This window comes from Canis aureus, chromosome 3, assembly GCF_053574225.1.
Source record: "Canis aureus isolate CA01 chromosome 3, VMU_Caureus_v.1.0, whole genome shotgun sequence".
Classification (NCBI taxonomy): Eukaryota; Metazoa; Chordata; class Mammalia; order Carnivora; family Canidae; genus Canis; species Canis aureus.
In genome coordinates, this window is record NC_135613.1 from 87750620 (window position 1) to 87894798 (window position 144179).

General features: G+C 46.9%; 1 protein-coding gene and 1 long non-coding RNA gene across 3 annotated transcripts; both read right to left on the reverse strand.

Annotated features, from left to right (window-relative positions):
- Positions 1–2935: 2935 nt before the first annotated feature.
- Positions 2936–115231, reverse strand: LOC144306110 (uncharacterized). Its single transcript, XR_013373134.1, has 2 exons — positions 115165–115231; positions 2936–3085 (listed from the first exon to the last, which is right to left on the reverse strand). It is a non-coding gene; the product is annotated as an uncharacterized LOC144306110 (long non-coding RNA).
- A 2927-nt stretch (positions 115232–118158) lies between these two features.
- On the reverse strand, positions 118159–122750 carry SPATA19 (spermatogenesis associated 19). 2 transcript variants are annotated; one of them, XM_077894227.1, is made up of 7 exons: positions 122584–122750; positions 122361–122417; positions 121792–121884; positions 121530–121621; positions 119538–119615; positions 119154–119244; positions 118159–118317 (listed from the first exon to the last, which is right to left on the reverse strand). In XM_077894227.1, the coding sequence occupies exons 1-6, from the start codon at positions 122659–122661 to the stop codon at positions 119178–119180; spliced, it is 465 nt and encodes a 154-aa protein (XP_077750353.1). In that variant the 5' UTR covers positions 122662–122750; the 3' UTR covers positions 118159–118317; positions 119154–119177. The 2 variants fall into 2 exon arrangements, with proteins under 2 accessions (XP_077750353.1, XP_077750352.1); XM_077894226.1 differs by having other exon boundaries at positions 119169–119244; positions 122584–122749.
- Between the last annotated feature and the right edge of the window lie 21429 nt (positions 122751–144179).

A 144179-nucleotide genomic window follows, 5' to 3' on the forward strand; every position in this document is an offset into this window, starting at 1 on the left:
TTGAACCTTGGAGGCCAGGTCTGTCTGGAGCCCGAAGCACTCTGGTATCACCAAGTGCAGCGTGGCCCCTGGAGGCGAAGCGGATTTCCCCCTCCGCCGGGAACCCGGGCCAGCCTGGACTCCGCGATGGGGCGGGCTGGACGGAGCGGGGGCCCTGGGCCACCGGGCTGAGGCACGTGCCACAGAGGAGCCTGGCCTCCCGCCGAGAGCGTGTCTCAGGCCCGGAGCCACAGGCCTCTGCTCTGCAGCCTGCCTGTCTTTCCTAGCTCAGTCCAGCCCGGCGCCCTCCTCCCCAGCCAGCGCCCCTCCCGAGAGGCGAAGGCGTTTAAGATTCCCCGCACGGGGTGCAGGAGGTGACTCCGAGCATCCTGCTGCCGAGTGAACTAATCCTCCCAGGTAATTCTCCCCTCGGCTCGGCCCGTCTTATTAGAGCGGCAGGCACCCTGCGATGCCTCATTACCTGTGCCACTCCGAGGCAAGGCTCTCTTCTAATGAGCTGAGTGATGTGGGGAGCCCCCTGCTAAGCACCCCAGATGGATGCATTTGTCCTGGAAAGAGGGGAGCCCTGAGCCCCCAGACCTGCTCACAGGACAAAGCTGTTAAAAGCAATGGACCCTACCCTTCACCCGCCTAACCCAAGGCCTCCACCATTGCACCCCATTTCCTAACGGACAAGGCACCCTCTCCTCCCCAGGGTCTCACTGCTGGGCCTTAGAAACTAGCCCCGGAAAGAAGGAAAGCAACGGGGTTTGGCGCTGGCAGCGGGGAGAGGGGTGACGCGGGCGAGACCAGGGCCGCCCCAGGTCCCTGCGATCCCTGCCCGAGACAGGTACCCGGGCCAGCGACCGTGTGCCAGAGACCCCCACCGACCAGCCAGGTCTTCCCCAAGCAGGTGATGGACACGCCAATGAGGATGGAGTGCTGCCCCCCGCCAGAGACCAGGCTGCATGGGAGGCCCCACGACGTCCCCCCCTCCCAGCTCGCCGCAGCTCCTGCTCCAGCCCTGCCCTGGGCGCCCCGTCCTCGCTGGCCAGCCCCCCTGCCGCTGGGTGGCATTGCCACATCCCCCTGCGCCCAGCGTCACGGGCTTGTCCCTGTGCACATTCTCCCTTTAACGACATTTCTCAAGTTGTCATTGTCCAAAGTGCAGACTGGGGGGGAAAGAAAGTGGCCGAAGGGAGACTGCGTGTGCATGTGCATGCATGTGCACACGTGTCGGTGGGGGCAGCTCCTCTGAGGACGGGTGCCCCTGCGTGCACTGCACAGGGAGCGGACAGAGAAGAAAAGGGCCCGCAGAACACGCCGCGTTCCCAGAATAAAGGGTCACGGACAGAACAGGCCCCGTGAGGCAGGGAACTCTGCAGAAGGAAAGCGAAGTAAAAATATTCCTGAAAAGCAAAACCAAATGGTCTCCGGGCAGCTGGCGGGAAATCGAGGAGGGTGGGCATAGCTGAGAGAGACCCAGGCCCAGTCCCCGGCCCGGCGCAGACACCACGGCACAAGCCCAGTGGATGGCGCGGCTCCGGGCGCAGGAGAGTCACGCAGCCCCGTGGCTCGGGCACCAGCCTTCCGTCCAGAGACCCAGTGCGCCAGCCTTAATTACAAGGTCCCTTATGACTAAAAACGCTCACCGTCATCCGAGCTTTTCGCGAGTCGCCGTCACTGGTCCCGGGCCACCATAAAAAATGTGATAATAGTCAAAAGTCTGAAAGGTCGCAGGAGTCACCAGAATGTGGCGCGGATACAAAGGAATCAAATACCGCGGGCAAAACGGCTCCGATAGACTAGCCTGACGCAGGGTGGCCACAAACCTTCACTGTAATAAACACACGATCAGCAAAGCTCAATAAAACCAAGTGCAATAAAAGGAGCAATGCCTGTAGTGACCTCTGAGACTGTCCCGCCGTCTCCCCCAGGTCCCCGGCCTGTCACTGGGCCACACCCCAACTTCTACAGAGCTTCTGATCTCTCTTTGTCCTCCAGCTACGGCCACAGGTGCTGGGGGAACTTGCACCCCAGAACCGAGTCAGTTCCCAGGCAAGCTACGGGACTTTCCAGTGCCTCAGTTTCTCCTTCCACAAAAGGGATATTCGGATAAGGTCCCCATCTACATCAAGAGAATTGAAAGGATAATCGTCTTTTGATGCAAAGGCACTTTGAGCCAGTTGGGTGTGGAGCCGTATGCCGACAGGGTCGCTTGCTGCCTTGAGGAGAAACAAGGGTGAAGGGTTTTGTGAAAGTTGGTGGAGAAAATATTTGGTTGTGAACTTGCACAGCTTCCACCAAGAGGGCAACACGGGACTCTGTGCAGGTCACCATCCGGCCACAACCTTCCCCGTCCGCCCCCCAAAGGCCCATGTTGTCTGTGCTACTCACAGCTTGTGCCTTCTCCTGGCCCAGGACAGGGCCACGTAAGTCAGATGCCCCTTGTTTCCCTTCCCTGTGGTCTCCTGGCCTCCACTCCAGGCTCCACCCCAGAGGGAGGTCAATGAAAAGACCGTATAGGCAGCGCATTACTAAATTGGATGCTATGAAGAGCACAGCCGCCCAGTGGAAGAATCCTGGTCGGCGTCTGTGCTGCCCCTGGGCTGCTGTGGGGTTTCCGCTGGCGTGAGAGATGGCCCAGACAGGGGGCGAGGAGCAGCTCCGCAAGCTCGTCAGGGGATTCGAGCTGGACGGGGCTTGGGGGGGCCATCTGGCCCATTCCCCTAACTGGCTCAAATCCACCTATGATACCACAGGACGTGGCCATCCAGACCCCGGATGGAACTCTTCTGCTGTGGGAGGAGACCTCACTTCTGCACAGAGTGTTTTACTCCGTGATTGCTATTCACCAGAAAAATCAGCTCGAGCCTGCCTCACGCTGACTGTTACCGGCACCAGCCCCATCCATTCATTCGTTCACTCACTCAGCAAATACGGGCACGTCACCTACCGCGTGCCAGACGCTGGTCTGCAACGCCACAGATGCCACGGTGAGCGGGACGTGCTGATTCCCACCCTTGCAGAGCGGACAGTCCTGCAGAGACACGCCCACAGACAGGCGCCCACGGTCTAGTGCTGCATCAGCCAAGGGCAGGGACCTCTGGGGACAAATAGGAGAGATATTTTTGTGGGCAATGAAGATGCAGATCAGGACAGGTTTTCCGGGAGGAACAACGTCGAAAAGCAAAAATCTGATCTGAGAGTTGGCAGGTCAGAGGAGGAGGAAGGGGTCAGAGTGCGGTGGGGGCAGTCAGGACAAGAACTGGGCCAGGGGACTTGCAAGCAAGCCACAGAGCTGATCCGAAAAACGAACTAGAATGGTGACAGCCAGGGTGGAGACATTCCATGAGCTGTCGAGCCCCTACCACCAGCCCCCCAGTTTTGTTCCCGGCCCAGGTCCTAAGCCCCTGCCCTCCCCACCTCGATTGCAGCCTCCCTTCCGCACCTGCCTCAGCTCTCGCCCAGGGCCTCACACCAGCTCTCTCAGCTCTGGCCTGACAGCTTCTCCGTGCCATGTGCTTTTCCCTATCAGATCGCAGTTCCCAAGGCTCCAAAGCCCCCAAACATTCCCCCATCCACAGGGCCGGCCCATGGGAGGTGCTCAAGCACATCAGAAATGGGTGCGGAAGTGTGTCCCATTGGCCCTGGTCTTCCAGGTGGAAAGCACGGAGACTAGGTCCAGCTCCTCGATGAGAGCCTCTGAGAGGTTTCAGAGCCGGTCCCATGACTCCCCCCAGGGCTCCTTTTCTCCAAATGAGGCATCCTTATCCCCTCATCTCAAATTACCCCTGCCCCATGGTGGCTAATAGTTCTCTGGATGAGATTTCAAATTAAAACTGTCGCTTTTATAAGGAAAATGTTGTACAGCCACAAAGTAAAATATTATTCAGTCACGAAAGGGATTGAAGCACTGATGCTTCGGTGGATAAACCCCTGATAACATTGTGCTGAGGGAAAGAAGCCAGACCTACAAGGCCGCATACTGTATGGTTTTAATTATACGGAATTATAGGCAAATTCATCGATACAGAAGGTAGATGATGGGTTGCCAGGCACTCGGGGAGCAGGGAATGGGAAGTGACTGCTAACAGGTAGGGGTTCAGAGTGGAGAGATGGAAACGTTCTGGAACTAGATGTGCCGATGGTTGTGCAACATTATAAATGTACTTAATGCTGCAGAGTTTAATATGGTTAAAGTTCATGTTATGTGTATCTCACCGCAATTAAAAGAAAAAAAAAAAAAAGCCCTGCCAGTCACACAATTCTCTGCACCTCATACAGCATTTTCATATACGGTGGAGCTTGCATGCCATCCACCCCTGCTTCTGCCCGGTTATCATCCTCCTTTGACAAACGAGGGAGCTAAAGCGCCTGCCTCGGGACCACCAGCAGGACGTGGGGATGAGGCCCTGGTCCTCACCCGGGGTCCGTACTCTCGCTGCCGCACGTCCACACTGAGGCCAGCACCTGAGCTGCTCGGTCGGCACATGAGGAGCAGAGCTACCGACACCAGTGTGAGCTGATTTATTCCTTATACGAACCGATCAGAGCACCAAGGCTTAGGATGCACGGGGGTTTGCCCTTGCGCCCACAGCTACGGCGTGGAGACTTGAACCCGGGTCGGTGGCACCAGGATCCCCGCTCTGCCCCCTGCGGTTGGAATCTGGGTCTGGGGGGGGGGGGCGGGAAGGCAAGGGGCGTTCGTTGGCCTTGGGGGAAAGGGCGGGCAACGTGAAGGCACAGACCTGGGAGTGCGCGTCCTTGTAGCCGTGGCCGGAGGAGCCGGGAACACGGCCACCCGGAGGCAGAGCGGCTGTGCAAGGCGACCCGGGGCCAGCTCTCTGACTGCTTGGAACTGCGGCCTTGTCCCTTCCCTCCTTAGCAGGGGACCCTTTGCCATGGCTGTGGTCTGACCTGGGTCTAGGGACACCTGTCTCCCAACTAAGGAGACCTGCCCCACAGGTCCCATCTCACAGATGGGGAAATGGCTGCAGAGGGGCCAACACCGACCCCCACGGCCACACAGCTGGTGAGGACAGGATCCAGGCGTAGACTTGGGGCTCCCGACTCTCTCATCCGTGTGTTCCCACGTACGAGGCTGCCTGCACATCTCTCACAGAGGTAGATCATCCTTGAACACTCGTCAGGGACACTCCCAAGGACCAGACACAAAGCAAGGCTGCTGTGCTCAGCCCCCGAGCGCGAGCACCCCGGGTGTTGGTGTGCAGTGGTGCTGGTGGAGGTCCACTAGCAAGTCTGCTGCCTCGAATGCACAGCCAGAGTCCCCACTTCTCTGGGCCTGGTGCCACCCCCGGCATGATGTTTTGAAAACCAGCTTATGAAGGAAGCCACCCAAAGGGAACCACTCATGTCTCTACTCCAAATTTAGGGACTGTGCAGGTTTGCAACCATAAGCTGTGGTTCAAAAGCCTAAGTTACAGATTTTTTTTAATTTTTGTTTATTTTTAAGTCATCTCCACACCCAGCAAGGGGCTCAAACTCACGACCCAAGATCAAGAGTCACATGCTCTATTGACTGAGCCAGCCAGGTGCCCCAAAAGCCTAAGTTACAGATTTTGATACAGAATGCAACACCAATTATCCAGATTTTTTCTTTTTTTCTTCTTCTTCTTTTTTTTTTTTTTTTTTACTGAGGCTAGCCTCCCTAACACAGTGCAGATGTCTACATCAGGGCTGTCTTTGTCAGCTGCTGCTCTGCAAAAAGCACCACCCTCAATCTCAGAACATCTCCCTCTATCTAGATACATCAAGAAGGCATTCATTCACCCACTTTGTGCCTCACTCTTCACATGTGTAAAATGGATGAGAGGAACCAAATACGCATCACACACTCCTGCTCTGTTGCTCTCTACATACGAGGTCCTCATCAAAGCACTCAACCTCCAAGAACCATTCATAAAATGGGGGAAAGAATCATCATATGTTTTTTCTTTTTATTTTTGTGGCTGCCTAGCATTCATCCTCCCTTATTCTAGAAACATCATCTTTGTTTTCCTTTGGGGTCTGATGGGCCAATTCCTTCCAGGGGGTGCAGGGCTTGTCTCACGACCCAGGTCTGACCAATCAATATATTCCATCCCTCTGGCCACAGTGACCCATCCGGAGACAGGCCACATACATGGAGCTCCATTCCAAGATACTTGTTGGCAATGTTGAGGAAGAGAGTTCCTCTCTCTGCCGGGATCGTTTGCAATAAGGATATCTGGGGCCGCTCCAAGGAAAGAACTCCTCTGAGATTGAAGCCAACACAGAGGAACCCAGAGCCACAATAGGAAAAGAGAGGGACAGAGGAAGGATGAGAGAGAAGAGAAAGGCCAACAGAGCAGGTCCCAGTGACACTGTTTGGGGCCCTGGAACCAGCTGTGTTTGAAGCCAGTCCTCACTCCTCCACTTTCTGTTTACATAAAAGAATCAAATCAGGTTTTTAACACTAAAATAGAAGTGGTCCCTGTATAATAGGTCTGCTGTGAGGCTTGGTTAAGATAATATAAGTGAAGCACTTAGCCCAGTGCCTGGCACATAGTGAGCTCTCAATAAATAATGATAGCTATTATGGGGAGCAAATGAGATGATGGATGTAAAAACACTCAGAAAGGCATAAAGTGTTATATAAAAGTAAGGTACCTATTATATGCTTTCCTGTTCTCCAATGATCTATACCTCCCATTGCGGCTTTATCGCCCACTCTCTCATTCTCTAAATATTTCATGTGCCCAATTAGACCGTGAGAACCTCACGGTAGGGACTGAGGTTCATATTCTGTTTTAGCCATCACAGGATATAACGTGGTTGTCAAGCACAGCACAGCGTAGCAAGGTGGTTAACATCACAGGCTTTAGCGCCCGAACACCGGGCTCCTAACGCAGGCTCTGCCCCTTACTGGCTGGGTAACAGCAGGGAGCTGATTTCACTCCTCTGGGTCCCAGTTTTCGGCTACGTAAAAGCGGGGCCAATGTGGGTACCTACGTCATTTAGTTGTTATGAACATTAAATTTACTGATTGTTGTAAAGCCTAGGTAACGGCGCCTGGCCCATAGTGAGCCCATGAGCGTGTCGAAGTGAACGCTTCCCAATTATTTTATTATCGTAACTCAGAAGCATTTACTGAATGTTTAAAGGATATACAGCCCTTTCCTTAATACTGTAATGAAGACAAGCCCCTGCCTTTAAAATAATAACAGCTAACACGTTTAGGGACATACCCTCTGCCTTCATCTTTATTTCTTTATTTCTCATGTGCTAATCATGTCCTTTAAAGCTGGAAGGAGCCAAAAGAGACTTCTCACTTTGCAGATGAGAAGAGAGAGTCCAGAAAGACTACATGACTTATCCAAGGTGGCATAGCTCGCTAGAAACAGAGCGAGGAGGCAAATCCAGGGCCCCCAACTCCAGACCCGTTATGCCCTCTTCACTAAACCACACTGCCGAAGGACGTGATACTGAAGCATACGGCCAAGACTCATGAATACAAACAACTGCAGCCAACAGAGACTCCTTCTTTCCTTTAACAAGTATTTACTTAGCATTAAAGTATGTACAACTGCCAAGAAATTAGGGAAATGAACTAGAGTGAAGCAGAACCACTCCCCACCCTGTTTTCTTGTTAACCGGGTATGTAGTTACTTCTCTCATTCATTTGGCTATTATTGATGAGTTGGCATTGATGATTTGTCAAGCACTGGGGCCAGATGCAGTGTCCAGATAGAGAAGAGATAGTCCTTGTCCCCACAGAGCTTAGAGTATCATGAGTTTGGCTTTACTGTAGTGCTCAGTGTTATTCACCGAATCAATGAATGAATAATTAAAGTGCCAAAGAATCAAGGGATGGATGGATGGATGGATGGATGGATGGATGGATGGATGGATGGTAGACGGGTGAGTGGATGTGTGAGTGGACAGATGGAGGAGTGGATGGATGGATGATTGGATGGATGAGCAGATGGATTGATGGACAAGTTTTTCAAAACCCTACACGTCTTTGAGCTTTATGCATAGGACATTGCACAATCGTCTTCCCTTGATTTTCCCCCCAAAGGATTTGACATGTAGCATGAGAGATGGAGTCAGGAACCCCGACACTCTAACTTATGGATGAGAAGGGTGGCACTCAGACAGATGGCTGTCACATGTAAGTTTGATTCTCCCATTACCTTTACAAACATAACCACCCGGGGCATAAGATTCCTACTCCTGGAATGGGATCGCGTCCTAGGAAAGTTTCGTTTCGTCCCCAGAGTTCCTCCTTGACACAGAGAAGCCATGCCTCAAGAAGGCCCTCCTGCAGATTGTGCTTCTCCTAGACAGCTGATCAGGCCTTTATCCCATCAGGAGAGAGTAAGTCCTGCCTAAGGGCTCACAGATCATCAGATGGGTCCGAGAGCAACCATTTGTAAGGCTGCTACTAAAGCCCACCTGCTTGCAACAGGGGTTATTTCTCTTCCTGTGATTTCTGCGCAGTTGTTCTTGAGGGAAACCATCTGTGGTTCCTATCCCACTTCGGGTTGTCTTCTATTTGTCTTCCCCCTAATGCCCGTTCAGCCGTGGCCAGGTGGATGTGCCATGGCTCTGGCTTCCTCTTTCTCTCTCACCCTGTCCCTTCGCTAGTCCTATCCCTCTCTGGCCCAGGTGTATTCTCCACTGCTTCTTGCCCACTTAGTGTGTTGACTCGGGAAGCATCCATTCTAACCCAAAAGTACGGGGCTTTCTTTCCTAATTTCCTAGACTGTATTGAAACCGCAATACCTCTGGCACCCACACCTGAGCATACCACTAAAGTGACCTTTGCTGCTGTTGGAAAGCATATTAGTCTTTTTGGTTTTCAATGTGATCCTTTCATGAGCAAAAGAGTTCCAAACTCATCACAATAACTACTATTAAACAGGAAGCAGAGCATCCAAGCCTTGAAATTTCATTGCAAACCACCAAGGCTAGTGTAGGATTCCTGGATGCAATTTAACTGCTGGAAGGCAATGAAATTCCTTATACCCTCTCTGTGAAAGCAAAACATCAAATGACACAGGTTAAGAAATGCAAACCTAGCCACCTGCTGTGCTCTTCAAATATTTCTAACGATTTTTCTGATGCTTTGAACTGATTTAACCCAAAGTGCATTTGGCCCCTAAACAGTTATTCCTTTGATTTTTAAACTGGGGTGTAATTTAATTCGGAGGCCCAGCTCTCCTATACTTCTGAGCACAAGGCTGGAAGCCACAAACCTCTGAATCTAGTGGGTTTTTTTTTCCTTAGGGCAAAAAAATTATGTTTTATTTCTGTCCAAAGAACATGACCTTAGGGTGGAAAATGAGCAAAACTGCAAAGCCCCGGGGACAGAAAGAAATTACATTGAATCTGAGGAAACCAGATATGCAATGTGGAGATATCTGACTGCCAAGCAGGAAATGTGTCCTAGTCTAAACCCCTGGTCTTGTCCTCCTCAAGATATTCCTGCTCTTGGAAGTGATGGGTAGCCTTGGGGATACTGAAAAAAATGACAAAAACTGGGGATCATTAAGAAAGACAATTAAAAAATTAGCCCATCCTCCTGCACTTCTTTTCATCTCTGCACCAGAGGATAAGCCAACGCAACCAGATTTGAGGTGCAACGCGTCTCGTGAGGTGGTGCAACAAAATAATCATCTCTCCGTGGGCAAGGCGGGCAGAGGCCGGGCAGGAAAACACAGCTTGAAATGAATGGAAGCAAATACTGAAAACGGAAAGGGATGCCAACTTGAATTTGTAATGTCCAGCCTCTGGTGTGATCATCATTCAACTTGCTCCATTTATTTGTATTGAAGAGCCAGCGTATTTGTTCTCGAAGCAAGAGCTTCCCTACAACCACATTCAGAACCATTTGCCGAGCCCGTGTCCTTAAATGTTCACAGTATTTTTATCGAACATTAGGAAAGCCCTTGGTAATTTGCAGCAATTTAGTATGCTTGCTTTGCTTTTAGAAAATCCACAGCAATTCAATAAACACCCAGTCACTGTGGCTGTTAACACACACACTATCTCTCCACAGCTGCCTGCCAGCTGTCACTCCAGGAAAGCGAGCCATCGGAGCCTCCCTACCGCCTCCCCTTCCTCCATGACCCTCACTCCAGCCTTTCCTCCATCCAAAGTGAAGCTCAGCTCCAGAAAACCTCATCCCCCCACAGCTGGCATCCCCCTCCTGTCTGGGGCACTGGGAAACCCAGGGCACACGGATGAGTGGGATAGGCCTATTGTGCACCCCAACTTGGCCTCATTTGGCGGTGAGGGGCCATCTGTTGCATTGTCAGGGTTGAGCAAGACCCGAGAAGAAAGACCCACCTCTCCATCTGCTCTCTGTAGCACATGCTGGTTTGGACTTGCTGAGCCTCATCCCAGATGCACACATACAAAGGCAGTAATCTGGACTCGACCACCAAAGCCTGTTTCTTCTGCTAGTTCTTACGTTTAATTACTAACTTTTTAATTTCCTAATAACCTTGGCTTTACCTGTTTTCCCCGCTTGCCCTAAAGATCTGGGGACAACCATGGAGGTTCCCCCTAAATAAGTGTTCTACATTTCACTCTACCAAAGAATATTCTTGTAAAAACTAGCAAGTAAGACCCACGGGTATCATGCCGCTCGTGAGATCACAGTTCTGGTAAAGACCTTCTGCCTTTGGGGCCAGCATCACATCTTTTAAGCCTTATCCCCATGTCTTCAGCATTTGACCGGACATGTGATAAATACTTAGTAAATATGTACTAACCTTAGTAAATGAAATCATTCATTCTTTTTTTTTAATATTTTTTTTCAATTTTTATTTATTTATGATAGTCACAGAGAGAGAGAGAGAGAGAGAGAGGCAGAGACATAGACCGAGGGAGAAGCAGGCTCCATGCACCGGGAGTCCGATGTGGGATTCGATCCCGGGTCTCCAGGATCGCGCCCTGGGCCAAAGGCAGGGGCCAAACCGCTGCGCCACCCAGGGATCCCGAAATCATTCATTCTTAAGCACCATTGTCTAATCACTTGGACAATGGGGCAGAAAAAAGTCTAATTACTTAGACAATGGGGCATACAAAGTCTCAATGCCTCTGCATCTTGTCCCTTCAGTGAACCCAAACCCAATACCTCCCTGGAAGTCTCTGTCAGCAGCCCTTAGGATCCTGGATTCCAGAAAACCCAGTACTGTGTCCAGAGAAAACTAAAACTTTCTGACACTCCCTAAGTAAAAGAGCTGTGCCGTGTGATGCCACGTGTCCCTCCATCAGTCACCCAGTCAACAGGTGGCACCTAACAGTGTTTACTCACCCACAGCCACCAGGTGACTAGAAACAGGCTTCTAGCAATGGCAGCCCTGTAGGTACACCCACATTTGCAGCTTCCACCATGTTCTCTCCTCTAGAAAACTGACTACAACTACCAAAGCTTCTGCAAATCTGGCGGATGTCCTGCCCATCTCCAGCGCTCCCTGAGAGCAGAGGCAACTGCGTGTCCTCTTACATGAGGCAAAGCCATGTCTCTGCTCTCTCGCATCAGGGAGGGACCTGTAGCATTAAAGACTGAGTGGCACCTTCTAATGGGACCACCATCTCCCATGGGGCGTGATGTGAACCCCAAAGGCTGATTCAGGGACCCGGCCCTGCCATCTTTTCCATCCCAGACTTTCCAGGCTGGAAACCCTCACAGCCACAAATAGCTGTCAGCAAAGAACCAGCTACTTTTCTGAGTTGTGTCATGTTTTGGGTTCAGTGCACTGCTTCCCAGCTGCAGATACACGTTATGATTGATGCCTGTGAGGTATGCCAATGTCCCAGATGGCCCCCATCCCCAACACCATCCTCCAAAACACAGCCTCCCCAACGGCTGCCTGTTATCACAGCCTCCAATGAGCACTGTGCCAAGAAAGAGATGGGGCAAGAATTTTAAATGGCACTTCCTGTATCCATGGCCTAGATCAGAAGTCCCTAAAACAGCATGTTTGATAAATTCATCCAAAAATCACAGCCAACCAGGAGCAGGGTGAGGACAAGCCCTCACACACATATGGATTTATTAAATATTTAAAGTTGCTACATAGATCTGAAGAGCCAGGTTATTTATTTTTGCAGGGTTGATCAATCATTTGTTTCCCTAAAGAATGCCAGACCTTTAACTACTCATCTAATTATGTCTGTGCAACCACATTGCTGCTACCCTGGCACTTAATATTTTATCCACACAGCTCCCCGGCAGGATAGTGGCTCCATGAGGCTGATTGTCCAACACGACTGCCATTTGCTTTGAGGAATCACTGTGCCCACTCCCATTGTATTCAAATTTCCCCTCCCCCAAAATTAAAAGGAATTTCCCTTAAAGAAGAGAAATAGAATAATAACTGTTTATGAGATGAGCACTGGGTGTCACACTACATGCCGGCCAATTGAATTTAAGTAAAATTTTAAAAATAACTTTATTTCCTTCCTTCTCATTTCAAACAGGAGATTTACCTTCACAAACCCCATTAAGAGTTTGATGTGTTTGCTGAAAACCGCTGCTGAGTTCAAGAGCGCCAGCAAATGACATCGGCCTGCAGCTTCCGGGAGCTGTATGGCTTCAAGATAAGGCCGGGTTCTTGTCTCAGCTGCAGCGGTGCGGCTTGGATTGATACCAGCCCAAGCAGCAATTACCTTTCCACATGTTGGGTGGCAGGAGGGATTCCATTATTTGTCAGTCTCCATGATAATGATAAACAGGTGCTAAGTGCCTGCAGGTAAGCTGGACATGGTACCAGATACAGAAATAAGGACACTGCCCGCAAGTTGCTTCAGCCAAGGAGAGACAAGGCAATGAATCTGTCACAGGTTTGGATTCCAGCCTCATCAGAGATTTGGCTTCCATTTGGCAGCCAGTTATTTCCTACAATGTCAGGGCGAAGCCTCGCTCATGTGCTATTACTGATTATTTATCTAGACTGAGCCTATCTTTACATTGATCTGTGAAAAAAAAATTGGTGGAGAGAGGCATTCGGTGCAAATAAATGGTACAAATAAGAGGGGAAAGAATTGTACTACTGTGGGAGAGCAAAGCCAGTTTAAATACTAAGCAACAGGCCCTCACATCCTCACCAGTAATGTCCTAATTCTGTGGGTCAAGTGGAATCATTAGATACTGTGTGTTCAAGGCCAGAAGCAGGGCTCCTTCTTCACATGCGAGCTGGAAAGGGCATTTTAGATCCAACGGGTCATTTTACAGATATGGAAATTGAGGCTGAGTGAGTAAAAAGACTTTCCCAGAAGGTCTGAGTGTCTCCGGGATGCACATTTATTCCCACGCCGACTGCGCCTTTTCCCTGGACCTCGAACTTAAGCAGGCATTGCCAGCTGTACGCATGATCATCTGCCCTAGACTCCTAAGCTGATTCAATGATCTGGCTCAGGAAAAACTTACAGGATGCAAATCCGCAAATCCACTACACTACCTGTGAAAGCAGAGGGCGTGGGCTCCAAGAGACGCAGTATAGAACGAAGGCATAACTGTGTGGAGGTTCCTCAAAGAGTTAAAAATAGACCTGCCCTACGACCCAGCAACTGCACTGCTGGGGATTTACCCCAAAGATACAGATGCAATGAAACGCCGGGACACCTGCACCCCGATGTTTCTAGCAGCAATGTCCACAATAGCCAAACTGTGGAAGGAGCTTCGGTGTCCATCGAAAGATGATGGATAAAGAAGCTGTGGTCTCTGTATACAGTGGGATATTCCTCAGCCATTAGAAACGACAAATACCCACCATTTGCTTCGACGTGGATGGACCTGGAGGGTATTATGCTGAGTGAAATAAGTCAATCGGAGAAGGACAAACATTATATGGTCTCATTCATTTGGGGAATATAAAAAATAGTGAAAGGGAATAAAGGGGAAAGGAGGGAGACAGAACATGAGAGACTCCTAACTCTGGGAAACAAACTAGGGGGGATTGAAGGGGAGGTGGGCGGGGGGTGGGGGTGACTGGGTGACCGGCACTGAGGGGGGCACTTGATGGGATGAGCAATGGGTGTTATTCTATGTTGGCAAATTGAACACCAATAAAAAATAAATCAAAAAAATTAATTAATTAAAAAAATTAATTAATTAATTAATTAGTTAATTAAAATAAAATAAAATAAAATAAATTAAATTAAATTAAATAATATAAAAAATAAAACGAAGGCATAGAGACCCAGTAAGTGTAACCAGGAACGGCGATGTGGGAAGACATCCCAGCACAGCTGGGCCCCAACGTGGCCGACATGTTGACCACCCCCACACCACTGAGATCTCGCCCCGGACCGTGGAGAGACCCCTGAACTGGTCTCTCTGCGTCTGCTCTTACCTGCCACTCCGCCTCCCCTTCTAATTCTTTCTCAGGAAAGGACCAGAACTTGTCAAACATCAATCAGATCATGCCATTCTTCTGCTTAAAAGCCTTCCAGTGGCTTCTCATCGTACTTGGAATAAGTCTTTCCCTGGCCTCCAGGACTGTTCACGATCCGGCCCCTGAGAACCTTGTCAAGCTCACCCACAACCTTGCTCCCCGTGCCCTCCTTGCTCCAGTCCCTTTCTCCGTTCCTTAAGCCCCCCTGGGGAGGTTGTGTCACAAGTCCTTGCCACTGGCCATCTCTTCCACCAGGAACACTCTTCCAAGAACATATCTCTGACCACCCTATTGCCCTCTATCACACGACCCCGTTCCATTTTCCTTCACACCACATATCACTCTGAATTACATTGTTTACTCAGGTCTTGGTTATCTGTAGCCCTGTAAAGTGATCCTGGTGGCCTATGGTATGGACTGGCAGGGAGAGAGCATACATGCACAGCAGAGTCAGGTTAAGCTTCAAATCTCACCTTCCTGGAGAGAAATGGCCACCCAGAAGGGGAGCAGCTCGGGGCCCGGCAGCTTGCAACGACATGCTCTTGCGGAGAGCACGGAGCTCCATACTCCCTGGATGAGCGAGCGGCTGGGGCCTGCTGCCCTCCACTCGCCTACACTCAGAGCTTCTCTTGCTGTTCGAGAGGCATCTGCGGTTCTGGGAGCAATTTACAAAGTCAAGATCTCCTGATCCGTCACATGGGCTCATTTCTGCAGCACTGCACGTGCATTGGGGTAGGGAGCGTAGACTCAGCACCCACAAATTTCTATCTCCAGCTTCTCAACATCTGGAAGGTGCCTTTTCCTCACCTCCTCCACCTGAAAGGTAAGGTCCAGAGGAGACAAGGACTCTGTCTAGGTGGTTATTCACAGTATCTCCGAAAGACTCTCCCTGAACCAACGTCACATGTTAAATAGGTGTGCAGTCAATTCTCACTAAATGAATTGAAAATTGGTAAATATGTTCACAAATGAAGTCCACTAAATCGGACAATTCATTCTGGCCTTCCCTTCAGTTAGGTTAATTTAGGAAGATTCATAATAAGTGGCTTCTCTCATCCTCTGAGTAAACCCCATAATAATTCCTAATTCATTGACTGTTTTACTTTGTGCCTGAAGTCACCACAGATTTGCAGGGACTTCAAAATAATTGAGGAATTGGGGGTGAAGAGAAAGGAGGGATGAGAATATAACGGAGTCCAGTGGCAATTAGTTTACAGAAATACGTTCAAAATGGATCCAAACCGGGGGCTAGAGGTCAGCTGAGCACTTGACTCCGTGCTCTCTAGTAGCCAAAGCCAATATTATGCATCCAAACACCACCAGCCTGCTCCCTCTGCAGCAGGCCCAGCAGTGCCCCGCGGGGTCAGCACCATCCGCCCTGCCCCACATGTAGGGAGGCAGCACTGTCCGTCTTTCTCTTAGCCAGCGATCCTAACACTTTTTTCCTTTTCAATACTGGGAAGGGGATTATTGTTTTCTCCTGTATCTTTTCTCTTCACCCTCACGTCTTCCATTCCCAGCCTATGGTCTTCTACATGTTTGTGGAGGTTCCTACAAATCTTTGTTGACGTGCCACACAGGATAAAGCACTCATTGATTTCTACCTGTTGGTTTTAATCTGTTTTTAATAGCAAGACTAACTTCTTACCAAAGATGAAGGCCTAAACTAGCTTCGGAACTTTTAAAACAGAACTGTTTTTAATGACTAGGTCCACTCATTTGCTCCATCAGTCATTCATGTCCCAGGACGCACCGCGTGGTTACCCTGTGGTTCTCCTTGGACACACGTGCCCTCGGTGGAGCGTATAAGCCATACAGACAATCCCGGATGGGACAGAGGCACACACCAGGGCTGAGAAGCAGCAGGCACTCACGATGGAGCACACGGATATTAAATAAGGATTGCGAGTCCCAGCCTCATTGCGGAGTGATGCCCGGCTAAGTAGGCCCAGGGTCTGAAACAGGACTCAGTGCAATCTTGAAATCATGTAATTTTTTGCCTCAGTGAACATGCAAATGTATTAGGGGGAGAAAGGAAGAAAGGGGTCCTGATTCAAAGACTTCTGAAAATGACAAGGATGAATGATAAAGAGGCTTAGATTACAGACACAATGAGGCGGCACCCATCCCCCCTCCCCTTGCTCAGCACCTTGAAGAGGGTAAGGCCCCCCAGGGCGGGGCAGCTTGTGCCTGGCCTAAGAAAGCCAGTCATGCCTGGGGATTCAGGATTCCTTGGGGAGCCGCCTAGCAAAGCTACTCATCATCCTGCTGCACTAAGCACTCTTCTGGGGCAGACAGAGGGGCTGCCAGTTGAGTGGCAATGAGGAAAGAGGAAGGGGCAACAGGAGAACACAGACCAGCCCCGGCCTTAAAGGAGGCGTGATGGACGGGGAAGACGAAGTATTTGGAGCTGAGCCCACACAGACGTGCACCACCTGTCTCATCACCTCAGAGAACAAGCAGGGTACATCTTCACCTTGGAATTTTCCAGAGCCGTGAGCATTCTCTAGGTAATTCAGAATCGCCCTAACCAAACGATTAGAAGAACCAATGGTCTTAAAGGAGCCAGTCTAAACCAGAAGGGGTCCTGCTTTTTTATCCAATCTGAAACCCTGCGCCTTTTGATGGGGTCATTAAGCCCGTTCACATTCAGAGTTACTATTGAGAGATATGAATTTAGTGTCATCATGATAACTATCCAGTCCTTGTTTTTGTGGAATGTTCCACTGAACTTCTTCTTAAAGGGGAATTTTAAGAGTCCCCCTTAAAATTTCTTGCAGAGCTGGTTTGGAGGTCACATATTCTTTCAGTTCCTGCCTGTCTTGGAAGCTCTTTCTCTCTCCTTCCATTTTGAATGAGAGCCTTATTTGGGGAATATAAATAATAGTGAAAGGGAATATAAGGGAAGGGAGAAGAAATGTGTGGGAAATATCAGAAAGGGAGACAGAACGTAAAGACTGCTAACTCTGGGAAACGAACTAGGGGTGGTAGAAGGGGAGGAGGGCGGGGGGTGGGAGTGAATGGGTGACGGGCACTGGGGGTTATTCTGTATGTTAGTAAATTGAACACCAATAAAAAATAAATTAAAAAAAAACCAGAAGGGGAAAAAATTATTTAAGAAATTTTTGACAATGTCATAGGAGTCCGAAAAGACAAAAACCAGAGCAATTCTCTAATCTTCTGGAATACACTGTTTGGATCCATGGGAGGATGGGAACTGCCCATGTTTCTCACCAGCATCTGCCCCAATCCTTGCAAACTCCCGGAGCCAGAAAGTGCCTTCTGCACGTGGGCTGCCCCATCTGAAAAAGCAACATGCTCAACCTAGGGATGAAATCAAGAGGCTTCTGGCCTGGTGCCTGCACAGGGTGGTGTCCACAGCACTTGCTCCCTTAGTTCCAGGAAACCAGTTTGTGCATAACTCCAGGAACTGGAAGACGCAATCTCCAGATCTCCACCCTAACATCAATATGGTAAATATATATCCTTAGAATGACAACTGCACAATGATACACCCTCCAAAATCCTATAGGAAGCAGAGCCTCTGGTCTCAACACGGGGAAGAAAGGCAAGGAAGGGTGATGGCCCCTGTGATGAGGATCCTTTACCATTCTGGCGTGGAAATCTTATCTCCCTATGCTACGGGAATGAAGACTTTGGTGACAACATACTCATCAAGAATTTAGATTATGGGAGGGGGAGAAAGCAGCGTATTCCCAAGAAAGAGCATGCCTCCTCTCCTTCCTATATTCTTTAATTCCAAAGTAATCCCATTTTAATTACATTTATAAATTTAAAATGGTTAATGTAGTACCATATTAGACACTCACACCCACCTTAAAACTGCACTTTAATTTCCAACTCAATTGCACATATAAATTTGAAAACTGAATACTGGGCAGATGAGAACAATTTCACAGCCTCCCTCACATGAGCCGCTTTGAAAACCACAGTCGCACTTTAATTCCTTCAATTGCATGTATAAATTTTTTAAAAGTTAATGCCATACTGTAGAGAAGAGCTTTAATTGAGTGTTAACGAGCTGCCAGATTAGCTCCTAGCCTGCCCCATGACACAGCGGGACCCCCCAGGGGCCCCCAGGATACAGAACTAAAAGCATCTAAATAAACCGAATGCACCAGCCACCCTCCCATGTGACCCACGCTGGCCCGGGGCCCGGGTTTCAGGTCCTTGGACCTAGGACCTAGGGCCCTAGGACTAGACTAGACTTCCTTGGTCTAGTCTTGGAAGGAAACGGAGTCGGGCGCACACAGGGACACATCAGCCCCCACGGGAGAGGGCGGCTCTGGGGGCCCACTGGGGATGTGAGGCCGTCCTGCAGGGCTGACGGTGGCACTGACCGCTCTTGTGAGTCTTGCCAGAAAGAACCTAAGAAGCCTTCCGGGCCTATCGCTCTACTTTGTAAAGGAAGAAATGGGAAACATCTTGCAGAAGAATTTGAATGACTTGATCAAGGCCACCAAGTGAGTTAGTCATCAGAATCGGAAATTGAGCGCATGATTTTTTCAAATCCACTTTTTTCAAATCCATTTTTTTGCAATCCACTGCCACACCGAGGCACTTTTAAAGCTCGGATTTTACTTCAACCAAGGAATACACACAAACAGCGCTTTATCACACCAAAGGGGCTACGACGCAAGTGGGCAACTGCCCGCCCCAGCCTCCTCCTCACCACTCTGCAGAGGCATCCAGCCCTCAAGCCCTGGAGGCCTCCATCCCCAGCTCCAAGTGGGGCCACTCGCTGCCAGAACCCGCTGCATGGCTGTAATCCTCATCCACTGCCTTCTGGAAATTTCCATCACCTCCATCCAACAGTCTTCCAAACTCTAGGTCTTCATCTGAAGATATTCTAGCTTCCAAGCTGCTGTTGATGAGACCAAGGCTCGCTCCGACCCCTTCCACACATTCTGCCCTCCTGTCACCCGCAACTGCTCTCTTCTCAGAAAGTCTGTAGGATATTCTCCTTACCGACAGGATTTGAACACTGACGGCGACAGCTTTGGGGTAGGAGCTTTCGTATTCGTTGTATTGGGCAATTGGTTAGTCCTTCCGATATGGAATCTCATTGCCTTCAGTTCTGGGATATTCCAGGAAATATTTCTTTGAAAAATAAATTCTCTCTGTGTAATTCCCATTAATTAAAGGATGGGCTTTCCAGATTGATCCACGTCTTTTCTATTCTATGTCTGACATACTAGATATTTTGTTCTGCTTCGTCAACCTTATCTTCAAACTCCTCCATTGAATTTTAAAATTCCTTTTATCAAAAAAATAAAAAAATAAAATAAAATTCCTTTTATCATATGTTCAGTTGTTAAGGGCAATCCCTTTCTTTTTTATTGTTCCTTTTCATAGCACCTTGTTCTTCTTTCAGGGATGCCAGCATTTTATTCTGAGATCAGTTGGAGGTCTTTTAAAGTTTTCTTCTGTTCCCTGCATTTTCTTTTTTCTCCTAGTTCATTTTTTAAATTGTGTTTGCATTGGTCTCCATTTTTTGTATTGGAGGCTTTTGTCATGTGTCTTGTGCTCCTTGGCTCTCCATTCATATAGAAGAGAAAAACACTAAAAAGTTAAATGGAGGTTTTGTGTATGTGAGCTGGACTTGTATGGTGACCACAGGGGCTACGCACAGACATTTTGGTACTTCTCCTTCTGGGCACATGGTAGGACTTGTGGCCTTCAAAATTAGCTGTGTCCCTGTGACTTATTTTGACCAACGGTATGTGAGCAGAGTGGTATGTCCTTTTTCCCTCTGCCAGGGCAAGCAGCAGACCCCTAGATGGTGGCAGCAGCAGCTTTTGTCTTGATGTGAGGATGACTCAGAGTAGAGCTCCTAATATCCACAAGAAACAGTTAACGTGAACAAGAAATAAACTTTGTTAATATAAGCCACCAAGATTCTAGAGTTGCTTATTCCTATAGCATAACCTAAGCTATCCTGAAGATACAGAAATCAACACATGGATGGGGAGGGGAGCTGACACGTCAAATACCTAGAAGACGTGGCATCAGCTTAATGGTCTGCCAGTGGGCGACGAAAATTTATCAGGAGTTAGAATCATGGTGACCCACATTGACTATGGGAAACATCTGAAGAACTTTCACTGGAGATACCGTGACGAACAGAAAATAACTGTGATGATTAATTGTATGTGGCAACCTGACGAGGCCAAAGAGTGCCAGGTATTTGGTTAAACGCTATCTGGGTGTGTCTGTGAGGGTGTTTCTGGATGAGATTCACATTTGAATCGGTAGACTGAATGAAGCAGATTGCATTCCCTAAAGTGGGTAGGCCTCATCCAATCTGTTGAGGCCCTGAATAGAACAAAAGACTGAATAAAAAAGAATTCTTTCCCTTGGCCTGACTGTATTAGAGCTGGGACATAGGTCTTCTACTTCAGACTTGGTTTTGGACTAGAACTTACATCACTGGCTCTCTTGATTCTCAGGCCTCCAGACTCCCTTTCTAGCTGATAGATGATAGATAGATAGATAGATAGATAGATAGATAGATAGATAGATAGATAGATGATAGATAATAGATACTATATATAGATACTTAGAGAGAGAAACCCTATTGGTTTGGTCTCCCTGGTGAATCCTAATGCAATAACCTTGTGTACTAGTGCTAGGAACCAGGGCATTGGGAATGTACATTTGTTGATGTTAGTTGCATTTGGCATAAAGATAAATATAAAATACTGTAATGAGCTTAAAAAAGCATTGTGGGTATCCACGTAGGAATGCAGAGCAACATAGTCTATAATTTGAGTACTTTTATGGTTGGAAGAGGTAGTTGCTTTTCAAATCCAAATAGTAATAGAAAAAACTGAGGGCACATGAGAAGAAAAAATTTTAAAAAATTATTACAAATCAACCTTAAAGTAAAAACCACAAAAGCAGAGCCACTAAACCCAGGGCTAAAATTCCTGAATGGACTAAGATACTCATTTAAAAATAAAGGTATGGCAACCAGAAAATCCTTTCAAATGAAAATATGATTTAAGGAAGAGGCTAAAGCTGTGGCTCTCTCACCAAAACCTGATCGGATTTTTTTCAAAAGACCTATAATTAAATTAAGAAAGAGACACAAGAGCAAGTGTGCAAATAAATATAGCACATTTAGGAAGTTTTTCTATAAAAGAACTATATGTTGCTGTTCATTCATGGAGCTGACTATAATCAAATAAATAATAAGCTAACTACGTTTTGGAGAGCTTTATATTGTCAAAAGGGCTATCAGCCTGGACTGAGACTCTTCAAAACTTAAAATGACCCCTGAGCTCCCATTATCTACAGATAAGAAGTAGGATAAAAGCCTCCTGAGTTCCAAAGGAAGGCCTATTCCCCAACATCTACCTCAAATGAGGCAATGGAGGTTAATGAAAAAGAAAAAACATTGAAAAAGGCAGAGCAAGGAACAACAGAACACAATAAGCAAGGAACAAGAGCAGGAAAATGAATCAAGATATATAATCAAGAACATTTTCCCCTCTTAGACCAAGGGACTCTAAACACGACTGCCGAGTGGGACTCACCACCATCCACTCCATGCCTCCTCTCCTTCCCCTTTCCAAATAAGAGAGCTTATTGGAGTTATTCCATCCTGTTCCTTGAGTCTATATTGGGAAAGTTGAAGGGAGGTAAACAACTTGCTTATTTTGTTACTTGTTTGTTGTTGTTGTTGTTGTTGTTGTTTTGGGATGTGTGGTGTTTAATTTCTGGCTCACCAGACTGCTAGGAGTGGGAAAGTTGAAGGGAGGTAAACAACTTGCTTATTTTGTTACTTGTTTGTTGTTGTTGTTGTTTTGGGATGTGTGGTGTTTAATTTCTGGCTCACCAGACTGCTAGGAGCCACTTATGAACCTGAAGTGGAGACTCTCGGGCATCATCCCTTCAAGAGACTAGTAGCACGTACCTCTGTTTGAGCTTTAGGAGACAGTAGAAAGGTCTACCTCCAGGAGAGATAAGTATACTTCGCATGTGGGAAGAAGAGTACAAAGAATTTTTAGGGACCAGATGGGAAGACTGTTGTCCAAGTTATTCACGAATATCCTGGTTCCTCTCCTTCCAGGCACATGGTAAGTTTCACTCCCTCACCAATTTTAAAGCTAGACAGGCATATGACTTGTCTGGACAATGAGAAGTGTGTGGGAATGATACGCGTCACTTCCAGAGGGAACTTTAGGGATCAGTGCAGAAGTCACAGCACTATTTCCTTCTGCCATAATGATGCCCAGCATGCCTGATAAGAGCTGTTCCATTGAGTGCCAGGATGAGGACCACTCAGAGCAGAGTTCTTGGCCAACCAATGATGTAGCGTAGTGGGCTTGACTTTGATTAGGTTATGCTCAATATCCGAAAATTTGTATTCAATGCCAGTTTTCCCAAAAAGGAACCATCCAACGTCCTGCTAGGAAGAAGAACTGGTTGCCTGGTTTGGGAGGAGAGTAAGAGAAAGGGACTAGAGGCCTTGCTGTTTAGGATGCAAACTTTCACTCAGCCCTGCTTTATTTTCAAAACAATGTCTCACCCATCATCCTCTGTGCACAACTCCCAGTTTCTGCTGGGACGAGGAAACCAGTCACAGCAACACAGGCTGAGGGAGGTAAGGTAGGCCGACTGCTCTTTAGCAATCTGACTTCTTCTCAGCCACAGAGGTAGCTAGGGCATCCAAAACCCAGGCTCAAGACTTTTGAGTTTGTTGTTGTTTGCATGATGACACACCCACGCGCAGACAAACATGTCCACATGAGCTTCAGTTTGGGCTTATCCATTTTAAGGCAGCTTCTTTCTTCCATCTGCTTTCCAGCTCCTAATACATATAATTATCCATCACATGCTATTGTCTCTTTTCCTAATTTCTTTGTATATATATATATATTCTATTTCTTTTTATTTTTTTAATCCCTTACTACCATTTTAATGAAATTTAGAGGAAGAGTCAAGATGAAATCATACGTTCACACCACCAAGTGTAACCAAAAATCCTCTATGATACTAAATATAGTTAAAATTCACAGCATTCCTTGCTACCATGAAGGAATTAGGCTTATTTATCAGTCAATACTTTCAAATAAGTATTGACTGAGAAATTTACATACCATATGGAAGATACCATCATAAGAACCAAAAAAAGGAAAGCTAGTTTTTTAATTAAATTTAGTTCTTTCTCGCTCTTCCTGTCTTTTTTCTCTTTTTCCTCAGTTCATAAAGTGTAGGGATTATGTATCAGTCACCTTTGTAGCTCCAGAACCATTTCAACAATGATGATTTAATGACCAATGGATGTTTGTATAATATATGACACAATTCCACCCTCAAAGAACCTCAAGTTCATCTAAAGAATGGATATATTAGTAGATAGATACAGATAGCTAAGGCAAAGTATAAAATTTAAAAGGATTAAATATAAATGAAGTCAAGCTGATTTTGTTTTCAATAGTCAAAGTTTTTTGAAACAAAAACCAAGGCTCAGCAAGATAAAGCAAATTGTCCGGCATCACAAAGTATTATAATTACTATCTTTTTGGGTATTTATACCCAAGCTTGATCTAAAAAGAGTTTAAATAGGCTAGACCTCAGTTAGCTGCTGGCATAAAGAGTTTTTGGCACTCAGGCCAGCACCTTTACTCTCACTCAGCCCTTCTTGGGGCCTACGATTGACCTTGACTGAGGGGCTTTAGGGAGATTCAGGGAGGAGGCAGGGTTTCAATAGGACCTGAGGGATTGGGAGAGTGCATCACCACTCCCAATGCAACTCTGAGGGAGGGTTCTCACTATTTAGTGATTCCAGGAGAGTGCAATTCCAGCAATTCCAGGAGAGTGTTTTTGTTGGAAGGAGTATGAGCATATATAGAGCCATGGAAGTCATTCTGTCCACCAACCCCTACCATAGCCTCTTCTAAATTCTCAAAAGCACAGATAAAAGTAAATCTGGATTATTTAACCTGAGGCAGTTCCCTTCCCAGGTCATCATTTCCACATACCTTGACTCATTAAGTCTGATCCCCCTAGCAACCCCACTAAATAAATGAAGAGCCTAAGATTTGCTCAAGGTCAAGCATCCCAAATTCCAACCCAGACATTTGACCCCAGGTCCATTGCTTCTCGCAGTGTATGCTGCGTCCACACGCGTCATTTGAAATTATGGTATCTGCTTTCTCTGGCATCATTTTCTCTCCTCTGGTCCCCATACTCTCGCCCTACTAGGGGCAAGCAGCAAGGAGTGATGAGATGGCCCAAAGGTGGGAAGAGACAGGACCAGAAGCACTGCAGCTTCTGAATGGCTGAGATACGCTTAACCTTAAAGCCCAGCACTAAGTAAAGTCAAAACAACCGATCAGATCCGATCGATGCTCTGACAACCGAAGTGTTGTCAGGAACATGACATAGAGCCAGAGCCCGTTGAGGTTGTCTCTTGTTTATGACAAAAGGGGAAAATACACTGAGGACAGCAGAGCTCCATGCAGATGACTGTAGATGAGAGAGTAGGAAATAAGGAGGAAATGATGAGCAGAGAGAAGGAAGCAAGTCGGGAACCCTATTCTGCAGAGGAGGAACAGCCGCACTGGGCTTGCTGAGATAATTCCCTGGAGAGCATCAGAGGATTTGTGCAGAGGCTGGTCTGTGAACTCCCACTCAGATGGTTCCAGCGTATGAGGACAGGAAGCAGCCTTTAAACCCTGCCTGAACTCACAGATGGGAGTGGGAGGGTTGAGTCAGAGAGGCTGGCGAGGAGCTGCAATGCAACAAAATCACAGTCTTCAAATCAGGTTGAAAATCTCCACTCCAGTGGTCTGATTACCAAGACTTTGATGGCTCATGTACTAGTTTTTAAAGTCCCAAGAGTTCAGACTCCCACTTCTAATCCTGGTTGGAATTAGCCATTGAAGGCAGATGTGTGAATCAGGCAGGGAAATCAAAGCAAACTTGTACAAAATGAGAAGTCGGGGAAGTAGGAGGCAAGAATGCGGCTCTGAGACCTCCTCTCCACAGCCTTGCCCTGTCTCTCCGCTGCAGCTCAGAAGTTCTTATAGTTTCACGTTTTCCTCTGTTGTGTCATTAATTTGGGGTGTTTTTTGTTTACATATTTATTTTATTGACATAGAGCTAATACACAGTGTTGTGGTAGTTTCAGGTGTACCATGTAATGATTCAATGACCCTATTACGTTTCTCACTACTCATGGAGATAAGTGTACTACTGATCCTCTTTATCTCATTCATCCCCTCCACCCACCTCCCCTCTGGCAACCACCAGTTTGTTCTCTGCATTTAAGAGTCTGCTTTTTTGTTTGTCTCTTTTTTTGTTTGTTCACTGAGTGTTTTGTTTCTTAAACCCCACATATGAATGAAATCATATGGTATTTGTCTTTCTCTGACTGACTTATTTAGGTCCACCCATGTTGTTGCAAATGGCAAGATTTTGTTCTTTTCTATGCCAAGCAATATCCCATTGTTTATATACCAGGTCTTCTTTATCCTTTCAGCTATCAATGGACACTCGGGTTGCTTCCACATCTCAACTATTATAAATAATGCTGCAAAAGCAACATAGAGTATGCATTTTCATTTCAAAAGCCTCTAACCAAATGACTATCCAAAACTGTTTTTGAGAGTCTTGAACATCTGGTTATTCTAAATCAATGGGTGCATCAGATCATTTCAGCCAATGCAAATAAGGATTAAAGGCACAAGATAAAAACCAACAGGAAAGAAGTGAGGAGCCCTGACGAATAGATGGAAGGAGTGCTGGTGAATGAAGACCATCAAATAGCGTTTGCTGGCTATTTAGTCCATTCCAGACAGCAGGGTGAGATGCTTTATAAGCATTATCCTATTTTGTCCCCATGAGACACTCAGAAGAAGGTATCCACAGATGAGAAAGCTGAGGCTCCGAGTAGTTCAGTGTCTAAACAACAGTTGCAGCAAAACTAGCATTTGAGCCCAGTTTTCTCTGATTCCAAATCTTATATTATCTCCCCTACACCATGTTCTACAACTCCAAACCACATCCACGGCAAGCAAACTACTGTATCTCGCTCTCTCCCATGGTAAGAGTTTAAAGAGGAGAAAGCCCTAAAAGGCAGTACCCCCAGGATGTGACTCCATGCCAACAAGTTTTGCTGGTTCATGGTTATAAGTTAGGATGGGCAAAGTGTTGGGCAGAGAGGTCTCTCTCCCTCTACCATCAGAGGATCAAGAAAAAGTAGAAGCTAATTTTTTGATTTAGGAGTCTCTCTCTCTCTCTCTTTCTCTCTCTCTCCCCCTCTCTCCTTCTATTCCTCTCTCCCTCCCTTCTTCATATGGTGGGTGAAGTCACTCAGTTTTTGCCAACTCATTTCCCCCACCCCCATCCCCAGCTCCAACAGTCTCTCTTGCCTTCTGATCTTCAGCAATGTATTCATGTATTCATTTAAAAGTTCTGTCTGTGCTGAAGCCGGTGCTGCTTGTAATTGCTGGCGGCCAAAAGCTGTTCTGTTTTTTCTGGCTGAGTGTACCAGGCAATCATCAGCTGTAATTATTTCGAGTCTTGTTACAGATGGAACTTCGAGGTTTTCAGTCTTAAACAGAATTCATTATTCAAATGTCTCCAGAGCTGACAGCAAGGGGCAGGGGGTGAGCCTCCCGTGAGCCCAGGAAACCACAGAAGGTTCAGGAGAAGGGGGCTGGCCAGGTCTCAGACACTGTGAGGACTAAATGTGACTTTTAGTCCCAAATCTGGAAGCCTGAGCTCCCAGGTGCTCATGCCATCATCTCACCTTTGGGACTCCAGTTTGGTCCTGTTAACTCTTCAATTTCTTTATCTCAATCTTTCTCTGGGACCCAAATGGGACATCTCCCTTCTCCAAACCCAGAAGATGACTATGTTAGGTATGTTTAGCTCTACAAAGTGCAATCATTGAGCGTCTCTCTGTCTCTTTCTTTGAACTTTCTTTGAATTAACAGTTAAGTTTCTTGGGAACAGAGAAACAGGGCAATTTCAAAGTTCTGCAGGAGAGAAGCAGTTCTCATGACATCAACTCCACTGGGATCAGACTCCAGTCCAGCTTTAGAAACTTATATTAGCGATCTCCTGGCTCCTGGGAGCTTCATGAGCAGGTGGGTCAGATGCTCCTGCAACCGTCCAAGCAGCACCCAAGCCCTAGCCTAGAGGGGAGGAGTGGCAGAAAGAGAGACCAAGGTTCCAACTCTTAGGACATCTCTGAGGACCACATTTGAACAGAGAGCAACTACAGGGCCACCCTGGAGAGGAGAATTGGGACACAACAGTTATTGAGAGACTGGGCCATTTGTCATAATGGCTCCATCAACACATCCCTCCACGCCCGTTGCCAAATGAGGGGAAGAGCATGCTCGCCTCTCTCCCCTTCACCTTTCCCAAGGGAAGGGCCAAGTGCCCAACGTGGATCCAAAGGATGAGAAACCCAGGGGCCTTGCAGAGGATAAATCTCTGATTTAAGAGATAACTGCACCCCAGATACTTCTTCCACTGCTCTCAGCAATTTCAATCTTATCTTCAGTCTGCTGTTCAGCTCCTGCTGTGTCCCGGTTTCAGTCACTTGCCATTTTGCCTTGCAATCCCAATTGTAGGATGCAGATTCTTGCTCATATAATTATAGCTCCCTCTCTTTCTCTCTCCCTCTCTCTCTCTCTCTCTCTCTCTCAAGCATGCACATGCGTGCACACACACGCACACACACATTTTTCATCCTTCTCTTCTAGCCCCCTCACTCTTACTCCATTTCTCTCGGTTTCCCCTTTCTCCCTCCTGCCTTTCTCACCCTCTCTGCCTCACTTCCTTCCTCCTTCTTATTTTTCGGTTTATTCTCATTTTTCCACACTCCCTCACACTCCTTATTCCCCCTTCCTCACACACATATCCACACCCTCCTGTCTGGCCACATCCCTCCCTCTCAGGGTCACACAGGGTCCTGAGAGTGGCATTCACTGACTGAGGCCTCCAGAGTGGCAGGCAGGATGGGACTAAGGCAGGAGGAAGAAACAGCAGGGAGCTGCAGAAACAGATGGCAAGTCGGCTCTGGCTGCGCAGAGCGGAGGCAGCCCTCACTCCCAGCCCCCTGCCCCACGGTACCTCCCTCTGGGTGATGTCTGCACCATCTCAGCATGCTCTACTCCTTCAGTGGCTCCAGTCTGGATCGTAACAAGCCTCCACCTATTCTACTGAGAAGTATTCGTGAGGGGCCTACTATGTGCTTAGGTGAGCAAACAGGCAAGAAAAGCAAGGAAGGGGTCAGAAGCCCCTCCAAGTGGTTGATCTGCGGCCTTTGTGGGAAATGTACAAGTGCTTAGACTGCTCTCCAGCAACTTCCTGTTTTATGTGCTTCGACCAAGAAGCAAGGACCACCGAGGACTGTTATTTCAGTTCTAAGTAAAATCACATGGCGAGAGCTTGTCATTTTCTGTATTCTGCTGTCCTCCTATTCTGTGGGTAGTAAGTAGGGAACATTTGTGGGTAGAGGGCACCTATGAAAGTAGCTCTGTGATCATCAGAGGGGAAGGGAACTAATATCTATCAATAATTTTCAATGTGTCAAGCAGGATGATAAGAATTATTACCCATATGATCTATGTAATCTTTATAGCAACACTGTTATATAAATATCCCCACTTCACCTGTGAAGAAATGGAGTCTGGAGTTACCATATGACCTGCTGGTAAGCGGTGGAGCAGAACCTGACCTCAGGTCCTACTGAGGCCAGTCTAGACTACTGGATAGCTACATGCCCATTTATCTCTGCATCCAACACCCAACATACTGCCTGGCTTTGAGAAGAACTTAATCCATGGGGCTGAAAGTCTATTGCACAACACGGCACGGTCCCTACTCCTAAGAGGCACACAGGTGTGTTGGAATGGTAGCAAATACATGAAATGACTGAACACTCGTGCACAAACATATGCAATTAAATCCCAAGGTAAATAATCTGCACCACAGAGATCGAAGAAATGGTCAATGAGAAAGGACCATCCCTGGGCCCCGAATGTGCTAGGCGAAAGAAGCAGCAACAAACGCCCCAGCCGGGGAAGCAGTATGAGCCAGGGCCCACTGGGAATAGCGCCGCGTGTGCTGCAGAATGAGCCACACACAGCCTGGAAGACGGGCCTCACGCTGGGAAAGTAGCAGACATCGGGGCAGCGGGGCCTGGGGCTTCCAGGCCGGAGCCGAGGCTGCGGTTATGGAGAAACAGCAAGGACTGCTCCTACGGAGAGCAATGCCGTCGGGCAGTAAACTGCTTTTCAGAAAGGTGGAACGGGTAGTGGGGAGCGAGGTTAGCAGGAGAGAATTGTCGGGAGCCCTGCGAGCATCCAGGGAGGAAGGAAGAGAGCTGGAGCTGAGATGGCACCTGCGGGGGTGAGAAGGAGGCGATGGACACCAGAGAAGCGTTAGAAGACAACAGGACTTGAGGACCTTCAGCAGTGAAGGATCAAGAGATAGGAAGAGTGTGACTTGGGACAGAAAGGCAAATCGGGTGAGGTGCTGACGGAGCGGGGCGGCGGGGAGCTGCGTTCGACGCCCACGGGCCCCGAGGCCGCGGAACCCTTGGCTCGCCACGAGGACGGGACTCGGCATCCAGCTGGAGACTAAAATACATGCATATGAAAACAAGCAGAACACAAACTACATATGGAACAGATGAACAAACGGAAGATGCCGGAGTGTCAACTCTATACATAAATACTAGAATCGCATTCGTAAAGGGAGCAGAGCCACGCTCAGTAACTTTTCATGCATTTAAGAATAAAAGAATAAATTGAACGAATTCTGAGCAATGTTTGGTTCTCCTCTCCTTGTTTCTCGTAATGCCTCCCTCCCGCCCCTCTCCTTCCTCCCTTCCCTCCGCCCCACCTCAACCCTGCTTCTTCTCCTCTCTCTGCCTCCCTCATGAATTTTCATGCTCACACCACCAGGAAATCTGACAGCAGGCCTCAGTGACCTTTGATGGGCTCTACTTCTTTCTATTCCTACCACACTCAATGTTCATAGAATTTTTTTTTTTTTATCTAGTTGGGAAGCCATTCTGAGAGGGGGCTGCAGGCAGGTGTTTCTCCTTTCTGAGCCATGAAAGGACCAAAGAAGGGAAGAGGCCAGAGCATACATGCCCATCACAGTGACTATCACTAAATCAGGCATGGGTTGGTGAGCTTTTCTGGTATCTGCCTCAGGAATCCTGGATGTTCAAATCCACACAGAGAGCTGGGCAGGCGGGAGGCCCTGGGGAAGAAGCTGCCAGCATCAGGAAAGGTACCCAAGGGAAATGACAACATCAGGTCAAGTTTAGGCGAGCGGTCGGTCATAGGGAAGAATTCAGGACAAAGAACTGGGGGATTGGAAGATGACTGAAAGCTAGTGATCGGGAAATCAGAGCTGACCGTACTGGGAAGCCCAGAGAAGGTGGGTGTTGGGGTTAGGCTAGGGTAGGGTTACTGGAAGTTTGTCCAGTAAGAGCAAGGCCTCATTGCCAGACTGGGGCCAGAACAGTGGCCCAGCTCCAGAGAGAAGAATGGCAAAAGGAGGTAGAGCCACGCTTCTAAGAAGGGCCAAAGAGAATAATAAACCATTATTTCCACAGTGTATCGAACACCTCTCTTATGACAATTCTAGACTCTTTACTCTGTAACCCTGAGTACCAAAATCACAATATCACTATGAAATAATATTAATATCCTCACCTTGCAAAAAAAGAAACCAAGAATCAGAGAGGCTTCCAGTTTGCCCAGAGCAAGGAGCAAAATTGGGACCCCAACCCAGGTCTATCTTAGCCCAAGAATCAGAGTCTCAGAGAAAGAGACAAAGTCAGGAGGAAAACTACGGGCACTAGCGGAAGGCCTTCCTCCTAGAGTGGAAGGAACACACGAAGCCCAGACCGAAGCCGAACTGGCCCCAGGCCGGCCCAGGGCACTTGATTAGCAAGGCCTGAGATCTCACTTGCTTAAAAGAGCAGGGCTCGACTTGGGTCCTCGGGATTCCGCTAGGACCACGCCTTTGCCCAAGATCTTGGAACTACATCAAAGCCACTACGACAGCCATACTTTTCCAGGTCCTGCCTGTAAACTATGACCTTAAAGAGTCCATCAGCTCAGGTGATTCGTTCGCCTCTTTGGACCTTCCAGGGAAACAGGAGCTCTTGAGAGTCTCCTCCAGCAATATGGTCCTATGATCGAAGGGTCCAGTCTGACCTGGAAAACAAGAGAAGGTGAATCTGGGGGTGGCTCTGAAAGAGCAAAGCAGAAAGGAGAAAAGGGAAGCCCTCGTCGGGGAAGTCCACCAGCCACAACCGAATGATACTGGAGGTGGCCTTCCCACCAGTGGCTCCCAGCTCACGCCGTAAGACCCCCTGGAAGACTGTGGGAATTTTACTCTGTCTTTTCTTTCCAGTCTGCAGGTATCTGAGCCCCTTCCATCTCTGGAATTCTGTGATCCATGAAATCTGTAAGAGCTGCTGCTGCTGCTAACATATCAGCACACGATTCCCATGCAAAACTGCTTAACTCCCCGCGATGTGCCTCGGATGGTGCCGAGTGAATGAGCGAGAGGCAAGCAAGTAAGTGACAGAAACACTAAAGGACCAAAGAGGAATTGTGACTTTCTCCTTTCAACAGGACACGGGGCCCCAGATCTGGATCCCCAGCAGTTCTGTAATTTGAAGGGCTAAGCAGACTTGATGTGGTGAGCATGGCATGACGTGCAGAATTGTTGAATCACTACGCTGTACACCCGAAACGAATACAGCATTGTAGGTCAACTGCTCTTCAATAATAAAATTTTCTAAAGCAAACCACATTTGCACCTTTCTTTCCTCATGTAGTTCAGAATTAACTCCGTCTGGCAGGATCCTTGCCACTTAGTAACACTGACTTTGTCTTATATATGTTTATTTTTTTAAAAAATTGTTTAAAGCCCTGAAGAAATGCAATTAAAATATTATAATTATTTGTGTTGGAATATTTGCTTTTATCAGTCCCTATTAAAAATATATGCAAATTTGGAGAGGTTTTAACATCCTAGTGAGCCTCCTGCCTCCTACCAGGCCCAACATATTCACTTTATGGAAATGTGTTGGTTGGATTCCTTTAAAAATTATTGTTATTTGGTTTTAAAGGGTTTTTTTTTCCCACTTCCCTCTCAAACTGGCAAAATAATTAATTAGTTGCAGAGGGTTTTTGTCTTTGTGTGTTTTCCTTCCTTTCCAGCCCAGATTGGCAAATCAATAGGGAAGAGTGCGACTGAATAAGAAATGCAAAGAAGCATCATTCTCATATGAATTGCCAGATATTTTGAGATCCCGAGGGCTGGCTAAAGGGGCTAGGCCCAGATTTTCATACTATCTTGGATTAATTTTTAATCGTTTTTCCAAAATCATCAAAGCACTTCATAACATTTTATTTACTCTAAAAATATCCCAGGAAGACAGCCAAAGAGCCAGAACTGTAAGCAAGGGAACTAAAGTCCAGAGCAGTCAAACATACGTACTGGGTCCCACCGCCAGCCCAGGACCCACACAGGGACTTGGACACCTGGACACCTGCGATCGCTCGTAGAAGCCGCTGCTCCATCTCAGCAACCAAAACCAAAGTGGTCGTACGTTTCTGCCTGAAGCTTTCTCTTTTTACCACCGGAACATCCTCTTCTCTGATATCTGATAAGCTTCTTGGGTTAAAAACAAACAAATGGTCATTTGTTAACTCAAGTTTAAGAGGGAAAAAAAAAGTGTTTATTGGAAGGGTACTGGCATCACTCCCTAAAGTAAGCCTCGGGAAGGCCTGGAAGCAGCACAATGACTCGGGGCATTTCTCTGGTGTGGCCCTTGGAAGGCTCCACTCTGATGTCTTTGCCTCTCATCTCCCCTCTTGTCTAAAGCAGATCACCTGCTGTAGCTTGACCTGGCTTGGGTTAGAAGTTTACCCCTGTACTCAGCAAAGCAGGCACTCTGGCAGCACCCCAAAAGCCTATGTAATGGAGCAGGGACAGTTCCCCAAAGGAGGGGTGAGTGAGTGTTGAAACCCCAAGGAGGGGGAAAACATCCTGGTTAGATAACCCCTGTACCTCTCATCTCATAGATGTGGATCCCCTCACAGTGAGATGTCTTGCCCAAGGTCACCTCACTGGTGGGAAACCGAGCTCTCCTCCCTCTCGTCCCATCACCCCTCATCAGGCTACACTAGAGGCAACTCTGTGAGTCAGATTCCATAAGCCTCAATCCCAGAGATCATCATCTCTCGGGTTCTCTCATGGCAAATGGCGTATCAAAGGAGGGGATAAGGCAGAGAGAGGAATGAGGCATAGAGGAAGGGCATAGATCAGATCTTCCCCAAACATCACCTCATTCCTGTCAGTCGCTAGTTCTGCAAGGTCTTCATTATTTCTAATTGTCTACATTGCTTTGTTTTCCTTGCTGGGAACGGATTTGCCAAGTGCCAAGTCCCAGGCAGTGGAGAGTCAGCATTAATTTTCTCTTCTCATTTATTAGTGGGTCAATTTTTCTCTCTTGAATCTCTTTTTCCCTTAATATAATTTCAACTACAAAAAGACTGCCTGAGTCTCCTCAGGCAGTTTTTCTAACACTGTGGGAGCGAGGTCTTTCTTCTATTGTGATCTTGTCTTTCGCTCCTGGCTTCCTTCTGCTAAGAAAGTACTTCGCGTGTCTGGCGGCCTTCATGCTTCCAAGGAGGACATGCTCCTCTGCCTGGCGACCTCACCCAACGTCATCTTTCATGAGGTGAGGCTGAAAGGATCATATCCTTGAATTTTTTCTTCATCAAAAAGGAATGAGAATCTTCTGTGCTTACAAAAACAAAAATAATTTCTTCAGAAGGCCTCCACTTGGCCCCCACTGATACAATTTCACTCTCCCTGATGTTTCTCAGCCATTATCTACAATTTCTAAAGTATTGCTTTAAGGAGTCAAGCCCAACTGTTCCCTGGAGACTGGATTTCATGGCCCAATCCTCTCTCCTCTCTGCTCAACAACTGTTATTTAGGGCTTGCATAAAGCCACACACAAGTATGGTTACTGAGTCTGTAAATGATTCGTGGCAGAGAGACACAGAAGAAACAGTGTGTGATCAAATTAGGGGCTGGCTGACTGAAATTACAAGCAAAACTTTATCACATACAGTGGAATAGATTAAGAAAGATGAAGTACCTCACATGGGTCAAAAAAAAAAGAGAGAGAGAAAGAGGGAAAAAAAACCCACTGTGTGGGACAAGAAATTCGTGTCTTTGAAGCAGCTCATGAGAGGAAGACTTAGACAACAGCACATGATAAACTGACTCCGGGTAAATGGTATTGGTCAGTTGTCTCTTGCTAGGGAACAAACCACCCTCAGCTCCGGCAGCATATTTTGCAGAAACTGACAAGCAGATTATAAAATGTATAATGAAATACTAAACTTCTAGAAAATCCAAAACAACATTTTTAAGCAATAACAAAGCTGGAGTACTCACACTTTCAGATTTCAAAACTGACCATAAAGCTACAGCTATCAAGACGCATAGGACAGAAATAGAGACCAATGGAACAGAATTAAGCAGAAATAAACCTCATGTTTATAACCAACTGATTTTGACAATGGTGCCAAGGCAATTCACTGAGGAAGGGATAGTCTGTTGAACAAATGGTAATGGGACAACTGAAAGTGAAAGAAATAACCTCTGACCCTCACCTTATGCTATACAAAAATATTAACTCCAAACAAATTGCTCCACATCACATGCATAGGAACAGCTTTTTTCTACATGGTCCCATGGAAGAGAATTAAGAAACACTTCATTTCCTTCCTCAGAGGGAGGAAAGACTAAGCACAAGACAAGGAAGAGTTTTCCAACCAAATAATGAAATCCTCACAAGGAGTCATACCTTGACTATCCAAGAAGCAGCAGAATATAGCTTGGATGATAATATGGCAGGAAGTAATAAAGCTTCGTATTCAGAACTAATTAATTGTATTATTGAGGTCTCTTATACACTTGCTGCCCTTTTTTCCGCTTGACCTAGCAATAATAAACAAAGGTATGTAGGGATTACCATGAAGGCAGATTTGCCTATTCTTCCCAGAGCTCTATCAATTTTTATGTCATAGACTTTGAAGAATTTTTAGTAAGAGCATACGCATTTGGTACCGCCACATCTTCTTGGCAAATTGAACACTCTTCTATTATGCAGTGATCCTCTCTATCCCTTAAAATGCTCTAATCCATTTTATCTAATATTGAGATAGCCACACTAACTTTATTTCGCCCTATTTGTCTTCTTACATCTTTCACTTTTAATCTTTATGTGTTATCTCAGATACAGGCAACTTCCAGTTAAGGTCACAATTTGTTCCTGACAATCGGGCATCTTATGTGAAAACTATAATCAGGAGCTTAATCTGCTTTATTTTATTTTTCCAATAACCCACTACGCATCAATCAAAACCACTGACCTATTTTCTTTTTTTTTTTTTAAGATTTTATTCATTTATTCATGAGAGACACACAGAGAGAGAGAAGGGGGGGCGCAGAGACACAGGCAGAGGGAGAAGCAGGCTCCATGCAAGGAGCCCAGTGCAGGACTCAATCTGGGTCTCCAGGACCAGGCCCTGAGCTGAAGGCAGCGCTAAACCACTGAGCCACCCAGGCTGCCCCCTATTTTCTAACACACAAATGAATATGTAAACTGCCTATATGTCAGTAACAAATTTGTTAGATCATAACATATTTAAAATATCTATTCTCAGTCACCAAAAATCAACATGGTTGTTAGCAAAAGTTTCCTCATTTGCAGTAATATCTCCTCTATTCAATCATTTTCCATACTCATTTTGCTTCCCTTTCCACAATTTTTTCGACTTTCCCGTGGACTTGTTTTACAACATTAAGCTAAATATGAAAGGTGGCGTAGAAACATGTTCAGAACAAGTGTACAATGGCAGAGAACTGCTCAACTGAGAACGATTCCGAGATGCTTCTCAGTGAAATCCAAGATGAACATCCTCCTTGCTAACACTTGTCAAGATTTTCAAAATCTCTATACATGATTTCACCAATTGTATTTATAACATAACTTGTTATTTTTCCTGAAATCATTTTGCCAAAAATTGAATTGAATTTGGTGGGTATAAATATAATTTTTCCCCATTAAAACATTGGATGAAAAATGTTGCACTAGGAAGTATATGTTCTGTAAAGTTTGGCTAGTAAAAAGAACTTTCTACCAAGAAAATCTGAACCAGAGAAAATTCTGCAGTTATGCATATATCTGGATATTTCCTAATCCATCCTATCACTATTTGACTTGTAAACAGTGTGTTTAGTCTATTTATATTTATTGTGATAGCGATATATTTGAACCTGTTCCTACCATATAATTTACTTTCTAAATTTACCTCTTCTTTTAAAATCTATTCTTGCCTTTTAAGCAATACTATTGTTTCCCCTAATTAAACAGGAATTGTAGCTCAATCTTAGGTTCCTTGATCTCCTTCCCAACACCCATTGTATTTATATCACTCTAGACTTTTAATTCTGGATCATTATTAATAAATTTCCTTTTTTAAAGGACAACATGCTTATGGGGTTTTTTTGTTGTTGTTTTTGTTTGTTTATTTGTTTGTTTTTACTTTTACTTCTTTTACGCTGGTAAAAAAATATTCTGGATTATTCTTTCCTACTATTTAAGTATTTCATCCAAACTGTTTTCAGTGTGGATCTTTGTGTGACAAAGCCTTATATGTCTCAGAATATTTTTATCATACTCCCATATTTGAATAGCAACTTGGCTGGAAATATCCTAGAATAAAGTATTCTTTCAAAACTTTAAAAATACTAACTATTTCAGACTTCTGGTTTCCTCTCAGGAAGTAGAGATTGGGAAAGAATGACAACCCCAACCCTACAACAATATTTTTTTTAAATGACACAAACAGCAAGTTCATGATTTTTCTTGAACCAGCTGGAGCACTACATCACTGGGAAACCAACATGCCCAAAATCTAGAGACATGAGCCAACAGGAGAAATGAGATGCAAGATACCTTGACAAGAGCATCCCGACACTAGTAAGGAGAATTCAGCTAGGGGAATTGGAAAATTCATGGAATCTGAAAGAGACCTAGTGATAGATGATTAAGCCTGTAGGCAGTACAGGAACTGGGGGAGTCCACATACTATTATAGGCTTTTTCTTTACAAACTCTACTGGGTACTCACAGAAAAGACTGGAAGGTTCCCGAGTCTCCCTGTGGTGCAGACCTAAAGAAGAAATAGAGCAAATGCTGCAGGAGAGGTAAAAATTCCACTGGAACCTTTATTCTCTATCTTTCTGGGGTGGGGGTGGGGAGGCCTTAACAGTTGAGAAAAAAGAACAAACATTTCCACACTTAGGGCACTAATGAAGACCCACTGCAGCTGAGAAACATAACAGGGAGAAAGAATCCCTCTATCCCTAGGTGAGGGGAATCCGGCTGGGAAGGGGGTCAGCATGGAAGAGGCCATGAACCCAAAATGGAAGCTTAATCAGAATGAAGGAGAATGATCCCCACACTTATACCCTATGGTGAGGCTAACAAGCATGGAATAACAAGTAAATAGCAAGATACATATCCTTTCTTGGTTACAAAGCACAGTGAAGACCCCAAGGCAGAGGATGGATCATATACTGAAAAATATTCTGTCAAACTAGCCCTTACCCTAAACACAAGGTATAGCTTAACCATAACAATAACAAATCTCAAATCCAGTCCAGTTCCTAATTAGATCAACTCAAACTCCTATGCTGAAGTCTTAGCAGAAGGAAAGATATGTATTTTCTTCAGGCATAAAAAAATATTTACATTAGTCTCTACTGTCCCACACAAGATGTACATCTTCCTATAGAAACTTGCAAAGCATACAAGGCAAGTAAAAGCAACACATCTCCAAGAGAAATAGTAATCATCAGAACCAAATTCAAATATGATGCATATGCTGAAACTATATGACAGGGAATTTAAAATAACTATAATTAATGTGTTAAGGATACTAATGGAAAAGGTAAACCCAATGCAAGATTTTGTGAGTAAAATCAATAGAAATGAAATTATCAGAAATAATAAAATTGAAATGCTAGAAATGACAGCACAATAACAGAGATGAAAAATGCCTTCAACAGACTTATCAAAAGATTCAAGAAGCTGAAGAATCAAAGAACTTGAAAATTTCAAAAAATTAAACTGAAGCACAAAGAGAAAGAGGAAGAAAAAAGAAAGGGAGAAAGAAAAGAAGAAAGAAGAAAGGAAAGGAAAGAAAGAAAGAAAGAAAGAAAGAAAGAAAGAAAGAAAGAAAGAAAGACCAAAAAGACAGTCCAAGAGTTTAGGATCAAATCAAATAGTCTAATAAATAAGCAACTATCCAGTTCAGAAGGAGAAGAAAGAGATAACAGAACAGAAGAAATATTTGAAGAAGTAATTGTCAAAAAATTTAGAAGACTAATGACAGATACCAAACCACGGATCTAAGAAGCTCAGAGAATACCAAGCAGAATATATATCTAAACAAACAAGCAACAAACATATCTAGTCATAGGATAGTCAAACTGCTGAAAACAAAAGACAAAGAGAAAACCTTGAAAGCAGCCAGAGAAAAAAGACACACTGCACATGAAGGAACAAAGATAATAATTAAATTGTACTTTTCTTCAAATATCGGAAAGCTAGAAAAGAATGGAGTAACATTTTCAAGGTGCTGAAGAAATAAAACTTCCCAACCAGAATTCTATACCAAGTGAAGATATCTTTCAGAAGCAAATGAGAAACAAATGCTTTCTTAGGCAAAAACTGAGAAAATTTGCTGCCAGCAGACCTACACTACAGAAAATATTGAAGACAATTTTTCAGGCAGAAAGATTTTGATATGAGACAGAAACTTGGATCTATACAAAGAAATAAAGAGCTCTGGGGAAAGAATAAGTGAAGGTAAAATAGAATTAAGCATTTCTTTATTTTTATTTACTATAAAAGATAATTGATGGTCTAAAGCAAAAATAGTGCTTATCACATATGTAAAAGTAAAATACATAACCACAATAACACAAAGAATGGGAAGGAGGTACTGAGACTATATGATTGTAAGATTCTTACACTACACAAAAGAGGTATGATTTTATTTAGAGGTAGGCTCTGATTGGCTACATTTGTATATTGTAAATACTTGGGCAATTATTAAAGCACATTTTTAAGAGGTACAAATAAATTAATAGAGAACATAAGTGAAATAAAAATTGCCCAATTAGAGACACCTGGGTGGCTCAGTGGTTGAGCATCTGCTTTCAGCTCAGGTCCTGAGATTGAGTCCCATATCGGACTCCTGGAGGGGAGCCTGCTTCTCCCTCTACCTATGTCTCTGCCTCTCTCTGTGTTTCTCATGGCTAAATAAATAAATAAAATCTTTTTTAAAATTGCCCAGTTAACAGCCACATGCAGAAGAATGAAATTGGACCATTTTCTTACCCCTACACACAAAAATAAATTCAAAACAGATGAAAGACCTAAATGTGAGACAGGAATCCATCAAAATTCTAGAGGAGAACACAGGCAGCAATCTCTTAAACCTCAGCTACAGTAACTTCTTGTAAGACACGTCTCCAAAGGCAAGGGGAAAAAAAGTACAAATGAACTATTGGGACTTCATCAGGATAAAAAGCTTCTGCACAGCAAAGGGAACAGTCAACAAAACTAAAAGACAATCTACAGATGGGAGAGGATATTTGCAAATGACCTATCAGATAAAGGGCTGGTATCCAAGATCTATAAAGAACTTATCAAACTTAACATCCAAAAAATAAACAATCCAGTCAAGAAATGGGCAGGAGACATGAACAGATATATCTCCAGAGAAGCTCTGTGAATGGCCAACAAGCATAGGAAAAAAATGCCCCACATCATGTGGCATCAGGGAAATACAAATCAAAACCACAATGAGATCCCACCTCACACCTGTCAGAATGGCTAATATTAACAAGACAGGAAACAACAAATGTTGGAGAGGATGTGGAGAAAGGGAACCCTCTTCCATTGGTGAGAATGCAAACTGGTGCAGCCACTGTGGAAAACAGTGTGGAGTTTCCTCAAGAAGCTAAAAATAGAGCTACCCTGTTACCCAGCAATTGCACTCCTGGGGATTTACCCTAAAGATACTGATGTAGTGAAATGCAGGGACACCTGCACCCCAATGTTCACAGCAGCAATGTCCACAATAGCCAAACTGTGGAAGGAGCTTCGGTGTCCTTAGACAGATGAATGGATAAAGAAGATGTGGTCTAGGGATGCCTGGGGGGCTCAGGGGTTGAGCGTCTGCCTTTGGCCCAGGGCGTGATCCTGGAGTCCCAGGATCGAGTCCCACATCAGGCTCCCTGCATGGAGCCTGCTTCTCTGTCTGCCTATGTCTCTGCCTCTCTTTGTGTCTCTCATAAATAAGTAAATAAAATCTTTAAAAGAAAAAAAAAGAAAAAAGAAAAAAAAAAAAAAAAAAAAAAAAAAAGAAAAAAAAAGAAGACGTGGTCTATACATACAATGGAATATTACTTAGACATCAGAAGAGATGAATGCCCACCATTTGCTTTGACATGGATGGACCTGGAGAGTATTACGTTGAGTGAAATAAGACAATCATTATATGGTTCCACTCATATGTGGAATATAAGAAATAATGAAAGGGATTGTAAGGAAAGGAGGGGAAACTGAGTGGGGAAAAATTAGAGAGGAAGACAAACCATTAGAGACTCCTAACTCTGGGAAACAAACAAAGGATTGCAGAAGGAGAGGTGGGTGGGGGGATGGCATACCTGGGTGATGGACATTAAGGAGGGCACTTGATGGGATGAGCACTGGTGTTACACTATATGTTGGAAAATTGAATTTAAATAAAATATTTTAAAAAAAAAAGAAAAGTTTAAATAAAATATTTTTAAAAAAATAAAATAAAATAAATTGCCCAATTAACACATGAATACAGAAAAGAAGGGGAAAAGAAAATGAAAAACAGACAAAACAAACAGAAAACTGCTAGCAAGGTGGTAAAATTAAATCCAAACACATCAATAATCACATTCATTCTCATTATATGCAAATAGCATAACATAACAGTTAAAAATGAAAATTATCAGATAGGATAAATAAAAAAGGCAAGGCGTAACAATATACTATGTATGAGAAACTTACATTAAATATAAAAATTAAAATATGGGACATGCTTTTAGGAAGCTGAGCTTGTAAATGTGCTTTTGCTTCTTTCTCCCACTAAAGCTCAGAAATGTTATCTAAATCAAATTTTAGAAAACTCTGAAAGGTGAAGAAAAGAAGGCAGACGAGCTTATGTACCTTAGGACCTAAAGAATAACACACTGTGGTGAGTTCCCAGTGTTCTCCTTTTGCTTTATATATCCCAGACTTGCAGATGAAGAAGCCAGCAGCCTAGAAACACCAACAGATGCAGACAAAACAAGCCCCCGCCCAAAAAAGTCTGCTCTCTGTTAGCCAAAGGACCAGGAACACTCAGTCAAGAAAGAATGAATACTTTTCAACAACCACTCTATTGCAAGCAAACATTACAGAAAAGGCTGTGACTATGCCGACTATGCCCATCCATACCCATGCTAGCAAAAGTCAGGTGGGGAGCTTGGACTTCTACCCTCACTATGCTATACAAAGGCACTTCAAAATACTCTTGCTGAGCTGGTGAGCCGGTATCAGGAAAGTCCAAGTAGGGGGTCAGGACTTGATCCCCACCAGCCAGCTGAGAAAATTCCCCAACCAACGCAGCTCCAGTGGAGACCATGTGGCATGTCTGAACACCATCCACTCCAACCCATTGGTAACAAGAGTTCCTCTTCCCTTGTCACTGCAGTCACATCAAAGGAGACCTGATGGAGAGTCAGGACTCTCACTACCACCCAGTAATGAGAAGACCACATCACTGGAGTGTCAGTGAGACCACATGGGGAGCCAGAACTCTCACTCCGGCCCAGCAGTAATGAATTGTTCCTGCCTTGGGTGTCCATGGAGGTTAAGTGGAGCACCTGCCCTTCTGCTTCCAGTGGCTGCAATAAGGCAGCAACTCGCCCTTTCCCTTTTGGACAGCTTGTAAAATTCAATAGCACAATCAGGATACTGACATTGGTACACTGTCAGAAGAAGCCCGCCTAAAACAGGTTAAAACAATGTTCAGTCTCATAGCATAAATCTGAAAATATTCAAATTTCAATTGAGAATCACTCATCATACCAAGACTCAGTAAAATCTCAAACTGAGTTTTAAAAGATGATCAATAGATCCTGACACTGAGATGACAAAGATGTTAGAATTATCTAGCAAAGATTTAAAAGCAGCCATGATGACAAATGCTTCCACAGGCAATTACAAAACTGGGGAAATAAACTCAAAACTAGAGAGTTTCAGCAAAGAAACAGAAGATATAAAGAAGAACCAAATGGGAAATTTAGAAGCGAAAAATACAATAAGGGCAGCCCCGGTGGCGGCAGCGGTTTGGCGCCGCCTGCAGCCTGGGGTGTGATCCTGGGGACCGGGGATCAAGTCCCACGTCGGGCTCCTTGCATGGAGCCTGCTTCTCCCTCTGTCTGTGTCTCTGCCTCTCTCTCTCTATGTGTGTCTATGAATAAATAAATTTTTAAAAATCTTTTAAAAAAGGAAAGAAAAATACAGTAACTGGGAGGAAAAAGTTCAATGAGTAGGTTAAGAAGAATACAAAAGATAGAGAAAAGAATAAATGAATTGGAAGGTAGAAAAATTATCCAATCTAAACAAATATAAATGAACAAAACAGTCTGAGGGGGGAAAAAATAAAAGTAGACAAAGCCTCAGTGATCTGTGGAACTGTAATAGGAGATCTAACATTTGTGTTATTAGAATCCCAGAAAGAGATGAGAAAAACAGCAGGACTGAGAAATTAATAAATGTGCTCTATAAAAGGTCCTACTAATAGGATAAAAGATAAGGTGCAGACTGGGAGAAAATATTTGCAAATGATGTATTTGGCAAAGGACTGGTATATGGAATATTAAAGAACTCTTGAACTTCAATGGTGAAAAAAATCGAAGTTGAACATGAGAAAAAAAATAGTGAAGAGATATTTCACTGAAGAGCATGTAACAAATAAGCACATAAAAAGATGTGAAGCATCATTAACTATCAAAGAAATCCAAATTAAAACTACAATGACGGGATCCCTGGGTGGCGCAGCGGTTTGGCGCCTGCCTTTGGCCCAGGGCGTGATCCTGGAGACCCGGGATCGAATCCCACGTCGGGCTCTCAGTGCATGGAGCCTGCTTCTCCCTCTGCCTGTGTCCCTGTCTCTCTCTCTCTGTGACTGTCATAAATAAATAAAAATGTTCAAAAAATAAAATAAAATAAAATAAAATAAAACTACAATGACTTATTACTACACTATTAAAATGGCTAAAATAAAAAAATAATGACAACACCAAATGTTAGTAGAGATGCAGAGAAACTGAATTACCATACATATTCATTGCTGGTGGGCTCGTAAAATAATGCAGCCACTCTGGAAAAGTTGGGCAGTTTCTCAAAAAACTAAACACACAACTACCATATGACTCAATATCTGTTCTCCTGGGCGTTTCTCTCAGAGAAATTAAGATTTATGTTCACACAAATATCTGTGCATGGATATAGTCCCAAACCGGGGGTGCCTGGGTGACCCCATCTGCTAAGCGGTGGACTCTTTATTTCTGATCAGGACATGATCACAGGATCGTGAGATTGAGCCCCTCATCAGGCTCCATGTCCAGCTTCAGATTTTCTCTGTCTCTCCCTCTTCCTCTGCTCTTTCCCCCCTCTGCTCCTTCCCCTCAACTCTAAAAAATAAAAAATATAAATAAATGGAGATAGATAAAATAGCCTCAAACTGGAAACACCCCAAATGTCCTTCAACAGTTGAAATACTGTGATAACATCCATACCAGAGAATACTACACAGCAACAAAAAGAAGCAAACTATTTCTACAAACGACTTGGACGGACCTAAAGTGGACTCTGCTGAGAAGGAAAAAGTCAATCTCAAAAGGCCACATACTGTATGATTTTATTCATACAGCATTTTTGAAATGACAAATTATATTATAAAAATGGAGAACCAAAATGACATATCAGATAAAGGGCTAGTTTCCAAGATCTATAAAGAACTTCTTAAACTCAACACTAAAGAAACAAACAATCCAATCATGAAATGGGCAAAAGACATGAACAGAAATCTCACAGAGGAAGACATAGACATGGCCAACATGCACATGAGGAAATGCTCTGCATCACTTGCCATCAGGGAAATACAAATCAAAACCACAATGAGATCCCACCTCACACCAGTGAGAATGGGGAAAATTAACAAGGCAGGAAACAACAAATGTTGGAGAGGATGTGGAGAAAAGGGAACCCTCTTACACTGTTGGTGGGAATGTGAACTGGTGCAGCCACTCTGGAAAACTGTGTGGAGGTTCCTCAAAGAGTTAAAAATAGACCTGCCCTACGACCCAGCAATTGCACTGCTGGGGATTTACCCCAAAGATACAGATGCAGTGAAACGCCGGGACACCTGCACCCCGATGTTTATAGCAGCAATGGCCACAATAGCCAAACTGTGGAAGGAGCCTCTGTGTCCATGGAAGATGAATGGATAAAGAAGATGTGGTTTATGTATACAATGGAATATTACTCAGCTATTAGAAATGACAAATACCCACCATTTGCTTCAACGTGGATGGAACTGGAGGGTATTATGCTGAGTGAAATAAGCCAGTCGGAGAAGGACAAACATTATATGTTCTCATTCATTTGGGGAATATAAATAATAGTGAAAGGGAATATAAGGGAAGGGAGAAGAAATGTGTGGGAAATATCAGAAAGGGAGACAGAACGTAAAGACTGCTAACTCTGGGAAACGAACTAGGGGTGTTGGAAGGGGAGGAGGGCGGGGGGTGGGAGTGATTGTGTGACGGGCACTGGGGGTTATTCTGTATGTTAGTAAATTGAACACCAATAAAAAAAAAAAAAAAAAAAGAAATGGAGAACCAGTTAGTGGTCACCAAGGGTGACCACAGGAGGGAAGTGGGTGTGGCTAGACAAAGGTAACATGAGGGATTTTTTTTTAGTGATAGAACTGTTCCATATCGTGACTGTATCAATGTCATTATGCTAGTTGTGACACTGAACTATAATTTTGCAAAATGTCATCAGTGGGAGCCCTCCGAGTTATTTATTACAAACTATATTTAAACTTATAATAATCTCAATATTTTAAAAGTTTAATTAAAAGAAAACGATGTATAAGTAGCAAAACAGGGGATCCCTGAGTGGCTCAGCAGTTTGGCGCCTGCCTTCAACCCAGGGCGTGATCCTGGAGTCCTGGGATCGAGTCCCACGTCGGGCTCCCTGCATGGAGCCTGCTTCTCCCTCTGCCTGTGTCTCTGCCTCTCTCTCCCTCTTTCTGTGTATTTCATGAATAAATAAATAAAATCTTTAAAAAAAAAAAGTAGCAACAACAAAAGATAAAATAATGCACCCTGTGGGTTGGGGGGGGGGGGGGGCCAGCACCATCCCATGTCTGGACATTTGCTAGGACGCAGGGACTCAGCATATTCACAGCTAAAGCTTATTATTATACTAGGTCGTGAGGACGCCGCAGATCACAAAGGCTTCTGGACGTGCTCTCCCTCCCACGAACACATTCTTACCCCACCAATGGAATTGCAACATGTGCACAGTTGAAGCCGAATAGAGACCCAGCACCCAAGGTTCTAACTGGGGCTGCTCCTGTTGGCACCCTCTGCTTTAGTGTGCACCAAAATTCTAGATTTCCAGAGTGAAAGTAAGTGTCAGGATAAACTACCCTGCTCGTACGGTGTAAGCACAGTGAGCCTCCTTTATCAGTGAGGCAGAGGTAGGAATCCCTCCAAATCCAAACTCTCTGATCCCAGCCAAGAGCCAACGTGCCCTCAAAGTCTCTCTAAGGAGAGAGCCTCAAGCCTCAAGTCTACCGGGTCGATTCCTTACTCCACACCATGCAAACAGAGCCAAAAAAAAAAAAAAAAGCTAGAATAGATATTTTAATATCAAAGGAAACTCATAAACAAAGAACGTTATCAAGGATAAATAGGGAGATGACATAATAATGAAGGGTTCAATTCTCAAAGAAGAAATAATAATTCTGTGTATGCAACCCACAAGAGAGCTTCTAAATATACGAAGTAAAAACTTATATAATTGAAACAGAAATAACCAAATCCACAATTATAGTTGGCATCCTCAACACTTGAAGTAATTAGCAAAACGGGTAGGCAAAAAACCTCTAAGGATATAAAAATCCTGAACAACACTGTGAACCAAAATTGACCAAATTGCCACATGATCCACATTCTTCTTAAATTTACATGGAACATTCACCAAAATGCATTATACTCTTGGCCCTAAAACAATGCTTTAAAAAACTAAAAGAATAGAAATTGCAAAGAATAGAAAATACAAAGTAGAGTCTCAGACCATAAAGGAATTAAACTAGAAATCACTAACAAAAATATAATTGGAAAATATCCGAACACTTAGAAACAAAACAACATACTACTAATAACCTTAATAGTAAGGTAATCTCTTTGAGTAATCTCAAAGAGAAAATCTCAAGGGAAATTTTAAGATGTTTTAAGCTGAATGAAAACAAAAATACCAAAATATCATCATTTGCAGCAGCTAAAGCAGTGCTTAGATGGAAATTTGTAGTATTAAATGGTTATATTAGAAAAGAATAAGGATTCCTAATCAATAATCTAAGGTTACATTTGGAAAAGACCATATGAGACTCAAAGCAGCAAGAAATAAGGAAAAAATACAGTTCAGAACAGAAATCAATGAAATTAAAAATGGAAAAACAATAGGAAAAAAAATCAATGGAACCTCAAACTGGATTTTAGAGAAAAGTCTGTAGAATTGATACATTTCTAATCAGACTGACCAATGAGAAAATACAAAAGACACAAATTACCGTGATTGGGTATGAAAAATGGGCCATCGCTGTTGGGCCTATAGTCATCAAAATGATAATGGTGGGATATTCAGAACAACTTCATGCCAATGACTTCAACATCTTAGATGAAATGAACTGATTCTTTGAAAGACAGAACTATCTGAGCTCATTCAAAAAAGAATAGATAACCTGAATAGCCCTGTATCTGTTAAAGAAGTTAAATTTGCAGTCAAAACCCTCCGAGAAAACCCCAGGCTCATATGGTTTCACTGGCAAATCCTACCAAACATGGAATGAAGAAATAATACCAATTTCTGCACAACCTCTACTGGAAAATACAAGCAAACTCTTCCAAATTCATTTCATGAAGCCAGCATCACCCTAACAATACTAAGACCAGAAAAATACAATAGTTTAATTTCAATACATGCCAACTAATTAATTTCTCTATTTTATGGATTGTGCTTTTGGTGGTGTGGCTGAAAACTTTTTCCCTAACCCAAGGTAGCACAGATCTTACCTTTCCTTTAGAAGGTTAGTTATTTACACAAAATGGCCAAAAAACATGCATGCATAACCTTCAAAGCACAAGAAAAGAATCCAAATCAAAAAATTCAAAAGAGGGATCCCTGGGTGGCACAGCGGTTTAGCGCCTGCCTTTGGCCCAGGGCGTGATCCTGGAGACCCGGGATCGAATCCCACGTCGGGCTCCCAGTGCATGGAGCCTGCTTCTCCCTCTGCCTGTGTCTCTGCCTCTCTCTCTCTCTCTGTGTGACTATCATAAATAAATAAAAATTTAAAAAAAAAAATTCAAAAGATCTCAACAGATATTTCCTCAGGTGGACGTCAAAGAAGCATATGAAAAGATGCCCCAAATCATCCGTCATTAAGGAAACGAAAATCAAAACCACGACAGGATGTACTAGAATGTACCAGAATGTTCAACATGATAAATCTTGACCACGCTCTATGTTGATGAGAACGTGGAGCCACTACAAGTCTCGTACAATAACCACTTTGTCATCAAATAATTCAATACCGGAGATAATGGATTAGTATTTTTTAGCTTTTTATTTTAAAAGAACTTGATACTCGTAGAAGAGATACAAAGACAGAAAAAAAAAATTTCCTATTCCCCTTACCCCGTTTTTCCCTAAAGTTAATATTGTACCTAAATGTGGTAAAATTAACAAAATTAATAAATTAACAATGTTACAATAGTTTTAAGTAAACTATAGACATTATTCATGGGTCATCAGTCTTTGGCCTAATGTCTATTCCGTGGTTGCTGTTCCAGATCAGACCCCAGATCCCACATCGCACTTCAATGTCCCGCCTCCTCGGTTTCCTTCCATCTGACGGTCCTGGGTCTTTCATCGTCTTTCAGGACCGTGACACTCGAGAAGTACACTTGTCAGGCATTTTGTAGAATGTCCTCAAATCTGGCTTTGTCTGATGTTTTCCAATACTTTGGTTGGGGGAGGGGGTGTAGGATTTGGGGAAGAATATCACAGAAGTGCTGTGCTCTTCTTAATGTACCATAAGTCAATAGTGTTGATACGCTACTTGCTTAGGGTGGCATCTTCAGGCTCCTCTACTACAAAGTTACTATCTCTCCTCCAACATTAATAAGGTTTGGGGCTGTCCCTTATCTCTCTATTCTGGCGCTGTATGAGCTCTTTCCGTCTGAGGTCATCCTTTCTTTTTTTTAATCCATTATTCCTTCTAAGAGTCTTTCTTTGCCACTTTTATTTCTCATGCCCTTACATTCTTCTGCATTGTTGGCTGTGTGGGGCCCCCATGGGCTGGAGTTTCACTCTCCCATTGCTTTTCCCACCTCTCTCACCTTTTCCATTTCTTTGTTCTTCATATTTTCTTCCTCAGAAATGTCCTAAATCTGATGTTCCAAATCACTAATTCATTCCTCAGTTATATCTTTCTTGCTAAGTAACCCACTGTTATCCAGCTATTACGTATTTCATAACTATATTTTTACTCTGTCCATTTTATGTTTTCCTATTCTTGTTTTATGTTTATCTCCTTTAGTATATTTATTGTCAGGCTGTTTTCAAAACCTGGTCCATATGTTGTAATATTTCTGCTTCTGATGGAATCTGTAATGCGCTATGCTTAGTGCCATTTTCTTTCTGAAATAGCTATACATACCAAAAATCTCATTATTTTGGCCAGTGAGCTCCTTTTTCTTAGGGGGGTATCAGCTCTCTGTCAAACAATGATTTGTAGGGAAGCCAAAATCCCAGTCAATATTAACCTAATTAAGCTCAGATGAATGAACTTTAGGTACCAGTGAACTATAGTCAATCACCCCCTGCTCCAAAAATCAAATGCCTAGGTCAAGTTTTACTCTCTGTCAACCCAAAGGAAACAACAGCAAGAGGGGACACTTCTTAAATAATAATTCTTCATGAGGTCAGAGAGGGGAGTGGGGAAGATTAGATGAGAAGAAGCAAGAAGCAACTGCTCGAAGTACCTGAGTCTTCACCATTTTGTCAGCTCCTGATAAGCACAGAGATTTTGTGCTGTTCTAATTTATTCCTGAGAACACCTGGGCTAGAGCTTGAGTTTCCACGGGTATGGGACAGGTTCTGTATTTCTTGAAGGAGTGATAGAAGGGAAGCGCAAGCAGCCTCGCAAGCAGCTCTTACCTTCCCGTGGCTATGGGAAAGACCAAACATCACTCCCTCCCACTCTTAGGTTCAAAACTTCTCTATAACCCCAAGAATATCTCAGTTTTCTCTTCAACCTCCTATTTTCACTCCAGAGCAGGTTTCTCAACCTCAGCACCACTGATATTTTGGGCCAAATAATTCGTTTTTGGGTGAAGCTGCCTTACACACTGTGGGATCCCTGTAGCTTATTCCCAACACAAGCCATGGCATCCCCTCCCCAGCTAAGACAACCAAACATATTTCTAGATATTGCCAAAGGTCCCTGGGAGTGTGTGTGTGGTGGGCGGGGGGCGGGGAGGGGAGCAGGGGAGTGAGGGAATCATCCTTGGTTGAGAACCACTGCTTTGAAGTTCCTCAAGAGCTGGTTTTGAAGGCCGGAGCCCATACCCATGCTAGTTTGGTATCTCAGTAGGAACCCCTAAAGAGCAAAGTCTGCAGCTGGTAGTTGTTAGGTAAGTGCTGCTTCTCTTGTCCTCCTGTCCTCACTCCCTCAAGCAAGAAGGTGTAAGAAGAAGGAAGGAAGGAAGGAAGGAAGGAAGGAAGGAAGGAAGGAAGGAAGGAAGGAAGGAAGGAAGGGAGGGAGGGAGGGAGGGAGGGAGGGAGGAAGCAAAGATCTGGCCTTACATCAGACCCACAATGGCGCTAGGGACAACCAAGGAGAGAAAGTACAGGGGGGTACTTGACCCTAGCATTTGAGGACGCACACCCTGCCACCCTCGAGGGCAGGGGGCTTCTCTGCCTGTGGATGGTGCGGGGTCCACCATCACTGCCAATCAGGCTTCCCTGCCTCCCGAGACCCCAAGCGGTCACAGGAGCCAAGAGGCCAAGCTGGACAGCTCTCGGCATCAGCGGTCTCATCTGGGCAATGCTCGGGCTTCAGCTCCTCTGCATTTAATTGGTATTAAAGATTAAAAAGCAAATTACCAAAGCAATCACACAGAATCCACTTGTCTATATCTCGCTACGGCTCCCAAGCAGTTTGATATTTACTGTCAGCTGGCATTTAATTACTCAGCCAGATTTGGAGGCCATAATTGACAGAATGCTGAAGACTAATTCTTTAAAAGGACGCTTTCCCCATACAAGAACACTTGGGCTCGGAGGTGACACCGTCTCCCTGTTCCAAAGATCAGGAGACAGACATCAGAACAGATTGATTCCTTCTCCCTCACTCCTCCCTACTGTTCCCTGTTGATTTAGGTCCTCGTGCCTGCTGGAGTCGGAGAGGGGAAGCAGAGGAGACCCTGAGACATGAAGCATTTCCCCTTTCCAGTTGCATAACGCAACCTGGTCCCCATCCTGCAAGAGACGCCCCTGCCTGGGAGAAGGGACCCGCCCTCAAGGCGGAAGGAACTACACTTCCCAGCTGCGAAACCCCCCTCAGAGGCAGGCGCAGAGCATCGCTGTTCCCCTGTTTGGCTCCGTACCTCACACCCCTCCCTGCATGCTGCAAGAGCCCCAGCTCGCCCTTGCTGCCCACATCTCGTATCCCTGCACAGTGTTTCAACTTCCCAATCCTGCATCAATTACCTCATGTACCGCTTAATAATTTAGACATTTCAAACTAGCCTGGGCTCAGCAGCCTAAAATACAGAAAAGAGGGCAATGCAGTCCTAAGGAAATATGGAAAAAATAGTGACAGATCAGCTATTTCTCTTTCTGCTCCTTCAAGGTTCTGTCCAATACCGCTCAGTGCTGTGTTAGAAACCCAGAGGTCTCAATACAAAGAGAGAAGCTGGTAGCACACTGGTCCCAGCTTCTTTTTCTTCTTCTTCTTTTTTTTTAATTAATAATACCAAAACCCAAAACAGGGGCAAATTTTTAAAAAGGAGAAATAAAACAGTTTTGAGCTTTGCTAATTTCCACTAGTGATTTATCAAGGTCCACATCCAGTAAATGTGCTTTTGTTTTCTGGTGTTTTTTTTTTTTTTTTTTTCTTTAAACAAGAAACAGGGGATCCCTGGGTGGCGCAGCGGTTTGGCGCCTGCCTTTGGCCCAGGGCACGATCCTGGAGATCCCGGATCGAATCCCACATCGGGCTCCCGGTGCATGGAGCCTGCTTCTCCCTCTGCCTGTGTCTCTTTCTCTCTCTCTCTGACTATCATAAATAAAAAAAAAAAAAAATTAAACAAGAAACAGATTATTTTTTAAAAAGAAAGGAAAGGCTGAGAAACAGACTGACTTTGGAGGGATTGTTGGGTTTTGAAACCTGTGCTGTCCACCAGGAGCTGTCCCGGTCTCTGCTCCCACTGGGCACTCAAATCTCTGTCCTTTCAGCGTTAGGAAACAGCAGGTTCTGCTGCAGTCAAATCTGAGTCTGTGCAAGCCCAACTCTCCAGGCCTGGATGGAACGGCATGCTTAGGAATTTTATGAACTAGATTTGCATGCAAATCCGCCTGGCTCCGTGCTGGGAGGCGGCAGGCTACTGTGGGTGTCCCATTTAAAGCAGCAGAGCTGCCCGCACTGAGAGGCGGCACCTGGGCAGCTCTCCGGCAGGTGCTCCGGGGGGCCAGTCAGGTGCATCAGGTACCTGGATTGGCTCTGGCAACCGTGCGACTGCGCCCTCGCCCAGGCAGGCCCCTGCCCTGATTTCTCCCCCAAGTGCTCTTCTCCAGACACTCCCGTGGCCATGGACTCTGTCAAGACCTAGGAGTCCTATCGTGGCTTTATACGTAACTGGCCGATCGTCTGTGTTAAGAAATTAAATATCGTCTATTCTTTCAAAATCTCTGCGTGTGACTGCACAGTGTCTGCCCACGCCCGGGGAGAGCAAGCACCGCACTCCATGTTCACGCGCCGTGATCACCCTTGGGCTTCCCAGCCTTGGGCAGGGCAGCTGTCACCCCCTGTCCACTCACACATTGTCAGGAGGAAGTCCTGATTCTTGGTCCCGAACTACCAGACCAGCGTGCTGACGTTCGGGCCTTAAAAAAAAATATGTGCTATCAACAAATAACATTATTAATAAACATCCACCTAAAAATAATATAAAAACCAGAATTCTTATTTTTAAAAAATAAAGGAAAAATTCAATCCCAATCGCTCTTACTATTTTGATGCAATTTTCTTCCAATATTTTTAAAAATAAACTTTATTTTCTGCACTATTATGATTACGTGTATTTATTTTTGTACTCTGTATTTTTACTTATTTTTTTACATTTCCCCTATTGAAAAGTATTCAAAATCTCCATTTAAAAATGAAACATAATATTCCCATAGTATGGAGTCACCTTCATTTATTCAATCATCCTCCTATTGTTCGGCTTTGAGGTGGTTCCATTTCTTTCATTATAATGAATAACCTGGAACGAACATCTCTGGACATAAATCTTTGACCTTATCATTGATTACATTCTCAGGTTTCTAAGAGTGGAATTATTGAATCAAAGGATGTGAAGATGTTCAAGCTCTTAAAATAAATTGCCAAATTTATAACCAGAAAGGTTGCTTCAATTTATACTCCCCCCAACATGTATTATCTTCATTTTTTTAAAAATCTTTAATAATCTGATAGACCCAAAATTGTGTGTAGTCAATGCTATTGATCTGTTTCTTTATGATTCTTTTCTCCATCCCAAGGCTGAGAAAGACTGTCCTCATTCAGAAGATGGAAAAATAGCCACCTAGATAATATTTTCTTCAAGGATTCATTGTCTTACATTAAACTCTATAATCTATGTGAAATTATTGGATGTTCAAGGAGCCTCCTTCCCCCATCCTTTCATGCTTCTGTATGGATCCTCCTCTTCCTCCTCCTCTTTTGTGCAAATCCTCACTGCAAATGGTGACTTAATTTAATTGGCGTGTGTGGGAGAAGGCTCGGCGCTTCCCCTTGTCCTCCTGGGCTTTGCTCTCCCACCGAGAGCTTTAATTCAGGTCTGCTCCTCCACAAGGGCAGCCTTCCCCCACCTGTCCCAGGGCTGCCAGGAGCTTCCTTGGGCAAATCTATCCAGCCCAGGTACGATGTGTAGGAAGCCTTGTTTTCCAAAAGATCTAGACCCACACTCTCCACCCAGTCTTTACGAGTGACCAGCATAACATACTGATTTCCATATTTCTGACTCTATGTCCATCTCTCCATTCATTTTCAATGTAGGCAGTGAGAAGAGGTTATTTATTAAGAACCCTACATCCCTAAAATTTTAACATATTTTTAAAAAAATAACAAAAGCAGTATTTCCAACTAATAATAGTTCCTTTCCTCACCAATCCATGAGTCTTCTTGCAGGTTATATTATATCTGTGAATATTTATGTACTTAAATCTAAGCAACTTAGTCTATTCCATGTTCTATTTATGATAGTGATCGATTCTATCCTATATTACAGGTGCTATATAATATTTATGATGCTCTATGATGCTGCCTCTGAAGTCATGCAGATTTCTAATATGCTTTATTATTTTTGTTTTGAAAGATGCAATGATGATATTACTCATTTGACTTGCCACAGAGTAGCACATAGGATGGTGACTCCCAAACTTTGCTGCATAGTAAAGTCATCTGGGGAGGGGTGCCTGCGTGGCACAGTTAAGTGTTGGACTCTTGGTTTGGGCTCAGGTCACAATCTCAGGATCCTGATACCAAGCTCCAAGTTGGGCTCCAAGTGCAACAGAGAATCTCTTTTTTTTTTTTTTTTAAGATTTTATTTATTCCTTCATGAGAGACACAGAGAGAGAGAGAGGCAGAGACACAGGCAGAGGGAGAAGCAGGCTCCATGCAGGGAGCCTGACGTGGGACTCAATCCCACGGTCTACAGGATCACGCCCTGGGCTGAAGGTGGCACTACACCGCTGGGCCACTCCGGCTGCCCTACAACAGGAATCTACTTGAGATTCTCACTCTTTCTCCCTGTCCCTTTACCCCTTTCCCTGCTCTCATTCTCTTTCTCTCTCTCTCTCTCTCTGAAATAAATTAATCTTTTTAAAAAATCATCTGGGGAGCTCGTAAAATAATGGCACTCCGATTGTCCTCCATGTCATCAATGGGATCAAACTTCTGCAGGTGGAACCCAGGCATTCAGATAGATGGTTTCTGTCCACATGATTCCGATGCCGGCAAACTTTAGGAAGGGATATGGGGGAACAGCCAGGAAACCAAGGACCTCGGGCTTTATTGCCAATTCCTTTACTGCCTCTCCAGTCTTCACTTGCAGAATACGGGTACGCTAATACTTGACCACCGCTTCCCACATTGGAAGTATTTTCCATTAATAGAAGAATGTCTTTTCAATAGTTTACACCTCCCGAAAGGAATATACTGAGTTGACCTTAGTTATGAGTTTGGTTAGCCAGTCCGGCGTTCATTGGCACGGAGGTGGGTCTTGCTTGCCCAGGGGATCATATGCTAGAACAGACCATGGAAATGTAAACCAATCATAAACAGAGACTGTGCCACAAAGCAAGATGCTTAACCCTGTAAATTAAAAGCAAACCACTAAATGATTACAGTATGCATTTATTTTACCAAAGTCCTGTGACAAGTTTGGGAAAGAATTCTTTTTCGTTTATGAAATTTGTGGAGTCTTCAACTTGGTCCAGACTAGTGGGAGAAAAAAAAAAAAAAACAACCTAGAATTTATATAGCATATTTCTCCTAAGTAGTCATCTTCTCCACCCCCAGCCCCAAATGTGCATCTACAGTTTTAGCTTTCTGTGCCTCCCTATCGCTGCATCTGTGTGGGCTTGAGCCCCCGCAGCTTCCTCAGCTTCCACCCTGATGCTGGACTGTGGCTGCAGGGGCAGAACTTGGGCACAACACCCACACCCCCCAAGAGCCCCGGGAGCTCCCTCCCTCCTCCTGATCATCTGCGCCCAAGGCGGGGTCCCCGGCCTGCCCCCTCTCTCGGAATCTGGCCCCCACTGGACTCCTTGCTGGCTGCACTCATGGTCACTCCGTTGCACTTCAGAGACACGCCCCAGGGCTTCCAATGCTGCCCTTCGCATGGCCCGGCCCCCGGCCCCCGGCCCCCACCCAGCGTTCGTTCGGCTTCAGGCTTGAGCCGTCCTTCTTCCAAGTTCTCACTCAGCTCCCTTCTCCCTAAGCTGTTTCCCCCCTTTGCTCCTTGATGCCGTTAAGCAGAGGTAGGGAGGCAACCCCTCACAGGGGACTGGCAGGTGGCCTGGGACCGACCCCAGCAAGTCCGCCCCTTTGGAGCCCTTGCCACTCAATTACACCTTTTTATTTGCACCTTGTGCTGTCGAATGAGACACTGCTGTCGGGACCTCTGGGTCCCCGCTTTCTCTCCAGCCCATCTCCGCCGGAGTCCGGGAGCACCCCAGAGTTTTGTCCTCATCTGCCTCCTGCCTGTGTTCGTGGTCTGTCCCTGAGCCAGTTTGCTTACACTCGGAGCATTTACAGTCACCCGATGACAAAGCTGTCAGTCTCCAGAGTTCTCCAGAGCTCCAGGCCTGTATCTTTGCCAGAGATCCTCCCATGGACATTCTAAAATCTTTCATTTCAAAGAGTCCAAGGCCAAGCTTTCACTTCCCCAGTTCCTCTGGTGACACTCTTGCCTCTTTTAATGACTCAACTTAGACAGCTCCTTCAACCATGGCCAGAAGCAAGGTATTTCAGTAATAACAACAACAACAAGTGACAGTCCCATCTGTGGGGCACCTACTGTGGGGCCAGGCATCACCTCGAGCTCTCGATGCAAGCCGTCGCTCTTCGCTCCCACCAGGCAGCCCACCAGGCAGGCAGCACCACCTCCGTTGTCATGGCGGAGACAGGCCAAGAACCTTGCTCCAGGCAACATGCAGACCATTGCACAGTCTCCAGTCCAGGGCCGTGTGCCTCCTGTCTGCTGGCCGTTGAGCTCCCATGGCTCTGCCAGCACCCCATGAGGAGGGAGCATGGGCATGGCAGACAGCTCCCCACGGGCCACTCCACCCCACACAACTTAGGCCAGTGACGACACATCTCTCCCTGGGCGATATTTAGGGATGGGCTGCTGTCATGGGATCAATTGCACCACCACCCCCCACCCCCCACCCCCCAGAAAAGATATATCAAACTCCTAACTCGCCGGGCCTCACAATGAGACCTTATTTGAGATAGGGTCCTTGCGGAAGTAATCAACTACAGTGAGGTCACTAAGGTGGGCCTCAATCCAGTATGACTGGTGTCCTTCTAAAAAGGGGACATGGGGGCCCAGAGACAGCACGCAGGGACGATCCCGTGTGACGAGTGGAGGCAGGCTGTTGTGAGCCAGGGAACTACGGAAGCTAGGCGAGAAGGCTGGAAGGATTCCTCCCCCAGAGCCTCCCGAGGGACTGTGGCCTTGTCCATACCTGGATGTTTGACTTCGGAAGCCTCCTCGTTTGTGGTCCTTGGCAGGCCCAGGAGACTCATCCAGCTGTCTCTGGCCACTTTGGGACAATGACAAATGAGAGGAAATCCACTCAGGAATTCTGAGGAGAAGCCACCCCGCTTCTACTGGTTGAGAATGTCGATGCTGGTGCACGTCACACAAACACGAGGGGAAGCAACCCAAGGAGAGGGCAGATCCGAGAGCATCTCGAAGCCCCGGGCCCAAGCTCCTGGCCTCCTGCACCTGGGCCTGCCTCCATTTGGAACCTCCTGCCCTTTGAAGGGCGCCCAGTGCCCCATGTGAGATGTGGCTGCTGCAGTGGCCAACAAGGCTGAAGGTGAAGTCTCCTGCCCGGGGCCCCCAGTGAATACGTGGCCGAGGAAAGAAGTGAGCTCAAGTTTGTGCGCGCCCTCAGCAGTGCTCTCCCGCCCGCTGCAAGAGGACGCCCTCTTCATAAACGGAAGCTCAAGGCAGTAGGTCTCCCTACCTCCTCGCCTTACTTCCCTCCTACTTTGGCCCACTCTTCACTTTGTCCATTAGTCTGGATTCGAATGCAGATATGCTGCACCCCTTCTTAGTGCCTGTGCTTTCCTGCAGACACAACACCCCTGGCCTTCTGGCCTCACTCCCCACTGGCTGTCCCCTCCTTCCCCTAGCCCTGGGGCCTTAGTCCAGGCGGAGCCACTTCCTCCTCAACCAGGCTTCTCTCTCTCAGGTCCACCCCAAGAGAGAAGGAAGGAGAAGCTTCGTCTGCACCTCCAGTGAGTGCACTTTGCAGTTATTCTGACTCCATCCATCGCTCCCACACTAGATTACAGCCGCCTTGAGGGCAGGGGCCAGGCTGTCTTTGAATCTTCTAATCCTGACTTGGATTTTGGGCCACTTGAAAATCAAGTCAGTATCTCATTGTTTTGCCTAATCACACATTTTCTACTCATTCAGCAGATATTTGATCCCCCACTGTGGGTGAAACACCGGGTTTGACAGGATAGCAAGGGTCCCAGGCCATACTGAGCTAACTGTGCAGAGGAGAAACAGAGAGATGTGCACGCCAGGTTTATTTAAGAGAAATGGCCCCATATGTTTGGCACCTGGAACAGTAGAAGATGAAACTGGAGAGTGTACACATTAGGTCCTGGACGCCTTCGAAGCCACATTAATCGCCTGTTATGTAACATGTGTTTAAAAACCCTTTTACGTATCAGGTATTACTCATTCACACTAAAATACACATGAATTGAGTTTCCTTTCACCACCAGAAGGGGATGTGCAGCCCAAAAGATGCTGGGGGCAGCGAAACAAGTTCAGGGGCAGATACCTGCTTTGAGTCAGAGCTCTCCTCCTTCCCACCCCAATCCTTTCACTGTGAGTCTGCAGGTACTGCTGATGTTGGGGAGAGATAAAAATCTGACTCTGCAAAAGCTGTTCCCTATCAGCTTTGCTGGGCCTGGCCCCGACCCTGCTGAGCTGTAGGGCATTGGGCTGTGTAAGAACCGTGTTGGAAGTGACTCCTTTGATGTTTTCAAAGGTCGGAGCACATCGCTCCCCTTTTGGAGTGTCACTCAGCTGTAGGTAGAGAATGTTTCAGCTGCTGGGAGAGCCAATTAGAGCCAATTATAGCCCAACTAACCTCCCCTGACACTGAAACTCCTTGTAGAACTTGCCGGCTTCTTGCAAAAATAGTGTGCATCTAGGCCTAACTCCAGTGTGGAGCGTGCCCGACGACAGAAACCACGAATGGCTTCCTTCTCGTCCACGCTGGCTGCACGGTACTATCACCTAGCAGATTTTAATCACTGACACCTAAATCCCATGCCCAGAGAGCCCACCTGTTGATCTGCACTGGGGGGGGGTCCAGGCATCAGTATTGTTTTAAAGATCCCCAGAGTTGAAAAACAATATATCTGAATTCACCCAAACAGACAGCTGGCTCTCTGTAATCCAAATTCTTCACCTCCTTTCCCATCACAGATGCATTTTTCTGGATTAGTTGGCATCTGCTTCTATTAGCATCAGGTCCTCATTTCATATTTTTTTGATTATTCACTCCAATTTTCATGAACTTTCAGATATGTTCCTAATATATTTGCATTTCCATTTGATTTTATGCTTTCTTAACCAAATATTTCAGATATTTTGAACTAAACAAGTGGACAAACTAAAAGTTTTTTTATAAATTTATTTTTTATTGGTGTTCAATTTGCCAACATATAGAATAACACCCAGTGCTCATCCCGTAAAAGTTTTTTTTTAACCTTTTTTCAAGGTACTGGAAAACTATTTCTTTTTATATAGTTAACAAGAAACAGAGTCCATACCATCTAGACATAAATTGGCATCTTTTACAATTATGGGCACATGCTTGTTATGAGCGTGGATACGTTCTTATATTTACCTGTAAACTTATATCATTTTTTCTTTTATATACACAAACACAAAACGCACACACACAAAACCTTCCATAGCACAAAGGCTTTACAAAACAGATATTCAATAATTCTGGAAGGTGGAAATTAATGAATACACACACAAATGGATTGCACAGAAGCTGAAACTAAAAGATAAAAAACTTTTATTCACATATATAGATGTATGGATATGTAAATACAACCTTATTTCCAGTTGGCATATGATAAGAGGACATCTGTTATAAATTTCAAATTCTTTATTCAATCAATATATGTAAATAACTCATATATGCATATAGCAAGATAGGAGTTTTAATTTTTTAAATGTTAGTGTACCATATTGATGCTTTTACCAATGATTAAATAAATAAAACTCCATTATTTTATTACTAAATGCATATTTCCAAGATGAATCACAAAATGTTAGACTCTATGATGAGAAATAGGGGGAAAAAAAGTAGCTTCCAGAACAAACTGGATTACAGATCATGAGATTCATGCCAAAAAACATCAGAGACCATGAAGTCCAAAAGTTTTCGAAGACTTTGACTTGGTTTGTAGAAACAGAACTTTCTTTAACCAAAATCTTAAAAAGAAAACCACTACATGTGGCCAGAATACAGCTGCTCTTTGGGGTCAAGGGGGTAGGGCCTCAGGAGCTGGTGGTGCCAACTTACCTCCGCTCTAGAGAAGCACAGCTCAGAAACCATTAATCCCCTTAAACAACTCCCTTTCCTGGCTACACATTAGAATTATTTGGGAGAAATCTTTAAAAATATCAATCCTACACCTCACCCCAGAGATGGAGTCTGAGGACTGACATTTTTCAAAAGCTCCCCGGTGACTCTAATATGCAACCAGAGTTGGGAACCCCTGATCTGGTATGACTCTAACTTATGAAGAAAACACTATAGTCCAGTAAAGTATGGTGACCTGACAATGACAGTACAGCCAGTCAGGAGCCATGCCAAGACTAGAGCCCCGTGACCCCGAATTCTGGTCCAGTGATGGTACTGTGCTCCCAGTAGAGCCTCAGAAAATCCTGCTCTCTGAGAGGATTGATAGACGGCCTCCAGAAAAGTCTGTCATTACTGCAGCAGGGAGGAGTTTAGCACGGTCTTCCAGTCACAGACATCCAACTTCACTCGCAAGATATATAATCATAAGAAGCAGCGATCAATCATGGAAAGTTCTCATTAGGAAAGAAGATTGAAGGAAGAATGGTCAGCAAGCATGGCTTTAATGAGGTTGTCTCTCAGGAGAAAAGAGGACATGTGATTGGCACAGCAAGTAACCTTAATAATAACAGGTGAGGGACGCCTGGGCGGCTCAGTGGTTGAGCGCCTGCCTTTGGCTCAAGGTGTGATCCCAGGGTCCCGGGATCGAGTCCCACATCAGGCTCCACACAGGGAGTCTGCTTCTCCCTCTGCCTATGCCTCTGCCTCTCTGTCTCTGTCTCTCTCTGTGTGTGTCTCTCAGGAATAAATAAATTTTAAAAATTTAAAAATAATAATAATAACAGGTGAGATGTTCTACACATATTCTCTCATTTAGTCTTTATACAGCAAACCAGTGAGGTTGATAACCATTTGGATGAGGAAACTTAAGCTCTTAAATCCTAAAGAGGTATGGTAATTTGCCCAAGGATAAGGGAGCCTTACCCATCTGAGCTAAGAGTGAAACATGAGTCTGTCAGGTTCAAGTGCCCAAGTTCTCAACCAGGAGAGTATAAAATGGAAAACATAAAATTACTCAAGTGCCTCCATTTTAGGGGTCTTTGACGTGAACGCAAGGTCCCGAGATGCTATTCCCAACTTTCCTTCATAAAGTGCAGAGTCTTGGGCCAAGTTAAATACAATGTCACACTCAGAAAGCCCATCTCTGGCTAGAAAAAAAACTTTCAAGCCTCCTTGAACTAAGCTTTGCTATAAATGAGTCACATTAGCTCGCTTTGTTTTGTGTATTTATTTCTCTACTATTTGTTCTCATTATCTAGAAATCTATATTTTAACCCTAATTGTCTCCCCGAGGTAATGATTAAGGCATGACTCTGAGATTTGCATTGCAAACACCATGAGGCCTTCAACAGGAGCAGATGAATTCTGAACTTGCCATCTAACGACATTTATTGCTTCATTTTCATGTCTTCCCAGCTTCATTTTGGGCCAAATTTGTTAATATTTTTTTCAAGTTCCGAAAGGATGGGGGCTAGTATTTGGGATCATAATTTCAGGCCTACACTGACTCTACCCAGTAGATCAAAACTGTGCTTTTTATTGCTAAGACCATATCTTTGAATAAAAAACCCATGGATCAGTGCCTTATGTACATTTTACTAATGAATATTTATAGGACCACCCACAGAGTGTACAATTTCATACAAGCTACTCTATTTAGACAATGGTTATTTGGGAAGACTAGAAAGGGCTTTAGAAAAAGGCATGCTGTAAGTGGGATGCATTTTTATCCCTCCCAAAGGGAGAAGTCTTCAATGGATATCTGCACTTTTTCAGTTTTGTTGTCTTAAAAGTTTTATTTATTTTAGAAATAGTTACTACCTAGCCAGGTAAATATATTGCCATAAATTCCATTTAACTTTTTCCCTCACTGGAATAGCCTCATAAAAGACAACAAAGACCTGCAGAAAATTCAATGAGGGAATAAGATTGTCAATACAGTGTGTGTATTTGAAAACAGAATGGCACAATCAGGTACAAAGAAGAGTCTGCATTCAAGTTAATAAAAATCAATCTAGAAGAAAACATGCTGTATTTTAGTGTCTAAGTAATCTTATCTTTTAATAACAATAAAGCTTTTCACTTTATAGGGCTCTTTCTTTAGAGTCCCTAAGAGTTTGCCGACCAAGAGCTAGAATAGGTTGACAGCATACCCTGGAGCTAAAGGTCTGTCCAAAATCCTCTAACTTCCTCTCTCAGTGCAGGTAGCCTCTGCTCTGAAGCAGGTTCCCCGCCATCACCATCCCTCAACTTGCCAATCAGTAATGTCGACAAGTAAATGTTCCAACTATGATTTCAAGTATAATTTGAAGGAAATGGAAATTCATAGAAAAGTATTTGTATTAGGTGATATTTTGTTGCAAATAACAAAATGCACTTAATAAGTGGTGGCTATATCATATGAACATAGTGACTCCACATACCCAAATAAAAAATAATAAATCTGACGTCTTTTCATTGAACTGCCATATTTTCGTGTCTCAGGAAGCCATTGATTATAAGACATACCACCAGTTTAATAACTTTCCAGGGGAGAAAGGAAACCAACTACCACATCGAATGTACATATTATAAGAAATATATTGATTTTAGAAATGTTAAAGCTTAGGAAAAATGTGTCTTAAAAGACAGGAAACACAACAAACTTAAACTTAGTTTGAGAGCACTTCATATTCATTTTCTTATTTAATTTTACCACAATTTTATAAGGTACCGTGATTATTATTCCCATTTTACAGGTAAAAAACCTAAGCCTCTAGGACATTAACTTGCTCAAGATCATACAGTTAATAAACCAGTACCATAACTCTTCAATTCTAAATTTCCTATTTTTCCACCACTCCTGTTGCCTTGCTATCTTAAACTAGTAGCACATTTTTATCTAAAATATTTTTGCTGACCATTAGTAAGGAAAAATAATGTTTGAATATATTGCTACAGCAGAATTCTCATGACTGCTCTTGAAATTCTTTCATGCTTAGGAAAGACTATCTTCATACCAACCTATTAATCAAGTTCTATAATCATTGTGGGTTGTTGGATTAAATGGAGAAACGGCTGTCCCAAAAGGATACAATCCTCCAAGAGTAGATTTGCATCACTGACCAAAAGCTCTAATGGATCCTCCTGTATCTCTGGAGGAGAGACATCTGCTTTTGCAGATTAAACTTTGAATTAACTACATTAATTACCCTTGGTCAATTGTGAATCTTAACTTCTTTCTAAATCCTTGGCCTGATAAATGTACAGTGCCCGTAAAGCTTTTATTAACTAGGTGTGCAATCAACTATCCGTACAGCATTTTAGTGATCAGAGTAGAGGTTTGTAAATGTCTTTCTCCATTAACTAGATTGCTAGAAGTTGATTCGATTGCAGGAGTTTGGCTGTGCCCAGATATGAGCTCATGGGAGTACGTCAAACCTAGAGTTGGAGGGACACTTTCCTACTAAGGGCACGTTCCATGGTGGCAGCATCCAGGGCTTCTGTGTGGGATGGATAGGTGTGGGGGCTCCTGCCATGCACCTGGGCGTGCTGGCCAGCATGGTGCTGCAGTGTTGTGTACGCAGGGGGCCAGGAGCATGCCTTTGTCAACACAATTAGAGCCATGGCTCGAAGAGAACAATCTCCAAAAAAGAAAAGGATGTTATGTCGGCTTATGCCCTCAGACCTGCAGTTGAGAGCCCTCAAGCCTACCTCACTGATCAGTTTTCCACCTTAAACAAAAGGCAGTTGTGTTCTGTAATCCCTCTCCCATCTCACTGCAGGATTACTGTTCTGGGGTCTATAAAAATAAGTGGGGAGTTTCTATTTTTGTCTCAATAAATACCAACAAGTAAATAGGACCATTTCTATATGGTTATAAATGAAAGAGTCCCCTCTAAACTATAAGTTTAGGGGTGATTATTTAAGAATTTGGATTTTCTGTGAGCATTCAGGGGTTGGCTTTGTGCTGAGGACCTACTCCTCTTATTAAATCCCTTCTTACCATTTAAAGAAGGAGAATACCATGACTGAGTAAATAGCATAGCCAACACAAAAAGAATGAGAACCAAGAGGACGCCAGAGAGGAGCCAATCCTAAATGTGGAAGCTAGTGGTGATTCCCAAGGCGATACCAAACTGATTTTCCCTCTGTGATAATCAGATCTTTTCAGAGACCAGAGGGCCTTCTGAATGGCCTCAAGAGGAAACAGCACAGCAGATAGCTTTTGAAATGCAAGAAAAAAAATATTTAGTTCACTTCCACTTTTAACATACTTTGGAAATAAAATGAGATACTTATAAAACGAATAAGAACATTGAGTTGGTCATTAAAAGATGCCCTGACTATAAAGAAAATCCTAGAGTGGTTCCTTCCAGAGAAATCCCCAAAGCCATTTAGAATGGGGATCTATGGTGTCATGCCCAGCCCCATCCAGAGGCCAAGGGAGGCTCAGATTACCTCAGCAGCCCCCATCGCCTTAGGAGACTTGGATTTTACTCTTCCCACTGTTGTAGAAAGGGAACAGATGTCCCCCAGGCAATTTTTCTCCAAAGGACCTCAGAATGTAACAGCTGCTACAGGCTTCAGCCATGCCTTCCAGGCGCTTCTGAAGATGAGGGAATTTCCTTCCTGCCTTCACCGCCCTCCTAGATTCTCCACCCACAGAGCTGAGCTTGCCTGGTCTGCTCCACCACAGAGCGCGAGGACAGATCTGATATACATAAATCAACATATTACTCATTTTCTAGCACTGCCTTTGACAGCTGTTACATGAGCACATTGTTAGAAACTGTCAAGCAGTGATACACAGTGCCTTTTACAACATATGTTGACTTTTATCTAATGTAGTTCCATAATTAGCCCCAGGGAAAGCAAATCCGGGCATCCACCTGGCTGTGTGATCTCAGTTAACCTTTGCTTTCTTCTGAGGAAAGTTAGCAGAGTGGGGGTGGAGACCCAGGCACCTGGGCCCCCAGGACTAAGAGAATATCAGGAAATATTTGAGCTAGGCAGAGTAGGGCACACTTCTTACATCTTCCTAACTGCTGCCCATTCTCTCTGGAAAACATGTCTGCAGTCAGAGGCCAAGGGGTCTGGAGAGCTGCTCAGGTTGTTCAGGTCCCCTAGGCCTGGATGAGTCTTGAAATTATTACTAGAAAAATCACCCTGGAACCTGGGCCACTCAACATTAAAGAACTTAAAAGAAAAAGCTAAGCATTGCCTCAAATGCTATCCTTGGGGCTCCTTTCAGAAAAGTATTTCTCTTTTAGAAAAAAAAGACAAAACTTGCACACAATGAAAGCACATTTTCATTGAACTTCAGAGTTCAGCAGGTAACTTAGCAAGGTCACGAAGCAAGGTGATGGAATAGAATATATGCTTGCAGTAAGAGTCTAGACTCAAGTTCAACCTCCTTCATTTACCAACAGAGGAACCATGGAAAACCTTGTAATTTGTCATGGCCTCTGTTTCCTCAGTTTCAACTGAGAAAAGGGCAGCGGGCACCGTGTCAGTGTCCTGAAAGCCAGTTGTTTCCCATGGCTCCTCCAGCACCATGGACAGTGTTTAGATCAAGAAATATTTTTAATGAATGAATTCATATACATGGCATTCTAATAAAAACCAAATGAGATGTAGAAACATTTTTAAGACAGGAAATCTGTGTCCAAATGAGTTATCTGATTTAACTTTCTATGTCTGGTTTTGGGCACCAAGTCAGGGATACAGCTCTAGTTATCTCAGATACAATGGACCAGAATAGATCTGAGGGAGCCTGAAGGGCATGAATTCAACTAACGGCACGAGAGCTTTCTCAATACTTATTTTAAATTTTAATATTTTAGAATACTTATTTTAAATATTTGAAGACAACTAGCATTCGCTTCATAGACACACTCCAAGTGGAAAGTGCAGAAAAGAGGGTCTTCTCCAGAAAGCACCATAGCTCCATCTTGGTCCCATCAGTAGCAGTCCCTGTCTAAGCCACCTATGAGCATCAGTTTTGCCTTCCTCCTTCAAGGAGCATCACCTCATGCACTTCAGTGTCAGAGCAAATGTGGGAATTCACAGATTATGCAAGCAAGGACCCACTCTCAAGGAATGCCTTCTGCTAGTCTCTGAGTTATCCCCTGGGGATGTAATAAGGACATATGAGCTATGCATTGAAGTACAGGGTGAAAGAAAAAAGGGTCAAAGACAGAATCCCATAGAACGGACATTTAGGGTATGAGTGACAATGAGGATCCAAAGTAGAGAGAAAACCAGAAAATAAAGATGTCACAGAAACCAATAGAGAAGAAAATTTCAAGAATGATTGATTCCTTGCTTGGTAACATTAGATGCAATTCAAGAAAGATAAGAACTGAGAACAATTCAGTGGATTTACCAATTAGCAATGGGTATATATATGATTTTATTGAGATGTGAAAAATTAAGTAGCATTAGAATGGGGATCTGACTAAGGGTAAAATGATAGAAATTATAAATGCTATAGGAACTCAGAAAAGAGAGAAAAAGATCTCTTGGGACTGTGAGGTTAAGGGGTGATTCATCTAGAAGGTAGAAATTGAAGTGGGACTTGAAAGATTAGTAGAATCTGGAGGGGGGGAAGTGAGACTAGAGTTTACAATTAGGGGCACTGTCCAAGTAAAACCCTGGGCTGTGGATGTTCCAGTCCTACCCCAAGGCCAGAACAGAAGGATTTGTGGGGGATGAGGCTAGGAAGGAGTCTGGAGTCAGACTCCCAAAGAGAGGGAGAAAGGACTTTCGATGCCAGATTCCAGTTGATCCCATAAGGCTTTGGGGCAGAATCTAAAAGATGAACTCAGAGGTTGGGAAAAACTAATGTAACAACGGTGTATGGGACAGATGGGAGAGGAGGGAAGAAGCTAGGGAAACACAGTGCAAGGAGGGAGAGATTGGGGCTCCAGTTGGCACGTATAAGGGGTTCCACTTCCATCCATAAAGGCAATATTTTCATTATAAAAGGAATAAAAGAACCATTTGCCCCCATAACAAATCTCCTTGTCCCTTACGTCGGGTACGCAAGACCTCCTTGGACTAGTCTCCAGAGTCACACTCAGCCAGTTCAAAGCCCAAGTCGATTTGACTGTCTCACTAGCTATAGGAGTTACCTATAGCTAGTTAGGTTAGGTTACCTGACGCCTCTCACCTTCAATACGTCTTCTATAAAATGTTCAGGACCTATCCCAAGGGTTTTCACTATGTTAAAAGAGGCAGTGCGTGTAAAAGGCTGACAAAAACTAAGCACTCAATACGTGTTATATCACAGTATTTTATTATTACAAACTATTACTCAACCACAGAGTAATATCTGCAAATTAAGACTATATGAAAAAAATACCCAAGAAACGCCAGTCATCAATAGATGTATGAAAAATCATGTAACCTTAGGCTTTCAAAAATTAAATAATGTATTAGTTGGAAATTAAACCAGCTGCCAATACCAAGTGCGGCAGGCCGTTCCATGATGGTCACCGAGGGCTCTGGGCATCTTCTATAGCGGCTCCCCTTGAGTATGAGCAAAACCAGTGAATACGGTATCTGCCCTGTGATTACATTTGTAACCCATTGACTTTTTAGTTAATCAAAAGGAAGTTTATCCTGGATGGGCCTGACCTAATCAGCGTTCCCTTTAGATGAAGGTGAAGTGTCAGAGAGGCCTTGAGTGGCCTTAAAGATGCAGATTCCTACGTGAGCCCTACAGCTGCAAGGAAATGAATTCTACAAACTCCTGTGAGAGCTCAGAAAAGAACCCAAGGCTCAGATGAGCCCCCAGCACAGACCAACCCCTTGATTACAGCCCGGTGGGACCCTGAGCAGAGAACCCTGTTAATCTGAACCCAGACTCTGACTCATGCAAATTGTAAGGAAGCACATTTTAAGTTGTTTTAAACCGCCATGCGTGTAACAACTTTTTTTTTTAATGCAACAGTAGGAAACTAAAACACTAAGTGCTGGCAAAAATGTAGAGAATTAGGAAATTGTACCTACTGTTTATGGGAGTGTTCTTGGATTCCTTTTGGACAGCCGTCTGGCATTATCCGGGAAGTCTGAAGATGCACATTCACCACGTCCATCCAATTTTGAGTGTTCGTACATACCCGAGATAAACTCCTGCCTAGTGCATATGTATAAAGACGTTCATCGCAGTGTGGTTTAAATAGCCACACACTAAAAACAATCTGAATTAAATGTCTATCGAGATGAGAGTAAATAAATTGTGGTATATTCAGAAAATGGAATACTGACCAGCATTGAAAATGAACAAATTATAGTTATATGATAATATGGATGAATCTCAAAAACATATAAAGAAGCAAGATGCAAAAGGGTCCACAAGCTCCATTTCTGTAAGGTTTGCAAACAGGCAAAACTAGGCTGTTCCTATTTAGAGAAGATACATACAGCGGTATTAGAGAGAAGGTTTTGTCTTTGTTGTTGTTTTCTTTCTTTCTTTCTATTTTAGAGGCAAGGAAGTGATTTTCATGAACTTCAGGATATTTGGGGGGGGGCAGGGAGCGGGGGAAGAAGGAATTGTGTATAGAGATGGGAAAACACAGGATTTACCAGGTGTTGGCAATGTTTGTTTTTCTTTTTTACACTAGCGTTTGCTTAAAAAAAATTTTTCCAAACTCTATGCACACCTCTGAATAGAGGATATTTCTCACAACAAAAAAGAGGGGGAGTGAAGACCTCTGAATGGTGTTATCTTACCACCATTCATAATAATGGCCTGAGAAAGTCCTAGAAACACAGATTTGGAGGCTCCTCTGATGTCTGCAAACCCAAAGAGGCTGCCCTGAGCTTGGGGCTGACGGCTCAGTGTGCCTCCACCTCCTCCCCGCGGAGCCATCAGCCTCGTGACACCTGTGCCAGGCTCAGCAGCTGCGACCAGGAGGAAGGAGCCATCAGGAGCCGTCACCAGCAGCAGACTAATAATAAGATTCATTTCTTTGAGACTCCCAGGATGCAACCGGGGAGACTGGAGAATGCTAATGCCACCTGCTAGGGCTCTGGGGGCTGCTTACTTATTTTTATTTTTTAAGGTCAATTGTTTCAGGTCGGTACACTTATTAGAGAGGGGATCAGCGGAAAAACAGTGTGTGCCTCTGTTCTAAGCCTAAAAGGAAAAATCAGACAAAAGGAAGACATTCGTTCACTAATCTTGTCTGAATCCTCCCTTCCGGAGCCTGCCGAAGTGGCCAGGGGCAGAATCAAGACCCGTAGTCCCTCTGGTGCCTAGAGGACAGAGAGCCCGAGTCGTAAGATTGATACTGAAGATTTGGGGTTTTCCCTGGCTCTGGCTCTCCTCCAGCCCTTCCTAAAATTCATTTTTCTTCATCATCATCATCACTGTATTAGTTTCCCACTGCTGCATAATAAAATACCACGCTGACTGGCTTAAAATAACAGAAATGTGTTACTGCAATGTTTCTGTAGGTCCAAGGTCTGGGCCTGCAGGGCATAGCTGGGCCCTCCGCTCTGCTTGTGACCTGGGGAAATCCGCACGCGGACCCGAGCTGCGGTTCTCTATGAGGCTGAGTAGAATCTGCTTCTCAGTCAGACTTTGGTAGAATCCAGCTCCTTGTAGGTTGTTGTATGACCAAGGTCCTTGCTTCCTTTCTAGCTGCTTTGCAGGGACCACCCTCAGCTCCCAGAAGTGCCCACATTCCTTATTCCACAGCCCTCTCCGTCTTTAAAATTAGCAACAGAGAATTTCTTGTGTATCCAGTTCCCCCATGCTTCGAATCTCTGACTGCTTTGTGTTGGGATTGGAGAAACCCTGCTTTTATAGGGCTCAGGTGCATAGGGCGGACCTACTTGGATAATTTCCTTATCTTAAAGCCAACTGATTTGGGACTTTCATTATGTCTGCAACTCTTTACAACCATATCTAGTTTAATGTTTGTACAACTGGGAAAATGTCTGAGTAAAACAGAAGCCAGCAGTCTTGGCAGAGTCTTAGAATTCTATCTACCACAGTTGTCAATTGCTAAAACTATTATTCTGAACAAAGAATTCATAGAGGTATAAATGAATCAGTGCACCCAGAGAGGAGACTGTCAAGGAATGTTCTGTGCAACAGGGAGATGTCTTAGTTATTTAATTTGAAGTACACCCTGGAATTGGGAATGATGGCTTTTACTCATTCACTCATTCAACAAACAATCAGGTATTCCATTGCATTTGCAGTTTAAAAAGAGAGAAATCACAAAAGACTCCAAATATCTAAAGCAATCCTGAGAAACAAGAACTAAGCTGAACACATACAACTCCCGATTTCGAACTATACTGCAAAGTTATAGTGGTCAAAATAGTATAGTACTGGGGTCCGGGGGGCTCAGGTGGTTAAGTGTCTGACTCTTGATTTCAGCTCAGGTCACAATCTCAGGGCTGTGAGATAGAGCGCCACATGGGGCTCCACGCTGGGCATGGAGCCTGCCTAAGTTTCTCTCTCACTTTCTCTCTCTCTGCCCCTTCCCACTTTCTCTCGCATAAAAAAAAAAAAAAAGCAAAATGAAACAAAACAAAAAACTATAATACTGACATGAAAATAGACCTATAGAACACTGAAACAGAATCCAGAGCCCAGAAATAAAACCCACATACACTGTCACCTATTTTGTAAGTGAGCCAAAAGTACTCAATGGGGAAAGGACAGTCTTATCAATAAATGGTGTTGGGAAAGCTGAATAATCATGAAGCAAAATGAAATTGGACCCCTACCTTACACTACTCACAAAAGAATTTTTTTTACATTTTTTATTTAAATTCAATTTACCAACATATAACACCCAGTGCTCATCCCATCAAGTGCCCTCCTCAGTGTCTGTCACCCAGTCACCCCATCCCCCCGCTCGCCTCCCCTTCCTCAGCCCTTTGTTTGTTTCCCAGAGTTAGGGGTTGCTCACGGTTTGTCTTCCTCTCTAATTTTCCCCACTCAGTTCCCCTCCTTTCCCATATAATCTCTTTCAATCACAAAAATCAACTCCAAATGGATTAATGACATAAGTGTAAGACCCTAAACCATAAAACTTCTAGGAAAAAAACAGAGAGAAAAAGCCCTTTGATAGATGTCTTAGCAATGACACCAAAAGCACAACAAGAGAGACAAAAATAAATAAATGGAACTACATCAAACTAAAAGTCTTCAGCACAGCAAAACAATCAACAAAATGAAAGGGCAGGCAGCCCAGGTGGCTCAGCAGTTTAGCACTGCCTTCAGCCCAGGGCCTGATCCTGGAGACCCAGGATCGAGTCCCATGTCAGGCCTGTGTCTCTGCCTCTCTCTCTCTCTCTCTCTCTCTCTCTCTCTTTGTGTGTGTGTGTGTGTGTGTGTGTGTGATGAATAAATAAATATTTTTTTTAAATGAAAGGGCAACATATGGAATGAAACAAAAATATTTGCTATTGGACTAGTATCCAAAATACCCAAAATATATAAAGAATCCATACAAATAAATAACAAAGTACTCAATTAAAGAGTAGATAAGTGAAACCAAATAGACATTTGCCAAAGAAGACATGCAGATAGCTAACAGGCACATAAAAAAATTGTTCAACATCACTAATTATCAAGGAAATGCAAATCAAAACCACAATGAGATATCAATGCATACCTATTAGAATGGCTATCATCAAAAAACTAGAGATAACAAGTGTTTGTGAGGATGTAGAGAAAGGGAACCCTTGTGCGCTGTTAGTGGGAATATAAATTGGTATAGCCACTGTGGAAAATAGTATACAAATTCCTCAACAAATTAAAAATAGAACTGCATACAATCCAGCAATTCTACTTCTGGATATTAGAAAAAATGAAAACAGGATGTTGAAGAAATATCTCCCATGACCATTGAAGCACTATTCACAATAGCCAAGATATGGAAACAACTTAAGTGTCCAACTGTGGATGAATAAATAAAGGAGATGTGGTATTACATACAATGGAGTTTTATTCAGCCATGAAAAAAAATGAAATCCTCTCATTTGTGACAACACGAATAGCCCTCAAGGACGTTATGCTAAGTGAAGTAAGTCAGTCAGAAAGAACAAATATCTGGAAGAACAAATATTGTTAAAATGTCTATGCTACCTAGAGCAATCTATGCATTCAGTGCAATCCCTATCAAAATACTATCAGCATTTTTGACAGAGCTGGAACAAACAATTCTTAAATGTGTATGGAACCAGAAAAGACCCCAAATAGCCAAAGAAATGTTGAAAAAGAAAACCAAAGCTGGAGTCATCACAATTCTGGACTTAAAACTGTATTAAAAAGCTGTGATGAAAAAAAAAAAAAAAAGCTGTGATCATCAAGACAATATGGTCCTGGTACAACAGACACATAGATCAATGGAATAGAACAGAGAACCCAGAAATGGACCCTTAACTCAATGGCCAACTAGTCTTCAACAAAGCAGGAAAAAATACCCAATGGAAAAAAGACAGTTTCTTCAACAAATGGTATTCAAAAAATTTGGCACCACATGCAGAAGAATGAAATTGGAGCACTTTCTTACCCCATACACAAAAATAAATTCAAAACAGATGAAAGACCTAAATGTGAGACAGGAATCCATCAAAATCCTAGAGGAGAACACAGGCAGCAACCCCTTAGACCTTGGCCACGGTAACTTCTTACTAGACATGTCTCCAAAGGCAAGGGGCAAAAAGCAAAAATGAACTGGACTTTATCAGGATAAAAAGCTTCTGCACAGCAAAAGAAACAGAAAACAAAACTAAAAGACAACCTACAGATGGGAGAAGATATTTGCAAATGACCTATCAGATAAAGGGCTAGCATCCAAGATCTATAAAGAACTTATTAAACTCAACACCAAAAAACAATCCAGTCATGAAATGGGCAGAAGACATGAACAGACATTTCACAGAGGAAGACCTAGACATGGCCAATAAGCACATGAGAAAATGCTCCACATCACTGGCCATCAGGGAAATACAAATCAAAACCACAATGAGATCCCACCTCACACCAGTGAGAATGGGGAAAATTAACAAGACAGGAAACAACAAACGTTGGAGAGGATGCGGAGAAAGGGGAGCCCTATTGCACTGTTGGCGGGAATGTGAACTGGTGGAGCCCTCTGGAAAACTGTGGAGTTACCTTTTGCTCAAAAAGGTAAAAATAAAGCAATCTTACAACCCAGCAATCGTACTACTAGGTATTTATCCAAAGGATACAAACACAGTGATTTGAAGAGGCACCTGCACCCCAATGTTTATAGCAGCAGTGTCCACAACAGCCAGACTATGGAAAGAGCCCAGATGTCCATTGATAGATGAATGGATAGATGATGGATGAATGGAGAGGTGAGAGATATAGATACATAGACATGTCTATAAGTCTATATAATGGAGTATTATTCAGGCATCAAAAAGAATGGAATCTTGGCCATTTACAATGATGTGGATGGAACTGGAGGGTATTATGCTAAGCAGAATAAGTCAGACAGAGAAAGACAAATACCATATGATTTCACTCATATGTGGAATTTAAGAAACAAAACAGATGAACATAGGAGAAGGGAAGGAAAAATAAAACAAGACAAAACAGAGAAGGAGACAAACCATAAGAGATACTAAACTCTAGGAAAAAAACAGGGTCGCTGGAGGGGTGGTGGGTGGGGGGATGGGGTAATTAGGTGATGGGCATGAAGGAGGGCTCCTGATGTAATGAGTACTGATTGTGATATACAACTAAATCACTAAATTCTACCCTTGAAACTAATAGTACAGTATATGTTAACTAAACTGAATTCGAATTTTAAAAAATCTTAAAGAAAAGAAAGATGCATTAGAAGTAAAAGCATAAGCTGGGAACATTTTATTCCACCCAAAAATAAAAAATAATGCCTTAGAATATGAAAAAAAATGGTACTTATGTCACGTAATAGAGGTGTTAGCTAAAACTAGAGTGGTGATCATGTTGTAATATAGAAGTGTATCAAATCAACACATTGTATACCTTGAAGTTTCACAACGTTATATGTCAATTATACCTCGAAGTTGGGAAAAGAGAGAGATGCACAAAACTGTAATATCCACCTCACCAATATGTGGTGGGTACCTACTATGAGGTAAGGGTCGGATATCCAGGATACGGTGATCAATGATTTGTGACGGTACAAAGTAAAAAACCGTAAGTTAGAGCACAAAAGCTGTAAGTCTCTGGGACACCTGGGGCATCTGCCTTCAGTTCAGGTCATGATCCCAAGATCATGGGATTGAGCCCCACGGCCTGCTCCCGGCTCCCTGGGGGGCCTGCTTCCCCCTCTCTTTCCACCCTTCCTCTGCTTGTGCTCTCTCTCAAATAAATAAACAAAATCTTTAAACAAACAAACAAAAAAAAGAGATACAAGTCTCAATTCAGAGTAAAAAAAAAAAAAAAGAACTTCTTAAATAGACTATCAGCTGAGGAGAACAAACTGATAGTTGCCAGAAGGGAGGTAGGTGGTAGGGTGGGGGAAATAGGTGATGGGGATGTAGGCGGGCGCTTATTGTGAGGAGCCAGGTGATGTATGGAAGTGTTGAGTCACTGCATTATATACTAATATAGAGACTATATAAGTATATATTAGTAATATAATATACTTATATAATATACTTATATAATATATAAATATACTTATATGAGACTAATATAACACTGTAGATTAGCTAACTGGAATTAAAATTAAAACTTAATAAATAAAGAGCTCCTGGGACGTCTGGGTTGCTCTGCAGTAGAACACCTGCCTTCGGCCCAGGTCATGACCACGGGGTCCTGGGATCAAGTCCTACATCGGGCTCCCTGCATGGAGCCTGCTTCTCCTTCTCCCTGTGAATCTACGACTTTCTCTGTGTCTCTCATGAATAAATAAATAAAATATTTTAAAAAATAAATAAATAAACAAAGAGCTCCTTAGGCGGGGCAAGATAGTAGACCAGCACACTTGCAAAAGAGGAAACAATGGGATGTGCTTTCTTTTAAGAAGAAAAAGTGAGGGTAGGAGGGAATGATATACGACATAGAGAAAGTGATGCAAAGAGCATCCCAAAGGTGACCAACAGCAGAGTCTCTGGGTAAAATCACCCAGCTCACTTGGGTAGATTACGAGTACTAGGAAGGGACATTATAGAGCATAAGAACGTAAAGGAGGCTTGGGGAAGGTTTCGAAGCATATTGAAGGGCAATGAAAATCCACTCTACTAGGATGCGACGTGGCCAAAGCTCCACTCTGAGAAGATCAAGCTAAGTAACACCGGGTACGCATGCCTTCAATGTTTATTGAACATGCGCTACATGGCAGGTACTGCAAGTCCAAACTCCTGCCTGCCCTCCAGACATTTTCTGTTCCACGGGAGAAGACGGCAACCGCCAATAAAATTAATAAGATAATTTCAGATCATGAGTATTGTGAAAAAACATAAAGTAATAGAGGTCAGATGAGAACCACCTCAAGCGGGGGGTCAGAGCTGGCTCCTGTAAGCAAGCGGCTGTGGAGCGAGGACCTGGCTTGGCTGCAGGAGGGGCCGGCTATGCAGCCCGCAGCGCCTCCCGCACAGAGGGTGCGGGACAAGGGCCCGGTGTGCAACCCTGCTTGTCCCATTCAAGCAAAGCAAGCGGGTGCTGGGGGTAAAAGGCACAGTGAGGGAAAATGGGTCAGGGCAGTTGGCAGGCCCAAATGATGTAGGTCTCTGAGGGCCATGGAACATAGTCTGGATTTGATTCCAAAGGCAATGAGAAGCTACTGGAAGTTTCTGAGCAAAGCAGAGACTTGAAATTGTCTGATGTGCATATTAAGAGCATCCCTCAGGCCACCACAGTAAATCACAGGGGAGCAAGAGTAGGGTTATTGCTCTCGTCTGAATGAGAAACCAAGTCCCGTCAGATGAGAGGGTAAGGCTGAGGCACTGGTCAGTTTGGGGACATGTGGTAGAGGTGGAGGCAAGCGGTCTGATTGATAGATTGTATGGGATTGTGGGGGGAACGGGAAAAGAGAAGTTAGAGAGCGAGGGGCCCAGAGCAGAGGGACCAGGTAGGAAAGTCCTCAAACAGGGCAGCAGAGCAAGATGGGGGGGGGGGGCCAGATGGGCGGCAGCCAGGGGAGGGTCCCTGGGAGGAGGACGCCAAGGGAAGGACAGAGAGCGCTGCAGGACGGGCTGTCTGCCAGCCAGAGGAGAAAGCAAAGGCGGCTTGGAGTTTCTCATCCCGGAGCACAGGGGAACCGCGGTGCCCACTAAGAGGAGCCAGGAATTCAAGGACAACAACATATGGGGGACATAACGAGAGAGCTTTGTCTAGCTCACCTCAGGGAGCAGGTTCCTTGCGTAGCAAAAGGAAGCGTCATCGCGGGGTGCACTTAGCACAACTCACTACCTGCAACACCTTGGGGGAGCACCACGTCGACTTGAGGCTCACGGGACCATGTGCGTTTGGTCCCGCCAGGGCCTAACAGCCTTCCCTGCCTTTAGCTCCCCAAGCGCATACGTGGGTCTTCCGTGGACCTCCCCTGAGGACCCAGGCCCCGTCCGACTCCTGCCAGGGACAGGACAGGGCAGGGAGTAGAGAATGATTCGAACCCGCCCCCCTCTGTGACTTGGACCCAACAGGTTCCCGGGGCCCAGCACACCCACCACCACTCTGTGCTTCCGTCGCCTCCTGCGGTCCGTGTCGACTTTAATTGCTACGAACCTAAATGTGCGAAGAGTAAAGTCTGAGAACACATGGAGCTTCCCTACACCCAGGTCCCAGGACTCTCCACTCCCCTTGACGGTCCAGACAGATCTGCCCCCACCTCCACACTCGCTACCTCGAAATCTGACGCCCCAGCCCCAGCCAAGTCTCCCCGAGCAGAACGGGACCTGGTCGTCCTTGTACTGGTGCCCCGGGAAGGCATTCTAGCCTCGAGACGACGCCCTAACAGCAAATGACCGCCCCGCGTGACCTCCAGATCCCAGGTACGTGACCTCCACTGTTGCTCCCCTCCTTTCTCCTCATCCCCACATTTTTAGTTAAGATCTGTGCGCTCTGTGAACTCCGGTCCACGTGCCCCTAGTATTCCAGATCTTATGAAGCCATAAGCATTTTAAGAGTTAAAGGAACAGGACCAAGGACCCCGCACAGGGGCTCAAAGCACAGATGCAGCCAGCCTCCCCCAGCGGGGGGACACGTAGCTCGCCCCGCCGTCCACGACTCCAAGAGGCCCCACGACTGTGTCGCACCTCATTCCATCTCTGCCATTCCCTGCATCTCCCCAATGCCGCCCACGCAGCCCACCCAAAGTTGAAGAAACCATTACATCACGAAACCTCTTTCCCACCCTCTTGCCTCTCAGTCGTGCTAGCCCTTCGGACACCTTACACAACCCTGTGCACAGCCACGCACGCTGTTTCTGTTAATTTTTTAATCCCTTTACCCAGAGGAAACACTATTGATAACAAATAGGCCTTTATTTCTAATTTAATTCCTTTGTTAGTCAGACCTCTCTCTTTGTTTTTTGTTTTGTTTTGTTTTGTTTTGTTTTTTAGACCTCTCTCTTTGGAAGAGAAACTTAAACTAATTTTTCCCCCTTTATCCTCGATATGTTGATATTCTACTGCGAGGGATCTAGATGCGGGTTCATATTCGTATGTGGTTCAGTGTTGGAACACATTCTCAGTGTGTAAAGCCCGTGTCCTACCCCCATCACACACAGACACAACCTCCCCCACTATTAACTTCCCTCATTGCAGCTGGACATTCGTCACATTCAGTGGAACTACATCATCATCATCACCCAACCTCCATAGTTTACATTAGGGTTCACTCTTGCTGTTGCACATTCTGCGGGTTTTGATAAATGCATAGTGACACATACCACTATAGTGTCACAGAAAATAGTTTCACCGCCCTAAAAACTCTCTGTACTCTATTTATCCCTCCTTCACCTTAACTTTTGACAATCTTCTTACTGTCTCCACGTTTTTGCCTTTTATAGAATGCCATATAATTGGGATCGTCCAACATGTAGTCTCCTCCGATTGGCTTCTTTCACTTAGTAATATGCAGTTAAGTTTCCTCCATGTCTTTTTGTGGCTTGATAGCTCACTTCTTTTTAGTTCTAAATGATATTCCGTGTCTTGGATGTACCACAGTTTATCCATTCACCTACTAAAAGACATCTCGGTTGCCTCTATTTTGGCTATGATGAATCAAGGTGCCATGAATATCCATATGCAGGTTTTTGTGTAGATGTAATATTCCATTCTTTTGCCCAAATACCAAAGAACATGATTGCTGGAGGGTATGGTAAAAGTATGTTTAGTTTGGAAGGAAACGTCTGAAACATCTTCCAAAGCGACTATACCTATCAGCAGTGAATAAGGGTTGTTGCTGCTCCACGTCCTTGTCAGCATCTTGTGCTGTTAGTGTTTTAGATTTTGGCCGTTCTATAGATGTGTAGTGGTATCTCGTTGTTTTAATTTGTAACTCCCTAACGATATATAATGGGGAACATCTTTCCATATGCTTATTTTCCATTTGTATATTTTCTTTGGCAAGGTACCAAAGTCCTTTTTAAAGATTTTTATTTACTTATTTGAGAGACAGAGACAGAGAGAAGGAGAAGGAGTTAGGGGAGAGGCGGAGGGAGAAGCAGATTCTCCGCTGAGCAGGGAAGCCGACACAGGGCTTGATCCCAGGACCCTGGGATTGTGACCTGAACTGAAGGCAGACACTTAACTAAGCCCCCCAGGTGCTCCTATTAAAGTCTTTTGTCCATTTTTTTAAATCAGATTGTTCATGTTCTTATTTTTATGTTTTAAGAGCTCTTTGTATAATGTGGATAAAAGCCCCTTATCAGAGATGTCTTTAAGAACTATTTTATCCCTGTCTGTGGCTTGTCTTCTCATTCCCTTGACATTATCTTTCACAGCATATAATTTTAATTATAATAAAGTCCAGCTTATCAGTTAGTTCTTAGGAGGATCTTGCCTTAAATATTGTATATAAAAGTCACTGCCACACTCAAAGTCATCTAGATTTCCTCCTATGTTTCTTTTAGAGGAGTTTTATAGCTTTGTGTTTTCCCATGGAGGTCTCTGATCTATTTTAAACTGATTTTTGTGAAGGTGCAAGGCCTGTGTCTAGATTCATTTTTCTCATGCAGGTCTCCACTTATTCCAGCACCGTCTGTTCCATTGTTTTGCCTTTACTCCCTTGTCAAAGATCATTTGATTATATTTATTTGGGCCTATTTCTTGGCTCTCTCTTTTCTACAGATCTATTATATATGCTTTCACCAATACCACACTGTCTTAATTAATATAGCTTTATGGTGAGTCTTAAAGTTGGGTAGCATCAGTCTTCCAACTTTGCTCTTCTCCTTCAAAAATGTGTTGACTATTCTGGGTCTTTTGCTTCTCCATATAAACCACAGATATATCCACAAAACAACCTGCTCTCATTTTTATTGGGATTGCATTAAATCTATAGATCAAGTTGGAAAGAACTGACATTTTGACAATACTGAGCCTTTTTACTCGTGAACTCAGAATATCTCTCCATTTTTCAGTTCTTTGATATCTTTCATCAGAGTTATATAATGTTCCCCATATAGGTCCTATGTATAATTTGTTAGATTTATAACTAAGTATTTCATTTTGGGAGTGCTCCATAAATATTAAGGTGTTTTTCATTTAATCACTTCATTTAAATTCATTGTTGGATTCACCTTTCTGCTTGCTGAAATATATCCTTTAACATACCTTTTTGTGAGGGCATGACTGAAAAACTCTATTGTCTGAAAACTCTATTGTGTTTTTTCTAGCACTTAAATAATATTTGAATTGGAGCTAAAATTCCTGAATTGACAGCGATTTTTTTAGCACTTTGAAATATTACCCCCATTGTCTTTCAGCCTTCCATTGTATAGTAGATATAGTATGTAGTGTTCCAGCAACATCCCCCTCTACCCGAGCTAATGCTTCTTCCTTAGCTGCTGTGAGGACTGGGTGCTAACAGGTCACAGCTACATCCATCTCAGGAGATTTTCCCTTGGCTGAGAGAGCTGGCTCACCCTGAAACAACAAGGAGGCTATGTTACCTCTACACCTAACGACTCCTTCCAATCCCCATTCCCTGTTGCCTCATCCAATGGCTAACTCGTACAGGAGTAGAAAAGCTTAGCTCTATTGCTTCCAGGTGGGAAATTCTGGGTGCCATTCATGGATCCCCAAGGACTGGACTAAGACTAGACTTCAGCTCTTGTCTAATCACTAGACTCTAAGCTCTTCCCTGGCCCTTACCTCACTCCCTTACAAGTTTCATCTCTTCAATAAATAAGTGGGATTAAGAATCTCCATTGCAGTTTCTTCTAGGGAACTCTACCTAAAACATATTTTTACTGTTAATAATGATTAGCATAATGTCTAAACATTATTGAGCACCTAATGTAGCCCAGATACTGATGGATAAGTTCTTTACCTATATTATCTCATGTAATTCTCACAATGATCCCATGGAATAAGAACACTATTATTTCCCCTTGTATTGATTCTCTGTGGCTGCTATAATGCAAATTGGATGGCTTACAGCAACAGAAATTTATTCTATCACAACTCTGGAGGCCAGAAGTCCTAATGATGGTGTTGGCAAAGCCACAGTCCCTCTGGAAGCTCCAGGGGAGAAACTGCTCTTTGCGTCTCCCAGCTTCCAGCTGTCATCACTCCCTGACTTGTAGCCACCTCTTCCAATCTTCCCTCCATAGTCACACTGTCTCCTCCTCTTCTGTGTGTCAGTCTGATAAAAATATGCATGATTGCACGTGGGCCCACCTGGATAATACAGGGCAAGCATCTTCTCTCAAGATCTTTAACTTCATCACATTTTGGCCAAATAAGTTAATACTCACTCTTTTGTCATATAAGGTAACATTCATAGGTTCTGGGAATCAGGACTTGGACATACCTTTTTAGAGGCTACCATTCACCCTACTATACCAGTGTATATAGATGAGGAAAGAGAGAGCAAAGGCAAAAGTAAAAACTATGATAAACAAAAATCAGAAAATAAGATGAAAGAAATACATCAGTAAAAACAATAAATTCCAATAGCCAGAGCATCTCAGAATAGAATAAAAAACAAAATTTAGCTAAATGTGGTTACAGAGGACACATCAAAATTATGAAACTCAGAAAGGTTTAAGGGAAAGTGACATGATAGCAAACACTATTTCAGAGAAAGTTTGAGCAGCTATAGTAGTGATAGACAATATCAACCTTAAGGCAAAAGGCATTAGTAGAAATAAGTTGGAAGTATCCATCATGTTTGGTTAGGTTAGGCTGCAGTAACAAACAACCCAAAAGATTGCAGTAACTTACTTTTTTAAAGAGGCTCATTTCTCACTCAGCAACACATCCATCAGATTGAGAGCAGCTCTATTTTATGATACATTCACCCCCTGGGACCCAGGCTGATGAACTAGTCTCTGTCTAAAACTCTGCTGGTGTCACAGCCAGAAGGAAAAGACATTATGAACAACGTGTTGGCTCTTAAATCTGTTTGCAAGTAATGCTTCTCATTTCCAAATCATGTCAAGGGGAAAAGAAGTAAAATCTTACCTTAGTTGGAGTTGAGTAAATATTTTAACAATAACAGAGTCTATCATAATAGGCCACTGCAGGATGATCAAGAAAACAATTCACCAGGAAGTTATAAAAACCCTATTATTTTATGCAAATAATTATTTAACCTCAAAGTATTTTTAAACTGACAAAATTACATTTAGAAAATGAAACTTTTACAATCATACTTGGAGATTTTAGGATATTCCTATCCAAAATGAATAAAGCAAGTACATGAAATTACTAAAGGTATTGAGGACTCAAGCAACAAAATGAGCAAGATTGATCAGACATGCATATAGAATGCCACACCAACAAACAGAGACTATCCATGGAGCATGCATAAAAATTGAACTTGAACCAAAAAAAATTATCTTGACCCAGCACAGAGAACACCTCAGAAATTTCTAAAGTATCAACATCATATAGAACAAATTTTCTAACAAATTGTAATTATATCTGAACTAACAACAGATAGATTAAGATAGTTTAAGAAATACATATATTAGAAATTCCAATGCATTCTTAAATAACCCCTTGGATATAGTAAGTCATTAACTAAATATTTATAATTGAGCAAAAATATGTATATAATATATTAAAACTTATAGGATGCAGCTGAAGTTGTTTTTAGAGGTAAATGTATAGCCTTAAAATTTATTTACTAGAAAATAAAGATTGAAAAACATCTAAATAACAAGAATGTAGAAAATAGCAACAATGTAATATGCAGAATTTTTTAAAAACAAAATAATAATATTATGCTATATGTTGGCAAATCAAACTCCAATAAAAAATATACAAAAAAAAACAAAATAATAAAACTAAAAACAAAATAAATAGAAAACAAAGAATTAGAACCAATAAGAAAGTCTGACAAGTTTGTTGCAGATGTAATCAATTTCTAAAACTCAGTTGTCCTGGGAATCTCTGGGTGGCTCAGCGGTTCAGCTCCTGCCTTTGGCCCAGGGCATGATCCTGGGGTTCCGGGATCGAGTTCCGCATCGGGCTCCTGGCATGGAGCCTGCTTCTCCCTCTGCCCATGTCTCTGCCTCTCTCTCTCTCTCTCTCTCTCTCTCTTTCTCTCTATGTCTATCATGAATAAATAAATAAAATCTTTAAAAAAAAATCAGTTCTCCTCCTACCTACAAAGATATCTTAAAATAATATTTAAAATTGTTTAAATAGACGAAATAATAGAAAAACAATAATGACAAGGAATAATAACAAAAGCCATATATTATATGCCTGAAGAAAATAATAAAATTTTACTGAAAAATGCTAAGAAAACATAAATGAAGAAATAAGTTGCATTTAAAAGTGGGAAGACAATATTATAAAACTATCTATTCTCCTCAAATTAATCTAAATATTTTGTGCCATTTCAATAAATTCAGACAAGAATCTTCTTCAGGCAAGTAGCTTCTAAAATGTGTACATAAAATCAAATGATGAAAAAGTGACCAAGTGTTTCCAGAAGAACATAAGAGCACAATCACTATATCAAATACTAAAACATTATAAAGCTATCATTAAAAGAGTGTGGCATTGATGTAGAAATAGAGAAAAACAAAATAAAGGATCCAGAGATAGAACCTTTACTATAATCAATAGAGTGATGACACAGGTCTCTGAGAGAAGAATGAGACAATGAACAAATGAGTGCTCACACACTCAGCACTCACGTGGGGCAAAAAAAATATATTCCTCACCCCATACCAAAAATATGCTCCATATAGATCTAAAAGCTAAATGCAGAACAAATCCTTAAAAGCTTTTGGAAGAAAATGAAAATATCTTTATGATTTCAGGGTAGGGAAGGATTTCTTTTTTTCTTTTTTAACTTTTTTTTATTATTATTTAAATTCAATTTGCCAACATATAGTATAACACCCAGTGCTCACCCTATCAGGAACCTTCCTCAGGAAGGATTTCTTAAAGCACAAAGAGCACCAGTCATAAAAAGGCTCATAAATTTCCCATTAAAACTGAAAACCTATAACATGAAAAGTTGCCGTTTACAAGTTGAAAAGATAAACCACAGATTCAAAAAAGACATGCAAAACATATAACTGACAAAGGATTTATATCCACAAAAAACAGCAGCAACAAAAACAACTAAATAAGCAAAAGGTAAACAATCCTATGGAAAAATTGGCAGCTGAAATAAATAGGCAATTCATGGAGGGGGAAAAAAGCTGAAATGGCCAAAATATGAAAACATGGACCACCTCATATTTATAAATTTACACTCATAGAAATGTAAACTACATTTTATATCCATCTATTTGGCAAAGATTAAAAAGTCTAATGACATGAAATGATAGAAGTTGGAGCAATTGGAACTTGCAGGAAGCGAAATCAGTGCAACCACTTTAGAAAATCCTTTGGCTAAATCCAGTTACGTGGAAGATATGCATAGGCCTTAAGGTCTAGCAACTGCAATTCTATGTTCCCTTGGGAAACCCCATGGGAGTACACGAGGAGCCACGCATGAGAATATTCCTTGTAACACTTTTTGTAATTGGAAAAATACAGAAAAACAACTGAGAGACCATCAGTAGAAGAAAAGACATATTACAATAGAATCATGCCACAAAGTACTCTACAGTGGTGCAAATGGGGAAAAATTAGACCTACAGTTAGTGACATGGATCTAAAATATGTAGCATTGAGTGAAAAAGAATATTAGTTTTTTACACAACAAAACCAATTACATAAAATTTAACACCAAGGAAAAACAACGGTTTATGATGTAACACACAAACTAAACATTATAAAATTATAACTTAAAACAACAGATGAGGGGCACCCAGCTGGCTCAATCAATGGAGCATGCAACTCTTGACCTCAGCGTCATGGTTCTGAGCCTCATGTTGGGCGTAGAGATTATTTTTAAAAATAAATAAATAGGGCAGCCCCAGTGGCTCAGCAGTTTAGCGCCGCCTTCAGCCCAGGGCATGATCCTGGAGACCTGAGATCGAGTCCCACGTCGGGCTCCCTGCATGGAGCCTGCTTCTCCCTCTGCCTGTGTTTCTGCCTCTCTCTCTCTCTGTGTCTCTCATGAATAAATAAATAAAATTCTTTAAAAAATAAAAAAAAATAAACAAAAGCAACAAATGTGGAGCATTGGTACCTTTGAGGAAGGGAAAAAGAATGGAATTGGGGAGAAGTATGAGGGCTCGCAACTAAATACAGCAAGAGAACATGTTGAGATTTGGCAAGTGTAATCGGTGAGCACGTGGATGTTCTCTATCATTCTCTGTATTTGACTGTATACCTGACACATTTCATAATTCTTTTAAATTTTCTTTGAAAAGTAAACAGGTAGAAATGAATAATAGGGACTTCCTCCTCAGCTTGCTCCTACATATGGGAAAAGGCAAAATTCCCATCCTCTGTGGGCTGCACAGCTGACACATAGGAGAAAGGAAATAAGGTCCTGCCAACCCCACTGAAACAGAGTATGCTGGACCCCAAGGGAACTGGAACCCACTCTCCTTCCCTCCGACTGGTCTGGTCTGTATCTATTTCCTGCTTCTGTCCCTATACCATGGGTCATCGACTCCTTATATTCTCCTGCTCCCTCGAGAGTGTGACTATTCAGCTCAAATACCCACACTCACCCCTCCTCTGTCTCTGAATTCTGATTCCCGAGGGAATCTGGCTGACCACTGCTGTGGCCAGCTGGCCTTGGACCAAGAGTCTACTTCGAATTCAACAAGCTTCAGGTTGACAGAAGGGGACACTATGATCAACACAAATCCCTCTTAGGGGTTATGGGCAAGACAGGATCTCAAAAAAGTTGTGGTTAAAGTGCACAAACCTCCCCTGCCAGTCCATGAACCCAGATTGAGTTGGGAGCAAAGCACATGGAATTAGAACAGTTGCCTGCTCAGAAGTCAAGAACGTACATGAGCCTGAGGTACTTGTTTGTGGGACTTTACGCCCCTACTTCTTGAGCGGCCATCAAAAAGTTGAAAGAAGAGAATTCCTCACATCAGGCTTTTTGCACGGACAACAGATACAATGGACGTGTGAGAGGCGAGCAGGACAGGAGCATAGTGCCAAGAATGGGGAAAGAATGTCCTCCCTCCGAGAGCAGACCCCTCCATGTGGTGAGGAAGAAGTCGAACAAAATGCCCAAGCCGACCTTTGACATAGCCGGGCCCAGACTGAACTCATTACGCCCACCCATCAGGGTCCTTTTCTAGAACTCTGATCTCAATCAATGGCACCACTACTTATCTAGTTGGAACAGACGCCTGAGCAGCCCTCGGCACTCCTTCTCATCTAACCCATCATGAGACCCCGTTGTGTCTACCCCCTGGTGCTTCTCTGTGCCCGCCCACTTCTTCCCATGGCTTGTGGCCATCCCCCACCTCTTTCGCCTCACCCGGCCTTCCGCAAGTTGCCCATGATGCGGGCAAAGGAACCCCCTTGTGTTTCCATTCAGTCATCACCTCCAACATTTCCACCGTGCCCCAGCCACTGTGTAAGCACTGGTTGGAAAAGTCGTAGTGATCCTCACACTTTTAGCGATGACAACCATTAAAAAGTACACACGAACATCGCTATTAAGTTGGGTAAGTGCTCTGAAGGGCAAGAGCTACGTGTTCTTTGAGATTTTTAACCAGGGAAACCTAACGTAAATTGAGGCAGCTAGCCAGGCCTCCTCTAAAGGAGCAAGACTTTTGACAGAGAGCTGATGGGGTCACCTAAAACTTTTACTACCCGCCCCTATTTAGGATAAAGGTAATCCCCGGCAAAGCCAGACACGGTTCAGCTTCTGCTTCCCTTCCTGCCTGACTTCTCCTCCTGCTCTCTAGCTCTCCCCTCCCAGCCACCAGGACACCGCTCCAATCCCTGAAAATGTTGTTTTCTCCCCCATGTCAGCACCTGCATCATCAAGGAAAGAGCTTCCTCTTGTCCTCTTTCCCTCAGCCCCCATGATCTAGCCAATCATCTGTCAAGTATCGATTAAAAACGCTGCTTGCTCTGAGAAGCCACATCCTAACACCCCTGACAGGAGGGTCCGCCTGAGTCTGTGTGTCATATAAATTGTGCCTCTCTTACACCAAATGCCCTTGCAACTGTCTCGTCAACATCTGTTAGAACGTCACGCTCCATATGTGCAGGGGCACTTCTGTCTTCTTTCTCACTATATCCCCAGGGTTTGGATTATTAAACATGCTTAATAGATAAGTGCTGAATAAACCGGCGAATGAATCAATGATGGGACTATCTTGATTATGTAGAAACTCAGAACCTTAGCATTGAGAAGGACTCCAGAAGTCACCTATCCCTCCTCCTCCCAAATGCCCACTTCACAGCCTCTTCCAAACTTTGCACGTGTCTCCCCAGGCAGCAAGGAGCTCCTCAAAGACAAGGACAGCAGCTCATTCATCCCGGCGTCTCCTTCCTCTATAGAACCACTAACTAGAGAGTTCCAAGAAGATCATTATCTCCATCCACAACCTAGAAACTACGTGGCTCCGAGCCAGCGAGTGACTTCCCTAAAGAGATCCAACAACAAATGGACTCATCCTGGCTCCCTCTGCTGAATTTCCTCATCTGCATGGTTTCATTGTGGGTCATTCTCAACTCATCGACAACCCGGCCTGCATGTCCTTCCTGTAGTATCCAAGAGTCACACTTTACAACATCCCATTTTCTTCCAAGAATCCCTTCTCTGGGTGTCACACTGTGCCTCTGCCGCTGGCCAAATGCCTCAGAAAGCCCTGGGCTTCTCCTCGGCTCTGTGATCTCTATTACAGGGAATAAGCAAGGAGCCAAAGACCATCACGTGCTCACGCGTGCACACACACACACACACACACACATGCACACACAGTGGCTCCAGAAATGGAGTTTATTTCATTTCCCCATCTTTAGGGCAGCCTCCAGCTTTAAGTCCTCCACCATTGGCAGCAGCCTTTGCCTTTGGGAGAGAGACAAGCAACTTTAGAGTGATATGGAAATCACCCCCTAAACATTTGCAAGCCTTGCAGGACTTGGAGCTGGTCCCAAACCAAATTCAATCAGCCCTTTTTCCCCCCCACACTTGCTGCCTCCAGCTGAGCCCCATCTCATACAGTGGAGCCCAGTGAATGAGGTGCACCTGATAAGTCCCAAGAGGTCCGAGCCCCACAGAAAAGCACACGAGAAAGGAGGAGCGGGGGAGGGAAGGGAATGGAGCCAGGCCTGGGCCAGCTGCCATACCCAGCCTGCTTTTGACAGAGGCCTCTGCCTGCACTGAGAAGGACCCTCGGCTAAACCACGAATTTACACGGCAAGGAAGTGATCCTGCTGCGCTGCGGGGTTCAGTTCCTGAGCTTTGCAGACTGAAAGTGTTCAGTCTCTCAGTGTCTGACTCAGAGAGTCCTAAATCCCCCCGGCTTGTCAGATTAACAAGCAATATTTGCAAGTGGATGTTGTGATACTGGTGTCTCTCTCCATCTCTGGCCTGTAGAAACCTAATTGTAAATAACTCGCTGGATTCAACCCTCTGATGAGACAATGAAATTTCAAAGGATCCGTAAGGAGAGGAAGCCTTGAGCACACAGCCCTGTGTACGTGCTCTGAAGGTGCAAGCGTGGGGGTATAGCAGTGTCGCCCCACCAGGAGGGGAACTGGGGGGGGGGATGTATGAGTGGAGAGGGAATCAGAAAGACCAGACACCGACCAAACGAACGTAGGGGTAAGTGTTGAACAGTAATTCCATGGGACAAAATTCAAGGTGTTTGTCTTAATCCTTCTTGATATTTTCCCCCATCATCACGCGTTACAGATTCCGACAATCACTGGAACACGCCGACCCAGGATTTCCCAGGCAAAGCCCCTGCCAAATCCTGTCATATCAAAATAAGTATCAAAATATTCAGAGGATTTGGATACACTTACGTGACGTGTCTCTCCTCACCGTGTCGGCAGCTAAGGGTCCAACAAGAGTAAGTCCACGAGGACCAGGTAACTGAAGCCTTAAGGAGCCTCTCACCAGGCAGGGGAGGAAGTTGTCCCTCCTACCCGTCAAGCGGCAGGCTGCTGCGTTGTGTTGCTGTGCCTTTGGGTTCCATCATCCCTGTGTTTAGAGAAACACAGGATGAACCTGGGAACCAGAGGGTTTTGAGTTTTACCGCAGGCCCCAAGTGCTGTAACCTTGAATAAAACCCTTAACCTTAGAGCCCTGATTCCCTGGAGTAGGAATAAGGGTGTGGAAGGGATTGATATCCATTTCTTTGGTTTATTTTGAGGTCAATTAATTGTTATCAGTGGTGGTGGTGATTTGTGAGAGCTGCATGCTCATCACAAAGTCCCTGTGATCACAAAATACTGCCCTAGTCAGGCGAGGCAGCGCCTCACTAGGACCCGCGGAACTACAAGAATGTGAAAGCCATGTTTGTTGATCCTTACTGGTAAATGATACAAAATCCTCATGAATTATACAAGACGCCCCATGTGTAAACAGAGATATCATTTAAAGCAACAAAGTCATTTCTGAATCGTGCTTCAGTGACCATGAACTATGGATTCCTACATAGCTGCAACTTCCAATTTCCTAAACAAATCCCCTGTCTCCCAAAAGGAAGCCTGAAAACCCAGCCCTACATCCTCCCGAGGACGATGGTCTCCGAGAGTGCGTAGGGGAGCTTCTGGGCGCCGTCAGCCCCCGTGGCCTCCTGTTGGGGCCCGCTCCCGGACACATTCCCACATCCAGGGCCTCGCGCGCAGCCGCCGGGAGTTGAGCCCACGTCCCGCCCGCAGCCCGTCTCACTCCCGGCCCTCCTCCCACAGGAACCCAAGGAGGCAGCTGGGTTGGGCCTAACGTCCTGCGGGGGAGGACGCTGCCCGAGGCGATAAGAGCACGATAGTTAAAACAAATAATAAGATGGAAAAGGTACCTGCATCTTCAAAATACAAGTTTCAACCAACAGCCCCGTATGTGGAGGTGGGACCCTCCCATTCCGGCAAACATGCTAACCCTTCGGACGTGGGGAGACCACCCGTGTCCTCCCAGGGCGGAGTCCAGCTGGGACCTCGGGGGGCTGGTCCCAGAAGAGGGCCCGTCTCAGGCGGGCTTCTTCCTCCTGCCGAGAGCTTGCTGCTTTTGCAGTGATCGCTCGGCCTCTGAGATGCCAGGCCTCCCAGAGATGAGCTGAAAGGAGAGGAAACATTCACGGTGCTGAAGTTTGCAATCCTCCCTGCCTTACGTAGGAGCGAGACCAAGCCGAGCCACCTGGCTCCTGGGAAGAAGACGTGGGCAGGCCAGACAGGACAAGGCGGGAAGGAAAGCTAAAGAATTCAACAGGCGCCAGAGGGTAGAAGCCAGCCGCCAAACGTGGCCACCGATCACCGAAGAGCCCATCGGAGCAGAGAGCACAATGGCCCACGGTACGGAAATCTTAAATACCAAAAGCAGAAGAAAGTCAAAAAAATCACCCACCTCGCCCTCCCTGCGTTCACGTCAGTGTGTGTTCCACGTTCCGTACGTCATCATCCCTGATCATGGTCACAAGCTCACGCACATTCGTAGCGTGAAAAATAGACCGTATTTTGCAGTGCGCTCTCCCCACCTGAAACATCGCGTCGCTTCTATCGCAGCCCACATTTGTTCAGGACAAGGGAAACCCAGTAAACGTAGAATCAAAGGGAATTTATTCAATGAATCAGGAGTCTCTCCTCGAACCCAGGAAAGCACAGCTGGGACAGGAGGGGCCAGGGCCGGCTCCCCAGCTCCCCAAGGCACCCGGCGCCCTTCCCTGCTCCCCCCGCATGGGCACCGTCCTCTGTCTGCCGCCCAGTCCCCTGCCTGTGGGCACAGCAGCAACTGAAGGCTGCCCTACGGGACCAACTGACTGAACTTGCCACCCAAACACCGGGGCAGGTGACCCAGCTGACTCAATTATGTCATCTGGACGCCCTGAAAGCAGTGGGCCACGGCTGGTGGCGATGAGAAAGGAGGGCGTTGATGTGCCAGTCCATTAAAGACATGGACTTACAAATGTTATTTACTGTTTCTTCAAAGGATATGCCAGGAACACAGCCTGTATTAGTCAGGGTAGACTAACCGCTACATACAAAAATCCCGAAGGCTGATTTCTTGCTCATTTCCCAGCCCACTGTGGACCAGTGTAGGCAGGGTGATGAGGGGCCAGGAGGGTACTGCTGCTATGGTCACTCAGGGACCACGGACCCTTCCATATACAGCCTCCCTCACTTTCAGGGTCTGAGAGTCCTGAATGGGACCCTCCTGAGCCCAGCCGATGAGGGGAACGGGTTAGAGAAGAATCCAGACACGGCGCCCATGACCTCTGCCGACAGGCCCCTGGCCACGGCCAACCACAAGGCGGGTGGGACCACGTAGCCTGGCCGCAGGCCACTAAGATGAGAAGGCCTTGCTAGGCACTAGCAGTGCGTGCCATGGCCCACTTTTCTGTTCCACAACTCGCCCCATGCCCAGAGCACGGAGGCCCCCTCCCAGGTAGACCAGCCGTCTCCATCCCATCTGGCTGTGGCTCCTGTGGGTGGTGACCTATGAAGTAAGGGTTTGCCATCCAGAAACCCAACCTGAAATAGTGGAACAGGGACACGGTAACTACAATAACCACAGGAAACACATGAAACAGTCCCACTGGAGAGAAAATCTGAAGCGGGTCTGATACATACCTGGGCCGACACCCTCTCCATGGCCCCTACCTCTGCCCATCAGAAGTCAGTCCCCGGCTACCAGCCTTCTGGGCCACCCGTTACCCAAATGTTAGGGATCATGCCTCTGCGGATTTCGGGAGACATGCACTGCTGGTTCCTGCCAACGGCGGGGGGGGGGGGGGGGGGGGGGGGGGAATTCCCTGTGTTTGCTGGCTCGCCCCTTGCTTTTTGTGATACAAATACTCAGAAACCCAGTAGCGTCTGATCCATTTGCTTCCAGTCAGTTTCATTGATTAAAATACACACCACACCCATCAGGGTTCTTCCCTAGACATAATTCTACAATGTGTGTGATCCCTTTGTTTCTTCCCTCACTCTCATGCCTTGTTCCCAGCAGCCCTCCTGAGGTTTTCCGGCGAACGGGACAACTGAAGCGTTTTCATGGGTCACTCACACAGACTCCCTCATCACACCTCCTACTGTGTAAGAAGCAGTCGGTTTTTCCAAAGCCTTTGTGGCAGATCGTGCTTTCCCAAACATGGCCACGGCCGTAGTAGCTTCGCCTGTGTCCCGTGTTCTCCCGGACCCTTGACCCCCAGCCATCCTGAGGTAGAGTCGGCTTCCCTTCCCCCCAAGAAGACGGCCCTTCATGACTTGATGATGATAAACAGCGTGAGGCGGAAGTGACACCACATGACCTCAGAAGCTATGTCCCAAAAGGGATACAGCTCTTGCCTGGCCACCCGGCCAAGGGCCCAGGGAGGAAGTTCAGACTCACCCACAACGGGGGCCCAATGGAGCAGCAGCAGGTGCCCAGCAACCCAGAACCAGCCACCAAGCACGAGCGGGCAAGGCTCCCGATGATCCCAGATCCTGGCCTTCAAGTCCTCCAACTGCATCCCAGACATTGCGGAGCAGAGACAAGATGTCCCTGCTATGTCCTGTCTGAATCCCTCATGCACAGAACCTCGAGCTTAATAAATCTTTGGGGTCAATGTGAGCTTAGGCTGAGAGCGCTGTTTTCAAGTACAGATGGTCCTCTACTTACAGGGATTCAACTTGGACTTTTGGACTGCACATGCTGTGGGGCCAAGGAGACACGCATTCAGTAGAAGCTGTACTTTGAGTTCTGCGTGTTGGTCTTTCCCGGGCTGGCAGCGTGCAGCACCATCCCCTCCCCTCTGCTGGGCAGGGGCAGCCACTGCTCACCCGGGGTCAACAGCCCGTACTCTCGTAACCGTTCTACACCCATTCCGTCGTCCACTTTCAGCACAGCCGTCAACACGTTCCAGGAGACCTTCAACACTTTATCCTAAAACAGGCTTCGTGTGAGACCGATCATGCCCTGTCGGGGGCCAAATGTTAAGTGTTCTGAGGGTGTGCAAGGGAAGCTGGGCGCAGCTCTGAGGCTTGGTACACTAGGCGTATTAAATGCATTATTGACTTAGTGATATTTTCAATGTATGTTGGGTTTGTCTGCACGTAACCCCAACATAAGTTGAGGAAGATCCATGACTTCTTACACGGCAGCAACAGCTGGAATGTGTTGGATGCCCAAATGTTTGTATTTTCTCCATCCCTTTCCATTTTTCTTGCAAGTCAGCTGATTCTTTCCTAACTTCCTCTTGCTCGTCCTACCTTGCCAAGAGGGCATCCCAGCATGGCCCACCATACATGGACAGGCCTGCGCTGCTGCCATTCTATTCTTCAAACATGCTCCTAGAGCTAAATTTCGGGGGCAGGGGAAGTGTCCCTCCCAAGTTATCATCTCAAATGCTTTGCCACAGCAACACGAGCTCTCCAGCCTTCTGCCCTCCAGACACGTCTCTTCATGACCTGCCACCTGACTGCTCAGTCAATGTCTCACGTCCTAGACTGTTGCTGATGAAAGCACCCACTTCTGGGACCCATTTCCATTTCACTCAGGGGGGACTAATTGCTGTAACAAAGAATCCCGCAATTCAACAGCCTAACACATGGAAGTCTTACTTGTTACTCATATCACGTCTGATGTAGTTTGAGATGGAAAAGCATGTCTGACCCGGGCTTCTTCTGTCTGGTTGCCTCCCCATCACTGATCGGCTCTCCCCTCAAGCCTCTGCGCCCTGCAGCGTGGAGAATGGGTAGCTGGAAGTAGCAAAGCTCGCTGCCATCTGCATCCCGACTGGCACAACTCAGCCCTGGGGTCCCACATTTCTATGGGGACAGCTGGTTCAGTTGTACCCCCAGTGAAAAAGAACGAGTTTCATGGGCACCTGGCTGGGCTCTCCCGCTGAGCCCATACTCAGAAAGTGCAGGTACAGCTGTCCCCATACTTATGTGGGACCCTAGGACTGAGTCGTGCCAGTCGGGATGCGGATGGCAGCGAGCTTTGCTGCTTTCGGGCCTCGTCCTGAGCCCAGCTACCCGTTCTCCAGGCTGCAGAGGCTTGAGGGGAGAGCCGATCAGTGATGGGGAGTCAAGCAGACACGGACTTTGCAGATGTGAGTTTCACCTTGAGATGCGGAGAGTATCCTGGTGGGCCCAACCTCATGGCACAAGCCCTCAGAAGCAGAGCAACATCCCCCAGCTGTGGTCAGAGAGGGAGACGTGTCCACACAAGAGGCGTCAGGGAGATGAACGGCATTGGCTTTGAAAACAGAGGAAGGGGCCACGAGTCGAGGAACTCCAGAAGCTGGAAAAGGCAAGCAGAGGCAGACGGGACGTCCAGAAAGGAAAGAGGCCCTGCCGACACCTGGACTTGGACTCTGTGCGACCCACGTCGGACCTCTGACCCACAAGGCTGCGAGAAAACGAATTTGTGTCTTAAGCCGCTGCGTGCGTGAGGCTTTGTTAGGGCAGCAACGGAGACTCCACAGCCAGCGCCTGCTCCCAGCTCTCAGGTCCGAGGCTACTATTTCAATGGTGCATAGCCCCGGGGGCGCCGGAGAAACACACTGCGCGCTCTTCAAACTTGAATCTGGAAACCCTGCGAGAACTCGGAGCTGCCTTCCCCACACCCCGCTCCCTAGAGGCCTCCGGGACGTTCATGACCCGCCCGAGGTCAGCAAACCCTGGGTCTGAGCACCCCTCCGCGCCACGCGCTGCCCGGCTCAGGCCTGCCCTCCTGGAGCGCAGCCAGGCCCTGCTGCAGTCCCGTCCAAGGGCACGTCTGTGAACCGAGCCCTCTGGAGAGGGGCAGGCCCGGCCTTCCCACAGCAGAGGGGTACACGGTGTTTCCGCTGGAGACACATCCCCGAGCGGCTCTGGGAAAACACACGTCCCGCCTCTTCTCTTCCAGGAGCCAGCACCCTCCCTCCAAGGCTCTCAGCCTCCCTCCTCCCCAGCAGCTTCAGGGCCTCGCCTCCGGAAAGGGTACAGAGTGGACCCCCCCATGGGTATGATGGATGGGGACGTGCCGGATAATAGCTTAAAGCATCACATATCTTTTTCAGATGCCCGTGGAAGATGGGCGCCTTTAACATAAATCTGTGATTTATGAAAAAAAAATAATAATAACCAAGTGTGGGATTTTAGGCGGCCAGTGAGGTAAGAGGAGGGTCTGAGGGTTTCTGAGTATTCACAGGACGCCTTGAACAAAGGACGCAGAGCCCAATGTCACGACAATGTCACGACGCGCACCCATCTGGGAAGGGCGGGGAAGACGCACGCGTGGAACCGATGCCCTGATGCCGTTCGGGCCCCACCAAAGGGGGCGGCCAGGCAGGGACGGCAGTGCGGCCCGTGCCCCGCGGCTCTGCAGAGCGCTCCTGCGGCCAGCACCGAGGCCCGGGCCGCACGCGGCCACCCAGCGGTCAGGCTGGGCCGCCTCCTGCTGCAGCCGCCTCCTCCCCGCGCTTCGGCCCCCGGGTGGGGGGCAGGCCCGCGTGCACCCAGCCCCCGCGCGGAGGAGGAGCGCACGTGGAAGCCGCGCGGCCAGGCGCTGTGCCCTTGCTCTGGGTGCTCGGTGGAAAGGCCAGGCCAAGGCCAAAGGAGCGTCAGGTCCCCAGGCGGCGGCGAGGACACCGGTGGGCGGGCACGGGAGCCCTCGGGTGTAGACACGGCAGCGGGACAGGCACTGGGACAAATGCTCCAGTGGCAGGAAAGGTTAGGACAGAGGAACTTTACGGCCCACCTGCGTCCCTGCGCTTCCCTGGGATGATGACCGGCTGTGCCCCTCGGAGCCCCTCCAGCCCGTCTCTGCTTCGACCCCGAGAAGCCCCCACGTCAGGACGCTCTACGCCTGCCCCACCACCGGGAAACCCCTTGGTTCACAAGGGGGGCGACCAGGGAGGGACTGGACAGGACCGGCACTGGGAGGCAGGCTGGCCACGGCCGCTCAGGCGGCTCCCGACTGAGCCCTCGGAGCCACTGGGCCACGAGCCAGGTGGAAACGAAGCAGAACTAGTGAGGCTTCCACGGCTGGAGCCATCGCCACCCTCGTGGCCTACGGAGCTCTCACCCATGACCTGGGCGGAGGGTCACACTCAAACTCCATCAAGAGCCTAGAAGACAGGAGACGCACAGGGTCCTCTTTGGTGGGAACTGATATGAAGTGGAGCACCCGCCTTCAGCCCAGGCCGTGACCCGGGGGCCCGGGATCAAGTCCCGCGTCGGGGTCCCCACGGGGAGCCTGCTTCTCCCTCGGCCTGCATCACTGCCTCTCTCTCTCTCTCTCTCTCTCTTTCTCTCATGAATAAATATATAAAATCTTTTAAAAAAATAAAAAATAAAACAATCTCACAATAGAAGTACTGTCCTGACCCATTTTCCCAGGAGGAAACTAGAGAACACAAGCGTAGGTGACCTCGGGTCACAGCGGCCAGAAGGCTCGGGGCCAGGACTCAACCCGAAGTGTGCGACGCTGACAGGCCAACGGGAAGGAGGAGCTCGCGGACCCACACGGGCGGCGGGGACACCACGGGCGCCCTGGGGGACCAAGGCCACGCACCTCACGCCAGGAGGCAGCCGGCTGCCAGGTTCGCGGTATCCCGGGCACGCGAGGGCTGAGGCCGGGCCCTGACGGCTGGTGATGGAATCAGGGCCTCCTGCAGACGCGGGCAGGCGCCAGGCGGGGTCACGAGGCGAGGGGGCGCAGCGCGGGCTCCCAGCCACACGGGCGTCCCCGGGGGACTCGGGCTCCAGCAGGAGGAGCCCTGGGGAGACAGAAGGGCACTGAGGGTGGCGCGGAGGCCGGGGAGCACCGGCGGGCCCCGAGCCGTCAGAAGTGGGCACAGCGGCCCGGGCAGGCTCCCTGCAACCGAGAGGAAGCACCCCGCGGCGCCTGCACCCGCTTCCAGCCCCACACCCTGGGGCGCCCGGGGCTTCTGCTCACCCCGCGCACAGAGCCCAGTGGGGCCGGCCTGCAGCTGGGGACCCCCCGCCCATTGACCCCGCGGCTCGGTGCCTGTTAGGGTCGGGGCAGGGGGTGACGAGGGGAGGGCGGGCGGCGGGCCAGTACCCTGGACCCGGAGACCTTGGGGAGACCCTGGGCGGCCACCCCCACCCGACCTGGAGGGGGAGGGCACATGTTGCCCCCGGGAGCTAGGGAGGGTGTTATTGGAGGGCGCACAGGTCAGGGCACAGCACCTTCCCATTGGCTACACAGCCAAGTGTCACCACTCAGCACCCGCACAGGGGCAGGGACCTGGTCCTCGGTCCCCCATCATCAGGTGGCACCAGTGTGGTAGGAGGAGACAGTGACCTCCCCAGTTCACGGAGCCAGGCGGGGAGAAGCACAAGGAACGCAGCAGGGACCCGGGGGATGGGCGGGGCCGCCCGGCTGGAGGTCCCCATGGTCACCAACAGCCGGTTCCTGGGTCTCTTGGTGCCCTGGGCACAGGGCCACCGAGTCCCCCTCCATGGCTAGGGGGAGCCACGTGGCGAGCTGTCATCAGTGGGCGTGAGCCAGGGGGCAGGTCCTGAGTCCAGGCCCCGGCTTCCACCAGGAGCTGGTCCCCCCTGACCCTCGCTCCCCTTCTGCCGTCTGCACGATGGTGCGGCAAGGCCCCGCAGCCAAAGACCACGGGGGGGGGGGGGGGGGAGGGGGGACCTGACCTCCCTCATGCAGCCATCCAGTCGGGAACCGCGAGAACTTCTCTGCCAAGACGACCCGGGTGTGGTGACACAACCGGGATTGAGATGCAGTCGGAGCCCCCTGGGCCGGCCCCACCCACATCCCGACCGGGATGGCAGGTCTGCTCTGGGAGGGATGGCCCAGCTCAGGGCTCCCCTGCACCTGCGAGCACCTGCGAGCACCTGCGAGCACGTGCCTCGGTGCACGGACCGCCTCGCCCTCACCTCCTGGGTGCAGGCTGCCCTCAAGTAAGAACTGGGCCTGAAGAAGGAGAGCTACAGGGTGTGCCGAAGCCTGCAGCCCGTGCTCCGCGGGGTCCTGCGCGGACCTCACGCCTGCCCCGGGCACCCCAGTACTGCTCTCGCCAGGCCCCAGCTGCTTACAGCTCCGCGTCAAAACACGAATGTGGCTTCTCTGAGAGCCCGATGGGAGCATGTCCCAACCTGCCACCCGCGGGGCCCCAGGTGCCAAGGGCACGAGAGCAGACGCTGGCACAGAGGCCGAGGCAGCGGGGCAGGCGCATCCCAGGGCCCCCAGTGCCTGAGCCCGCGGAGGCCGCACCACAGCTCCAGGGAGGCCAGGGCACTGAGGTCCAGAGACATGTCGGATTGGCCAGAGGTCACGGAGCTCTAAGTGACACCGTGTCCAGGATGCCAGGACCCCAGCCGTGTCCACCTGACTCCAAAGCCCTCACTCCAACCGGCGCTCGTCAGTTGGTGAGGACGCGCTGAGCCTTCTCTCTGCTGCCAGGTGCCCCGGCCACACCACCCACCCCCAATGCCCTTGCACCATCCCCCACCCCCCGGCACCCCCGGCCACACCAGCACGGCCGCCCACTCAGGGTGAGCCCCTCGTGCCCACCACGACCCCGCACCTGCTCTGGGGTGGGGGCCTGCAGCGAGGATGATGCTCCGAGTGTGGGCAGGTGAGGTCCTCCCTCCAGAGCTCTGAGGCATGTGCCCCAGCGGGGCACACGCACACACATTTCTTAAATAACCATATAAACCACCATATTATATAACGGAAAGTAAATGCACATTTTTCCAGACTGGTGTGAGCCGTTTCAAACATTATCCAAGGGATCCAGGTAAACCACCGTCGCACTGTTGGCGGGTTTGCTTCTTTCCCTCCTTCCCCACCTTTCTTTCATTTATTGCCCCATCTTAAATCCTTTCTGATTCAGGCCTAAGTGCCCAGACAATGTAGGCTAATTATAATGGTTAATTTCCTGGCTAAAGAAAATTCAAAAAAAATTTATCTCCAAGCCAAATAAATGGTGTCTTACTGCCCTCTATTTTACATCGCCATGCCCTGCTTTCCTCCAGCAGCGATGGCGCAGCAAGGCCCGAGAGTGGGGGTGACTGATCGTAGGGGAGAGCCTCGCGGCTTACGCAACACACCCCACAGTCTTCCTTGAGTGTCACGTCTACGAGGCGCACCGCGCAGCTGCCGTTGTCTGCACGTGGCTGATGACGAAACTGAGTTTCCGACATCCTGAGCCGACGTTTTGAGAGCGTGACAAATAGCGCAAGGTGGCGGGGAACTCGCCAGAGGCCCCGCGGCGGCCCAGGCCCTGGGGGCAATGTCTTGGGGCTCAGGAGGCGGAAAGGCCTGCCTGGGAGCCAGGGTCCAGCCCCCCACCCCGTGGCCTTCCTGGCACAGGGGAGCTGGCCCAGGACCGCTGCCTTCCAAGTCTCCTCTTGACCCTTCTCCCCCTCCCGCCACATTTTGTTGCCAAAAGTGAGATCAGAGGTCTTCGTGTTTTCTCCTAATTTCAATAAAAGCCCATTCCATTTCCCTCCCCGATTTACAGATGGAGAAATAGTAACACATAAAAAGTAAGTGGGGGGCACCTGGGTGGCTCGGGGTTGAGCATCTGCTTTTGGCCCAGGGCATGACCCCAGGGTCCCGGGATCGAGTCCCACGTCGGGCTCCCCGCAGGGAGCCGGCTTCTCCCTCTGCTTGGGTCTCTGCCTCCCTGTCTGTGTCTCTCATGCATAAATACATAAAATCTTTTTTTAAAAAATGAAAAGGTGGTTTTTCCCTAAGACTCTTCCAAGGGTGGGGTCATCATCTTGAAAGGACATTTAATGCATCCCCTGTTTTCACTCAGACTCCCCGGCAACCCTCCCCTACAGATGGACACGACCCTGCCCCCGCGTGGCCCGACTCCTACCACCGGGAGCACGCAGGTGGGCCGACCTGGGGGGCAACCCAAAAGCCACAGCAGCAAAACCCTCCCGCACACCAATCCTTCGAGAGCCAGTGGGTGATGTGAGGATGAATTTTGGAATCTGGAGCCAAGGACTGAACTCAGAAATGAGCTCATGTCGGAATATTAATGTCAGAGGTGGGCGCGGAGAGGACAAGGCCGAGAAAGCCAGCGAGGGAAAGAGCTGTCTGCTTGTGTCAGGCGAGGCTCCGGAGCAATAGAGATATACTGGGACTTCAATTTCTGTTTGCCTGAGCCAGGGAGAAAATCTAATTAAATATGGTGTCTGAGTCTAGAGACGTCGGGATGGGGCCGGAATGTAAAGTGGGGCAGCTACCCATAGATCAGAGGGCAATATTAATAAGCCCATAGAAAGGGACAGCAGGTCCGCTGGGGGTATCGATAAAACGCAAAGCAAAGACAAAGCAGCCGCAGCCGCGCGGGGCAACGCTGGGAAGGGCGCACCGGGGACACCTCTGCCTCCCCCTCTCACCCGTCACCCCGGCCTCTGCACCCAGGGGCACCCGTGGGCCTTGCTGAGGACAGCGGAAGCCAGGACAGGAGACGGAGCAGGGATGGGAGGAGCCGCTGAGCCTGCAGGTCAGCTGAGAAGTTTCGGACGCAGAAGAAGGAATCCAGGCCACACACAGCGGTCACCCCTCGGCAGCCTGGGGCAGGCAGGCTGCACACTGGCCTGGGGGTCATGCGGCTGGGAGGCTGCGGGTTCCGCAGGTGACCCCGGGGCCAGTACTCCCGGCCACCCACCACCGCGGACACTGGCCCAGTCTCCGGCCCGCTGGCATCTCCCAGCCAAGGCGAAAGCCCCACGGACACGGATCTTCAAGGAACACCTGGCACTCCTTCCAAGTTGTGTGGCAGAGACTTTGGGGTGGGGGTGACATTCCTGGACACTGCTGGCCACTCCTCCCTGGCTCCTCCGGCTTCCAAAGACCTGTTCCTGGCAGGACTGCAGCTGGGAGGGCCGGGGACCTGGGAGGCAAGTCCAGGTGAGTGGAAGCACCATCACCTGCCCCGCTCCCCACAGTGCACCCCAGCCTTCCCGGGGCCACTGTCACATCCAGAGCGGGGCCCTCAGATCTGAGCTGAATGAGGTTGTTCTTTTGTCATTGGTATTTAATTGCCATCAGCTGGTACGTTATGATTTCGCCTTATTTTCCTGAGCTTTCTGTGTTCCAGCTAGCATCTGCCTGGAGTATTTTCAGCAATTTTTATTGTGTATTAATCTGTGCTGTCCATGGAGCCGCATCACTTTCCAGGGACCATGTGTGAGATCAAAAGAACAGCTGTGGCCCTAAGCAAGCCCATGTCTGCCCACCTCCAATTGAGTTTGAAGTCAATACCTGCCCTCCCCGCCCCACCTCTCCACATCCCACCTGCAAAAACACCCAGCGCCTTCTTTGGGGAGAACAGAATCCAGAACCAGAGCATATTGGCTGCAAGCCCAGCCCCAGTGCTGTGAAATAGTAACCTCCCTGATGTCTTGGGGCTTCGGTTTTCTTTGCCATTTGACAGGAATAATAACGACTTCAAGCACTCGGAGGGGGCGTGAGGCCTCAGTGAGACTGTCTCAGAGGAAGACGCCCTCCCAGTTCAGACTGCTACCTGCCCACCAAGCCTGTAGAACCGGAAGCCATGTGACTATCAGGAGAGGGCCTTAGTGTCCTAAGACTGAGCGGCTGGCCTTGGCGTCCTAAGTGCAAGCAGCTAGCCTTGGTGTCCTATGAGCGGCTGGCCTTGGCGTCCTAAGGGAAGCTGGCCTTGGTGTCCTAAGAGTGACTGGCTGGTCTTGGCATCCTAAGAGTGAGCAGCTGGCCTTGGCGTCCTAAGAGCCACTGGCCTTGGCATCCTAAGAGTGGCTGGCCTTGGCGTCCTAAGAGCGGCTGGCCTTGGCGTCCTAAGAGTGAGTGGCTGGCCTTGGCGTCCTAAGAGCAAGCAGCTAGCCTTGGTGTCCTAAGAGTGGCTGGCCTTGGTGTCCTGAGGGAAGTTGGCCTTGGTGTCCTAAGAGTGACTGGCTGGTCTTGGCGTCCTAAGAGTGAGCAGTTGGCCTTGGCGTCCTAAGAGCCACTGGCCTTGGCATCCTAAGAGTGGCTGGTCTTGGTGTCCTAAGAGCAAGCAGCTAGCCTTGGTGTCCTAAGAGCGGCTGGCCTTGGCGTCCTAAGGGAAGCTGGCCTTGGTGTCCTAAGAGTGACTGGCTGGTCTTGGCGTCCTAAGAGTGAGCAGTTGGCCTTGGCGTCCTAAGAGCCACTGGCCTTGGCATCCTAAGAGTGGCTGGCCTTGGTGTCCTAAGAGCGGCTGGCCTTGGCGTCCTAAGAGTGAGCAGCTGGCCTTGGCGTCCTAAGAGCCACTGGCCTTGGCATCCTAAGAGTGGCTGACCTTGGTGTCCTAAGAGCAGCTGGCCTTGGCGTCCCAAGAGCAGCTGGCCTTGGCGTCCTAAGAGTGGATGGCCTTGGCGTCCTAAGAGTGGATGGCCTTGGTGTCCTAAGAGTGAGCAGCTGGCCTTGGCATCCTAAGAACAGATGGCCTTGGTGTCCAAAGAGCAGCTGGCCTTGGAGTCCTAAGAGCTGCTGGCCTTGGCATCCCTAGAGCAGCTGGTCTTGGCATCCCTAGAGCGGCTGGCCTTGGCATCCTAAGAGCGAGTGGCTGGCCTTGGCATCCGACTCAAGGCCCTACGCAGCCCCTCCCCCCCACGCAAACATTTTATCTCGGCAATGTCTGAAGGAGGCTGGGTGGCAGGGCTTTCACATCCTCACTTCACAGATAAGAAAAACCAAGAGATCCTCCACGCTGCACAGCTGATCATGCCCTTCGGCTGATGCCCTAAGCTTTGACTTTAGGACAAAGGTGGCCCAGAATGTAACCTGGGGGGGGTTACATTCCCCCTGGCCGGGACCCGTCTGTCCACACGGCCTGCTTGCCTTGTTCACGCTGCGATTGTTCGTTCCCCAGCCCGTGTGGTCCAGGCCTCGGCCCTCGCCGCCCCCTCTGTCCACAGCCCCTCGGCTCACTCCATCACCCCATCCAACCTGTCCTTAGATCTTACCTCTGCAGCTCCACCACCTGGGACAGGTTAACAGAACGGTTCCCAGGCATCCCCCACGTCCTCTCTCTGTCTTCTCTTCCCTTCAGGGCAGGACAGCACCACCGCCCTGCTGTCTGTCTGTCTATCCATCTATCTACCTATCTTCTCTATCACCTATCAATTGGCTGTAAAGTAAGAGCCAGGACTTTATTTTACTCATGACTGTAACTTCAGATCCTATAAGAGCCGCTGGCAAATAAAATGTGCTCAACACACGGCAGCAGTGATCATTACTGTGACTGCGCTTCACGCTCAGAACCATCTCACAACAATCTCAACAACCCAGAGGCAGCGCGTTTAATGGTTAAACGCACAGGTTAGGAGCCACACAATATAAGCTCAAGCCGTGTTCCCCCGTATGATCTTACACCAGTTTCTTAACCTCGCTGTTCTATCGCCTGGAAAGTGAGGATACGGACAGCACCAACGCCTCAGGCTGTTTGGGGAAGTGAATGCTATGACTGAGCACACAGCAGATGCTTGGTAGACGTGCCCTGTGACGTCATTACAGCTGTCCCCATTATCATCATGAGTGTGAACCCTGTGGGTTCGTCCCGACAAATGTAATGATCCTATAAAAATATATTTTACAAAAAAAGGCTCAAGGAGGCTCATAGAACAAAGTCAGAACCATAGCTGGGAGTAGAGCCCTTCCACTTGCCTCCTGGACCGAGCCCCCGTCACGGTGCCCCTTCCTGCCCCTCGACCACTGTCAGGTAGGGAGCACCCCACCCGCGGGGGCAGCAGCCTCTCCTGGCCCGCCACTCTGCAGGGGGCCCAGCCCGCAGCACACACACCTTGTCTCCCGGCCTGGGGCCTCATAGCACACACCGCCCGGCCCTTTCCTCCTGCTCCTCCCACCCCGCCCTCTCAGAAAAGAAATAGAATAAGTATGGAGAAGATTTTATACCAAGTGAAACTAAATAATGAATATCCGTTGATATGTAATTCCTTTCTAAACAAGATAAATATTAGATGCTAAATATAAGTTCATCTGCGTTGGGCTTCTCAACATCTTACTAACAGACAAAAGATATGTGGGTCCATTAATAAGCAAGTTTTGTGCCACGTAGAAAAATTCACTTTAAGGAAGAATATTGTTCTAGAAATTATGAGATTTTATTTTTTTTTTTAGAGATTACTTATTTATTCATGAGAGACACAGAGAGAGAGGCAGAGACACAGGCAGAGGGAGAAGCAGGCTCCATGCAGGGAGCCCAATGGGGGACTCGATCCCGGGACCCTGGGGTCCAGCCCTGAGTCAAAGGCAGACGCTCAACCACTGAGCCACTCAGGTGCCCCTAGAAATTATGAAATGTATTTACAAATTTGCTAATCGACTCCAAGATGCTAATATATGACAGTTCACAATTGCCTGCTTCCCAGTTTTTACTGGGAACCAAAAATCACTAATGGCTAAAGTTTATAGCCAATTTGTAAAAATAAAACTACTGTAAATAATAAGGGTGAAGAAAATGACCATGTAATAAAAGTGGATACGGAAAACAGAATGTGTTTTTGGCCAAGATATGAAGGACATGGGTTCGTTTGTGGTAAAACAAACAAACAAAAAAAAAAAAAATGGAGTAATTCTGTTCTAAAGTATAATGATTTTTCCACATTAAGAAAAGGGAAAATGCCAAAAGCTGAATGGATGCAGAAAGTTCTAGAAGGTCTGTGGAGAAAGAATCTTAAGAAAGGAATTTTAGGTGTGGCCAAGCTAAGATTAGAATAGACTCATTGAAGTTAATCCCAAACTTATATGGGTGTAAAGGAACTGGAGGGTATTATGCTGAGTGAAGTAAGTCAGTCGGAGAAGGACAAACATTATATGTTCTCATTCATTTGGGGAATATAAATAATAGTGAAAGGGAAAATAAGGGAAGGGAGAAGAAATGTGTGGGAAATATCAGAAAGGGAGACAGAACGTAAAGACTGCTAACTCTGGGAAACGAACTAGGGGTGGTAGAAGGGGAGGAGGGCGGGGGGTGGGAGTGAATGGGTGACGGGCACTGGGTGTTATTCTGTATGTTAGTAAATTGAACACCAATAAAAAAAAAAAAGAATATGATTTCCTTCCTCTCTATTAAAATCACAAATATTTTTAGATTGTTGGTCTGGTCTTCGTAAGAGACTGGGAACAAACTTTTTCCTTTCCTTTTAATGTAATCTGCTAGAAAACAAAGCTTCACATGTCTTTGCCAAGTCTGATTACTTAAGAAAATGGAGGGGACCCTGGGCGGCTCAGCCGTTGAGCATCTGCCTTCAGCTCAGGTTGTGACCCCAGGGTCCTGGGATCGAGTCCCATGTCGGGCTCCCTGCATGGAGCCTGCTGCTCCTTCTGCCTGTGTCTCTGCCTCTCTCTCTCTCTTTCTCTGGGTCTCTCATGAATAAATAAATAAAATCTTTTTTAAAAAAGAGAGAATGGAGTCTTCTCTGTTAAAAGAACTCAATTTTGTACAACTAGGTAACTTTTGCTCATGCTACATTCCATGGGGAAGTGCTGGCAAATCCGAAGTGTTGCTAAACTTTCTTTAGGGGAAAAAAAAACTGATCCATCCTGGTATCATGTTACCAATCATAATCACAGCTCTCATCTTAAAATCTTGCAAATCACAAAATAACCAAGTGTATGCGTCAAGTGTATCCTTTGTTATGCTGAACTCTCACCAGGTCTCTAACGCGGCCAACTTTTAAGTTTCTTGTTATTAACAGACATTTATTGTTCTACTCCGATGTTTTCACAAAAGTCTTCCCACAAAAGTGCTTCATCTCCAAAGGGGTTTATGGAAAACCCTGACTCCAAAATGCAGGTTTCTGATGACATTAAGATCATAACAGTAAACCAGGGAAGAATCTTTAAAACTTTGATGGAAAACTGATAGATTCCTACAGCTGCTAACCCGAGACGAAGCAAAATAAGAATTGACTACATTAGAGGGAGGGAACTGATAAAGATGATCATGACTTTTATGACTTCACTTAAAACATTGCTGGTTCTGTGACGTTTTGTTTTCAGATTTAAAGGACCCCCTTTAAATGAGTGGGAAATACCAGAAAGGGAGACAGACCATGAGAGACTCCTAACTCTGGGAAACAAACTAGGGCTGGTGGAAGGGAGGTGGGCGGGGGGTGGGGGTGACTGGGTGACAGGCACTGAGGGGGGCACTTGATGGGATGAGCACTGGGTGTTATTCTATATGTTGGCAAATTGAACACCAAAAAAAATAAATAAATTTATTTTAAAAAGCAGCTTAAAGCTGGCTATATGAACTCTGTTTATAAACAATACAAAAAGAAAAGATCATTACCGCATCAGAATTACCACCATAAAATCATTATAATTTTTTTTTAATTTTTTAAATAAATAAATAAAGGACCCCCTTTCCCCTCTCTTTCAACCTATGACTCACAGCAACTACTTGGTCAAGTGTATCTTTGCAACAACGGTTCAAACCTGTATCTTCTTCTCCTACTGGATCCCTCCAGAATTCAGAAAGTCCTATTAATAGTCTTGATTTTCACAACAATACATGTATTTGCATACGTTCAATTAAGGATCTGTTCTCCTTGTAACAGGACACAATCGGACAAGTCCTTGGCTTGGCTTCTTAGCCTCAAGAGGCTTTTGAAAGTTTAATCTGAGATTCCTTATGAAAAGCTCCAGCAAAGCAGATTTAAAAGAACCTATGTGATCAATTGTTATTCTTGCTGCACTTGGTTAAATAATCAGGCCAAGTTTATTGAAACTAGACTTAATTTGCAAGCAAATTAGTCTTACAGCGGTTATCTTTGATAGAAACGGGGATGATTATAGGGGAAAAAATAGTACACCTTTGTGGATCAGATGCTGGTGCTGTGAGTTGCCTTTGAGGTCTTATTTTTCTGCCTGGAAACTGGCCTGGGTCCTGAATTCTTCTAGTTCCCTCAAATATTTGGCTAGAATCCTCCAAACCAACACTTCCAATTTTCTCCCTGTCTTTAGAATTGGAATCACTACGACACTGCCTTTTTCCCGAAGCCATGCAAGTAAAGCTGGACAGCCTGCCGGCAACGTCAGGGACATGGCCCCAACGGCTCCTGTGCGGACAACCTCGTGACAGCTGCCGTGTGGCCACTCAAGAGGAGCACCAGACGCTCACACTACAAGCCAGGAAAATCTGTGTGATGGTCACTATTTGTCCTCACTCCACCTGACGATGCTTAGAACCCAAGAGCTGGAGGCTGTCTCAAGTGGGTGCCCTCCAAACTCAGAAACCTGATTTACAATTTGCTCCAAATACTGACCTCTGTTTTCTTTCGTCCCTATAGAAATGCCTCTCCTTAAATTACCTGGCTGCCTCACTGGAAGCTCACCCGCAACACTGCGTCCTGAAACCAGACACCCTCACATCCATCCTGTGCTAGGTGATCATACACGAAAATACATGTCTGCTGATCAGTCATGCTGTGCACATGGAAATGACTTTTTTTAAAAAAACTACAGCCCAGGATGCCTGGGTGGCTCAGCGGTTAAAGCATCTGCCTTTGGTTCAGGTCGTGATCCTGGAGACCCGGGATCGAGTCTCGCATCGGGCTCCCTGCATGGAGCCTGCTTCTCCCTCTGCCTCAGTCTCTGCCTCTCTCTCTCTGTCTCTTGTGAATAAATAAAATAAATAAAATATTTTTAAAAAATAAATAAATAAAAATAAAATTAAAAATAATAAAATAAAACTACAGCCCACTTGAGTTGCTTTGTTTGTTAAATCTTGGCTCCTGGGACTCTCTGCTCCAGGACATGCTTCGGTCCTTGGCTACGGTCTCCTTAGGGTCATCATATTGCCTCTCAGTGCCTTATATATCGTCGAGGGCTTTTAAGGCCTCCAGCAGTCGCTCAAATGCCACACGGCCTCCATCAGGATCAGACAACTGCCTGAAATCGGCAATACACACATAAATGACACAGAGAGTGACCTTATAACCCTCCGGGCCTCCGTCTCAACTAATGGAAACAGTGACTATGTGTTTCTTGGGTTTGACTACATGTCAGTGGGGGGCTCAGTCGGTTAAGCGTCTGCCTTCAGCTCAGGTCATGATCCCGGTGTCCCGGATCGAGCCCCGCATTGGGCTCCCTGCTCAGCAGGGAGTCAGCTTCTCCCTCGCCCTCTGCCCCTCACCCCACTCATGCTCTCTCTCTATCTTTCTCTGTCAAATAAATAAGTAAAATCTTTTTTAAAAATCCAGTATTATAACCAATCACTACAAAGGAAAAACTCACTGCCCTCTCTCCCTGGAAGCTGTTTTATAGCCGTACATGGCTGAGCTCCATTCCCTGTTCCGGTTTGAGGGCTTCCAATTTGCAAACTACCTTCTTGGCACATGTCCCATAAACTTTTCCTAATTCCTCCTGCAGTGATTCACTGGTTTCACTTCTGTGACTTGGAAACTTTTGACAAATACAAAAAGAACCCCAATGGTCAAAGACAACCTGCAACGATCCCGGAAGCCATTTCTGCTAGGTCAACGTCTCGTGTCCAGGTAGCACTGAGGGGTGACCTAGATGCTCAGGGCATCTCGACCAAGTGGCCACAGCGCACAGGACCCCTTGCCAGGCCTCCCTCCTTGGAGGAATTCTTCTGCCTTCCTGCCAGATGCAGCTGTCTGAGGGCAGAGTCCCCTACGATTGTCGTCTTTGTACCCTCATCACAGAGAGTGGGCCGACAGGGTCGCTCCTGGCCAGGGAGCAAGACCCAGATAGAGGCTGTAACACTGGGTGCAGAAGCACAGAGAGGTGACCCGTGAGATCCTGTCTCATCATCTAAAGTAACTCTTGGGGGGCACCCGGGTGACCCGGGTGACCCAGTTGGCTTGGTGTCTGCCTCTTGAGTTCAGCTCAGGACCTCATGGGTCAGGGGAGTGGAGCCCCAAGTCGGGCTCCACAGTCAGCACAGCGTCCGCTGCTCTCCCACTCCCTCTGCCCTTCCCTCACCCCCCCCCCTTGCACTCCCCAAATAAAGAAATCAGTCCTAAAAATTTAAATAAAATAACTCACGGAAGTCCAGAGGCACGGTAATGTCACGAGGAGAATTACATGCATGAGATCCCTGCCCACACCTGCACTTGGAGGAAGCAAACAAATTAGTTGTCCAACCTGAACGTCCTGCTGCAAACACCTGAGGCTCCTGGGGTTGAAACGAGGAGAGGTGTCAGATTTGGGGGCTTGGCAGAGAGGCAGCCTCACCCGGCCTCCGGCTTTGTCCTCTCCTGTGGTGGGAATGGAAACGATGCGTCTGCACCCATGAGGGACTTAACTGTATGCCCTGCCGAGGCTCCCTGTCTCCCCACTCCTTCCAAGCACACGGCAGGGGCCTACGGAGATACAGCCCCCCAGGAGCCCTGGAAACAGCTTTCCTGATGAAAAAACTGCTCTGAGAAGTGGAGGCAGGAAAAGGCCGCACTTCGGGATGATGGGTTGGTGGCCGGCCCGGAGCGGGGGCGCGAAGGGAACACCTGCACCCCAGCACCCACCCGTCCACCATCGTTCCCCCGACTGGGCCAGGACCACGTCTGGGTGTGGGGGCTCCCTGGGGTCCGGGCACACTGAGTGCTGTGCTGAGGCTCGCCCTGCCCAACTGGGGGAAGGGACGCGGCTAGGGCCAGTGGTGACGCCGGGTCGCCAGCTCTGCCCACTGGGCCCCCAGAGCGCTTGGCACACATTGCCACGGCGGACGTCACAGCAGCTCCGGGACAAGGTTACTGTCACCTGCAGCTGCAAATACCCCAGCCCAGAGAATGAGGCGGCTCAATGTGGCTCGCGCAGCTGGGGTGCACAGGGGCCGCGGTGGACAAGGCTCCTGCCCACCGCCCCCCACCCCCGGCCGCCCCAGGCCACCAAGGCCCTGAGGAGCGGGAGCCGAGCAGTGCAAACCCAAGGAAATCCCCTTGGTACTCCCTTTGCCTCACAAGGTATTATTAGGTGCTGACACTATGGGACCCAGGGAGGCAAAACGTGGGCGCACACGCAGACCCTTTGGGGAGAAGTCGGGACGGGCTAGAAACCCGAGAGCCCAGGTGAGAGACAGGGAAGAGGGGGGGGGCGGGGGCGCGGCGGGGTCCAGGGCCCGAGGGGCCCCGCCACAGAGCAACTGAGCTCCTGGGCTGGTTTCTCTGCCTGCGTCTCTCCTGTTAACCCTCGGACAAAGCGCAAGAGAAAGTCCGGCGGCAGACACAGGTGGACACAGGTGCCCCCAGAGACCAGGTGCGGGAGGCAGCTGAAGTGAGCGGGGGTCCTCCTGGTGCGAACCCCGGGCCCCAAGCTGTCCTCCACTGAGGAAAGCCAGTGCTCGCCCCTCCCTGCCGCTCAGCACGCAGGCCCGGGCCAGCTGCCAGAACCACTGCAGGGATCTGATTGGGGGAAAAAAAAAAAAAAAATGTAGGTTCCCGGTTCCATCTCCCGCTCACCCGTCAAAATAAATCATGCGGTGCCCCAGAAGCTCCATCTTTGGGGCCCCTGGGTGGACAGTGAGTGAAGCGTCTGCCTTCGGCTCAGGTCATGACGCCGGGGTCCTGGGGTCGGGCCCCTGCTCCTGAGGGAGCCTGCTTCTCCCTCTCCCTCTGCCCGCGTGTGCTCTCTCTCTCTTTCAAATAAATAAATAATTTTTTTTTTAATGTGCATCTTTACCAGGTGCCCTGGGCTTCGGCGGAACTCAGCTGCCCACCAAGGTTGGAGAGGCACTGCTTTACTGCCAGCCCTGCACAAAGTGGGGCGCGGGGCTTAGCTCTGCGGCCCTGGGCCTGCCTGGCAGGGACGCCCCTCCTTGGGCCTCGGCGCCCCGCACTCCCCTCCCCCAGCCCACCCCCGCAGGGCGGCCAGGTGGCTGCAGCCCCTGGTCGCGGGGTGCTCAGGTGAGCGGACAGCGTCACCTGCTGGCCGCCTCCCCCCAGATCTCAGGTGAGCCCGCCGCCCCAGGAGGCCGAGCCTTCCAGGACCCCGAGGCACCGCTCCCCAGGGGAGTCCAGCCCAGCCCGGGGTGCGTCCTGAGAGTCCGCGGAGCCCCCCAGGGCGCTGCACCTGCCCTGGCTCAGGGGGGTCCCCAGCACACACCGCACACGCTCCTCCCAAGGACGCCAGGGGCAGTATCCTTCTTCCCGGTTTGTCCCTAGTTCCCCAGCATCTTTGACCCTCCGGCATCAGCTGCACCGGGGGCCTAGATGGCCAGCTGTCACTGCAAAGCGCGGGGACAGTACTTTGTGACGGTGCAGAGCAACAGCCAACAACCGGCACCATCAGAAAGTGTGGCACCAGGACGGGTGCCTCGTCCTGAAGACGGTCGCCGTGCGCTTTGACAGCTGCCGGCTTTCCAAGGGCCTGGTGGGCCCTGCAAGCTTCACAGGGGTGGCCTTGGCCTTCCCAAAGAGGCAAGGAAACGGAGTCCGGAGAGGTCACCCACCCGGCTGGGGGGCTCCGGCCACTGAAGAGTGGAGCCAGGATCCAGGAGAAGCCCTGCGGCCCTCGGCCTCAGCCGCCAGGCCAATGCAGGAAAAGCACGTGTGCACGAGGCTTGAGCAGCTGCATCCTCTGAAGCAGAGGCCGCGGGAGGTTTCTCACCAGGCCTTCCACGCGCCCACCCACGGGGCAGGAGCCGCCCTGGCTGCGCCGGGTCAGGGCCTCTCACCACCAGGCCCCGTCTCGGGGACCCACGTCCAGGCCCACCCACCACCAAGGGGCCCGGGGGGCGAGGGGGCCCAGAGCCAGGTGCGAGCTCAGACAGGCTAAGGCCCATCTCGGCGGCCACGCCGGGCACCTGCGACCTGCAGCCGCGTGATCCTGCGTGGGGCGGGCACTCCGCGGGCTCAGGGCAGGGGCACCTGCACAGGGGCCGCGGGAGGGGCCGGCCCCGCCAAGGGCTGTCCCCCCACGGCTACTGCCCTGTGCTCCCCTCCCCTCTCACTCCACCCAAGCCCACTCACTGGGGCCCGCGGGCTGCAGGCCTGGGCACCCCCCCAGCGCACCCTCCGGGAACGCGGTGGGGAGGGGACGGGGAGGGGGGCTAGGGAGAGGGGCTAAGCAGCAGTGAGGGGAAGGGGGGCAGGGGAGAGGCAGCGGGGAGAGCGCAAGGTGGGAACAGTGATGGGGGAGAGGAAGCCAGGGTGGCGGGGGATGGGGGGGAGCGGGGCGCGGCGGGGAGGGGGGAGGAGGGAGAGCGGGGTAGGGGAAGGGGAGAGCGGGGCAAGAGAGCCAGGGAGGGTGTAGGCGGACTGAGGCAGCGAGGAAGCGCGAGGCCCAGGAAGGTCGAGGGGGAGAGGTGGCGGGGAGGGAGGCCGTGGGGAGGGAGACAGGGGGCAGGGGTCACCGGAGGAGGGGGCCTGCGCCCGGGGAGTGGCGCGGGGGACCGGAGGCGGGGCCAGGACGGGGGAGGCGGGGCGAGGGGGAGGCGGGGCGAGGGGGAGGCGGGGCGAGGGGGAGGCGGGGCGAGGGGAGGCGGGGCGAGGGGAGGCGGGGCGAGGAGAGGCGGGGTAGGGGAGGAGGGGCGAGGCCCGGCACTGCCTCCTGCCGCCCCGCAGGCCCCCCACTCTTCCCCTCACCCCTCTGCCCCCCTCCCCTCCGCTCCCCTGCTTTTTCTCCGCTCAACGTAGCATGAGTCCGGAGCCTCGCTGCCGAGCCTGCCCAGTCATCGGGAAGCGTGTGGAACTGTGCTTTGGGCGCCCAGCGCGGCCTCGGGGTCGGTCCCGCCCTGTAGGGGTGCGGGGTGCGGGGTGCGGGGTGCGGGTAGGCAAAGAGGCCCCGCGCTGCGGACACACTGGGAGTCCCCCTCCAGGCCATGCTCCGTCGCGCACCCAGGGCGCCCTCCCAGCCCCGCCCCGGCCACGCCCCCAAGGCCCCCCCGGGGTGCTCTCGGGAGGGGCCCCGACCGTCAGGAAGTTTCCTGCCCCGCACCCCGCACCCTCCTGCGGGAAGGCGGGGCGACCTGCAGGGGACCCCTGCCCCCCCGCCCCCCCCCCCCCCCCCCCCCCCGACCTAACAGGCTGACCCTAGCGGGAGCAATCCAGTTCTTTCCCTAAGCACTCCCTGCCCCCCCATAGAAACCTCCCACTTTGCACGAGTCCTCAGAAGCGCCCCCCGCCCCTCGGGTGCTGCACCCGCTGAGCCTCTGGTTCAGGCCAGTCCAGTCCCGGTGCAGGGATCTCCCGCATGGGCTTCTCCCCCTCCCTCTGCCTGCACCTCCCCTGCTGTGGGCTCCCTCCCTCTGGCTCCCTCTCTCTCTCTCTCTCTCTCTCTGTCCCTATCTCTGTCAAATAAATTTTTTAAAAAAAGCAGCTCGCCCCCGTTGGCTAGACGTAGGCTGCCGGGTGGTTAAGGAAGACAACGAGATCTCCCCCTGGACTCGGTTCAACTGTCTAACGCCTCCCTGCGGCCTCCCCCACCCGGCAGTCCACCTGCCAGGCTACCTGTCCCGGCCTTGGCCTGCGGCCCACACCCTGGGCTCTCCCAGACCAGCTCGCCCCATTTCATGCCCTGGTTTGGCTGGGTGCCTTACATGTCCTCCGGGGACAGGCCAGAGCGGCCCCCACCTCTCCATGGACACCCCAGGGCACTGGCTGGGTCCCCTTCCTGCAGCTCCCCACGGGGCCGAGGCGTTGGGTGGGGTTCACTAGCTCGTGGCTGCTGGGTCCCCACAGGCACCTCACCCTGCAGGGACAGGCTCAGGGGGCTGCTCGCCGCCTGCTGCCCAAGACCCTGCTTTGTAAGGACCGAGTCTCATCCGAGAGACAGCGGAGGCCCCGGCCGGGTCTGCGTCACTGTGTGTCCAGAACCAGCAAATTCCCCGGTAGGTAGGACGGGACACACCTGGATGATGGGAACAGGCCGTGGTCCCCAGACCCCCACCCCGACAGGTCCCAGGTAAGCCTTCCACCCCTACAGCCTGGATGCGCCCCACCCACCTGCCCACCCCCATCTCCGGGGCCCCCCCTCACGGAAAGATCCATGACCCACAAAGCCTTTATTAGCTCTTTCAGCTCCATTTAACTACACAAATGGCTTGGTCACAGCTGACTGATCCCAAATTTGCCAGTGATTTTCTTTTAATTTACCATGGCTCAGTCCCCCTGTAATACAGGTAGAGGAGGCATATTTGTTCCCAAACTCCCCTCCTGGGGTTAATCATGCACAGAACAAAACTCCATTTGAGCCACTTAATGATTTCATTTCCACCCCAGGTTTGAAGGAGCTGCGGCTATAATACTAATGTAGGTCCCTGTGTCCCCAAACCCCAGATGTTTGTGTGCGAGGGAACGAACGCGTGGGGGCCTGTGAGCTCCTTGACCACTGCCTCCCGAGTCAGAGCGCCTTTCCTTTCTGAGGGCACCGGCTCCCCTCTTTCCCAGAGGCCCGGACCCTTCTGTACCCCAGCTCTCTGGGGAGCTGCCTTGCGTGGCCGGCCCGGCAGGTGTGCTCAGCTTGCCCCTGGGTCCTGCGGCCAGGTTTCAGCCAGGTTTCAGGGCCTTCTTTTGCACTCACCTGGAGGAGCCACACCTGGGCACCTCCGAACCCCCCCACCCCATCCCCCGCCACCCATGCTCCCCACCCTGACCTGCATCCCAAGGCTCAGGCCCAGGCCCAATTCCCCAGCCGTCCCGCAGGCCTTCCTGTGCACATGCCCTCTTCCCCAGAAGTCCCCTCCTCAGCTGCGGGCCTGGCAAAGCCTCCGTTTAGAGGTCACCTGTGCTGCCAAGTCAGCACCTTCCCACCTGAGGCCGAGGCCGAGGCCGAGAAAACCGCCCCTCTTGGGCTTTACCGCGTAGCCACTCCTGGTTTGTTTACACCCGACGCTGAAACCATGTCTGCGTGTCCTCGGCTCCAGCACCCTGAGCTCCCTGAGGCCAGGCCAGGCCAGTCCTCTGGGTGTCACAGTGTCCGGTGTAAACGACGACTCTTGTTCGAATGGGCCGCGCCTGCACGCTTCACGTGCTGGGTGTGAAGTGTACCCACCGTGAAGCTCAGATCCTCAGGGTCGGCCCTGCGCACCCCGCTCTGTGGGCTCCGAGAGGGACCAGGGCCCCTGCAGAAAACGATTTTGTGTGGAAATGGTGCCATCTGGTGGTTTCTGGCGAGACAACCCCAGCCGCGCGGAGAAGGCCTCATCCCCTGGCGAGACCCTGTGGCCCAGCCCTGGGCCCAGCGGGCTGTGTGCTGACACCTGCCCCCCCCCCCCCACCGCAAACCTGAGGGCTTGGGACGGCAGGGTCACCTCCAGGACGGCTGAGGACAGCCCGCTTTCTTCTTCTCTCCCCCGTTTCCTGCAGCTGTCCCCCCCCCCATCCCCCCACGCAGGACAGGCTGGTCCTCGCCACCAGGTACCGCCCCTCCACCAAGGCGCCCACCTGCCAGCCCCATCCCGTGTGTTCACCCACCTGCTCCATATCACCCCAAGCCCAACAGGGACCTGAGTCATCACCCGAACTGACCTTCTCTCCCCGCGCTGAGCCCTCCCCATCTGGGCACATGGCAGGTCCACGGCCAGCTGTGCCAGGACATTTCATCTCCCCCATTGTCCAGACGCCGCACATCACCATGTCACTGTCCTGTCTCAGATCCATCGGCTTCTCCATGTCCCCTCACCCTCCCAGGGGACCCCCTGGGCTCCCTGCCTCCACCCTGTCCACAGCCCACGTCCACACGTGTGACCCCTTCTGCCCCCAACAATCCTGCACTTTCCATCTCTGCTGCGACAAGCCCCCCGGCCCACAGGGCCTGGCCCTGGCCCCCTCGCAGCGGCCTCCTCTGTGGCCCTTCTTCCTCCTGCCCCCATCCTGGCATCTTCTCGGTCATGTCACACTCCTCTCTTCATCCCAGAGCCCTCTCACTCGCCTCTGCCCAGGCCTGGGCCCCTGTCCCCTGGCTGCTTAACCCCTGCTCCCCTCCCTCCTCCTGTCCTCCTGTCCTGGAGCAAGCAGGCCAAGGGAGGCCGGGAGGGTGGGGTGATGGGGGGAAGCGCAGGTGCTCCTTAGCTCTGGGGGTAGCGGAGCACGCGGGGTAAGGACCTCTGTCCTCCGACGGCACCTGGCTGGCCAAGGCTCACCACCACCATCAAGCAAAACGACCCGTCCCCAGCTCAGCTCCGCGGCGGAGTGGTCGGGGGCCCCGGCTGGCACGCCACCGCCTGTGCTCCACCCAGCCATGCCACTCAGTGGCTGTGAGACATCAGGCACGCCACGTAACTTCTTTGAACTTCCAGGTAAACGGGGGTGGTGATTCCTAAATGATCAGAAATAAATCTGTCTTCTTCTCGGAGGAGAGCAAGCTCCCATTCCCTACAGAGTGACCGTGAAAATGGGGACCAATAGCTCGTGAGGGCGCTTGGCTGGTACCCGGCCCACGGCGGGAGCTCAGTCCACGTTAGCTGCTGTTCTCGCAGACATGCAATAAAAACTTTGACACATCTTCCAGTTTCTGGGCTGAAGTGTAAAGAGCTTGGAAATGGTCACTCCCATTCTCAGAATTGGGGGGGGGAAAAAAGCCAAAGAAACCAAAAGCCAACAACACTTCTTAGACCCATCAGAGAATTTAGGTCACAAGGCAAAACGCAGACGTGAGAATTGGAGAAGCAGACAGGTGGTTGTTCGGAGAGTCACAACTGTGCGACACGAAGCCCAGGAGGCAGCCCAGGGCCCAGGGCAGGGAAGCTGAAACGTCACCGACTCATTGCTGGCGGCTCAATGTGAACAAGCCTGAGATTTACGAAGTCCAGAGACCCCCGTCTTAGAAGGCCCCCAACTTCCTCAATTTTGCCTCCCAGAGCCCTAGCAGGTCCAGAGTGAGGATCAGAGAGCGCGTCCCTCTCGCCTACTTCAATAACGGGGGCGGGGGGGATAACCATTTTGAAGACCGTCCAGAGCATTCTGTTGTACTTAACAAAGGCCCGCCCTCCAGGAAGAGCCCCCTAACCTGGGGAAAGGAAACCCCCCAATGTGGCCCCCTGCGACCTTCCTGTGGCTCCGGAGTGGAGGCAGGAGGGGTGGCGAGGACGACACAGGCCAGGGCTGCGGGCTGAGACTGAGGCCTCAGCAGAGGCCCAGGGGACATCTCACCCCCCCCCGCTCTGCCCTCCAGCCGCCCCGGCGCGGCAGGGACCCCTTTGTAGCCACAGGGAATTTCAGCTGAGCGCGCGAAAAGCCTCGAACCCTGTTTAAGAAGGAACCTGTAGGGAAGCCTAAAGACGGGAGAGAAAACCAGGGGGACGAGACACGTTAGCGTCTGCAGCTACGGCCATGGAGACAGTAAGCACAGCCTGTCAGCCACATGCCCAGACCCCCTGCCCCTGCCCCCACCTCACACCCCTGCCCCTGCCCCACTACCCCCCAACCCCCACCCCCCAGCATATGTGGCTTCAGCGAAACCAGAAGCTGCCCGGCACAAGGTGAGCATGCCATCCGGAGAGGCAGACTTGGATAAGGCAGGGCACGGGGTGTCAGACTGGGAGTTAGGACTGTGATAAATATGCTGAGGGATCTGTTAGGGAAAGTGGACAGCGCACAAGGACAGACAGGCAACGAGGCAGACAGACGACGCCCCGGGAAGCTATCAACAGGGGACGCCTGGGGCGCTCAGCGGTGGAGCCTCTGCCTTCGGCTCAGGGCGTGACCCCGGGGACCCGGGATTAAGTCCCCACGGGGAGCCTGCTCCTCCCTCGGCCTGTGTCTCTGCCTCTCTCTGTGTTGCTCATGAATAAATAGATAAAATCTTTAAAAATAAATAAATAAACCCATGAGGGAAACAAACAAGCCAGCCTCCCCCAGGAAGCCCTCGGGCTAGCCCAGCACCCCTTCCCACATTCCAGGAGCACCTGCCACGGCCGCTGGACCCAGCTCTGTGCTGGCCGGGCGGCTCCCCCCCGCGCCCCCGCCCCCGTGTCCCCAGGGCCCAGGGCGTGAGGCGCAGGGCGATGGGCGGGTGAACAGCAGGCACTGAGCCCAGGGCCAGGACGGTGATTAAATAGCTCATCTCTTTATTAGCCGGTGGGCGAGAAGGTTCCAGTGGGCCCGTCACAAGCAAGGGCTCACCGCGGGGTCCCCTCTGCCCAGGTGTGGTTGCTCCTCCCGTCAAGGGTCATAGACGTTCTGTGACACAGGCTGTTCCCCAACCCTGGAGGACACGACCCCGTTATCAGGGGAGGCCGGGCTCCCCGGATCCCACCACCCGCCTGCACACGGCTGCACGCCCGCGCAGCACACACCCCTGCCCTGCGGGGCCTCACACCTTGGGACAGCCTGCAGCACCCCGAGCACCCCGGCGGCCCCGCAGCCACGGGGTCAGTGATGGGAGGACACGGCCGGCCAGCCCCCTCAGGCAGTGCTCCTGGGTCACACGCGCATACACGAGTGTGCCCAATGTGGAGCTGCACGGGGGGCGGGTTGGTGCGCACCCCCAGGGCTGGCCCGGCTGCGAAGGAAGGGGCACGAGGGCCGCGTTCCTCTCCAGGTGCCTTGGATGGGACGAGAAGCATGTGGGCAAGCAGCAAGTGTCCCATAAATGCAGCACCGGGTACTCCCGCCCCCCGCCCCCCGCCACCTCCCCGCGCCACGGCCTCCGCTGCAATCCCTGGTCCCCGGGGTGAGACCAGGAGCCACGCACCCCAAGGCAAGGCCCCAGCCTGCGGCAGGGCCCAAATCCGCGTGCCCCCAGATGTGCCCGCAGTGCACACGGTGGGGTGGGTGGCCCGACGGCAGTGATGCCCGGGTTGTTAGACCCGAGAGCGGCGTCCACACCAACCCCCGTCACAGCCCCACTGAGCCCCGCTCACCGTGACGCCTCGGCCCCTGCGGGAGCCTGGCCCACCCTCCCCTCCCCAAGCGCGTCTCCCCCCAAGGCAGGGCTCTGCCTTATTATCACTTATTATCAAGCCCCCCCGCCCCACCCCTGCACGCTGTCCCAGGCCTACCCAGGAGGGCCGCACCCCCTGCCCCTGCCAGGCTCCTCACCTGGCGCCCTCTCACCTGTAGCTCTCAGCAGTCTGCGTAGGAATTTCTGCTGCGAATCTCCTGGGACGCTTCATCCGTGAGGTTGCATATGCTGCAGGGATGGAAGAGACGAGCAAGGCCCCCAGGAGGCTGCGCCCAGGCTCCCCAGACCGCGGCGTCGGGGCGGGCACCCCACCTGAGCTGCGCCCACTCAGCCCGGGGCACATCCTACAAACCTGTGCTTGGCCCGCAGGGACGCACAGGTGGCCGGGAAGATGTCGGCGCGGGAGTGCCCCCCCACGTGCCCCATGTGCCCCACGTGCCCCACCTGCCTCACCTGCCCACCTGCCCACCTGCCCACCTGCCCCTATGTAGGTGTCCAACCCGCTGATCTCAGCTGCTTACCTGCGTCTCACCTGCTCTATTCGCTCTCGCATGACATCATCCCTCACCTCACTGGGGACTTGGAAGATTCGGGTGTGGCTGCAAAACAGCGAGGGGACCCTGGGATCCCTGAGGTCCCTCACAGGCATAGCCGGCAGGTTGGAAGCCAGGAGCCGCGGTTCCCACCCTGTCTCGAGGGACTTCTGAGCGGGGTGGCGGGGGGGTCCTTCACACATCTTGCACGAGGCACACAAGGGTGGTTTTGGTTTTGGTTTTTTAGATTTGTCACTTCAAGTAGCCCTGAGCCACTCAATAATCCTGGCCGGGGGCAGACAGCCCTAGGGAGAGGCGGAGAAACAGAGAGCTTCCCTGCCTTTACTGGGGTGGCACACGGGCTGGACCCATGCTTGCGTGGGCCCCCTTGTGGCTTTCTGATGTTCTCTCGCATTCACACGCCTTATTCCCCTTGTTCACTTGTATCCTTTCAAAACTGGGGACTCCGTCCTATTTTCTCCCCCTTTCGGGGGCCTAGCAAACATCTGGTGGTTGGCACACATCTACCGAATAAATGAGTGGCCCGATGCCCGGAGAAGGGGCACGTGCCCCTGGCTGCGTACTTACCGACACGGAGAGTGCCCCAACCAGTGGCTTATACGGGGAGCCACGCACACTGTACGGGTTTCAAAAAGCCACAGAAAGTCCGGGGTGGAAAGATTACCTGTGGATAATTGCCCGTGGTTCCCGTAGCTTGTCTCCCAAGCTCAGGCCTAGTTATGCCACACAGTGGGGCCTCCAGAATTTCCGAAGACAATGTGCATATCATCCAGACCAAGGGACAGAACGTGCAGAGCTCCCTCCAGTGCAGCCACGTCAGGCAGGGACAGTCCCTCGCCCGTACGGCTGTGGCTGGATAACAGTCCCCACGTTTATGATTTTAGAATAGAGCTCCCCTCCAAAGAGACTTTCCCAGGCAGTTCGCAAATCCCACCATTTTTTACTCCTTCCTGAGCATTTGAATCCGGTTTTAAAATGCTAACAGGGGACGCTTGGGTGGCTCAGAGGTTGAGCATCTGCCTTTGGCCCAGGGTGTGATCCCAGGGTCCTGGGATCGAGTCCCACGTTGGGCTCCCTGCGTGGAGCCTGCTTCTCCCTCTGCCTGTGTCTCTGCCTCTCCTTCTGTATCTCTCATGAATAAATAAATAAAATCTTTAACAAATAAAATAAAATAAAATAAAATAAAATAAAATAAATAAAATAAAATACTAACGGCACCAGAAGGGGTAAACACAAGAAAACTGGATATCCCCCAGGCAAAAATACATTTCTTGAGAAACGTGTCCTCCTTAATAGAAGTGAGCAAAGCTGGTGATGGGGGCATGGAAAGGAGGAGCGCATGGATATGAGAGAGAGAGTTTCCTGGAGGACCAGTTTAACCCCACGGTTCTGCTGGGAAAAGAGACGCTGAGCAAACACAAATCCTGGAAAGGAAATAGGGAGGCTTATACCAGAGGGAATGAGGGCTCGGGTCCCTCCGCCTGGGACCTCTGCCCTCGGGCACCCTTGGGCGCGGGGACAGGCCACAGGGTGGTCCCTACTGTGCGGCGCAGGGTGCCGGCCTCGGGCGCTGAGAAACCTCCCCTCACCTCAGCTGCAGAGGAGGGCTTAGCTTTAGCATTGTAAGAGCTTATTTTCTTTTAGCTCCTTAGAGTGCAGCCAGTTCTGAGCAAATCAAGTGCAAAAGCAGCAGAAGTCGGAAGCCTATTCGCACGCACTCAAGACCCGGGGAGCCAGCCCGCCTAGCAGCCCTCGGGCCACGTAGGGACTTCGGAGCCAGCTGGGCTTCCGAGACAGGGGAAATATTCCCCTAAGAGCCCGAAGTAAGGCCGGAGACTTTCTCAGCCAGAGAAGCCCACATCTCCAGAGAAGAGCTGCGAGTCCGCGTTGGCAGCAATCCCGAGGGGGGCCTTGCGCCTCCCTCCCACCACCCCACTCAGGGAAAATCAGATCCTTTACCTCCATCGTATGAACTGGATTCTTGTTCTTTCCTCCAGGACGTCTTGACTCTGGTTCGCCAACAAGTCAGACTTGGAGAGATGGTGCTTCACCTAGGAGATCCAGGTAGCACGTGTGGTCATGGTCCCGCGAGGCCACCGTGGAAGGGCGGGTCAGTACCAGCTCCGCCTACTTGCCCAGGACCCTTTCAGTCGGATCCTGTGCCCACCCACCTCCCTTTCCACCCACTCGCCCCGGACGATGGTCTCAAACTCCCAGTTACCACGTCTCTGGTGACGTGGACATCCTGGCCGTGAGTGGGAGGGCAGTTGGTGGACATCTTCTCCTTTATGTCCTGGGAAGCCTCTTCTTCAGTCTGAAAGGGGAGCAGGGTCCCCTGAAAGTGTTGCTCCGTGTCTGAGCTGAAATCGGTCTCTTCTTTTTCTCTCTTTTTCTGTCACAACACACATGCCACGCGTCCTCACATACACCCCCCGTGTCTCCTAGTTCCTATTATGACCTCCCTGTAGGGTTCGGGGGACTCATGAAGCCCCCGCGGGGCTCAGGGTGTGGCTGAGGTGCCCCAGGCTGAGGACGGCGCATCTGAAACCCGCGTCCGGCATCCTTCAGAAGTGGGGCGGGAATAGCGGTGACCCCAAAGCCTCTGTGACAAGGACACGAGCCCCAGTGTCTTCTAGGATAGTCGGTGAGGTAGACACAGCGGAGGCAGGGTGTTGGGCAGTGAACCTGAGTGTCCCGGCTCTAAGGGGAAAGCAGTCCAGATCCCTGTTCCCACTGAGGCCAGCTCCCTAGAATCTGGGGCACCCTGCGTCACAGAGGGATCTTACTTACTTTTTTCAACCAGTGCTGTACTACGGATACAGCCTTGCTTTCTACGACTTCAACGTCCTGTAACAAATTGGTAAGTTAATGCCCTCAGAGTCCCTCGAGACACAGCCCTCCCCGCCTCCGTCCTTATCCAAAGTTACCTATGAGAAGATGCGATAGAGGGGGGCCCAGGAGGGATCAGAGGGATGAGAAACACTTCCCGGTGGCCACCCCCAGTTCTACCTACCGAACTGATTTTTGGTGGGAAAGGGAACCCGGCGCCTCTCCGGGCGAGAATGTACACAATCCATGTTGTAATTATCATCTTTGGACTGATGCCAGGGCTCCTGCTTGGCTCCCTCCTTCCATTGAAGCTGCCTGAGAACTCCTCTGGAACAAGGGCTCATTGACGGGAGGTTCCCCCCTGATTGTTTGGTCAACGATGATGTGACAATGGCCTCCTTTAACCTCCGGGGTCAGAGTGGGATGGAAAAAAGAGGTCAGGAAGCATTTGCCCTAGTGATGGCCATAGCTCAGAAATGGGGAGATACGGGGATGGGAAGAAAAAGTCACATACAAACCAATATAAGCCCGAGAAAGACACAGGGGGAAATTACCAAAATCCTAGAGACTTGATTTGGAAAGGGGGATTGTGGTGGGTCACCCAGTATTGAGCAATGCTAAAGCAGAAAGAGATCTGATGAATCAAAAAAGAAACAAATTTGTGACAAAATGGTCCAGGTCGTCTAGATGTTGACTCAAACAATGCCACAGGTACTTCTTATTCTTATATAAAGGGAAGAAAGAATTTGTCCACCCCCCAAAAAAATCAAAAGACAGAGGAACAAAAGTCTCAACAAGGACATTTTCCTTTATTCTATTTTGTTTACACCAGTGATTCAAATCATTAAAAAAAAAATCCAAACAATAAGAAGAATGGAGTAAATTGCAAGTGCCATTTATTATTTAAAAAATATTTCCTGAGGATTTCCAGTGGACTGCTGCAGGGGAGCAAAGTGGAAGCGAGACGCGGATTACATTGTGACTTCAGATCGGAGGAAAACATTGATAGCTCGTCTAGAGCCTTCTATTCCCATCTAGAACCTTCACCAAGAAATGGAAGGAAGTTCAGAATATCTAAAGGATCCTAAGCAAATGTTGAGCTGCTCTCAAAAGTAATGGTTGCCTAACCCTGAGACTATTCTCAAAATCCCAAAAAACAGGCTGTAGTCCTGGCTTTATACTAACTCATTGTGTGGCCTTAACCCATCATCAGTCTCTCCAGTTCTACGTTCTTCTTCAAAATGAAAAAAAAAAAAAAATAGAATAATGTCTGTAGATTTCTTCTAGCTCTAATATTCTATAAATGTTCACATTCTCTTTCTTCCAAGAATATCAAAGAGTATCACCCCCCAGTTCCTCTGATACAACCATTATGTCTCCTCCCTCACAACAAATCACCTCAATTTTATATCTTCTTTATTCATCAGAATACTCTAGGCTATGTTTTTTTTTTTTTTAATCTTTTTTATTTATTTATGATAGTCACAGAGAGAGAGAGAAGCAGAGACATAGGCAGAGGGAGAAGCAGGCTCCACGCAGGGAGCCCGACGTGGGATTCGATCCCGGGTCTCCAGGATCGCGCCCTGGGCCAAAGGCAGGCGCCAAACCGCTGCGCCACCCAGGGATCCCTACTCTAGGCTATGTTGAGGCAACAAACTGTCCCCAATTGTTAAAAAGATGGACTTCTCACGGGGCGGGGGGCGGGGGTGTATGGAAGTGTTGAGTCACTGTATTGTACACCTGAAACTTACCTAACACTGCAGATTAACTAACTGGGATTAAGAGTTAAAACAAACAAAAAAAGGTTCACTTCTCACTCTCAAAAACTCCAAACTTCTCCAAAGTGGAGAAGCTCTTGTGGGTAGTCCTGCTTCGTGTGGTGACCTAAGATCCAGGAAGAACCCCATCCTGTGGCTCCAAGGTCTCATGATGTTAGCCCCGTGATCGCCGAAGCAAGGAGACAGAACGTGTGGAGCAAGAAAATCAGCTCTTCTGCTTCAGCCCAACGGCTTCTTCCTAAAGCTTGTTGGCCAGTACTGGTCATGTGACCCCAACCTAACTCCCAGGCTGACTGGAAATTGAAAAGTAGAAGGTGAAATTACTTGTCAACACCTCTGTTTCTGCCACTATCCTCTAAAAGTCATGTTTCTATCTTTATTGGTATAATTTTCTGAATATAAACACATTTATGAAAAAAAAATAAAAAATAAAAAAAAAAATAAACACATTTATGTGATTCAAAAGTTAGAACTACATGAAAAGATATACTCAGGAGGGTCCTGTGTCCTCTCCTATCTGGTCAACCTTGTTCTTACTTCAGAAGCAAGATTTCCATACATTTTCTTTCTTTTTTTTTTTTAATTTTTATTTATTTATGATAGTCACAGAGAGAGAGAGAGAGAGAGGCAGAGACACAGGCAGAGGGAGAAGCAGGCTCCATGCACCGGGAGCCCGACGTGGGATTCGATCCCGGGTCTCCAGGATCGCGCCCTGGGCCAAAGGCAGGCGCCAAACCGCTGGGCCACCCAGGGATCCCCCATTTTCTTTTTTTTTACATTTGTTTTTATTGAAGTTCGATCTGCCAACATACAGTTTAACACCCAGTGCTCACCCCTTCAAGTGCCCCCCTCAGTGCCCCTCAGTGCCCAGTTACCCCATCCCCCCGCCCACCTCCCCTTCCACAACCCGTTGTGTGTTTCCTAGAGTCAGAAGTCCCTCATGGTTTGTCTCCCTCTCTAATTTTCCCCACTCAGTTCCCTTTCCCCTATAATCCCTTTCACTATGTCTTATATTCCCCGTATGAGTGAAACCATATGATGATTTCCGTATGTTTTAAAGATATACAACCTGTGTTTATATTTCCAAAATAAAACACACACGTAAATCTATCTTCACTGTTTTATTACTATGTTATAAAATGCATACAGGACAGTGTACAAGTACATGCACAGCTCAGAAAAATCAAGTGGGTGTGCATACACATACACACACATGCACATTGAACCCCTTCCGGTATCCCAGCATGCCCAAGTAATACTCTCCCACAAGGTGACCATCATTTTGACCTCTATCACCAAAGGTGACCTCTATCACCTAGTATTCCTTTGTATTAGCAGAACGCAAGTTATTTGTCAAATTTACTATTAATGGACATTTATGTTATATCTACTTTGATTTTTTAAAAAATAATGTTGCTATAGGGGTGCCTAGGTGGCTCAGTCAGTTGGGCATCTGCCTTTGGCTCAGGTCATGATCCTGGGCCCCAGAACCGAGCCTCACATTGGGCTCCCTGCCCCGCAGGGAGCCTGCTTCTCCCTCTTCCTCTGTCACTGCTCCTGCTTGTTTTCTCTCTCTCTCAAATAAATAAATACAATCTAATAATAATAATGAAATAAAATAATGCTACTATAAACACCCTATACCTCTCTTTTGGTTAACATAAGCACTGAATCTTTGGAGCATATACACAGCAAAAAGTGGACTTGCTAGGTCATAGGCCTTACGTATTTTCAGTATTAGTATATACCAAAGAGTATCGCAAAGTGCTTGCACCAGCTACAGCCCGTAAGCAATACATGCAACTGACAGTTGCTGCACCTTCTAGCCAACACGTGGTATATCATTTTTTATTGAATATTTAATCCATATGAAGGAATATTTATAGTACAGTCTATGTATAGTCTAAAGAATGATAATACAAGCATACCCATTAAAGATAAAAGAACATTATTGTTACTTTTGAAATACCCCGTGTACCCCTCCTTAATTCTATTCTTTTCTCTTTCTTTCTTTTTTATTACATTTACTTGGTATGACGTTTTTATAGTTTATCCAGATGAATGGAGATAAATTGGTAACCAGGAATAGTTTAATTCGTAAATAATTAATTAATTATTGGTGTTAAACATCTGAATTACATGGTAACTATTTGAGGAGCTGTCGAAATGCTTTCTAAATGGCAGCACCATTTTACATTTCCACCATAAATGCATGAGGGTTCTAGTTTCCCCACATCCTTGCCAACATGTTACCTGTTTTTATCCATTCTAGTAAGTGTGAAGTGGCGTCTCATTGTGGTTTTGATTTGTATCTCCCTAGTGATAAATGATGCTGAGTATCTTTTTATGTGCTTATTAGCCATGGATATATCTTCTTTGGGGAAATATCTATTTAGATGCTTTTGATTTTATAATTGGATTGTCTTTTTATTGTTGAATTTTAAGTAAAAGTTCTTTATATATTCTCTGTACAAGTGTCTTCTCAGATACATAATTAGCAAGTACTTACTCCTATTCTCTAGGTTGTCTTTTCACTTTCTAGATGATATCATATGAAGGAAAGAAATGATGAATGAAGTTATCACTCATCACATAAAATGATGAATTGAACTTTTAATGAGGTGCAATTTATCTATCTTTACTTTTGTTGTTTGTGCTTTTTGATGCTATATCTAAGATATTCCCATTACATGATCATGAAGATTTATACCTATGCTTTTTTTCTAAGAATTTAATAACTGTTGCTTTTACATTTGTGTCTGCTATCCATTTTTAATTAATTTTGGATATGGTGTGAGGTAGGGGATCTAACTTCATTTTTAAAAAGATTTTATTTATTTATTCATGAGAGACACAGAGAGAGACAGAGACATAAGCAGAGGGAGGAACAGGCTCCCTGTGGGGATCCCAATGAGGGACTCAATCCCAGGACCCTGAGATCATGACCTGAGCCAAAGGCAGATGCTGAACCACTGAGCCACCCAGGTGCCCCCCAATTTCATTCTTTTTGCATTTTGAATTTCATTGTCCCAGTTCCATTTATTTGAAAAGAACTTCTTTCTCAATTAAATTGTCTTAGCTCCCTTGTCATGAATCAGTGACCCATAAATTAACATTCATTCTCTACTAGGGCCTTGTAGCAATTGGAAAGCTGCATATCAAAAGGAGAGTAGTAGCATTTTTCATCCCTAATGGTTTGCTTGGTTGTTTGGCTGAAATATGGATCAAAAGATGACCTACACTAAATGAATTTGAAATGCCAGGACTGGGTTGGTCTATTACAGCGGATGGTATCCAAAAGTGTAGGGAGATTGGAAGGCTCGAGTGTATTTATCATGCAAGACACTCTCACCCACCCCGGGAGAGTCCGGAGGACACAACTTTTATTACGACTGAAAAAAAATAAACTTACGACTGAAAAAAATAAACCTTTGAAGAGCTCTGGGGTCACTCTTCTCTGTAGGTGAGAAATTAAGGTGGGAACTGCTGCCACTTACATGGGAACTCTAAATGCAATAGGGATATTTGGACCCCAGGTAGCAGGGGCCATGCTGCAACCTTAATCATCAAAAGCAAGGTGGGCATGGTTACTATAATGGGCAGTGGAGTCAAAGCAGTAATAAGAAGAATCTGACTTCCAGAGACCTATAGTGTTGGCAGATCAGAAGTAAAAGAAATGAGTAGTTTACTAAATTCTTGCCTGATTTATATAAGAGGAAGAATTCTAGGTCAAGTGAACAGAAGTCTAACTCGAATCATAGAAAGAGTCATGATGACCCTCTGACCAATTCTTGATTAAGCCAATGTACAGCCCCGGAATTTGAATGAAGGACAGTCTGGATCCCTTTGAGGAAAAACCCTACTACAAAAAATGCATAGAGTTAATCTTCCACCCTTCCCAAAGGAACTTACAGCCTTTTACTGGGGTGACTGTAAATTGAGGAAAAGGAAATAGACTTTTCAGGGATTCCTGGACACTGACTCTGAACTTCTACTAATTCTAGGAGACAGTAATTCAGAGCAGGGGCTTAGGGAGGTCAGGTGATCAATGGAATTTTAGCTCAAGTCCCACTCACAGAGGGCCCAATGTGTCCCTAAACCCATCCTATGGCTCTCTAGTTCCAGAATCCATAACTGTAACCAACATATTCAGCAGCTGGAGAATCCCCACACTGCTTCCCTAACCTGTAGAGTGAAGACTGTTATGGTAGGGACGGCTAAGTGGAAGCCAGCAGAACTTCCCCTACTTGGGAAGAGTAAATCAAAAGCAATACGACAATGAGGAGGGATTATAGAGATCAGTGCCGCCATTAAGGACCTGAAAGATGCAGGGGTGGGGATTCTCACCTCCTTCCCACACGGTTTGCCTGTTTTGTCTGTGCAGAAGACAGAAGGATCCTGGGGTATGACAGTGGATCATTGTAAACTTAACCAGGTGGGACTCCAACTGCAGTTGCTGTTACAGATGTGGTTTCATTGCTTGAGCAAATGAAAACAATCCCTTGTACATGGTGTATGGTATATAGGAAGGTAGCTAGCAAATGCTTTTTTCTCAATACCTGTTAGTAAAAGCTGCCAGAAGTAGTTCAGCCGCTTGAGCCACATGATCCAGTAGCTTCGATGTCGTTTGAAGTGTCAGTGGCAGATAGGGATGCTATGTGAAAACTGCAGCAGGCCTCGATATGTGCGTCACAGTAGGAACCATGAGGATTTGGAGCAAAGCTTTGCCATGCTCTGTGGAGAACTACTCTCCTTTTGATATGCAGCTTTCCATTTGCTACAAGGCCCTAGTAGAGAAGGAATGTTTAACCATCGGCCATGAAGTTACCACACAACCTGAGCAGCCCTTTACGAATGGGGTGTTATCTGAACCATCAAGCCGTAAAGTTGTGTGCACACAGCAGCATTCCATCATCAAATAGAAGTGGAATAGTTGAAATCAGGCACAAACTGGTCCTGAAGGCGAAAAAGCGTTTTATGAGGAAGTGGCCCAAATGTCCTTGTTCCCTACTCTGGCTCCACTACCTTCTTTCTCCCAGTGCGTACCTATGGCCTCACGTGGAGTTCCATATGACCAGCTGACAGGAGAGGACTCGGGCCTGATTTACAGATGGTTCTGCGTAACATGTCATCCAACCCTGAAAGTAAACTACTGCCGCACTACTTTCTGGAACACCTTAAAGGACAGTTGGTGAAGAGAAATCCTCCCTTGAAGCTCTGAAGGGCAGAGCTTCCTGCTGTGCTCTTGCCTGTTCACTTTCCGCGGATAAAGTGGCCACACTCGTGACCGTACACTAAGGTATGGGTTGCACCCAATGGTTTGGCTGGATAGTCAACGACTTGGAAGGAACATGATTAGAAAATTGATAAAGAGGTGTGGGGAAGAGGTATGTGCTTAGACCTCTCTGGATGGCGGGGGTGGGAAAAGTGAAGAGATTTGTGTCCCATGAATGTTCACCAAAGGTGAGCTCAGCAGAGGAGCGTTTTACTAATAACTGGATAAGATGACCCATTCTGGTTAAAAAGAGAGCTGCCCTATGACCCAGAAATTGCACTACTGGGTATTTACCCCAAAGATACAGATGCGGTGAAATGCTGGGACACCTGCACCCCAATGGTCACAGCAGCAATGCCCACAACAGCCAAACTGTGGAAGGAGCCACGATGTCCTCCAACAGATGATGGATAGAGATGTGGTCCCACATATACAGTGGGCTGTTCCTCAGCCATCAGACAGGACGAGTGCCCACCATTTACATCAACATGGATAGAACTGGAGGGTAGTATGCTCAGTAAGTAAGTCAATCAGAGGACAGTCATCATAGGGTTTCACTCATACAGGGAATAATACACATAATAAGAAATAGTGAAAGGGACCATAAGGGAAAGGAGGGGAACAAGTAGAGAAAAAGTAGAGACGAAGACAAACCATGAGGGACTCCTGACTCTGGGAAACAAACAAAGGGTTGCAGAAGGGGAGGTGGAGAGGGGGATGGGGTGACCAGGTGACGGGCACTAAGGGGGAGGCACTTGATGGGTTGAGCACTGGATGTTATACTGTATGTTGGCAAACTGAATTTAGACAAAATATTTTTTAAATGACCCATTCTGTAGATAGCATTCAGTCTCTTTCCCCAGCTCCCCGTTATCACCCAGTGGGCCCGTGAACAAAGCGGCGGTGGTAGCAAGGACAGAGGCTGCGCCTGGTTCCGCAACATGGACTTCCTCTCGCCAAAGCTGACCTACAAGCCACAAGTGACTGCCTAGTCGGCCTGCAGCAGAGACCAATACCGAGGCCCAGCTGCGGGGCTGCTCCTCTGGGCAACCCCAGCCCTCAGACAACAGGCGGGTCCTACTGGCCTACTCCCATTGTGTAGGAGACAATGTTTTGGTCTTACTGGAATAGACACTTGCTCTGCGTGTGAATTTGCCTTCTCTGCACGCACTGCCTCTGCCCTGACTGCCCTCAGTGGGTTTACAGAACGCCTTACCCGCTGCCATGGTGTTCTACACAGCATTGCTTCTGTGGGACCTCACAGCAAATTAAGGGCAGTGATGGGCCTGTTCACTCGTCTTATCATGTTTCCCGCCACCCGATAGCAAGTGGTTTGGAAGAACAGTGGAAAGGCCTTTTGAAGACGCATTCACGGTGCCCATTAGGTGGCAACATCCTGCAGGGCTGAAGCGATGTTCTATGAGAAGTGGTGCATGTTCCAAATCAGTGTCCAGTGTATTGTGCTATTTCTCCCACAGCCAGGATTCACAGGTCCAGGAATTAAGGGATGGGAATGGCAGTGGCACTCCTCACTATTACCCCTAATTATCCACCAGCAACATTCTGCTTTCTCTCCCCAAGAACTTTTGCTCTACTGGTCTAGAGACCTTAGCTCCAAAGGGAGGAATGCTTCCACCGCGGAGCACAGCAATGATTCAGATCACGTGGTGGTTACTACTGCCACCTGGGCACTTTGGGATCCTCCTACCATTAAATCAAAAGGCAAAGGTGATAGTTACTATATTGGCTGCGGTAACTGATCCTAGTACCATGAGGAAAGTGGACTGTTACGAAGTAAGGAAGAGTGTGTCTGGAATATAGGAGATCCACCAGGATGTGTCCTATTACATGGCCTGTGGTTAACAGTGGAAAACTAAAACAACCCAATTCAGGCAAGATTACTAGTGTCCCAGATCCTTTTGTCAATCATTTTTTTCCCTTATGTTTTTGTTTCATGTTTAAGGAACTATCTCTACCCCAACATCATGAAGACATTCTCTTATGGTTTTTTTCTGGAAACGTTACCGTTTTAGAAGCTTTTATATTTAGATCTATAATCTATGTCAAATCAATTTTGTGTGTTGTGTAATGTGTTACACAACTAGGTTCATTTATACTTCCCATTCCACTAATAGCCCACTGAATGAGAGTGGTGCCTTTGTCATAAACAGATGGCAGTGCATGTGTAGAGCTATTTCTGGGTTCTCTTCTCTATCCTATTGATCTACCTTCTTCTTCCCTTCCCCTCTGCCTTCTCTTCTCCTTTTCCTCTAATTTACCATCAATAGCACTCTTCCTTAATTTTAATCTTATCATTGGTCTTGATACCTGGCAGTGTGAGTCCTCCTGCTTTTTCATTTGTCTTAATTATTATCTTGGCTTTTCTAGTTCTTTTTGTATTTCCATATATTTATTTAAAATTAAATTGTCAATTACCACAAAAAAAGTTCTGGAATTTTGATTGGGTATTTTATTAAATCTATAGCTCAAATGGAGAGAAATGGCATTTTATTTAAAGTGAGATCTCCATCCTTAAACATGCTACATTCCTCCATTTATGTAAGTTTTTTAATTTTATCAACATGTTTTGTAGTTTTTAGTGTAGAGGATTTGTATATCTCTCATTAGATTTATCTCTAAATATTTGATATTTTATTTCTTTTTCTGCTTCAGTTCTACTTCAACTAGTTTCTGGTAGTAAATAGAAATTTTTTATATTGTCCCTATATCCAATAAATCTGTGGAATTCAGTTACTAATAGTGATTACATACAGATTTTTGAAGATTTTCTGAGTATTAAATCATGTTGTGTTTTTCTGTTTTGGGGTGTTTGCTTTTATGTGGGTGTTTTTTTGTGTGTTTTGTTTTGTTTTGTTTTGTTGCTTACTCTTTTGTCCTAGCTAATATCTTCAGTAAAATGTTGATAGAATTGATAAAAACAATCTGTGCCTTGTTTCTAATCTTAAAAGAAAAGTGCTCACTTTCATCATTAATTCTGGAGCTAGGTCTTTGGTAGACTCCCCTCACTCAATTAAATTTTGTTCCTTCTATTCCTAGCTTGCAGAGTTTTTGTCATGAAAGTGTGTTAATTTTAACAAATATTTTGTGTCTGTTGAGATGATCACATGGGTTTTCTTTTATTATTATAGTGCATTTTACTGACTGATTTTCAAATGGTAAAGCAACATTGAAATTTTATGCAAACCCCACTTGTTCAGGATACATATAATATATATTATATATGTTATATGTTATATACATTATTCATAAATATGTAGCCTTATTAGAACATTTGCATCTATGATAATAACAAATATTAGCCTATAATTTTTCTTTCTTGTATTTTTTGTCAGATATTGATATCAACATTGCACTGAAGTCATAAAATGAATTTAGATGCACTCCCTATTTCTATTCTCTAGAAGAATTCATGTAAGATTTATTTCTTCCATATGTGTTTGGAGGAACTCATCTGTGAATCTATCTATCTATCTGGACAGGAGTTTTCTTTATTGGATAGTTTTTAATTACAGAACTAACTTCTTTAATATGTATAGGATTATTCAGATTTGGGCTTTTTGCTTGTGTTTTAATGTATTTTTCAAGGAATGTATCCATTTTATCCAAGTTGTCAAATTTATTGGCATAAAGTGTTCACAATATTCTTTTGACATCTAATATTCATAGAATTTGACATGAATTCTGCTTTTTTGTAGAATTTGATGTGAATCCTGGTAATGTTACATTATGATTTTTGTCTTTGTATCCTCACTAGTCTTGCTAGAGGTTTGTCAGTTTTGTTAATCTTTTCAAATAACTATCTTTTGTTGATTTTCATGTGTGTGTCTGTTAAATTTCAATACCACAACTTTATTACTTCCTTTGGTCTGTATTCTTTAGGTTTAGTTTATTGCTATTGTTTTAACCTCATTGATTTACAACTTTTTTCTTTTCCGACATATGCACTTGGACTGAAAATTACCCTCAGAACATTGCTTTAGTTGCATTTCACAAGCATTTTTATTATTACCTAATCAAAATGTTTTCTGGGGCAGCCCCGGTGGCACAGCAGTTTAGAGCCACCTGCAGCCTAGGGCATGATCCTGGAGACCCTGGATCAAGTCCCACATCAGGCTCCCTGCATGGTGCCTGCTTCTCCCTCTGCCTGTGTCTCTATGAATAAATAAATAAAAAATCTTTAAAAACAATATGTTTTCTTACATTGTGATTTTTTTTCTTTGACTTTTGGATTACTTAGAATTCCTTAACTGAAAAACTTTTGGAAACATGGTAATTATTAATTTATAATTGAATTCCACTCTGGTCACAGAACTACTGTGATTTCAATCTTCTGAAATTAACAAGGTAAGTGTTCTGATCCTGAAGATTGTCTATATTGGTAACTGATCCAGAGTGCTGAAAAAGAAGATGTACACTGCAGTTGTTGAGTGCGCAGATCTACACGTGTCAATTAGTTCAAGTTAGTTGATCATTTGTTCTATTCTTCTAAATCTTTACTAATTTTTCCTTACTTGTTCTATAAATTACTGAGAAAAAAATATATTAAAATCTCCCACTATGATTGTGTTTGTCTATTTTTTCTCTTAGTTCTGTCAATTTTTACTTCATACACTTTGAAAGTATGCTGCTATTAAGTACACACAAATTTAGCATGGATATATCTTCCTATCAAATTGCCCACTTTACAATAGCTTTAATGACCAAAAATATTTCTGACTCTAAAATTGACTTTGTCTGTCTACATATGTGCCACTTGAACAAGCAAGGTGGAATTCCACGGCATGTTTTGACTATTTGGAGTCAGAATGATGCAGAAAATGGTAAAATTCAATTTTTATAATTTGATCAAAAGGAAAACCCCCAATTTTTAAGAATCCCCATAAAAAATGTTAAGACTTTCCTGAGGTCTACAGGGAGCCATGGGCCCCATACTAAAGCACATAGGTTCAAAGTCATTAGGTTTAGGCCAATGAAAAATTTCAGGGAAAAAAAGCAAAAGTTTAAGAGATAATAAGCCAATAAACTCATTCCTTATTAGAAAAAAAAATGACTTTGTCTGATTTAATAAAGCTTTGGCAACTTTCTTTTTGTTAGTACTTCTGTGGTATATATTTTTAAATATTATTGCTTCCTATATGCTCCTATAAACAGCATCTAGTTGTGGTTTTCAAATCCAGTTTGACAATGTTTACTTTACTAGCTGGATTTCTTAGTCCATTTAAAATCAATACAATTATCAATATATTTTAGATAGTTTTAAAATTAATATCTTTATATTTGTATAATCTGTTTTTTATCCTTTCCTTATTTTATTTTAAATCAAATGTTTTAAATTACTCCATTGTTTACTGAGTTATAGGTTGGCTGTTCATTTCAGCACTTCAAAGATATTCCATTGTCTTCTGTCTTCCATTGTTTATGCTGAAAAGGCTGTCATTAATCTTGCTGTTGCTTCTTTGAAGATAATGTGTTGGGTTTTTTTCTTGAACCTTTTAAGATTTTTCTTTTTATCTTCAGTTTTCGGCAGATTGACTGTGATGTGCTGGTGTGTTTTCCTTTGTATTTATCTTCCTTATGATTCATTGAGCATCTTGAATCTGTGGGATATCTTCCACCAGTTTAGAAAATTTCTCTGACATTATCTCTTCCAATATTGCTTCTACCCATTCATTGTCTCTTCCCTGTCTGGGGCTCCAATTATATGTTCCATTAGACCTTTTTGTTTGTGTTCCACATGTCTCTTTTGCTCTACTCCTTTCTTACTCTTTTCCCTTTTGTCTCAGCACTTCAGCTTGGCTATTTCTTATTATCCTGGCTTCTGGTTCCCTAGCCCTGTCTCCTGCCATGTCCAGTCTACTCTTCAATATATTTTTCTGCTGGAAATGTAGTTCTGCTCCTTGAAGATTCTAAGTTTATTTCTTCAGGCTCCTTCCCCCATTTAGTTTCAAAATCTGGCAAATGCCTTGAGGAAAAGGCAGATTATATTTGAGGAGTTTCCTCTCTCTTTCCAGACTTAGTCTCCTTCAAGATTACAGAATATTTCCCTCTGCCTTTTCCAAGTCCTTGCCTAGTTCCCCAGCCTCCTGTGCACAGTCCCAATCTCAAAAAAATATATCCTATTGGAAGAACTTAACATACATTTGTGGCTTCTTGCACTTCCAATCTGTCACACGACTCTGTATGATCCCTAAAGCTTCCTGATGTCTGTCTCCCAGTATTGTCCCTCTCAGGGGGTCCTAAACTAAACATAGGATGGGCCCTAGAATCAATAAATGACTCCAGAGGAAAAAATCACTAGCAGCAACCAGCTTTCCTCAGAAAGGCTCCATTCTCTCTGGAATCCTAGTTCTTTTCTTCCTTATTGCTTCCCTGATCCCCTAAGTATTTTAAAATACACCTGTATAATGTCTGGGTTTTTTAAGCTGGGCTGCTGTCATCCGATCTAAAAGTAGAACCTCTAAAATCTATTCTTATTTCTCCTTCTTTCTTACTTAAAAGGTATATACACATGCACATACACACACGCACACACACATATTTTAAATAAACCATAAAATGTCAGTGGCATATAACAATAAGTGTTTGTTTCTTATCTATCTGAAACTGGTTAGGTGCTCTCTCTGAGTCACCTTAATTTCTGGGGATCAGTTGATGTGCCCTGGCTTCTAATATAGGCTGGCTTCAACCGGAACAATTAGAGCACTGTGGCTCTGCTCCATGACTCAGTAATCTTCCAATAGGCTACCCGTTGTGTTTTCATGGCAATGGCAGAAACATGATAGAACAAGACGTAAAGCACAGACTTATTCAATCTTTTGCTTATGCAATATTTGCTGATATCCCATTGGCTGAAGCAAGACACCTGATCAGTTCCAGAGTTCAAGAAGGAAGGCCCTAGAAAACTACATGGCAAAGGTTTGAATATGAGAAGAGATAAAGAATGGAGGACATCTACTATATCCTGCAGTCTCCTAGATCCAGTTCATTCCAGATCTCCTCCTATCATCTTGGGCTACTTGAAAGTCTTTATCACTCTCTCCACATCCTCATCTCCTCTTCAATCCAGTCCACTGCAATTTGGCTTCCTCTTCTGATCTTTCCACTAGACCTGTTTACAAGTTTGCCAGTGGACTCTAAATTGCCAAATCCAATATGTATTTTTTGATCCTTATGTGACAGAGCCTGTTCGTTGAACATAAATTTAAGTCCTACATTCTGTAGACAGATCATGTTTGTGCCAGATACCTTCCAATTGCCCCTCCAGATCCATTCTCCACCCCTCTCCTTCCTTCTCTCTTCTACTATATGGGTGACATCCATGGACTCCTATACCCTTTGGTCTCTAATTGGCTCCAACTTGTGGGAATCCTTGTCAGGAGATTGAAGGGAGAAAGGAGGAGAGCATAGCATTTATTCTCTTGGTTCTATACCTGTGAGGTCATCTGGAGCTGTCTCTCTTGTCACTGCTCTTCTCAAGGTGGCCTGCACTATATGACACCTTCTGCCAATAATGATGACCTCTTCTCCCTTCTTGCCTTTAGGCATACGATGGTGTCAATCAGCCACTCATTGCCCCCAGTCCCTGTGTTACCTCACTGTGGTCTTCCTACATCCCTCCCACACCTATAAAAACAACCCCTTTATAAGTAATTATCTGTTTCTTGTTAGAACTCTAGTTGCTACAGTGTAGCATTGTTCGTTGCTCCCCTCTCTATCTCAGCATATCCATTTACATTTAGGACTCAGATGTTGCTCCTTCTATCCATCTAATCACATCCAATAATTTTTATTGAGGAAGAGAGGGAGAAAATGGGGAGTCCCTAATTCCTACCCTTTGAAATTTTAGGAATTGAGATGTCCTCACAGGAAACAAAAACAAACACCTAAAACAGAAGGAATTGGCACTTCATGTATGCAATATTTGGCCCTCTCTAGACTATAGAGCACAGCATTCATATTTGCGTCCTTCCTGCTCATTTGGCAAATGAGACATAGAGTCATCGAAATGTATGGTTTCAATGTAAAACTAATGTGATTTCACCCCAGCTTGTGAAGACATACAGATATTTACATGACTTTTCTATTGTATTTTGATTCTACTGACCACTTCCTCCTTGAGACTCTCTATTCCCTGGTTCTCCTCTCCTTCCTGATTTGTCCTTTTAGGTCTGCTTCTTAGGCTCCCTTTTTTCTGCCTTCTCCTTAAATGTTGGTGTTGCCGGAGATTCTGTTTTGGTCCCCTGATCACCTCTCTTGCCATGTTCTCACAAGCAATCTTCACCACTTTCATTATTTAACATGAGGCTTCATTTGTTCTTCCTTTGCAACAAATTAGGAAAAAGTGTTGGGAAAATCCCAAGGTCAGCAGAGGAACTTGGTGTGCAGAGATACCTGAATCCCAAGTGGGAAATGATAATAGCTCATGAGATGGTGCCGATTCTCTCAGTCCTTCAAGGAGCAAAGGAAGGGCTGAACAAATGAGGTGAGTCTTCTGTCTCCCCAAGCCCAGAAGAGTGAGAGATGATCAGGGAGCTGAGAGGCTTCACTTTAGTGCCTTGAAAGAAGGCTGAAAACCCCCTGCTGCTGATGCTATCACAAGGAATCAAAAATTTTACTTGCAGATAGGCAGGGTCCAGGCACTATATCACCTATGAACCTATATAAGAAAAAAAAAAGTGAGGAAAGTCCTTACTCTCAATTTTTTTTAAGCCAAGGAGTTCAAGATGGAAAGCAGTGAAGATAAGACAGTGGTAAGTAATAAATACGCACTAACTCTTACATATGTATGTATATGCATTCCTAGATGTCACTTTGACTGTATATGTACATGTAGCCAAATGTATTGAAAATGAGCATCTGAGAATATAAAATCTAAGAAATAAGGATTCTTAAAACAGAAGAGATCTATTGTGAGATAAATCCTAAAAATAACTTAGAATAAATGTATTAAAGTCTCAGCAAAATATAGGTATTAGGATGGGGAGGTAGAAGTAAAAATATTCAAAGCTATCATTTCAGATTAGGGAAAGGGGGAAGTGAAAATGTTCCAAGGCCTCATCTTACACTGGGTGTAGGAAGCAGCCAGATAATAGAGGATCTAAGTCGGGGGGAGGGGAGTTGGCATTTGTCACCATTTAATAGTGATGAAGGAAAGATAGACCCAACTGAGTACTAGGGAAAGAAACATTATCACTATTGGAATGGGAAATAATATTTAAGCTCCCAAATTTAATAAAAGGTCAAAACACCAATAACTAGCAACCAAAAAATAAGTAGCAAACAAAAATACAGAAAAGGAAAACCAGGAGACCACAAAATAAAATGAATAAAAAATATAAAATAAGGTAGGATGCTATATTTATACTATATGTTGGCTAATTGAATTTAAATAAAATAAAAGAATGCTATATAAAATGTAACAGTAATGACTGAAAGAATTGAATGTTCCTTGGAAAAACAGACACCATTAGATTGAGTTAAGAAACATATTTATAAATATGCTATTTAGAAGAAACAGCATACTTTAAACAGAGACATAGAAAAATTGGAGACTCTCAGGGTTGATATAAAGTCTGACTAGATGACCTAGAAAGCTTCCTGCCTCAAAAATATAGAATGTTGGCTGAAATAAAGCATACATACTTCTGAATACAGAGCTGAGTTCATAAGAAAGTATTAGTAATTGCCAGTAGCCAAAAATTAAAAGGGAGTTGGAAACTAGAATCCTAAGGCTAAGCTGCAGCTATGGTTGACCTGAGTAGGAGCAGGGGCAGGGATGGGGGTGGTGGGAGGAGTGGAAGGGTTCAATCCTGTGGGTAAAGAGCTGGAGTTTTAACATCTGGGGACAAGATCCCAGGCATAGTCCCATGAAAGGCAGTGTTGGTCCTCACATGCCACATAAAGCCTGCACCTCTGCAGAACCACATCCTCAGTGAGAAGAAAAATCGGAAAATCCAGCTACCAAACAGGGAGACAGAGATACTGGTCTGCCTCAATCTGTGGCTCACCTTATTTAGGCTTTTTCTTATGTCTTTTGATTAAGTTTTACAATTTGATCTGTCAAGGTCTTGCCCGTGTTTGGTTATTCCTGTGTATGTTATTTTGTTGTTGTCATCACTATTATAAAGGTACCTTCTAATTTATGTTGTCTGTTGCTAGTATAAAGAAATAACACTCGTCTTAAATCCAGCAACGCCACTTGGTTCTTACTATTTCTAATAGTGTGTCCACAGATGCATGCAGGTTTTTTTTGTAGCTATTCATATTATTTGAAAATAATGAAAGTATTGTTTTAGTTTCTAATTTTTAAACCTCTCATATTTTTATTTTTTTCAACCACAGTGGTTGGATTTCCAGTACAATATGTTATGATAGAATTGATGTCTTATTTCTTTTCTTATTCTAGGCTTTAAAAGGATTCCTCTAATATTTCACCATTAATAATAATAATACCTTCTACAGGTTTTTGGTAACAGTCTGTTCTGAAAGTCCAAGATCAGTCACCAGCCCCAGCCTGCAGAGGACAGCCACTGCTGAGCCTCCCATCCATGCTGGCGCCCTTCTTACCAACACATTCTTCTCCATGAGGAGAGAATAGGGAGTCCTCCTACCCAACTGGAAAACCCAGTCGGCCAGTGGATTTCTTGGTTCTAAATAGTGGTCCATTCTAGCGTGCCCACTTCTCCATGCCTTTTGATCCCTCCATCCAGTCTGCAGTGGAGTCCTGACATATCTATTCCACTCCATGTGGGTCATCACATTCATCTAGCTTTCAAGATCATTAAAAAAAAAAAATCATTCCAGTAGCTACTAGAATCACCATCCAGGGCTCTTGCAAGATTGTAAAGTTCTGTGTCATGGGACGGTACTCCCATGTTAACAAATTCTCTCACAGAGAGTTTTATGTTTTGATCCAGTGCCCACAGGATCTCCCAGCAGGCACACTCTCCAGTCCCTGCCCAGGGCATGTTAGCCAGGCCCCAGGGAAACCCCTGTCTTCTCAGCAGACTCAACAGTTGCCCAGTGGGGTCACACTGAGGTTTGGCCCTCATTATTGGTCTGGTGATAAGAAGGGAAGAATGGGGTAGCTGCTAAGGAAGTCAAGAGTTTCTTGCCTTTCATTTGCCTGAGTTAAGAGATAAGCTGGAAAGAAGAGGTTAAGGAAAAAGTAGGGCAAAGGACTTCCTATAGATGGAATCAAGTGGAAAGGACTCTTGGGCCCGACTTCTTCCAGTCAGCACAATGTTCTGGAGATCCATCCACACTCTTACGTGTGTCAGTGGCTCATTCCTTTTTGTGGCTGAGTAGTAATCCAGTGTTTAAGCATATCACATTCAGACTCTTTGTGTGTCCCCTCCAAAATGAAGGGCATGTTGCCTTACTTGTACAGTGTCCCACTAAATGAAAAAACAAAGAGACAACACTCAGCTTATCTCTTAACTCGGGCAAAAGACCCTGCAGGCAAAGCAACCCGTGAGGGGGATGGAAACTACCCTGCCAAGCAATAAGGACAGCCCTGAGCCAGCGAAGCCCGTGGGACTGACTCCGAGACGTGATCGCCTGCCCTTTCCTGCCCACCTGCACATACCCACTGGCCTGTTTTCCCACACTTTCCTTATATAAACCTGGAAATATAATCAGGGGGAAAAAAAGAATTTCTTGTAAGACATTTGCCTCATCTGAGGCATCTGCATGTTCTTCAAGCAAGGGGGTCTTCTATCTTCCAGCAAGAGGTCAGAGGTTTGAGAGGAACCTGGAGGGGTAGGATTTTCTAATGCATTCATCTCGATATTCCCATTCTGGATTATAGGGTCTCACTCCTTCCCTATCAAAGCTGTGACTTTGGCATGGGAGACTCATGAGGCTGAAGTTGAGCCTTCTCCAGAATCCTTCCAGTCTCACAGTTAAGTCCTGGGTTTGGTCTTCAGCGTCGTCTGCCCTTCTGTTGCAGGAGATGAAGTCTCCTTCTAGCTCCAAAGGAAGCATTTTAACTCACACTTTGCTTTAAATTGGTGATGGATCGCCCTGACCCTGTATTTTCTCTCTTCACAGCACCAATGATATTCTGCAACAGCCACTCAGTGATTCCACGTTCCTACAAGTCTGCCTTTCCCAGTATCTCTCCAATAGGAGATACTCTATGAATCAGCTTATCCCCTCACCCGAACCCTGCCTCAGTTTAGCACGGGTGATGTCTTAGCAGTTACACGGTTAGCACGTGCCGGGGGTGGGTGGCTCCTGACACTGTAGCCACCACGATGGAGTCCTGAGGCAGCGAGGCGGCAAGTGACCCGACACCAGAACGTCATCCTTACGGTCTCCTAGCAGCGGCCCTTGGAATGGGTTCCCTACAGGCAGAGCCTACGGCTAGCAACTGGGTGCATGCGGTACGTGGGAGAAATGCTGCTCAGGAAAAAGGCGAAGAAAAGCTCCCAGAATTGGGGAAAGAAGGACGTGGTCAGGGCACCTGGGCGGCCCAATTGGTCAAGTCCCACCTTTGGTTTTGGCTCAGGTCATGATCTCAGAGTGGTGAGATTGAGCCCCGCAGCTCCCTGCTCAGCGCGGGATCTGCTTGAGATTCTCTCTCTCCCTTCCCTCTGCCCCTCCCCTTGCTCACGCTCTCTCTCTCTCTCTCTCTCTCAAAAATAAATAAAAGCTTAAAAAAATACAAAAAGAAAGATATAGACCCAGCTGGATTCTAGCCTTGCCCTAATCCATGGAGCTCACCATGGAGACACCCCCTCTTAAGGAAAGGGTGTGGTCCTTGGTCCCTGCGTCAGTCACTGTCCCAGGCGAAGGGACATATAATCTCTTGCAAAGAGGCTTGTGTCCGTCAAGGGCACTTCTTCAGCAACGGGGAACTTGAGCCATCAGTTACCCCCACCAGGGAAGCTGGAGAATGGAAGCACCTGTCCAGTATAGGGGATCAAATTAGGAAGTGATAGCACCTGCGGTGCTTCTGACCCTTTAAACAATGTCTTGGAAAACTTCCACTCAGTGGTCAGCAAATTCCCTGATGTTATCAGCACTTCCCTCTGTCTCCTAGCCCTCGTTTAGTCAATAGCCACTGTCCGGACTTTCTTAGCCCACTTCAGCTAGACTGCTGTCCCCACCATTCCACTGAGGCTGCCTCTGTCAACACCACTAGCTACAAGTCTCTAAGCTGCCCAAATCTGTAGTCATTCCTCTGAATTGACCTGACTTTTTCTTCACTCAGTGGCTTCTAGTACATCTCTTACATACTCCTATCTACCCACCTCCTAGGTTTTATTTTTTTTTAAAGATTGATTGGTTGATTGACTGATTCATGAGAGACAGAGAGGCAGAGACACAGGCAGAGGGAGAAGCAGGCTCCATGCAGGGAGCCCGATGTGTGACTTGATCCCGGAACCCAGGATCACGCCCTGGGCAAGAAGGCAGACGCTCAACCGCTGGGACCCCACTTCCTAGGATTTAAACACCATCTCTCTGAGGATCATCCCCCGATCCATATCTCTGGCCCTAGTCTCCCTCTGGAATTCCAGACTTGTATGTCCAGTTGGCTAAGTAGCCAATTGGATGTTTAATGATCATGAGACAAACTCTTGATCCCCCCCTCCTTTAATATCTCCTCCTCCTTCCATCTTCTCATTCTCACTTAAGTAAAACATCTAGGAGTCATTCTTAACTCTTCTACTTCCCTCACCTCCCACATTAGATCTTTCAGCAAGCCTCCCAAACCCCTGCAAACGCGTACCAAATCGGCCTTCCTTCTCCCCATCTGCACTGACTGCCCTAATCTGTTACAGCACGTTCTCAACTCTGGACTCCAGGCTTGGTCTTCTCACTGGTCTCCCTGCTTCTGCCCTCCCCTCCTCCAGCCTACTATCCACCAGAAGTGGAGGGAATCTTTTTAAAGTGTAAGTCAGACCACGTCTTTTCCCCGCCTAAAACTCTCCAACGAGTTTCCATCACCCTAAAACCAAATCAAATTCCTTATTCAAGTTTGCAGAACTCCGGCCTATCTCTCCAGCCTCACCTCTATCACCCTTTCCTGCACACGCACACCTCCATGCTCTGTGTTCCTCAGACATCTCAAACTCATTCCTGCCTTAGGGCCTTTGCACTAACTGCACCCTCTACTGAGGATGTTCTTTTCTGGCTGGAAGCTCATTTATTCTTCATATTTTTTTCCACCAGCAGCACAACCCCTCTGACCTTCTGTCTATCTGATAACCTTGTCTGTCACTTCATAAGAAAACACAAGTCATCAAATGAGAACTCTACTACTCCTTTGGAGTACTACTACTACTACTCCTGGCATCATCTCCCTTCCCATCCCAAAGAATAGCATCGCCTACTCTTTCTCAAAAGGCCTTCTGCAGTTCTTTTGCATGTGGTCTGGATCCCTTCTACTGTTATTTAACAAGAACTGTACTACTCTGGTTACCACCATTCTCTCTGGTATCGTGAGTCTCTTCCTCCGTTGGCTCATTCCAGCGGCACAAAACATACTTTAACATCTCCTGACTTAAAAACAAACAAGGCTTATCCTTGGGACATTATTCCCTCACTACCACCCCCTTTTTGCTGTTCCCCTTTGCTACAAACTGTCTTAACTCTGCCTTTTGTTTACTGTATTGTGATGCATTGACATCTGGGGCCTGAGTTACCCTGGAGGCCCGCCCCTCCCAGGGGGGCCAATACCTACAGATAGTAGATAATCTG

Coding starts and splice junctions, on each gene's coding strand:
- SPATA19 (XM_077894227.1), bottom strand. CDS start 122,661: ATGATAATTACAACATGGATTGTGTACATTCTCGCCCGGAGAGGCGCC. Junction 119,616..121,529: donor ATCCAGTTCATACGATGGAG/GTAAAGGATCTG, acceptor GCTGTTTTGCAG/CCACACCCGAATCTTCCAAG. Junction 119,245..119,537: donor ATAGAGCAGGTGAGACGCAG/GTAAGCAGCTGA, acceptor CCATCCCTGCAG/CATATGCAACCTCACGGATG.